The following is a 112,302-nucleotide window of genomic DNA, read 5'->3' on the forward strand; positions in this document are numbered from 1 at the left end:
GCTGTTTTAACAGCTTTCTATATTGACGAGATTAGTGAATCGCTGCCAAGTATATCTCACTATCTGAGCAACCGATCGTTACAAAAGTTGCACCTATTGTTGTTAGGAATGTGGACTACAGCATGATATCAGGGGTTTAAGAGGAAATTGTTTGTTTGAAAGTTATCGCCTTTTGAAGTGAATAACCCATTGAAATATGGGCTGATTTAACGTAAAAGATGATAAAATCAAAAGTAAATAGTTTAAGACAATTCCCTGGTACCGCGCTGTAGTGCTTTCACCCAGCTTTATGAGGCCTTTTGAATCACTTGAATAGCTGTCTTGGTTATAGAGAAAATCCCAATACCGAAAACGGCATTTTTCCCCCCAAATTGGCGCCAGAGCGTCATCCGTTGGACACTGTACTTAATCCCCGTCTTTAATTGGCCTTTTGGGAAGTTTGTTTTAATTTTTTATAAAAACTTATAAGCCCAGGGCTTTGTTTCTATGACTTTGGTCCTTTTACTATTAGTGGCCTTAAATTCATTTGAATGAAAAAAGAAAGCCACTTGGTATTCATACAAACTGTGCAAATGTCAAAAGGGTAAGAATTGCAAAAAGTTCCCGCCAAAGCGTTTTCCTCATAACATTAGCGAAAGACTATTAAGAAAACAACCAAAATAGCTCTAAGATTTTATTTCAGATGTTAGGCAATTTGCACTTTGAAATTTATAGTAAGAATCTAACCATTTCTACATCAATATTTTTCAAATAATTAAAACGACAATACTTGAAAGGAAAATTAATGAACAAAGAGAATAATAAACCGTGTACGTGTGCGTGAGTGTGATTGTGTGTTTGCATGCATGTGTGCCTGTTTGTGGCAATCTTCCTTTCGCTATCTACCATGGTTGTTCTCAGAACTCGGGTTCACTCAAACTAATTCCGAAATATTTGATTGTTTTTGAAACCCGAAATATGAAACTGTCAAACCTAATCGTTTTTCATTAAAGTTGTGTCTGAATATATGCACTTGAAATTTTGTCATCAGTGTGCTCCTTTCTCTCTCTTTCTCATTGCTGTCATCAAAACATGGGTCGACTCGTTCATTCTTCATCATCATCACCATCATTTTCATCATCAACACTGTTGTCATCGTTGTCAGCCTCCAATCGTACCAACTTTTGAAGGAGCTAAAATGTCGATAACATTTGCCTGTGTAATCGCTTTTATATTGTGCAGAACGCTACTGCTGCAGTGCTTCTTATGAAAAAATTATAATTTCGATCTACACATTCCACCCCACAATGTTTACTAAAAATAGAAATTACAGTGATTTATGCACACAGATTTTAGAAATACAGTCACACTAAAATGATTATACTTTAAAATGACATGAAATGATTATTTTGCAGACAGTAAAAACAATTTATTGTTAAATTTTCTTTGCAGTATCATTTGAAAAATTGTCACCAGAATGACTTCAGTAAACACAAAAGAGATGGAATGTTGTGTTTTAAGAAATAGTATGAAACGAATAACATACGATCATTTCAGGAAAAATACATCAAAAAGCTTCAGTTATGCTCCGCTGATGATTTAATGATGACAACTGCTCAGATCAACCAAATACCGGTTTAGAAGTGATCGAATAATGCTCCGTGTGAAAGTTCTTACCTCGTCGCTGGCTCTCTCTTCCGCTTCTTGACCGTCTTCTACTGCAGTGCTATCGCCAAAACGGCGACGACGGCGACTAAGGAATCGGCGGCGTCTGCGGCGGCGACGCGAATTACCTAAAAGTCGTATTAACAAAAAACTTTCTCTTCAGTAATATGAATGTGCTCTCAACTGCTTTGCCAAAAATATCTTCCCATGTCTATAACAATATTTATATATTATTCATTAGTACATGAAATTATGTTTATGACAAAACTAGTAAATTTTCGTAAGGAATGATTAAACAAACAACTCAATGAAGACTAAGAAACTAAATCAAGACAATTCTATTCATCAATTTAGCCCACATGCTTACCTTCTGATTCCTCAAACATCTCCACTAAGAGCATAATGGCCAAAAGCACGGCGAACCACTTCAGCTTGTTCATAGTGAATGTTGGTGTAGTTACGGGATAGCAGGAGTCTTTTCAACGGCCACGCACAAACTGAAGGCGAAAACGCCCAACTCTCAGTTTTGTAGCCCTGAAAATGTCAAAGTTCCCAAGACATGCGCAATAAGTGTAATCTACAAAATAAATTTACTAATGCTGAACGTGATTGTGCTGAAAGAAGGCATGACGTTGTTGCCTAGGTTTTTCGAAGTTAGCTACCTATCATTGAAGCTTTGCACGTCGAATCATTATTATGCAAAACAGGCAAATAATTTCTGTCACCAGTTAAAGAAATATTTGACAAGAACATGCTTTTGCAAAAAATATGCATAAAACTTTTTATTATTATTATTATTGTTATTGAACAGCAACTGCCAGGGCGTTTAATAACAAAAAGACAAAAATAAAGGGCAGTTATCCGTAGAGTGCATATATAAATATATATATTATTTTTGCTATAAACTCTTCTTTTGAGAAATAAAAACCAACTCAAACAAGTCTTGACCAAGGAAATATATGGTTTGGATCTTGATTAAGTATAAGCATTTTGGTTCTCAGAATTATTTTGGATATTTGCTATGATATAATTTGTAATGCATGTAGGCCCTGCTGCCTATAATAACAGTTTGTGTGTGGAATTTCTCTATTCCGAATTTCTTTTGGCATTGAAGTGGGAATGAAAGAAAAGTACCTTTCACGGAAGGGTCAAATATGTCTCGTCGTGCGAAACCAGCAAAACATACCCTAAGTGTCGACCAGTGAACTTGTCAACTCCCCCAGCCCCGTACGGTTGCTGTAACTGCATGCATGCGGTTTATTTCTTGCTTACACCAGTGACACATGCTGAATCGCATATAAGCGGTCACTGCAGGCGTTTATTTTGTTTTAAGTAGGGATTCGTAAAAAGAGACCAATGGAGAAAGTCTGTATATATATATCTCTTGTAAAGCTTTTGGTATTTCAACGTTCTGATCTTAAGGACCATAAACCTCATCCAATAAAGGTTCATCTAAAGTATATCTAGTGTCATTATCATTTCAGCCCTCCTGGTTGGCATTGTCAGCTCACAACGTCTGCATTATACACAGCACAGAGCTGCGACACCAGCCGTTCACTCTATAGTTATTGATGAAAGGACTTTTTTTCACATTCACACGAAAACATTCATTCGACTCCGTAATGCTTCATATTTTAATAAATAAGCATCTTATTGTTATAATACTGGGCTCCTGGTATTAACGCACTGCACGACCCCCTTGTTCTTTGTGGGTCAATTCCCCATTTTCATCAAAGCACAATGGGGTCACCAGTGGAACAAACTATACACATGTTGGATCGGTATTTTTGTTTCTGTGCAGTCACATCTAGTGAGAGCAATATTTAAGTATATATATATATATATATATATATATATAGTGATATCGTTTTAATTAATTGCAAAACAAACCCAATCTATGCTCCACTGTTGATATGACAGTAGCAACATCCTGTTATTAAATAAGATCGACTTACAACTATGGTATCTGTTATAACTCCTTTGGTATCTCCTGCAAAAGCTCTTACACCATCTTAGGTTCGCCCAACTCCAGAGAAACTCAAAATATATCAAAGTTCACAGGACATGGGCTGTTACTGCCTTTTGGATAAAAATTGTTTTCAGTGATGCTGCACGTGATTATGATGAAATTAAGTGGGCGTGTCGGTGCCACAGGTTTTCTGAACAACTTTACGACACCTTATATTTTTTACAACTTGGGGCGTCGATATTAGGAATATAATCACCAAATATTTCTTTGGGCTACACTTTGTTAGATTTGCGTGTCAAAAACATATTTTAACTAAAAATGTTTCTGCCATTTTTAGCAGACCGAAGCATCTGCGCATGTCTTGGCAACAAAAAGATAAAATAACCAGTTATTTAAAGTAGAATTGTACCCATTCTACCAAAGTGATTTATAAAAGCACATTGAGGTCACCAGTGGAACAAATGATACACATGCATTATACACACTATTTTTTACTTCTGTGCAGTCACATCTTCTTTGTGGGATCATGAAGCTGTATATGCGTGCACCTGGAGAGAGAGAGAGAGAGAGAGAGAGGGAGAGAGAGAGAGAACTGTTTAGAGTCTTTGAAACTAGGATTGACTGCCAAGGCGATCGAACTGTTTGTGATTATGATTGGCAACCAGTAAACTTTCCAATACGTTCTAAACAAGTAACACATTGTTGACCAAAACTGCGATCTACATTCTTTGCCCCAAAACATAATTAACAAAACAGCTCATTGTTTTGAGGCTATATCCTCAATATTTATATATACCTGATTACATGTACATGTAGACATGTAATCAGGTTCGCCTTACACAACGTTAACAACTAGTAAAATATCAGTAAAACAAACCCCTCATTCATGAAGATTATTTAAGATTATTTATTCACGACGATAAGCGCACCTGATGTGAAGTATTATGCCTCCTTCGTCTGCATGCTCACATGATACAATTACAAATCACAACGGGCATGATTCAGCTAGATGCCGCCGTGTTGACTTCTTTTGATTACTGAAAAGCTTGCTCTCCATCATGGTGATCTCACCCGGTATCTAACCTTAGAGGATAGATATAGTCTTTGCTATTTTTGCTTTAAAAAGTTTATTTTGAAAAATAAAAGCCAACACAAGCAGTTATTGGGGATATAAGGTTAGGATCTTCGATAAGTATAAAATATTAGGGGTAAGTTGCGACTGATCATTACCTCACAGCGAACCATGCCTTACACCCACTGCACTATGACAATTTAAAATATTTACTTTACATGCTACACTACACTTGGCTAACAAAGTTAAAGGAACTTTTGAACATCCCCCCAGCCATATCTTTCCGGTAAAAATTCTTACATTTCCTAATTCAGATCTCAAAGATAAAACCTTTCCAGTGATGAAAGTTTATCTGAAGCGTGACAAGAGTCTTTATTTTCTCAGCCGCCTGCATACCATACCAGTGTCCATTCATTCAGAAACATCTTGCTTGGTTTGGCAGTGCGCTGGGGAGCAACCGAGTGTAACGTACGCTATTGACAGTGCTGTATATTCAATCCCGTCGTGGTCATCTCACTACTTAAGGTCTGTGGTATTCTCATGCCCTCACGAGTAATGTGTCAAAATATTCGAATTCACGCCTTTTACAATCCTTTAATCAAGTGTGGAAAGCTGCACGTAGACTGCAATGACAAAATGTCAAAAAGTCCTCTGAGAATGCCCTTCAGATTCAGACATCAAAGAAGCAAACCTACGAAAGATTCAGTTTGTGAATGCCTGGTTGTGCAGGTTTTAATTTCTAAATTCGTGATGCTGATTTTGAAGCCAAGTAACTTTTTTCACAAAGAGTTTTGTAGTGTAGCACAAAAAAAACCAATTTTGATCCTGGCAAAGTACAATGAGTGTAAGACAAGGTCCACTGTGGCATATGTAATGTTGATAGGTCACAATTTACCCTGGTGCTGCTTCTTATTACCTCGTTTAAATCGATGCCTTTGATTGCCCTTTTCTTAAATATGAATAAATATTTTCCTTGGATAAAAGCAATTTGTTTTTCAGAATGTGAGATGGAAAATAAAATGAAAATAAACGCAATGAAAGCACATTGATATCGTTAATTTTAAAACTTGATTTTAAAATTTGATTTGTTAAAGATTCGCATGAACTTGACCAGAATGTTTCCATTGTAGTTGCTGGGGCAAAAACATTGCTATGAGCCTCTCTCACAAAAATCAGACGGCCCATAGAAAGTAAAAATATCTTTGATGCCATCCCCTTGTAGGCATTGTGCTCATGATCGCTACCATAGGCTACTATTAGCTGTTACACATTAATCCTATTTTGTACATGCTAGGTGATCTCTGGGAGAGAGTAAAGTTGGCAAAATTGTTTCGGAGAAAGGATTCTAGCTCCTATTGTCACGTACTGGGGTATGCATATCGATACTATCATGACAAATTAAATGTCAAACCTATCGCTGCATGTATTCTAAGCGGTACAAAAGATCAAACGGATGGCCGGAGCTGGTGATTCAGTAGTGCAGTACCAGTGAGTTCTCCATTTATGTGCTCTTATTGGCGCAGTAATTGTCCGGTGAAACGTGACAGAGAGCAACTCCCCCCTTATTGGCGCAGTAATTGTCTGGTGAAACGTGACAGAGAGCAACCCACCCCCCCCAAACTATACACATGTTGGATCGGTATTTTTGTTTCTGTGCAGTCATATCTAGTGAGAGCAATATTTAAGATATATATATATATATATATATATATATATATATATATATATATATATATATATATATATATATATATATATTGTGATATCGTTTTAATTAATTGCAAAACAAACCCAATCTATGCTCCACTGTTGATATGACAGTAGCAACATCCTGTTATTAAATAAGATCGACTTACAACTATGGTATCTGTTATAACTCCTTGGTATCTCCTGCAAAAGCTCTTACACCATCTTAGGTTCGCCCAACTCCAGAGAAACTCAAAATATATCAAAGTTCACAGGACATGCGCTGTTACTGCCTTTTGGATAAAAATTGTTTTCAGTGATGCTGCACGTGATTAAGATGAAATTAAGTGGGCGTGTCGGTGCCACAGGTTTTCTGAACAACTTTACGACACCTTATATTTTTTACAACTTGGGGCGTCGATATTAGGAATATAATCACCAAATATTTCTTTGGGCTACACTTTGTTAGATTTGCGTGTCAAAAACATATTTTAACTAAAAATGTTTCTGCCATTTTTAGCAGACCGAAGCATCTGCGCATGTCTTGGTAACAAAAAGATAAAATAACCAGTTATTTAAAGTAGAATTGTACCCATTCTACCAAAGTGATTTATAAAAGCACATTGAGGCCACCAGTGGAACAAATCATACACATGCATTATACACACTATTTTTTACTTCTGTGCAGTCACATCTTCTTTGTGGGATCATGAAGCTGTATATGCGTGCACCTGGAGAGAGAGCGAGAGAGAGAGAGAGAGAGAGAGAGAGGGAGGGAGAGAGAGAGAGAATTGTTTAGAGTCTTTGAAACTAGGATTGACTGCCAAGGCGATCGAACTGTTTGTGATTATGATTGGCAACCAGTAAACTTTCCAATACGTTCTAAACAAGTAACACATTGTTGATCAAAACTGCGATCTACATTCTTTGCCCCAAAACATAATTAACAAAACAGCTCATTGTTTTGAAGCTATATCCTCAATATTTATATATACCTGATTACATGTACATGTAGACATGTAATCAGGTTCGCCTTACACAACGTTAACAACTAGTAAAATATCAGTAAAACAAACCCCTCATTCATGAAGATTATTTATCACGACGATAAGCGCACCTGATGTGAAGTATTATGCCTCCTTCGTCTGCATGCTCACATGATACAATTACAAATCACAACGGGCATGATTCAGCTAGATGCCGCCGTGTTGACTTCTTTTGATTACTGGAAAGCTTGCTCTCCATCATGGTGATCTCACCCGGTATCTAACCTTAGAGGATAGATATAGTCTTTGCTATTTTTGCTTTAAAAAGTTTATTTTGAAAAATAAAAGCCAACACAAGCAGTTATTAGGAATATAAGGTTAGGATCTTCGATAAGTATTAAAATATTAGGGGTAAGTTGCGACTGATCATTACCTCACAGCGAACCATGCCTTACACCCACTGTACTATGACAATTTAAAATATTTACTTTACATGCTACACTACACTTGGCTAACAAAGTTAAAGGAACTTTTGAACATCCCCCAGCCATATCTCTCCGGTAAAAATTCTTACATTTCCTAATTCAGATCTCAAAGATAAAACCTTTCCAGTGATGAAAGTCTTTATTTTCTCAGCCGCCTGCATACCATACCACTGTCCATTCATTCAGAAACATCTTGCTTGGTTTGGCAGTGCGCTGGGGAACAACCGAGTGTAACGTACGCTATTGACAGTGCTGTATATTCAATCCCGTCGTGGCCATCGGGGGTCACTGCTTGGAGGTCTGTGGTATTCTTATGCCCTCATGAGGAACGTGTCAAAATATTCGATTCCACGCCTTTTACAATCCTTTAATCAAATGTGGAAAATAAGACGCAGTGACAAAATTGGCGACATAAAAAGTCGTCTGAGAATGCCCTTCAGAGGAAGATATTAAAGAAGCACGCCTGCAAAAGGTTCAGTTTTTCACTGGGGTCACTGCTTGGAGGTTTGTAGTATTCTCATGCCCTCATGAGGAATGTGTCCAAATCTTAAAATTCACACTTTTTACAATAATTTAATCAAATGTGGAAAGCTGTACGTAGACTGCAGTGACAAAATGTCGAAAAGTCCTCTGAGAATGCCCTTCAGATTCAGACATCAAAGAAGCAAACCTACGAAAGATTCAGTTTGTGAATGCCTGGTTGTGCAAGTTTTAATTTCTAAATTCGTGATGCCGATTTTGCAGCCAATTAACTTTTTTCACAAAGACAGTGTAGCACGAAAAGCCAAATTTTGATCCCGCAAAGTACAATGAGTGTAAGACAAGGTCCACTGTGGCATATGTATTGTTGATAGGTCACAATTTACCCTGGTGCTGCTTCTTATTACCTCGTTTAAATCGGTGCCTTTGATTGCCCTTTTCTTAAAATTGAATAAATATTTTTCCTTGGATAAAAGCAATTTGTTTTTCAGAATGTGAGATGGAAAATAAAATGAAAATAAACGCATTGAAAGCACCTTGATATCGTTGATTTTAAAATTTGATTTGTTAAAGATTCGCATGAACTTGACAAAATGTTTCCATTGTAGTTGCTGGGGCAAACACCTTGCTATGAGCCTCTCACACAAAAATCAGAGGGCCCATAGGAAGTAAAAATATCTTTGATGCCATCCCCTTGTAGGCATTGTGCTCATGATCGCTACCATAGGCTACTATTAGCTGTTACACATTAATCCTATTTTGTACATGCTAGGTGATCTCTGGGAGAGAGTAAAGTTGGCAAAATTGTTTCGGAGAAAGGATTCTAGCTCCTGTAGTCACGTGCTGGGGTATGCATATCGATACTGTCATGACAAATTAAATGTCAAACCTATCGCTGGATGTATTCTAAGCGGTACAAAAGATCAAACGGATGGCCAGAGCTGGTGATTCAGTAGTGCAGTACCAGCGAGTTCTCCATTTATCTGCTCTTATTGGCGCAGTAATTGTCCGGTCAAACGTGACAGAGCACCCCCACCCCCAACTCCCAATCCCCGATATAGAGAGGCCGTTCCCATTCATATGTACAGGTAAGCCTCGCACTAGATTTTGAGCCACTTAGGTCAGGCTAACCCTTAACATTATAAATATAATAAAACATTATGAGTTTAAGCGAGCGGGAAGTGGTTAACGTGGACTTAAACGCAGGGTAATGAATCAAAGTACTAGAAAGAAACTAAAGAAATTCTATTGAAACTATCTTTCGGAATCGTGACCACCTAGTTATGTTGTAGCGGAGCCAATACAACAGTAGGCTGGTAAAATGCGAGACAGATCTAGACTGAATGGTTTATGCCATTAATATCTGTATCAATTTACGTTTTGAATTTGAGGTGACCCACAGCACAACATAGCACAACACAACACAGCACAGCACAACATAGCACAACATAGCACAACATATCACAGCACAGCACAACACAGAACAGCATCCCGCATGAAAATGCAGTAGTATCGAAGTAGCAAAGAAGCATTAACGCAGTAGTGGTGTGGAGCATATTTGCAGTAGAAATGCAGTATAGCCTACTGCAATTCTACTTCAAAAATTACATAGGGTTGTACAGAGGAGGAGCATTAATGCAGTAGATTAGCAGCATGATAGAAGCATGTTTCAAATATGCTAATTAGCTCCCACATCGAAGCAGATTTGAAGCATGTTTGCAGTATGATTGCAGTAGTCTACTGCGCTGGAGTATCTACTTCGTTTTCGTGCGGGATAGCACAACACAACACAGCACAGCATAGCACAACACAACACAGCACAGCATAGCGCAACACAACACAGCACAGCATAGCACAGCACAAAATAGCACAACACAGCACAGTACAGCACAACACAGAACAACATAGCACATGACATCACAACACAGCATAGCACAACACAACACAACACAGCACAGCACAGCACAGCACAAAATAGCACAACACACCACAGTACAGCACAACACAGAACAACATAGCACATGACATCACAACACAGCATAGCGCAACACAACACAGCACAGCACAGCACAGCACAAAATAGCACAACACAGCACAGTACAGCACAACACAGAACAACATAGCACATGACATCACAACACAGCACAGCATAGCACAACACAACACAGCACAGCACAACATATCACAGCACAGCACAGCACAGCACAAAATAGCACAACACAGCACAGCACAGCACAACACTGAACAACATAGCACAACACATCACAACACAGCACAGCATAGCACAACACAACACAGCACAGCACAGCACAGCACAACATACCACAGCACAACACAGAACAACATAGCACAACACATCACAACACATCACAACACAGCACAGCATAGCACAACACAACACAGCACAGCACAGCACAAAATAGCACAACACAGCACAGCACTGCCCAGCACAACACAACACAACACAGCACAGCACAGCACAGCATAGCACAACACAACACAACACAGTACAGCACAGCACAGCACAAAATAGCACAACACAGCACAGCACAGTACAGCACAACATAATACAGCACAGCACAACACAGCAAAACACATCACAACACATTGCAACACAGCACAGCATAGCAACACACAACACAGCTAAGCACAACAGCACAACACAAAGCACAGCGCGGCACGGCACGGCACGGTGCAGCACAGCACAGCACAGTGCAGTACAGCAGAGCAAAACACAGCACAGCACAATTAACATATAACAGCACAGAACAGCACAATACAGTACAGTACAGCATAGTGCAAATGCATCTCCAGTACAAAAATTAATTGTAAATTAAAATCCAAACTGACCAAGGTCTTACAAAGGCTACTGTTTTGTAACAGGTAGACATCTGGTAGATAGTAACCCAGCAGGCAAACGACATTGATTCTACGTTGATTCAACGTTGATCCACCAAAATTAACGTTGATTCAACGGTGAAGTGGGATTGTGTTAGCTGAACACATTCAAGTTCCCCAACCACATTTCTGTACCACATTATTGCTGAAAAGGTATTTTTATTCTGTGGTTACAAGATTAAGACAGACAACTTACGTTCTACTGTCGTATATGGATAGGTTTTCAGATGCATTTTGATACCAATTTTCATTACGTTTTACGAATTATTTGCGAAAAAGTATATAGCAGTGAAGTATACTTAGGAGCATAAATTTAGCGGTGACTAAATAAAGCATCGCACTTAGCAACGTTTCACAAAAGGGCAATATATTTTATTCTTACAAATAACAATCAGAATCACATTTTTGTTCTTAGACAGATACAAATTGGCGAAAAGAGATTGTTCACAATACTGATTTGATTTCATGAACTTTAGGTAGCGTAATGTGTTTTTTTGTTTAATTCAGTCGTCCTCCACGTACTTTGTGCTTTGTTACATTCAGAAATACTCCAGAAAGATTCAGAATGTTAAATAAATACGCGACAAACAAGTATATGTCTTTATCGTTTTAATGTATACAGAGAGCCACTTGGTTTTCAAACAAATTGTGGTAAATGCGAAAAGAATTGAAACAAAATATTCCCGCCAAAATGTACTATCCTAATATCCATTATTACAAGAACGAAATAACTTTGAGAAAACAATGTAAGTATAGCTTGAAGTGTTTATTGTAGATAACAGTCCAAAGCATGGCTTTTAAACATTAAAACGGTTATATTTGGGGAAAATATAGATTCACAAAGAGAATAAAAATGTCTGAATAACTACTAAAGTTTGTGTGCCTGTCTGTGCAAATCATGCTATCACTTTCGACAATGTTTTTCAAAACTCTTTTTCACTCACTCATGAAAAGTTTAGAAAACCTTGGTAGTTCAAATATTCTCGAGATTCGGAATTATCTGTAGCAGTTCGAATAAACCGAACGTTAAACCAAACTGTTGAAGATGATCATGTTCCATTTACATAATGTCTGAATATGCGATTTAAAAACGTTCTCATCATTGTGCTCACTGGTTTTGGTGGCTGTTCTCATTCATCCCTATCATCATCATGATCGTTGTTATCCTCGATGTTTGCCAACTTTTCAAGAAGCTGAAATGCGTAGAAAAGCTGCTTTAAAAACCGTCTCCTTTTTACATTGTGCACGATTCTACTATATTTCCACCATAACATAAAGGAAAATTTTACCTGGTTGATCAAAGTGATTACTACATGTACATGTGTAACATAATCTACTGGAAATAATGCCAAAGACATCTCAAATGAAATAAAACATTAACAGGTAGTAAGAGCAACATCAGTGGTAAGGATATAAATTGCGACATCATGTTATATAATTACATAAAAAACCTAAGGTATGCTCCACTGTTGATATGACAGTTGCAACATCGTATTATCAAATGATATGGTATCTCCTGCAAAAGCTCTTACCCCGTCTTTCGTTCGCCCAACTCCAGTTAATAGAAACTCAAAATATATCAAAGTTCACAGGACATGCGCAGTAACTATCTTTTGGATAAAAAATGTTTTCAGCTATACTGCACGTGATTATTAAGTGGGCGTGTCTGTGCCATGCAGATTTTCTGAACAACTTTACGACACCTTATGTTATTTACGACTTGACGCGTCGATATTATGAATAATGACCAAATAATTCCTGGGGCTATTCTTTGTTAGATTTGCGTGTCAGAAACATATCTTCACTAAAAAAATTGTTTCTTCAAATTTTTTTATCATTTCAAGCAGACCGAGGCACCCGCGCATGTCTTGATAACAAAAGGACAAAATAAAAATAGCCAGCTATTTGAAAAGAGAATTGCACCCATTCTACCACAGTAATTCATTCTACCCGAAGCTGTTTTAGTTGACATTACATTATTAAGTCAAACCTTGAATAGTGACTTTGCATTTTTTTGCACTATTCGCACTCCAAACATACATTGAAACAGGCATACAGTGCATGACATGTGAATAAAAATATTCTGTCGTTGTGTAACGTTGACAAACTGGATAAGAAAGACACTGCATTCAACCAGATTATTAAAAAACATGATGATGACAATTTTGTTTCCATGCAGTCCCATTAAATTCGTGGCATGATTTAAACACCTAGACCGATATTCCAGTTACAAGTTTTCTGGTAACAAAGTGGTCTCTCCACATCAATCAATACTTTACTGATTCGCCAGTGAAAGTACTAACTATAAAGCAATTTTACAGATTCATCGCTGCAGTTGCCCAATATATCCTCATCGTTAATGTCAGGTGAAAACCATATATACATATATTTATGCATATGTATCCGTATGGTGGGAGAGAGAGAGAGAGAGAGAGAGAGAATTGCATGTCCAGATGACTCTGATAGTCGGGGTCACGACTTTTCTCAAATTCAAGCTGACCAAACAGATTAATCTGAATGGAAGCTGTTAAACATATCAACGCGATTTGACGAAAGCAAGTCTCAACCTTTGGTCGAAATGGCGTTCCTCGAGCAAAATCATTTGCCATTATACCATATCGGCACCTTTTTGATTGCAAGAGCTTATGGTTTTGATATGATAGTTGATATCCAAATAAAAAAGCATGTTACGCATGTTACGCATGTTTATACATTTCTTATTAATTCAAAGGATTTTTTAACATCAAAAAACTAAAATATTAAAATATCTGAGGGTTTTTTCTCCTTTTTTTTTTTTGGGGGGGGGGGGGTATGCACAATTGTCCGGTCACATATGCTAATTACAGAATGGGGAATGCACCAATTGAATCTATGTACCAGTACTGAAATAAATAGAAGCAATTAAACAAACATCAATATCATGCTCATTAGGCAACAGTTAATATTAGAACATTTAGAACTTTCGTATCGTAAGACTACAAAAACATTTTAATAAAAAAAAATTCTACCAAAATGTAACCCGTGATAGAGAGTCCACTTCCCATTCTTTTGCACAGGTAAGCTTCTCCCTAGATTTTGACCCACTTAGGTCAGGCTAACCCTAACCATAACAACTAAATGGAGGGCGGTCTTTCTGTAACACAGATCCTCAGTTTCGTTACATCAGCGATGAAAGACACAATATGAGATATTTTCTTATCAATTTTTTGTAGATAGAAAATAGACCCAAGATGATTTGATTTTCATAAGGATCAGATTATGATTGGGGATATTAAAGAATATCTTAGTATTGACCAAGCAACATAGTAGAGAATCCCCCATGGGCGAACAGGACTGTGGATAGCTATTGGCAATGCATTAGGGGAAGTTGCGCCTCTGTGGTGACAGATAAACCCTAGATGTTAAGTTTCCCAGTCTGTCACTATTATAATTATTGTTAACTCACTGGTCCTCAAAACTAAGTTTAAGGCTTGCTTGTTGAATATGCATGTCTGTCGGCAGCCTGGGTGAACCAGTGAGAAGCACATTATAATAAACTCGTTCCTGTCATGGGCGGTCAGAATTATATTTTGATTTATTTGTTGATGCCACAGTAAAAGTAAACCTGTTGAAAGAAAAGGGGGAGAATATACCTGGTACCTTTCTTTCTTTCAAGTTCAACTGCGATTGATGACCCCTTGTCACTCTGTTTAGAAAAGATAACATGTTGCATTTGTCATGGATATGATTTAACCCCCAGATGTATGTAATTTAAGACAACGAATGAATGTTTACAGATTTGTGCTAAAACATTGCTTTAACTATGCTTTTATTTTGGATGTAATCTCATTGTAAGGCCCAGGCTGTGACTAGGCAATAACATGCATGATAACGCTACACCCCAAAGGCACATGGCTGTGCAAGAGAGTGACTTTACCAGCATGGCATCAACAGAGTGGGCTGGCCTGCAAGAAACCTGGCAGAACACCTGTTGAAAACCTGTGGAATGAGATTGAAAATCAAGTGACAAAGGAAAATACCATATACTTAGACTGGGTTCCCATGCCTAGATCAATCCATTTGTATCGGTCTAACTCCCTGGGTAGTCTCAATAAATTGCTATCATCTTAAACGGCTTAAATGTCTGTCGCGCCTACTAAATCAGCTATGGGATAAAGATAATTGAGAAAGGTTTTCACCCCGACTATTAAAGTTATCGGGACATGCAATTCTCTCTCTCTCTCTCTCTCTCTCTCTCTCTCCATACGGATACATATGTGGTTTTCACCTGTCATAAACAATAAAGATATATCATGTGACTGCAGCGATAACTCTGTAAAATTGCTTTTATAGTTAGTACTTACACTGGCGTACCAGAACTGATTGACGTGGACAGATCACTTTGTTACTGAAAACCTTGATGCCACGAAGGAAATGGGACTGCATGGAAACAAAATTGCCACCAACATGTTTTTTAATAATCTTCTTGAATGCAGTGCATTTTTTGTCAAGTTTGTCAACATCATATAATGACAGAATATTTCTATTCATATATTCCAAGCACTGTATGCCTGTTCGAATGAATGTTTAGAGTGTGGATAGTGCAAAAAATGTTAAATCACTATTCAAGAACTAACTTAAAAATGAAATGTCAACTAAAACAGCTTGGGGTGGAATGAACCACTTTGGTAGAATGGGTACAATTCCCCTTCCAAATAACTGGCTATTTTTATTCTATCCTTTTGTTACCAAGACATGCGCGGGTGCTTCGGTTTGGTTGAAATGACAAAAAATTTGAAGAAACAGTTTTTAGTGAAAATATGTTTTTGACACGCAAATCTAACATAGAATAGCCCAAGGTATTATTTGGTCATTATTCTTATAATATCGCCGTCCCAAGTCGTAAATAATATAAGGTGTCGTAAAGTTGTTCAGAAAAACTGCGTGGCACCGACACGCCCACTTAATTTCTTCATAATCACGTGCAGTGTCGCTGGAAACATTTTTTTATGTAAAAGGCAGTAACAGCGCATGTCCGATGAACTTTGATAATTCTTAGGTGCTATGAACTTCTATAAAATTAAAAGTTGGGCGTTTTCGCCTCCAGTTTGCGCTTAGCCATTGCCAGGACTCCTGCTCTGCCACAAAGCTGCCAATACGCACAATGAACAAAGTGAAGTTGTTCGCTGTACTTTTAGGCGTAATGCTTTTGGTGCAATTGTTTGCTGAATCGGAAGGTAGGCACAGCAGTGTATAGGCTAAACCTACAGATGAAATCGTCCTAATATTTTTCCAGTTTTCATAGAGTCCCCTGTATAATAATCATCCTTCATTAAGGTGCACAATAACTTAACACAATGAAGTTTTGTCAGATATGCTTTTGATACTTGTTTCTTTCTTTTTTTTTCGCAAAAAAATCAGATGTCAAAGAAATTGTTTGCATGTTACTACAAAAAAGTTTGAAGCAAATGTTACTTTTAAAGGCATATTTGGCCGCCGCCGCCGCCGTCGCCGTTCCATACCAAGCATCCGCCGCCGCCGCATCTGTGTTGGCGATAGCACTGCAGTGGAAGACAGCAACGATGAGGGAGAGAAAGCAAGCGACGAGGTAAGAGCTTTCACACGAGACGCCGTAAAATCAGTTCTCAGCCGGTCCTTGGTTGATCGGATCAGTTGTCATTATCAACTCATTAGCGGAGCATGACTGAAGCTTTTTATTGCATGTTTTCGATTTTAATGCGTTTGCAATAAACACTGTTAGTGCTGCCTGCAACATGTAATTTATTTTAAAGATTATCATTCTAACATTATTTCCATAAGCTGTACATATTATCTTATCGTACCAACAGTCCATCACTGGTAAGTTTAGTACAATAATTGCATGTTCCTTTATTTCATGACAAGATTATAGTACATTGTACACTGTGTAAAGACTGGTGATTACCATGGTAAATGTTCTCGGCATTTCAGCTGGTTAAAAAGTTGGTAGACCTCAAGGCAGACATGGATGACGATAACGACGATGAGGATGACGGTGAATGATTGAGCCAGTCCATGTTTTGATGACAGCCATGAGAGAGAGAGAGAGAGGGAGGGAGCGCACTGATAGAATATCAAATTCGCATATTCAGACATTATAAATGTTAATGGAAAGCAATCATATTCAATATCTAGTTTACTTTAGCAATCAGTTCGTTCGGACAATTCCAAACAACTGGCGTTCCTAAGGTAACTCAGACAGTCGAGCTTTTCTTAATAAGTTTTGATCAGTTGTAAAAATACCTTCTAAAAATATTCAGAGTTTTTTTCTTTTCTTTGTTCTTAAATCTTTTTTCTTCTTGAAGCCTTTTTTTTATTATTATTCTCTCAGTGTTATGATGGATAACGTTTTTTTTTTTTTTTTTGCACTATTTTGCATTTTACCAAAATTCTTAGAAGTTGTATGGAAACCAAACGACTCTCTCTGTATGCAATAAACGACAGATAGATCACTTTATTTGTAATGTATTTAATTTATATTCTGCAGCTGTACAGAGTATTTTTTTCATTAAGTTGCACACGACAAATGACATTTTATGTGAAAGAGGATTTAACTATTTAAAAAGTGTGTATAAGCTACCAAAAGTTCAAAGAGGCAAAAGTATTCTGAAAAGTTCCTTTCCAATTTGTTATCTCAGTCAAAAAGGTGATAATGATAGATAAAGGTTTGCTACCAGGGATCACTCTGCCAAATTGAATTTTCATTGAAAAAATAAGAAAAGAAAAAAGCGATGTTCACGAACCATTGCACTACCCGCCCTGCACTTTAATTCGATATTAATAATATTTTAGTGAAGTATTTTGCTCTAAATGACTTGCTAGACGTGTATACCGCTTGTTTTTCCAAATATTTTAGAAGCAAATATCGACACCAGGTACTTTATTTGAAGGGTTATATTGTTTTAAAGGTATAAATTGGGAAAGACATTGGCTTTGAAGGATATGTATAGGCAAAAAAATATTGCATTGGGATATCGTCAAACGTGGATAGAGTTCCTCTAATTACAGTGACTGTTGCTTTCAACAGAAAGTCCGCCCTCAACCCAGAGAGTTATTGTGGTTAGGGTTAACCTGACCAAAGTGGGTCAAAATCTAAGGCGAGGCTTACCTGTACAAATGAATGAGAAGAGGGCTCCCTATCATGGAGGACTTTCTGTCACGTTACACAGGACAAAAGAATGGCCACAAACAAACTCTAAAACGCACGCACAAACGAGCAGTGCAATTGACTGTCGTGCGAATTTTTTTTTTTTTTTTTTTTTTGCAAGTAGTAACTTTACTTCAAAAGAATGTACTCAACAATACGGGTTCTATATCTTTATTGGAACTTAACTTTGCGAAAAAAAGAGTCACAGTTTTAATGCCATACGTGAAGACCACATGCGCATATACAGTATGTTATCAATTAATATACAGGTATGTCGAACAAAACCCAATCTATTGCTTTAATGTGTTTGTCTAAAAAGCCTAATTTTGACAAATCAAGTTGATGAAATGTGACTTATAACATGGGATGTTTTTGCGATTTTTTTCTTGTTCAGTTTTCTCTTGCTCTGATCATAGCTGAGCCTCATTTTAGTCTGAAACGGAGGCATGAAAAATAACTGCGTTTGAAGTCTTACGATTTAAATGTTGGTGATGCATATTAAACAAAAATTATACGGTCACCTTAAGTCATCAATTATTCGCAATAAGTGGCATTTTGATTGGAAAAAATAATCTTAAAAAAATTACCTAACCACTGTACGTACATACACGTGCTTTGAAGAGGTGGTTGCTCATGATCAACTGAGTACATGTAAGTCCAGCATATTTTTTGTAAATTTTGATTCCTCAATATTATATAAGATGATTAGCGCGCGTTGCATAATAAGTTGTTTATAATGAACTTGCAAACATGCCAAGAATTTTGTGTTTAAACTTTCTATTAAAACCACTTTAAACTGAGCTGCGGTCTTTGTGAGCCCTTATACAACCATTAATATGGATAGAACACTCAACGGTCGCTAAAGCAAAAAAAATGTGTCATTGTGTACAAGTTCCTGAAAGCCTTACAAGTTCTTGTGCTCCTTTCGAACGTCCAAATCTTGACTTTCCCTGTAGCACTATGAGCACCCTGTGCGTCCACTGAGCACCTTGCCTGCCTCTTTGCGCGTCCTCTGTGCAGTGCGATTAGAGACGTTGCAGGCGACCCTGGAGCGATGTTTGAGCACCGTTTGAGCACCCATCGGCGACCATTGGCGATCAGCAAATTTCCATTCTACAAGGACAAACGTCGTGTGAACGTCCTTTGGCGACTGCTGGACGACTTATTTTTTTAGTGCTTGGATATATTCTGGGCCTTTTATATGTTTTAACTAGTTCTAACCCAGTCAGCCAATTAATAGCCAGAAAATAAATAATTGGCGATGCACTATTAACCTCTATTGCATACTACAAGGTCTGCATGCATTAATACGTCAGATGGCCATAGCAGTCTTTAAAAGAAAGACCGATGAACCTTTTGGGCACGCCACTGGCTGACACAATACAGGTCTCGATCCGTTTACAACAGACAAACTCTGCAAAAACTGCGACATGAACTGTCTCGAACAGCGATCGAATATTCGTTCTATACTCATGTGCTCAAGATTTTAGAAACATAATACCATAGGAGTTCAAACTGGAGGCTGGTCTGAGGCTACTAGCAGCTTTAACCCTCGGATTTCTTGCCTTAGCCCATGTATATATATATATACAATAAAAAGTTGATTGTTTTACGTGCAGGCCTCTGACCGATCACTGAGCATCCATTGTGCAACCAAAGCGATGTTTGTGCCTCCTTCCTGCAACAACAGCGAAGCTCGTGCGTCCCTTTTCCCTCGCTTGAGCCACCTTGCAGCGACCAACAGCTTTCTCTTCGTTCCTTTGTGTGTTTGGTTTGAACATGTTCGAAACTTTGCAGCTACCATGGCATCAACGATGAAGCGTGAACATTTTGTGTACCATCTTAGCAATCATCGTGTCTCCTTTGACCCTCCAACGGTAACCTGACCAGTTTCGTGGTCGCACAAAGGTCGTACAAGTGTGAAGCGGGTTTAAGTTGAGGCTGGTTTCTTATTATTCGGTCCTATTTTGAACATGATAATATACAAACGACGTGAAAGCAGTTTTTTGAGATTGTGATAGTTGAACTGCCATACGTTCCTCAAACACATTTATGCACAATTGCTTACTGGACAGGTATTTTAATTAAGCGGTAAAATAACTATTTGTTCAGTCACATATACCAATAAGAGAATGGGAATGCACCAAGTGAATCTACACACAATAGACATAGAAGTCTCACCTCTACTGAACCAATACTTTGGGGGAGATAAATGGCTGTGGAATGATATGCTGTTGGTATCATTTTATTAACATCAAATTTCACAAAAAAATATGTAGACCAGGCATTTTTACTACTCAAGATCTGCCTACTTTGATTATTGATTACTATTATTTGATTACTCTGATTCAGGGGTTGACACTTCTATTGTCCTTGTATACCAGTATTGAAATGAATGGGATTGAACAAACATCAATATCATGGTCACTAGTTCATAAACATCTCGAACTTTCGCATTGAAACATTAAAAAACAAATTCTACCAAAATGAAACCGGAAATTGCAACATTAACAAATCACAGGCCAATTGTCATTATTATTGTTGCTATGATAAGTTTGAAAGCAACTTTCCTATTGGTCGAAGATAAACAAACACTTCATGTTTCATCAGACTTTTATCATGTCAGTGAACTGGACATTACAAATACCAGGTATAAAGTATAATTTCAGTCAGTGGCGGATTCCCCCCCCCCCCCCCCCCCCTTCGATTTCTGAAAACTGATAATCCCCTCTTGAAATTAGAATTTGACCAGCTGAATCATAGTTATAAACCGTACCGAATTGCACCGTTCGCCCTCTAAAATACCAAAATTTTTAGGGTCCCTTCAACAGGCCCCGTGACCCACGCCGGGGGCGGGGTGGGGGGAGGTCGGCTTCACATCCCCGGCCCCCTCCCCCCCCCCCCTTCAAATAATCCTGGATCCGCCCCTGATTTTAAAAGCATATATTTAACGGTTCATAAAAGCAAAATGATTGTGAATCACACCTACCGAAGTAGCATGAATTTTTTAAGCATCATTCAATGTAATCTAAGGAACACTATCCACGTTTGACGATATCTCAAAGCAATACTTTTATGCCTACATATCCTGTAAAACCGGTTTATTTCCCAATTAATAACTTAAAAAAAAAACACAATATAACCCTTCAAATAAAGTACGTGGTGTCGATATTTGCTTCTAAAATATTTGGGAAAACAAGCGGTATACGCTACTAGCAGGTCATTTAGAGCAAAACACTTCATTAAGATATTATAAACATCGAATCAAAGTGCAGAGTGGGTCGAACAATTATTCAAGAGTAGGAGAACATTGCTTTTTTTCTTTTTTTTCAATGAAAATTCAATTTGGCATAATGATCCCTGATAGCAAAACTTTATCCATCAAAATCACCTTTTTGTTCTGAGATACAAAAAATGGGAGGAAAATGTTCAGAATATTTTTTACCCTTTTTGTAACTTCTACACACTTTTTAAACAATTAAATCCTCTTTCACATAAAAATTTAATGTTATTTCTTGTGTGGAACTTGATAAAAAACTACTCTGGACAGCTGCAGCATATAGGGCCTAAAATAAATACATGACAAATCGAAATATATATTTGACGTTTTATTGCATACAGAGAGCCGTTAAGTTTGGAATCCATACAAATTCTAAGAATTTTGGTAAGATGCAAAATATTGCAAAAAAAAAACGTATTCCATCATAACAACAACGAGAGAATAATAATTAAAAGGGTCACAAGAAGAAAAATTAAGATTAAAGATACACAAGAAAAGAAAAACTCTGAATATAAATAACAAGGGTTGCGGTGGCTGTGTGTGTGTGTGTGTGTGTGTGTGTGTGTGTGTGTGTGTGTGTGTGTGCTTTCGTCAATCTGCTGGCGCTATTTTTAGAAGGTATTATTACAACTGATCAAAACTTATTAAGAAAAGCTCGACTGTCTGAGTTACCCAAAGAACTACAGTTGTGTGGAATTGTCCGAACGAACTGATTGTTAAGATAAACTAGATATTGAATATGCTTGCTTTCCATTACGATTTATAATGTCTGAATATATGAATTTGATATTTTGTCAGTGCGCGCTCTCTCTCGTTCTCTCGTGGCTGCCATCAAAACATGGGCCGACTCAATCATTCACCCTCATCCTCATCATCAACATCGTCGTTATCGTCGTTATCGTCATCCATGTTGGCCTTGAGGTCTACCAACTTTTTAACCAGCTGAAATGCCGAGAACATTTACCATGGTAATCACCAGTCTTTACACAGTGTACAATGTACTATAATCTTGTCATGAAATAAAGGAACATGCAATTATTGTACTAAACTTACCAGTGATGGACTGTTGGTACGATAAGATAATATGTACAGCTTATGGAAATAATATTAGAATGATAATATTTTGAATAAATAACATGTTTTGCAGGCAGCAATAACAATGTTTATTTTAAACGTATTTTAATAAAGCAAGATCATTACAGATAAAAATGCGATAAAAAGTTTCAGTCATGCTCCGCTGATGATTTGTTAATGACAACTATCCGATCATCCAAAGACCGGCTGAGGGCTGATCTTATGGCGTCTCGTGTGAACGCTCTTACCTCGTCGCTTGCTTTCTCTCCCTCATCGTTGCTGTCTTCCACTGCAGTGCTATCGCCAACACAGATGCGGCGGCGGCGGATGCTTGGTATGAAACGGCGGCGGCGGCGGCGGCGGCGACTCCAACCTATAAAGGTACATTTTGCATCAAACCTTTTACAGTAGCATGTTAACACTTTCCTTGAAATCCCATTTTTTTGTCAAAAAAAAAAAAAAAAAAAAAAAAAAAGCTAATGAAAGCATTTTTGACAAAACGTCATAGTATTAAGTAATTGTGCACCCTAATGAAGGACGATTATTTTCAAAGGACTCTATGAAAACTGCAAAACAAACAAAATGATTTAATATCTACGTTCAGCCTATACATTGCTGTGCTTACCTTCCGATTCAGCAAACAACTGCACCAAAAGCATTACGCCTAAAAGTACAGCGAACAACTTCACTTTGTTCATTGTGCGTATTGGCGGGTTTGTGGCAGAACAGGAGTCAGAGCTTCGCGCAAACTGGAGGCGAAAACGCCCAACTCTTATTTTTATTGAAGCTTAGCAAATGTCAAAGTTTCTAGGGCATGCGCAACAATTGCATTCTTTGAAAATGTTTTCAGCGATATTGCACGTGACTCCTTCGAACGTGGGCGTCTGGTTGTCACCACAACTGTTTATTATACGTTGTTTCAACAATATGAAAAATGATTATATCTTTGATATCATTAATCTAGAAAGGTTTTTGTGTAAACAATGTTTTCACTGAAAAGAAGTTTCCACGAAAAACGTTGCTTCTTCCTTTTTTATCTTTCTTTAACTAACCGAGGCATCTACAGGGGTCTTCGTAAGAATTGAACAAAAAAAATTGCCTGGAAGAAGAAATTGGACACATTTTAAAACATCCGTTTGAATTCTCTCTTCGTAGGCATTTCTTTTTTTATTTCTTTCCTATACATTGTCACCAAATACAGCCATTAAATCATGATTTGCTGGACATTTGAATAAAAAACAATCTATAGTTATTATGTTGGCACACCTGGTCTTCACGTATGGCAGGTTCAGTCCCCGACTCTTTGTGATCCAATCCAAGCTGAAAAAAATCACTAGGTACGTCATGTTCAGTTGATAGATAGATAGATAGATAGATAGATAGATATACTTAAATACAGTTACGTTTTTTCATTTTCGTTTCGTTTTGACTTCCAGTTTTACTTTTTCATTTGGTCTCATCAAGGTTAGGAAATAATTTTAGTTGCCCAAACAGTAACCTTGGGCAATTCAAAATATTCGTCATGACTGCCAAATCCCACTGAAAAATACCACATGTACTCTTCCATAAAATGCGTACTAAATCTTATGCCTGAAGGTCGCATTTAAAACAGTTGATCCGCAGACTAATTGATCCCTCGACTTAATATGGCCGACTCCACTTAAAAGTAAGCCACCTAATCATCTAATGGTCTCCCCGCTTCCACATTTAACGGATTAAATCTGGGCTCCTAGGTTTAATTGCTAGGCCCCTGAAGCGACGTATGTGGAGGCGATGAGGCTACCAGGGGATTAGTCGGTATTGCTTTTAAGTGGTTCTTAACACACTTTTTAGACATGAATCGTTTAGAATCTTTAGACAAAGCTACAGTAGTGGTGGTCATCATTGTTATAACAGAAGCAAAGCATAAGAAGACATGCAACTGTCGCCATTAGTTTCTTATATGCACACACCACTAGGGTGGGAATACAATATATCTGCCTTTGTGCGTCACCAAACTAGGTCACGCACACGATTTATTAAGAAGTGTGGTGAAATACTGGAGACGACAAAATACCTTCCAAAGGTGCATTGTAGTAAATACTGGTAGGCGCGCCATTGAGGGGCTTTTACTGTTCGTTTTGTGAAATTACTATCGATGAATTTTAAAATTAAAGTCATATATATATATATATATATATATATATATATATATATATATAAAATACTTTTTTGTTGAAGGCTCCCTCATAGTGCACCCATTATAAAAGTGCATTGCCTCGTTTTCAAGAAATCAGAACTGAGGATTAAAACCGACTGCAATTAATTTTTTAATGATTATCAAAAGATTTTCTCTACTAATTTCAATAATTTTACAGTCTCTAGCATTTTTATATCTGTTATGAGGAAAGGGAAGTGTTGCCGGGTATTTATGTCAATATATGGCCAAAATTCCGTCAACAATATACTGTACAGTAGGCCTAAATGCTAGCCCAGCATAAGGAATTCCCTAGTAAATGCGCAAATAATACATAATTTAACGGATCAAATTATCTTTTCACTTCTATCATTCTCTTAAGAAAATACAGCAACAAGCTTGATTCTTTTGAACGGTTATAGAAATTTAGAGGAAACCCTGCTGCTGACCAAGCGAAGATATTTGACGCTTAATTGTACTTGAAGTGCCCGTTCAGCTGGCACTGGACCTCGCTATCCCAATAGAAGCTAGCATGTTGACATACCGCTGATAGGCCTATCCATGATTTTGGTAAGAGCTGCATCGCTCGAGTTGAACGACAAATTAAAACCCTCGACGAGGACAATTTGATTTGAATATGAAAGGCACAATGATACCCGCATATCGCTTCCTACACCATTTCATAGAAGTCATTAAAACCATTAAAATAGCGACTTTGCTTAAGAAGAAAAACCACAACTATTTTTTCAAAGAAGCAGAGGGATGTTTGTGCAAACATCTTTGTAATAAATGACAGTGATATTTTCTTTTCTTTCAGAGAGGAGATACTTGGCCATTTTTTTTATTTGGCCAAGTTCCATACATAACACCTAAAGTAGTCATCGTAAAGTAGTGATCGTATTATAAGTGAGAGGGTCTACTAGCAAATATTTCATATCAAATTTAGAGGAACGAAAATATTTTGCATAACAAAGTATTATGAACACTAATTAGTAAGATCCTAACCTACCAAGCTATGTTGCTTCAAACAGTGTAGTCGCCTTTTGACGTCAGTTAGTCAGTGTAAGGATGCCTCGACACGAACGCGTCTTCGGAGTAATCACGGGGTCAAGTAATGTGTGCACCTCAAGTACATTGAAACCCCGCAACGATTTCATTTTTGAAATAACACCTACCCGTAACAGTCAAAAATGCATTCCCCCAAACGAAAACACTACATAAATGTATATAGTATACTATACCATGTATGAGAAACAGCGCCTTTCCCACCCCCTGCCCCTTTTAAACAACACGCTGTAGGCCTGGAAGTCAAATGAAAAAAAAAACTGACAGGTGCTATATGCTCATGAAACAGATTTTGCTTTAGTTTACCCCTCTTGTCCAAACTGAACTTTATACGACAACACTATTCGAACTCCTTTTTTAATAGGCACTACATCTCGAATCTACCCCGATTTCCCTTCTTAGATATCAAGGTGAAGCTTACATTAGAATACTGATATAACTCCAAACTACAAAAACACCTGTGTACACTTTTTACGGACTTTGTGGTGTCAAAAGTATTTAAAACATCCGTCTTTGCAATTTCGGAAGGCAACCATTTTCTATGCACCATGCAATTAACTTTTCTTACTGTCATTCAAAACTGTCGCCTAGCTTTTCTTTTTTCTAACGCTCCAACACACAAACAATGAAGTCGTATTTTGGTGTCGAAAATTACACCATGAGACACTCCTCCTTCAAGCAAAAGTTTTCCTTCTTACAAAAACAGTCCAGTCATGCTTAACCACAGTTAAATACAGGGTGTATTTTTGACGCCGAAAACCATAACAGTAACGTAATTACTGTAAGCTCTCTTTAGAATCACAAAGTGGTTTATGGGGGCCAAATACAGCATGAATACAGGTTTTTGGTCGTTTTTTTTTCATGTTTTTGACTCAATGCCCAAGTCAACTTTATCTGATTTAATTTGGGGATCGAGTAAACAAGCAGTGAAGCTGTAAAATGTACATACATAAAAGCAAATAATGATGCACAAAATGAGTTATTATGTTAAATTTTGATACAATTTTACATGATGCTTAACACCAAAATCAAGACTAAATTTCAACGAAATTAAGTTCAAGGTTACTATGGAAATGTCTGTTTTAGTTGTAGAAAAACAGAGGTTAGTAAATATGGAAAGTGCATATTATTTGGAATAGTAGGTCAACTGTCAATGTCAACGTCATTAAAATTCCCAAAATTAGGCTTGCTGCCTAACTTCAATAGTTACAAAGGGTGTATCTCTGTCAGATTTGGAGAGTGATTTTGCAAAGTACAGTTCGTGGTGAAAAGTAGGTCAAAGGTCAAATGCAAAGTCCCAGTAAGATTGCCAATATATTACTTCCTATTCAAGTTCAAAAATAACTATGACCATATCTCTGCTAGTTCTGAATTATTTCTCATTCTGTTTTCACCTCTGAGCAATGTTTGGAATAGCACAACCCCTCAACCTGATGAAAAACGAAAGAGCAGACACCCCTTTTAGAGACCATTCCCACAGATATTTGGATCGATCTATCTCCCTGGGGTGTCTCACTAAATCACTAAATTGCGATCAACGTAACTGGCTTAAATGTCTGTCACGCCTAGTAAAGCTGTTCGAAGGCACAGGTAATTATCTTTACCCTAGCTGATTCGGTAGACGTGACAGACATTTAAGCCTCTTGAGCTGATAGCAATTTAGCGTGAACCCCCAGGGAGTTAGGTCGATCCAGACGGATCGATTTAAGTATGGAAACCCAGTCTTAGACTGCATTCCCAGAGATTAAGATCGATCCATCTGGATCCACCTAACTCCCTTGGGGTTCATCCTAAATTGCTGTCAGCCGAGCGCGCACCATAGTTAACTAGAGGATCATTTTTTATTTTTGACCACAGGTTGTCTGCCTTGCCAAGCCTTATGTTTTATTTTTCCGGAGTTCAAAATTTATTTTCCATTACCGTACTGCACATTTTGCTTTCACCACCAATATGTACTTTTTGATACAGCGTAACTCGAAAACAGTATGGAATACAAAAAAACGGAGACCACCTCCAGTGTTGCTCTACAAAATGCAAAAAAGAATGGGTCTCTAGCATTAACGGTTCCCGAATTAGAGACAGTTTTCAGTTTCGGTATCTTATGGCTGCTACTCCCGTGAAAATGCACCGATTGACCCCAAATTCACGGAGATGAAAGATGACCTGAAGGGTAACACTTTCCAATAATATTATTGGTTAAGTCTGTGTGGTGTATGCATAACAGGGCAAATAAATTTTTTTTCGTAAAAAAATTAGTTTTTTTGAAAATTTTGGCCCGTTTGACCTTGAAATAAAGGTCAAAGGTCAAATCCAAGGGCATATTTGAAATCTACACATATGACTTTTGGAAAGCCGTCTGTAGAAATTTTTCCCATTATTCCTTCCGTAGGGTAGATAATTAGCATTTAATTTTGCCATTTTTAGACAAGGGTGCATTGCAATGAGTGCCACACCTAGACCCCAATACCGACAAAGCCCAAATTTTACGTGGAACGAGTTGAGATTATAGGTGACCTAAATCCAAGAGATGGGTACGGAGGCCCTTACCGTCTAGGAGGAGAAGCGGTAACGGTAGCCGTCCGGCGGAGCCGCAGGAGCCGGCAGAGCCGGCGGAACGATCCGGACGGGACTAAAACCATGTGTGCTAACGCTGGTGGTACAATTACCCCCTTACAGCTTTTAGTAGTAGACATTTAAGCCTGTTAAGCTGACACCAACCTAGTGAGACTCCCCAGGGGGATAGATAGATCTAAATATCTATGGGAATGGGGTCTTAGTGTTGCACTTGGCAACAAACAAGAGGCCTCTATCTTTTATGGACAAGATGTGTCTGTACATTAAAAAAAACACTGATAAACAACCGTGTTCACCTTAAGGAGAAAGCACTAGATAGCAAAACACCTGACTACAAACTTAACTAGAGGATCAGAGAGGCGATACCGCCTCCAAATATTGTACCACCAGCTGGGGTAAGCGCGATCGTATAGACCCCCACACACACAAAAAAGGGACACCACCACCAGTCTTGTGCTTGACAAGCTGTAAAAAATGCAATCAACAAGAATTCTCAAAATATGCAAAAAAATATATATAACTTAAAATGGTACAATCAAAGTTCAGTTCATAGTAAGGTAGATCAAAGGTCGATTTCAAGGTCACAGTAAATTTCCAGTATATGACTTCCTATTCAAGTTCAATAGCAACTATGGACCTATCTCTGCTAGTTTTGGAGATAAAAGGGAACCAAAATTTGTAAACTTCAATTCATGATAAAAAGTAGGTCAAACGTTAATTTCAAGGTCACACTTAGATTGCCAGTATATGACTTCCTATTCAAATTCAATAGTAACTATGGGGGTATCTTGTCAGTTTTGGAAATAAAAGGGAACCAAAATTTGCAAAGTTAAGTTCATGGTTAAAGGTAGGTCAAAGGTCAATTTTAAGGTCACAGTAAATTGCCTCTAATGCTTTCATATTCAAGTTCAATACTAACTGTGGACCTATCTCTGCCAGTTTTGGGGATAAAAGGGAACGGAAATTTGCAAAGTTCAATTCCTGATGAAAAGTAGGTCAAAGGTCAATTACAAAGTCACATTTATATTGCCAGTATATGACTTCCTATTCAAGTTCAATAGTAACTATGGACCTATCTCTGCATGTTTTGGAGATAAAAGGGAACAAAATTTGCAAAGTTCAGTTCATGGTTAAAAGTAGGTCAAAGGTCAATTTTAAGGTCACAGTAAATTGGCTCGTATGACTTTCTATTCAAATTCAATAGTAACTATGGGCGTATCTTGTTAGTTTTGGAAATAAAAGGGAACCAAAATTTGCAAAGTTCAATTCATGATGAAAAGTAGGTCAAAGGTCAATTTCAAGGTCACATTTAGATTGCCAGTATATGACTGCCTGTTCAAGTTCAATAGTAACCATAGACCTATCTCTGCCAGTTTTGGAGATAAAAGGGAACAAAATTTGCAAAGTTCAGTTCAGGGTTAAAAGTAGGTCAAAGGTCAATTTTAAGGTCACAGTAAATTGCTTCGTATGACTTTCTATTCAAATTCAATAGTAACTATGGGCGTATCTCTGCCAGTTTTGAAAATAAAAGCATTAAAAAGTTGCAAAGTTCAGTTTATGGTGTAAAGTAGGTCAAAGGTCAATTTCAAGGTCACATTTAGATTGCAAGTATATGACTTCCTATTCAAGTTCAATAGTAACTATGGACCTATCTCTGCCAGTTTTGGAGATAAAAGGGAACCAAATTTTGTAAACTTCATATCATGATGAAAAGTAGGTCAAATGTCAATTTCAAGGTCACACTTAGATTGCCTCATATGACTTTCTATTCAAATTCAATAGTAACTATGGGCCTATCTCTGCCAGTTTTGAAAATAAAAGCATTAAAAAAATGCAAAGTTCAGTTTATGGTGTTAAGTAGGTCAAAGGTCAATTTCAAGGTCACATTTAGATTGCCAGTATATGACTTCCTATTCAAGTTCAATAGTAACTATGGTCCTATCTCTGCCAGTTTTGGAAATAAAAGGGAAGAAAAATTTGCAAAGTTCAGTTCATGGTGAAAAGTAGGTCAAAGGTCAATTTCAATGTCACACTTACATTGCCTCATATGACTTTCTATTCAAATTCAATAGTAACTATGGGCGTATCTCTGCCAGTTTTGAAAATAAAAGCATTTAAAAGTTGCAAAGTTCAGTTTATGGTGTAAAGTAGGTCAAAGGTCATTTTCAAGGTCACATTTAGATTGCCAGTATATGACTTCCTATTCAAGTTCAATAGTAACTATGGACCTATCTCTGCCAGTTTTGGAGATAAAAGGGAAGCAAAATTTGCAAAGTTCAGTTCATGGTGAAAAGTAGGTCAAAGGTCAATTTCAAGGTCACAGTAAGATAGCCAGTATATGACTTCCTATTCAACTTCAATAGTAACTATGGACCTATCTCTGCCAGTTTTGGAGATATAAGGGACTAAATGTTATAATTTTGGAGTTACCATAATGTGCCTTAAATTTCGTACAGAAAAAATTAATTAAAATAAAGAAAATGTCATTTTGGTCAAAATTCTTGAAATAGGAGGTGCTCTGAAGTTTCAGAAGTTCAAATTTGATGAAATAATGTCATTTTTGAACACAAGTTGTCTGCTTTGCCAAGCCTTATGTTTTATTGTACCACCAGCGTTAGCGCTGGCGGTACACATGGTTTCGGTCCCGTCCGGATCGTTCCGCCGGCTCCGCCGGACGGCTACCGTTACCGCTTCTCCTCCTAGACGGTAAGGGCCCCCGTACCCATCTCATGGATTTAGGTCACCTATAATCTCAACTCGTTCCACGTAAAATTTGGGCTTTGTCGGTATTGGGGTCTGGGTGTGGCACTCATTGCAATGCACCCTTGTCTAAAAATGGCAAAATTAAATGCTAATTATCTACCCTACGGAAGGAGTTATGGGAAAAATTTCTATAGACGGCTTTCCAAAAGTCATATGTGTAGATTTCAAATATACCCTTGGATTTGACCTTTGACCTCTACTTCAAGGTCAAATGGGCCAAAATTTTCAAAAAAATGAAATTTTTTACGAAAAAAAATTTTTTTGCCCTGTTATTCAGACACCACACAGACTTAACCAATAATATTATTGGAAAGTGTTACCCTTCAGGTCATCTTTCATCTCCATGAATTTGGGGTCAATCGGTGCATTTTCACGGGAGTAGCGGCCATAAGATACCGAAACTGAAAACTGTCTCTAATTCGGGAACCGTTAATGCTAGAGACCCATTCTTTTTTGCATTTTGTAGAGCATGTAAAGCCCAACACTGGAGGTGGTCTCGGTTTTTTTGTATTCCATACGGTTTTCGAGTTACGCTGTATCAAAAAGTACATATTGGTGGTAAAAGCAAAATGTGCAGTACGGTAATGGATAATATATTTTGAACTCTGGAAAAATAAAACATAAGGCTTGGCAAAGCAGACAACTTGTGTTCAAAAATGACATTATTTCATCAAATTTGAACTTCTGAAACTTCAGAGCACCTCCTATTTCAAGAATTTTGACCAAAATGACATTTTCTTTATTTTAATTAATTTTTTCTGTACGAAATTTAAGGCACATTATGGTAACTCCAAAATTATAACATCTAGTCCCTTATATCTCCAAAACTGGCAGAGATAGGTCCATAGTTACTATTGAAGTTGAATAGGAAGTCATATACTGGCAATCTTACTATGACCTTGAAATTGACCTTTGACCTACTTTTCACCATGAACTGAACTTTGCAAATTTTTCTTCCCTTTTATCTCCAAAACTGGCAGAGATAGGTCCATAGTTACTATTGAACTTGAATAGGAAGTCATATACTGGCAATCTAAATGTGACCTTTAAATTGACCTTTGACCTACTTTACACCATGAACTGAATTTTGCAAATTTTGCTTTCCTTTTATCTCCAAAACTGGCAGAGATATGTCCGTAGTTACTATTGAACTTGAATAGGAAGTCATATACTGGCAATCTATATGTGACATTAAAATTGACCTTTGACCTACTTTTCACCATGAACTGAATTTTGCAAATTTTACTTTCCTTTTATCTCCAAAACTGGCTGAGATAGGTCCGTAGTTACTATTGAACTTGAATAGGAAGTCATATACTGGCAATCTAAATGTGACCTTAAAATTGACCTTTGACCTACTTTTCACCATAAACTGAACTTTGCAAATTTTTCTTCCCTTTTATCTCCAAAACTGGCAGAGATAGGTCCGTAGTTACTATTGAAGTTGAATAGGAAGTCATATACTGGCAATCTAAATGTGACCTTAAAATTGACCTTTGACCTACTTTTCACCATAAACTGAACTTTGCAAATTTTGCTTCCCTTTTATCTCCAAAACTGGCAGAGATAGGTCCATAGTTGCTATTGAACTTGAATAGGAAGTCATATACTGGCAATCTAAATGTGACCTTGAAATTGACCTTTGACCTACTTTTCACCATGAACTGAACTTTGCAAACTTTTCTTCCCTTTTATCTCCAAAACTGGCTGAGATAGGTCCATAGTTACTATTGAACTTGAAAAGGAAGTCATATACTGGCAATCTAAATGTGACCTTAAAATTGACCTTTGACCTACTTTACACCATGAACTGAATTTTGCAAATTTTGCTTTCCTTTTATCTCCAAAACTGGCTGAGATAGGTCCGTAGTTACTATTGAACTTGAATAGGAAGTCATATACTGGCATTATAAATGTGACATTAAAATTGACCTTTGACCTACTTTTCACCATAAACTGAACTTTGCAAATTTTGCTTCCCTTTTATCTCCAAAACTGGCAGAGATAGGTCCATAGTTACTATTGAACTTGAATAGAAAGTCATATACTGGCAATCTAAATGTGACCTTGAAATTGACCTTTGACCTACTTTTCACCATGAACTGAATTTTGCAAATTTTGCTTCCCTTTTATCTCCAAAACTGGCTGAGATAGGTCCATAGTTACTATTGAAGTTGAATAGAAAGTCCTATACTGGCAATCTAAGTGTGACCTTGAAATTGACCTTTGACCTACTTTTTATCATGAACTGAACTCTGCTAATTTCTTTCTCTTTTAACTTCAAACTTGACAGAGATAGGTCCATAGTTACTCTTGAACTTGAATAGGAAGTCATATACTGGCAATTTACTGTGACCTTGAAATTGACCCTTGACCTACCTTACGAAGAACTTAAATTTGATTGTACCATATATATTTTTTGCAATAGTTTAAAAATTCTTGTTGATTGCATTTTTACAGCTTGTCAAGCACAAAACTGGCGGCTGTGTCCCTTATTTTGTGTATGTGGGGGTCTATACGAATGCGTTTGCTCCAGCTGGTGGTACAATATTTGGAGGCGGTATCGCCTCTCTGATCCTCTAGTTTTTCCAGAGTTCAAAATTTATTATCCATTACCGTACTGCACATTTTGCTTTTACCACCAATATGTACTTTTTGATACAGCGTAACTCGAAAACCGTATGGAATACAAAAAAACCGAGACCACCTCCAGTGTTGGGCTTTACATGCTCTACAAAATGCAAAAAAGAATGGGTCTCTAGCATTAACGGTTCCCGAATTAGAGACAGTTTTCAGTTTCGGTATCTTATGGCCGCTACTCCCGTGAAAATGCACCGATTGACCCCAAATTCATGGAGATGAAAGATGACCTGAAGCGTAACACTTTCCAATAATATTATTGGTTAAGTCTGTGTAGTGTCTGAATAACAGGACAAAAAAAATTTTTTTCGTAAAAAATTTCATTTTTTTTTAAATTTTGGCCCATTTGACCTTGAAGTAAAGGTCAAAGGTCAAATCCAAGGGTATATTTGAAATCTACACATATGACTTTTGGAAAGCCGTCTATAGAAATTTTTCCCATAACTCCTTCCGTAGGGTAGATAATTAGCATTTAATTTTGCCATTTTTAGACAAGGGTGCATTGTAATGAGTGCCACACCCAGACCCCAATACCGACAAAGCCCAAATTTTACGTGGAACGAGTTGAGATTATAGGTGACTTAAATCCATGAGATGGGTACGGGGGCCCTTACCGTCTAGGAGGAGAAGCGGTAACGGTAGCCGTCCGGCGGAGCCGGCGGAGCCGGCGGAACGATCCGGACGGGACCGAAACCATGTGTACCGCCAGCGCTAATGCTGGTGGTACAATAATAAAGGGATGTTTCAGAAAATTGAAAATTATGTTGTACTCCATTTGATTTTTTTCTTCTTTTATCTTTCTTAAGATTTATTATCACTATATTTGGAATCTGCCGGCGAAATTTTCCACTTAGATAAGAAGAAATTACGTGATGATTCTGTTATTCTTCCTGAACACAATGGCATGTACTTTCTTGAGCTCTGCGGTGTTGAAGATATATTTTAAAATTTTCAAAACATCCTTCCTTCCACTTGAACTGGTTGCCTCTTTGTGTGCACCATGTAATCATCTTTCATTACAGACTTCTTGAAATAGACCAATTTCAAGCGTCTAACACAGTACGACAAAAAGTTTGTTGATGTAATACTGACAGAGGATATACCTTCAAGCTATTCTCTTTGTTCATTACAAATACAGTGGGGTTCCTTTTATTATGGTAAATTATAATGGTTTCACATTCAAACACAATAATTAAATCTGTTCAACTTTATTTCTGAAATCATATGAATGTACAAATAACTGACCAGCAGTTTTTGATGTGTTGATAACTTGGAAATATAACCAAACCTAACAATTCCATGTTAATCGACTTTCCACCTGTGGTCTTTACCCCTTAATTTTTTATGTATTTTCGAGTTTAAGTTTTAAACCTGATTATTATACCACCATGCATCGTTTACCTTACTTATTCTGCTGCCTCTAATATGTAAGAGGTTTGACGTAGTGAAGGCGTGAAGCCTACTCCTCCCAGTTGGCAGATTAAATGACAATCCATACCTTGGCCTAAAGTACACCCAGGAGAGCGGCTGTGCCTTGCTATCTGAGCCAGCAGACAGCAGCCTCTTATCAGGACCACCCACAGAGAAAACCATGTGGACTGTTCTGACTACAAAATGATGATAAAATTACAATATATGGAAAATCTGTTTGATTAAAAAACATGGCTCAGAGAATGAGAATTCAAGAAAAGCTTATAAAATGGGTTTCTGAGTTAAATCAGTGAAAGACAATACCCATCTCAGGAAATAAAAATTCACAAGGAAACTGTGATTCACTCCAGCTGTGGCTGATACAGCATATTTATGAATGGTTTCTTTATCTGTGTGAGAGTAGAAGGCGCTCTCGGTCCAAGACAAACATCCAGCTTAACACCAGCACCTTTTGACAAAAAATAAAAGTAACTGTTGGAAAGTAATTGTAAAAAAATTAAGAGTATTTGGTCTTGGATTAGCGGTGAGAAAAAAATATTTTTACTGATTAAAGTAATCATCTATCGAAGAAACCCCTTTTGTCTTTTTGTGAGTCCCAGTTTTTCTTCTTCTGTAAGCTTATGTAAAAGAGCAACATTGATGGCCTGCCCGACTTTTTTACCAGACTGAAAGGTGAAAAAACAAGAGTAAATGTCCTACGTACACAGAAAAGTTGCAAGTGTGTAATCAAATGCACATAAATTAAAAATTCACTTTCAAAATTTAATGTCTTTCAGTGTTACAGTGGCAATATGGCTACTGATAATAATAATAAGAACAACAACAGCAGCAATAATTACTCTCAATAATAACAATTTTTTTTAAAAATCTTAACTCCATAGCTAATTTGTTTTTAAAACACTATTGTTTCTCTTATATTGCTTAAATCAAAAAGCATACACTGTGCATAAGATCTATATAGCTAGAAACAAGTGTACAGACTTAATTTTTCAATGCTTCTGAATAGGCAAAATGGATAGGGTATAAAGGGAAAAATTTTCAAATATCCATTTTTTTTCACATATGTTTTTCAAACATAACAATTATAACTGATATTTATTTATTTCTGTTTATTTTCTAATTAAATCACTTAATATTTATCATTTATACTACATAAAGGTTTAATGCACTGTATGCCTCTAGTACAAGGAGAGGGGTAGAAAGTCTTTAGAACTTAATAAAGCTGTTACAGCCCTACCTCCGTCATTTCATAAACACTGTCAGGGTCCAGACTTCCAGAGCCTTCCTTCTTCATGGCGGTTAGGGTTCCTTCTGTTGTTATACCTAACATCAACCTGGAGAGAGGATAGAGATCTGTAAAGACCAGGAGGGGGATGGGGGGGGGGGGGGGGGCAAATGCTGTTCTTGAACAAGCTTTGGGTGCAGACCAAAAACAAATAACAGAAATGACCTAAGTTTGCAAAATGTAAGAAGATTATTATAATTATAGAAAACTTATAAATAAGCTTGGCAGTGCCACAAGTAAAAACAAAACCAAACAACTTTAAATTTTTCTCAGCTCCCCTTTATGCATAGAAAAGATGGAAAATCCTCTCACTTAAGACAAACAAAAATAAATTGTACACCTGGTCCATTCCTATCCTTAACATTAAATCTGACCATAACTAAAACCTTCCTACCTGGCCAAGCAGCAAGCTTCCTCCTCTAGCGTCGCATCCACCACATGGTTGTGCCCAATCTAGAAAGGGAAAAGCTCAACGCTACAGTAACATGAATGTATAGTGTTAACAAACTTGTAATGTTTGTTGCCCAATCTAGAAGTGGATGAGCTCAATGCTACAGTTAGATGAATGCAAAGTGTTAACACACTTGTAAATTAAAGTAGTGGACCACCTTGCAGAGTTAAAAATAAAATGAGTGAGTTAAGTGTCTCATGTTGTTGGTCTAGAAATCAAGTAGTACAGTTGGTATAGTAACCAATTAGTAGGAACTACAGAATGGTGTTAGCTATGAGTGTTAGGAGGCAAAGTGGCTCCTTTGCAAAATACTTTTAGCTTTAACAATGGTCTTACTAATTCAAAACTTTAAGAACAACATTTTAAGTGTATTCTGACCCTAGACAAATTAGTGCTAGTCCAGATTAAAGACACATTGCACTGGTTTAATTTATAACAAGAAAGACATGGTTTCAGAACAATAACTTTTTAATTAAAGTGACTTGTTTTGGATATATCTTGAATTGCAGTCAACCAAGCTTTGTGTCTTAGAGTTAGGATCAGGGTTTGACCCATTGTAACAGATGTAGAATGTAAGGTGCATACAGATGGAAATGACACCAAATGCTGGGGCTCCTAATGAAAATCCACAATAAACAAGTACTTATGTCAAAACATTGCCACTTAGCCTGTAGCTTGACCAAATGCCATCATGGTGTCTCAAATAGTTATAACATACAGAAATACCAATGGAACAAATTTTGGTTACTTTATTTCCTTAAAAAATGATATTTGCTAAGATATTTCCTGCTAACATTTTGTGCTTTATGGACTAATATCTGAACAAAAACTTGGACAAACATCTGTGAAACAGAGCATTTTGATTAGTGTTACAGGCCATAGGTTTTGAGGAATGCAGTATTCATGTTGGACAATCACAATGTTTTGTATATTTATAATAACTGGTTATTAAACTGTTATGAAAGATACATACTGCAATATGCTAAGTTAATGAAAAATATCAAAATAAATTTTATGCCATTACCTTGCTGACTGTGACCAAACATGGTGTGTGTGAAATATCCAACCTCTTACAATCAAACGGATCATCAGACAACTCGAGATTCATCTCCCCACCTTCCTCTTCACTGACAGTCACCACTGGGAGTCTGTACGCAGATACATGAGAAAACAAAATTGAATAACGAAATCCTGGAGGTTGCAAATATTATTACAACTTTCCTGGGCACTGGCATCATCCGATTGATATCAGATTAATATTATATATATACAAATATATGGTACCAATCCATCGAGATGAAACTCTGTGCCAAATAGTGTATTGGTTATTCTACCATACAAAGCTACTGTAACTCAGTCTCCAAGTATATTACATTAGGCACACCTACATGCATCCCCTTCATTTCTTTCCTAAACAATAATTCAATATAGCCATGGAAATGTACACAACTAGCACGAAGTTTAGCACTCTCATTTTGCAGTAACTTCTGATGTGTAATATATGTTAGCACATACAGAATGTATCAGAAAGAGTTACCCTTATTATGAATGCTATTAGGAGAAACCTTATGCTAGCCCACAGCCAGACTATCTCAGAACAAAATTACTCTAAAAGATTTCAATGACACCCAACTTACCAGTATAAGAAATCGTGGTATTTAAAGATATTCTCTTTTTTATTTGTAAGTAAATTTTATTCATTTATTTACTGACTTACTACTTGGGTTTTTTTAAACACATATCTTCACTCAATGTAAAAAATCAATAAATAAACCTATGAGTGTCATATTATGTCCCAAGTCACTTACTTTGCATTATGTAAAGCAGCCTTCACAGCAAAAGATGCCACATCAAATACGTTACCCCCACATTCTAACAGCTGGAACATAACACATATAACAACTTCTTAACATATACTTTATATGTATACAACTTTAAAAGTATTGCTTGGAAAAATTGTAGTTTTTAACAAATAAATCCAATCACAAGATAAATCAACAGACAATTACTTGATCTTTTCAATCATGAGAAAAATTATAAATCTTTCAAATGCAAAATTTCAAAATCATTAAAAACATTTCTACATAGTACTTTTGGTGCTCTTACAGTATAGAATAGAACAATAAGGCACCCTATTTTTTTACTTTGTTGCTAACACTCAATAGGAATATTTAAAATTTCAAGAATTGATGACTTAAATAATATAACTGTAACAGGTGGTGATGGAAAACTTAGTGTCAAAGTGTAACTAGGTTTCAGGGTATGGATCTTTTGCAAACAAACACCCCCACCCCCAGTACCCCCACCCCTGAGTCCACTCACCAATACGTCTATATACAAAGCCTACACAGATTTCTCAGATCACCACCCCCCTCTTTCACCTCACCCCCCCTCCCACCCCAGTACCCCACCCCCACCTCCACCCCTGAGTCCACTCACCAAGACGTCTATATACAAAGCCCAGCACTGTTGTCCAGGAATCACACACAGACTTCTTAGGTCACCCCCACCCCAGTACCCCACCCCCATCTCCACCCCTGAGTCCACTCACCAAGATGTCTATATACAAAGCCCAGCACTGTTGTCCAGGAATCACACACAGACTTCTTAGGTCCAGGCAGCGAGGGTTGTCATAGGCTCTACTTAGCATGTTACCTATCTCAGTGGCCAGGTCCTCTCCCCCTCTGCCCTCAAACTCTGGCGTGGCATTGGCAGAGCTGGAATGTGCCATGGATTAAGTTTAACTTAATATACAGGAGTAAACAGGTGGGGGGATGGTTGGGGGGGATTGGTACTAGTAGTTACTAGGCGTTGGTAATTACTAGCTATAGGGTTTTTTAAAGTGTACAGGTGGTAGGAAAATGGGGTAGGATGAAAAAATGAATGGAGAAATAGTTGGATGGTTATAGTGCTACTAATACTAACATTATGAAGGGCAGTAAGCTGGTATTTTAAAAAAGGATACCTGGATAATAAAACGGATAGATGGACATTTGGTTAGGTGGATGAAGGAATGACTGCATGGACCGACAGACTACCAAACAGACAGACAGAGAGACAAAGCCATCTTATATATCTAAAACATTTGATCTGATGGAAGAGGAGACACATAAAACATACTCAATGTTTAAAAAATCTAATAAAGCATCAGCAAAAAAATTTACACCTACCAATCTACAAAGAATTCTAGTCGTCCCTCATCCAGTCTGCCAGGTGCTGGAGGGCTGAGCTCTGCCTTGATGCCAACAAGAACATCAGTATTGGCCTAAAATGATATAGCTGAATGCAAAAGGCATACCAGAAATGCTTAACGCACAGAGGCACTGTTTTGCAAACAAAAAGTTTCATTTTTTTCACTTCAATTATATACTTTTATACTATTTTCGATCCATTTATTTTTTTCATTTGTTTGAATCTTAATTTATTTTTGTCATGTTACAAATGTGGATAACTGTGTGCACTATTTTAATGTCAATATACCAGTCTTATCCTGGCCGATCCGTTAGAATTTGACACAACATCAGTCTCCAGTTCCATGTGTCTGTAATCTTCACTGCACCTCCCATCTGCACGCACATTATCCTGGAAGTACAATGTAATTATAAGGGGAAATAATGTGGCTGAAAAATAAAACAGATCTTTTCATTTTCCTTCATATATGTACATCATGTATGTGCATAAGTACGTACATGTATACATATTTACGTACGTATATTGTGTGTGTGTATATATATATATATATATATATATATATATATATATATATATATATATATATATATATATATATATATATATATATGTGTGTGTGTGTGTGTGTGTGGCAATGTCATATGATGGTGTCCACTTTTCTCCTAAAATTTATGGCTTTTACTTCCCCCTAACCCCCAAAAGTAATAACGAAAACATCAGCAAATTTCTTCTTAAACGTTTTTCTATAAATATACACATGAGGAGAAGTAAAAAATAAATAAATAAAGGGATCATGGCTGTGTTTTTGCCAGGCCCATCATAAGTAGCCCAGGATTAGGTAGATCACAATCCGCTAGGGGCGCTACAGTCGTAACTGTCCACGGGCAGTGAAGTGTTAAACTGAAGTCGGCCTGCTGACAGTTCGCCTATGGAACCCCTTTTTTAAATCTCTCTTTTAGTGCTGCGTAAAAAAACTAATACAAGCCATTAACTAAATAAGTTGTAAATCAAAGAGTAAAATCCGGTCACATGATTTTCCCATGTTGCAGTCTTTGACAAGTTTCGGTTCTGCTTGTTTTAAGTTTTGCCTCTACAAAATGCTAAAAAATTTCAGGTAAGTGCTGGTATCATCTTTTTGAAATTTATATCCAGCAAAGTTTATGAAATTTGCTATATTATGTAGAAAAATCATGAAATTTGAAGGTTGCGAAGTATAGTTCATTTAATCCGCAATATTACATGATGTGAAAATTACCACAGGGAAATAGCTCTGCCCTGATTAGTCACAGGCTATGTGAGCCAGACAATAGGCTGAGCACACAAAGACACACAGGGTGCTCTGCTGCGCCTGAGTGATCACTGCTGGTCAGTGGGCACAGGTTTTGAGCTGAGAAGTGTGGACACTTTTGGTGGATTTTTGCAGTTAAAAAACTTCAATATCTTTGTTGCTTGTAGGAATATTTAAAAAATTCCAAATGATTTCATCCGGTTTTTGCATTACCTTTCAGATGATATAAGTATTTTAATTTTCTGATCAGTTTGAAAATTTTTCTGATATACCTACCAGGATACAGGGTAGCACCGGCAAAATACCTGTCACTTGGTGACATATTATGACTTTTATATGGCGTGTTTAAATGTGAGCTGAATGATCAGTCGGTCAATTAATGATAACAACACTTTCAAACAATTACCTGAACGCCGTGAATAATAAAAGTACGCTCTGCCTCACTCAACAAAACCTCGGCCATGCTGCAGCCGGTTGTGAAATACGTCACGTACACAAAAACTGATACGTCACAAATATTGGGTTAAAAAATATGGCAGCTCACTGTTGACCAATGTCCGGTGGGATTATTCAGAGAATTTACTGCCAACGCAGAGAACTTTAGAAAATGTAAGTCTTTGTGAATAGAATATAGAACCTGGATATCTTTGTAACACCACAGTTTTATGATTAAATGCCACCGGAACCAGTTTTTATTACCGGCGTGTGTTTGTTGTGTCGTGACTTTTTAGTTTGTTGACTTGTCGTCTCGACTCTGTTGACCATCAGTGGTCGAGGATCTTATATATGTAGATCTAGTATCATAATAACTGTGCTATGAAACATTTATTGTTTAGCCTTAAACACATTTGCAATAAATTGTTTTATCTGTCCAACCTTTCGTTACCAAAATGATTATTTTGTGAGTAAATTCTCTCATTTTCCACTGTAAATTTATTTTATTTGTAATGAGGAAGTGCGATTAAAGTTATATTATACAGCGGCGCAACAATTAAAAAGAGGGATGCCATTAAATTATGATTTGACATGTGTGTGCTGTTACATCCCAAATTAAAGGAACTACAGTTATAAAACAACCTCATGGCAGTGAATGATTTTATATTAAGGCTTTAAACATCACATAGGCTGGTGTAAGTTTCCTCCTAAAAACAGGCAGGCATGCATGCATAAGCAAACTGTATTTCAGATCAATTTATTAAAGCAGTATATTCCAATTCCCCTATTTAAAACAAATGATAACAGAAACTCTGTTTAATATTTATTTATGTGCATGTATTTGCAGTTGCTTATATAATAAACTACCACCGCTAATTCACAGCTTAATATTTTGTATAAGTATATTCCTAACCCATGAAGTCTCTTTTCAAAGAAAATGTAACTTTTTTTTTTCAAGAGCACAAGTACCACAGACTGCTTCTTATTTATTTATTTATTTATTTATTTATTTATTTATTTATTTATTTTTCAATCCTCACACCAGGGAACAGGTTGGTGGTGTAATGATCAAGTCAGCAGGGCGGTACCCAGGCCACCCAGACAAGTTACCGCAGGAGGACAACATCAAACACATTGACTGTGCACCATTCTGGAGAAAGTTTGGGATCAGGTGGCAGCAGTGTAACAGGTAAAACATACTGTATTATAACAGCAAACTGTGTTCTGTATAATTATTTCCTTTTCATTCTTGTTATATTTTTTTATTAATATAACAGGAGAATAACTTAAAAGAAAGAAGTGAAAGAAAAAAACAATAATTTGATACTCTTTTAATAAAAATATACATCTATTTCCAGTGTATGGCTGGTGAAGGATATCTGTGGTATCATCTGTGCAGTCTTCACCTACGGTTTGATCACCTATGCTGAGTTTGTGGTCATGTGGATCCTGATCTTGCCCGACTTCTCCAAACATACCACCTACTATGCTGTGAACTGCTGTATATTCCAAGGGCTGGCATTCCTGGCAGTGGCCTCACATGCTCGTGCAATGTTGACAGACCCAGTAAGTTGTGTGTGTGTTACTGTGTGTGCATGTGTGTGTGTGTGTGTGTTTACATGTGTGTCTCTGTGTGTGAGAGAGGGAGAGAGAGAGAGAGTATTTTTGTATGAATATATGGATGAGTGGATGGATGGAAAATATAGCAATGTGTGTGTGTGTGTCAGAAAATACTGACTTACACATAAAATACAGTAATGTTTTCAGTATCTCACCTGTCATGACACAAAATAATTCATGCATTCTGGAATTAAAGGTATGAGTGACTATATATACTGCATGTACATGTTCATCTTATCTAGGGGGCTGTACCCAAAGGCAATGCTACAAAAGAAAATATAATGAAGCTGGGATTAAAAGAAGGTCAGATAGTGTACAGGTGTCCCAAGTGTATCAGTATCAAACCTGACAGGGCACACCACTGTAGGTGAGGACATCTAGTAGTAGTAGTGATCAAAACAACATACTGTGATTTCAGACAGAAAAAATATGATAAATGTTTCCATTGGAATTGGTGCTTGTATCACATATTCATCACAGTTATTATTGTAATTTTATTTATTTATTTGACAAGAACTTTTAGACCAACTGCCATGGATGTCTTGAGTATCATCCAGGCTGTTAATTGATATTTTCTTCAGATTCTGATGTTGAAATTGCTTAACAAGATTTAACTACCACAAATAATGATGCATATGACCTACTAGTCGATATATATATATATGTTTTTGACAATAAACTACTTTGTATTTCAGTGTTTGCCGCAGATGTATAAAAAAGATGGACCACCACTGCCCTTGGGTCAACAACTGTGTGGGAGAAAATAACCAAAAATATTTTGTACTTTTCACTGTTAGTATCAACAAATATAATATTATTGTAAGGTGGTTCAGTATCAGTTTGGTTGTTTCCTACATATATTTCATTCCATACACATTAATTTAGGTAGTAATAATGTAACGTCTAAAACCTTTTCAAAGTTGTGAAATTTTCTGCTATATACTCTTTCATTCCCTGCATATTTATATAGGTTATATGTACACAGAAATATACCAAGTTTGCCTCTGTGTTTCAGCTGTATATATGCCTCATATCCTGCCATGCACTGTACATGGCAATCTATCACTTCATCTCTTGTATAGGCCAGGATTGGAAAGGTGAGCATGAAGGTGAGACCAGTCTGCAGTTAACACACCTGTACAGTCAGTCTAATTTTAAAACTAAATTGAATATGTTTGAATATGGTTGAATGGTATTGTAATGAAGAAAGGTAAATTTGGTATTATGGAAGTATGAAAATGAGAAAACTGGAAGATTTGTTATCCAGTGTAACCCTAAGTTTGTCACTGAGTAACATTTTGAGTTTGTTGAGGTTATTTGAAGTCATTTTCTTTTATCTGTGGACTTCACATAATTTTATTGACAAGGTTAGGAAAAATAGAACCTACAACAATACATTGAGCAGGGCAACTTAAAAAGTACAGAAAATTGGTGGAGACAACTGACACAAAATATTATGGAATTAATATGATGTTTCTTGCCATCCTTTCAGAATGTGGTCGTTACTCACCAGCAGCTCAGACAGTGTTTCTCATATTTCTCATATTTGAAGGTGTCTTATTTGGAATCTTCACAGCTATCATGTGTGGCACACAGATGGCAGCAGTGTGCTCAGATGAAACTGTAAGTTGTCAAGAAGAGCCAGCTTTGGGAAAATGATTTATTGTAGTATATTTTACTGCATTCCTTTTTCATATTGTTAAAATACTTCTTAACACACAGTTTATGTAAATGTTTAATGATGAATTTGTTTTGATATATAAATATTGGTGCAGATGCCCCAAGGTGTATTTTATATTATGATTTTTTTATTCGTATGTTATGCAAAAGAGCATTTACACTAGACCTTACAATTAAAAGAAATGTTGTAACTGTCAAATTGGTTTCAAACTAACAAAAAGAGGGTGGCCCTGAGAAAATATCCAGTGACAGCATTTTATTGTGGTTTAGTTTTTGTATTTAAAAGAGTGTTGGCTTCATGTCCCAAAGAAATTTTTTAACATTTGTAAATATATTTAGGCAATATTTTCTGGATAAAGTTACAAGAGATGACTTCATATAAATAATTAATTGTACAATAAACCCATGTATAGCACCTTAATTGGGACTGGATATTTTATTTGCCAAGTCCATTATATGCATTATCCATATTTTGTTGACTGATGTGATTGGAATTTCCAGATCCAGTGTTATGCATTAGGGCCTGGTTTTGCAGTATTTAGCACTGAAAATATATATTAACCTGTGATTATTTTTATTCTAGGGTATTGAATCTTTAAAAAGGGAGGATGCAACCTGGGAGAAAAGGTCATGGTGGATGAATGTAAAATCTGTGTTTGGACACCCCTTCTCAATTAACTGGTTCTCACCATTCCATACACCAGTGATAGGGAAACCACAGGCATACTTGTATACTGTATAACAGAAAATGCCTCTGTTGTTGCCTCCAAGGATGTTTAAAACACCACAGGGGACCTTGTCATCGCATTGCCTTGTAAAGAAAGTGTCTTGAATTGTGAGATGTTGTTCTTGAACCTAGAGTTGAAAGGAAGTGGTTTTACAGTTTCACATAGCAGAGATTGGGTAAAATTATTATCTTTCTAACCAGAAGAGAAGTTGAGTGATGTATGTTGAAAGGCAGTCATTTGGGACTTTAAATATTGTTTGACAAAGTGCACAATACTCTGTTGGTGCATTTCTCACAATACCTTGGTCGACTGGTAGATATATGCACATGTATCATGTCTTGAAGATATTTAAAACCTAGGTTTGTCAGGTTTCCATTTGACATTCAGCAGGGTTTTTTTTTTTTTTTTTTTTTTTTTTTTTTTTTTTTTTTTTTTTGCCCTTGCCCCTAATCCCCCTTTTCCCACTTCTCCCTCATCATAAAAATATAGCCACCAAAACAAGACAAAACCAAGTAATTTTTTCATCCTGTGGTCTTACATATTGAACTGGTTGAAAAATGTGCCCCTTTTAGTTGTTTTATATTTAACAAGTTAGGGGGGTCAATACCCTTGATCTGGCAGTGCACATTTATAATTAAGTACTGTCATATTTGAATATAGATGTGTGCATTACAGTAGCAACCAGACTGCCGCGATACTCTCAGATAACAAGGTGATAAAGTAACAAGGTGATAAAAGAGAGAGAAGACTTTCTTACAGTGGTCATTAAATGTCACAAGGGGTGTACTTATTTATGGGTAATAATATTCTGCAGTGTTTTTTTTGTGAATATGCCAGTGCTATGAAGAACATGACATGCATTTCGGGTTCACATCCGAAGCTTTTGACAAGGGCCCAAGACTTAATTGACAATTACAAATACTATAAAAATATTTACACAGGAGCAAAGTAGAGATCTAGCAAGAAAGTTATTTCTTTTGTATTGAAAATCAAGAGTAATATTTCTACTTTTACAATTATGAAATGTACAAGCGGTATACTTGTATATATACTGTATGCATGCATGTGTGAAAACATTTTTACCAAAGTTTGCATTTTTTTTTCATATAGCTGTTGTTTAGTAATGATATACGTAAAACCTTTACTTTCTTCAGAAACCGAACATTGCCGAACTAGTGGTACATATGCTCTCTAACATAAACTTCACGACAACAATTATATTGTAGGATGATAGTGAATATGTTGATTTTCTTGATGGCAATTTTTTTTTAATAAGTTTGTCATTTTATTTTAAGTTTCAACTGCTGATGAATCAGGATTGAAATTAGTACGTTGACAAATCTCTTTTTTATTTTGTTTTTCAAGTAATATAAATAAAGATTATGTGATTAACTTTTTTGTTCCTGATTGCAGTAGGGACCATGAGCGATTATGTTGTATTCCATTTGTGTCTAGAATAATGATTTATGAAATATGAAGTCTTTTGATAAACCTTTATGCAGTAATTAATATATGGAAATTGAAGACGTGGTCATGTTATAATAAGGCCTTTGCTGTTATAATTTTTATAAAGAAAGTTTGTTGTATTTTTGTTGTCTGCTTATTTCTATGTCTATCACCCCGTGCTAAAATACTTTGGTCTCGCTTCATCGTTTGAAACTACCACTGTGCATGTACCTTGGCGTCAGGTCTAACTAAATATACATGTAGCCAGGCGCTTATGATGCAAATTTATTAAGTGGAGGTTATCATTTTAGAAAAAAAATCGCAGCGGGGATTCCCTCTTATATCGTCCTGTTTCTTGCGCTTATGACTGGCGTGGTTGAAAAAAGGAGGGCTTAAGCTCTTTGTGTGCTGACGATGCATGTGGCTTTCAAAATATTATATCACTGAAAATGTTTTGGGGCTTGCAGTTAAGCATCCGTTGCGATTTAGTTGGGAGTGTACTGGAAATTTGTCGAAAAGAAGTCTAAGGTTTAATTATCCAGGGGTACACGGTACTTTCCCGCCATTAACCAATCTTTAATCTTCCGTTCCCGGCCCTCGCCATCGCTCTGTAACATTTTTGGAAATTGCAATAAAATAAGAACTACGCTTAACAATTATTTAAAAATTTATCGTTCGTTCAGCACCCAATCGCTTAACTCTCTTCTAGAAAAATTAGTATCTACAGGTACTGTGTGTGTGTGTGACAACATCAAGGGTAAAAAACTCAAAATGTCTCTCATTTGAGTGCTCACTTAATCCGTGCTAGAACTAAGATAGAAAGAATATAACAGTGATTACCGTAGACTTGCTTTACTGTTATATTATATAAGTGTAGTCAGTACCCCAAAAGAGGGTGTTTGCCTCACATTGCAGTATTGCTACAGTAGAATCTTGAAATACTCAACTGCTGCACTGGGTGGAGATTGCGCATGAATGATAAAGAAACTGTTGATAAATGTTGGTAAAGAAACAGCACTTGGATTCAATGTTTTATTCCTATTTCAATTTAATGGTTTAGTTCTAAATGACTGACCAGTCATTTAGAACGCCATGCCTTCCTGTACAATTTAAAATGCATATAGGTACTTTATTTGAGAAGTTTTTTTAGTTTTTTTAAAGGTCTAAATCGGGAAAGGTCAGTAGCTTTGCAGGATATGAGGAAAATATAGAAAGCATGACTCTCGCAATTTCCATATGTGTACATGTTCAGCGTACCTGTAAGTGCGCTCAAGTTTTGCTGAGCGATAACGCCTAGTTTACGGTACCCAGGCATTGTGATAACTGGCGAATACGGAGACTATTTTATTTGCCAAACATAAAACCCACTTACAACAATCGCCAGCCCAATAAAACTCGTTAGATCAAAACCATTCAGGTCAGCGACGAGTCTCCGTAGTAGCACTTCTTCTAGTACATTATGTAGATCGCTCTATGTCTGCTCTACACACAGCATAAAGTGACGATCTTGGAAGTTCAATAAATACATCATACAGAAATCATCCCATTCCTTTCTATAACTTAGGGTGTTGTGCTAACAGATCGGTGGACTATAAACTAGGGAAAGGGTAAATAAAACGCGCAAAGACGATAATCTTGTTAACATGGGTTGGACATCGATCACAACCAGAGACACAGTAGTAAAGACAAGAGGCAATAACCAACAAAGCGTGAAGAATAGATATAGTGTTCAAATATCGTGTACGGTTAGAAATCCTAATAATAAGTGAACAGAAATTAGATAACACTTGTAAAGAAGTTAAACTGAGGACAAGTTATTATATTTAACCTACATCTTGTCATTATCAACTGCTCGCATTCAACAGCCAGGCCCATTCTTGTGAGTTTTTCTTTCTTCCTTCCCTTTTTTTGTGTGTGTGTGTGTGTGTGTTTGTTTCCTCATTGTATGGGGGTCATCTTTCAAGAACATCTTGATTTTTTTCCGTTCGTAAAATACATATTATTAAGTATACTGTACACTGGCTTGTTTTAGTCGTTCAAGCGTGTGCGCAAACAGGGTACCGTTTGACTTTGCATCAGTCTCGTGCCTTCCATTATTTACATTTGATCTGTTTGTACACCTGATGGTCCAATGAAGTCGATGGTGTCTTCAGCTTTTTCATTCACTGTTGACTGAATGTTCCGCACTGAATGGTAACCCTCTTCACGCCAAGCACTGCGGTGTAGTGAATAAAATTTACCGGCAGTTGCACTTTTCACCGTTGTTAAACCCACACATTGGCCTGTCTCATATACACTCTCGGATATCGATTTCCTTCGTTTTCCGGATTTCGTTCCATTGTTAATATCGTGCTACACAACGGTCCTTACTTTATGTAAAGAACAAAGTTGTTGACAGTCGTGCTTTTAATTGTTGCATTATTAAACTTAAAACAGTGAAGTTGTTGGATTGCAAATCCCAATGTGTTTTGCCGCGCAACACTTCCGTAACGCACCCTCTACCAGGGCGAGTGATAGATTTTTTACAGATATTCACAGATATGTTTCTAGATAGATAGATGGTCATTTTGGTTCTAAGTCACTTAGACTAAGATATCTGTGAATATCTGTAAAAGATCTATCAGTCGCCCTGGTAGAGGGTATCCGTAACGCACCATATTACCCGAAAATCACGCAAGCCACACTGGAATGACCCGAACTTCCAAGAACAAATTATGCAAATATTTTTTGCACTGAGGAATCAACAGTAAGAAAAACACTCTAAAAGCGAATTGCATTAGTTACAAGTGATTGTCTCAGATAGTAGAAATGCATATAGTTAAGATACAACAGTTGCCAATTCGATGTTTTATTCATTTCTTACTTTTTTGTAAAACAGACGCTATGTTCTCTTCAGAAGAACTACGTTTGATACACTCAAAGTTACCTGAAATTGCCTATCTTTAAGTTTAAACCATTTTGTCCCAAAGTTTCATTAGTGAACTACATGCTGGGAGTGAGCAAATCTTGCGTTGCATTTATCAAGTTTACCAGCAATTTGGCAAAAAGTAAAAACAGCGTATGGCGTTGGCTTGTCACGTGGAACATGATACAACACCGTGGAGTCAGTACCCCCTGTTATAACACCTCCATGTATGAAACACAGCTTTATTAATCCTAGTGTATTCAGCTACAGGTGTTCGGTATATTAATATTGGCGTTTTATTTGGGCCGTATTAATAAAAGGCATGTGTTCTTACCATACCATTGAATTGTGTTCTGTTAATATCTCCATATCTCGCCTTCCCGCCGAGTTCTATTTTAGTATCTATTATCTCGCAATTTCCCATATATACTGCTGCTTTGTGACCCATAATCATAGTCAGTACTTCCACCCCACACACTTTTATTATTATTATTATTATTATTATTATTATTATTATTATTATTATTATTATACATGTACAATCCTTCCTTTTTAAATCCCCCCTTGCCTGGAGAATTTTGTTTTTAACAATAAATGCACTTGTCGCTGTATGAGGTTTTTTGCCTAAATTGAATTAGGATAAACGCATTTATCAGACGCGCTTAAAATTCTATAAGCTATTTTTAAGGAAATAGAGCCACATTTTATCCCAGTACCAAATGAAATACGAACTCATTAACGGATGAACATTAGCTTATCGACGTAAGAATAATCAAATCGGCAATATATTGGCATTTGAGTGGATAACTGCACCCAAAATACACCACATGCAATGAGATTTTGTACATCTTTTCATTGTACGATTGTGTAATTGCAATCTTTTATTCACAAATGACGAAATTATGTGTTGATCTTATTGAGCGACAGCACGGCACATCGCTTGTGTCTGCAGTAGATTATTTATCTAATCTTCCGAGGTTTGTATTTGCTTGTCTGCTGGTGATTTTCAGATTACCTTAGGTTACATTTTACTGTGTTACATGTACTTGCAAGTGCAAGCACCTAATGCAGAAAACTTTTTTGTAAACTTAAGACCTATGTCAATTGAATATTAATTTCACGATGTAACTCAGGGTGATAGTGCCTATGGCCAGATATCACTGTAAGGCCTTCCTTCAGGGTTTGATACAAGTGATAATCATTTCACTCCGACACGCACATATCTAATTTAAGTTCTATATCCTGGGGAGATTTGCATGGATTTGTCTGCAGATGCGCTGTTCGGCGCCATTTTCAGCACTGAACTTCTGGACACAGCTGTCTCTACATGAATCTGCAAACGGAACTTGCTGAAAAAGACGCCTTATGGATTTAAGACAAAAAGCCTTTAAAATTCCTAAACAGAATGATATTCAGTACATTTCGAATTGTTCCACCATTAACCTATATATGTACTAAAAGATCAGTAATCTTGGTCATAGGCTCTATTCCCATAGATTTTAGATCGATCTATCCCCGCGGGGAGTCTCACTAGATTACTTTCAGATAATCCGACTTAAATGTCCGTCCCGCCTACTACAAGCTGTAAAGGGGGTAATTGACTTTCGTGTCCGCCCGGCTGACAGCTATTTAGCGTGAACCCCCAGGGAGTTAGGTCGATCTAAAGTAGGTCGATCTAATCTATGGAAATGGGGTGATAGATACCTTTAAATCTACTTTTTTTCTGGAATAGTTTATGCTAGTTACATGTGATTAAAAGTCCATGTCAATACATTGATTTTAATTTTCACTTCCGGTAAAATGCATTATTCAGCAAAGGCAGTAATTTCATTACTTCAGAGTGTGTAACACGCCTATGGGGCAAAGAGTGGAGTCTACGCCACCACAGAATAAATAGATTAAGTTCAAAGGAATCCGATGGACGCTCTCTTTTACGATTATATTGTGGGAGAAATCGACACGTCGCCGTGCCTTGTGGAGAATGCTAAGTGGAGATGTATGTTCTTTTCCTAGGGGAACGTGGAAAGGATTCCTATAGTTTTATTAGCTTGAAATGCTTTTTGTTTCTTTGTTTTGTTTTGTTTTTCGTGCTGCTACTGCCACACAGGATTATGGAGTTCCAAAGTATTATTATTATTATTATTATTATTATTATTATTATTATTATTATTAGTCACTTGGGGGGTTGCGGTTCAACTCACCGCCGTTAAGCTTTATTGCGACAGTCTGCACATTACACCGCATCAATGCTACCAAATGTTCATCCACAACCCCTAAAATAGCAACATGCAATGTCACTACATGATCGTTAATTTAATACGACAATGAAGAGAATTGTCAATTCTTCTTTCCAGTACACTTAAAACTAAAACATATCATTTTAAGTGGATTAAGACATAGCGATTGTAAAGAACATTTGGGCATGTAGCATGGATACTCCCAGGCATTAAGAATTGCCTCGCTACAAGTCTACCCAGACGCATTGGCGTGTAAAGGCTCTATTCTGAGTAACAGGCGTACACTTGTACACGAGACGTACACTTGTACACTAGTGCGGAACTATTTTCAGATCATCTATATGTCATACATGTATTAATGTGTATAAAGGCGCTGTGCATTGCAGCATGGAAGATCCATTGATCTAACAGTAAATTTTAACTGAATACGACAGCAAACAGGTATTATATTATTCACCTCTTATACTTACATACGCGTACGTAAAATAAGTGCATTTGATCTTAAAACTTTCGACCTTAAGTCTGTATGTCAAAATGTTATTTTCATTGCACTATAGTATAATAACGGCGTTTCGTTTAATGTGCCATCTTACCGGATAATCATCAAAAAGTGTGCACTTTATCATGTTATCACCAAGATCCTGGCGCAAAAAGAAAGGGAAAAGAAATTAAATCAAAAGTTTAACATTATATCTACTTGCTGAGTACGTGTCCGCAAGGAAACAACGCCAAAGGCATTGCTTTAAGCTTAACAAGCAAAGCAAAATAGATTTAGCTCTGGGATATCGAGTGTATACTTTCGATTCGGTACTTAAATAGCGTCATTGTTATTAAGTCAGCTAATAAAACATAACTTAAGTGTACACATGATTACATCGTTTGCCATCGTGATACATGCACTAGTACACTGCGTTTGCGCATGCCTAGACAAGCCACATTTGGGATTTGATCTTCAATTTCCCGTTGCAGGTACACCATTTCTCCCTACTCCACTTTGCCTTTATCTGGACATTGCTGCATTCACAAAACCGCATCAGCCGAGGATCACTGGCTCCAACCAGTTGATACAGTAAATATTGTATTCTACAAGAGTTAACTCCGCTTTGAGGTCGTATTGATTCGTGTTGAGTTTCGAGTTTGTACAGCGTGAGCTTCTTTCCTTGAGATGGTCGCATTACAGTGCTGGAAGCCATGCTGGTGGTTTGGGTTCATTTTGCATTTGGTGGACGCGTAATTCAAGCGGGTCACTCAATCGCTCAATGATTTATAATCTGGGAACTATTGTAAACTGTCTAAGTGCTCTGAATGCGCTTGGCGGAATTGTATATGGCCAGAACGAGGTTCAAGAAGGTTTGCTGTCCTGAACGTGATGTTTCAGAGTCGTCTGTTTAGTAGGTAATGCAATGAACAATGGACTTGGTCAAAAACACCCACTGTTTTTAAATAGAGTGGCATAGGTTTGGAGACGCTGTTGACTATTTGTCTGTTCGTATCCAGCCGGAAACATGGCACATCTGCACCGGTTCGTTTCATTAGGAGATAGATTTAACTCACAGGTATTCACGTTTATAGTTCCACCAAAAATCCTCCGTGATTACGCCGACTTGTCTTCCCGTGAGTTCGAATACGGTTACCAAAGGTGGACCCTAAGCTTTGTCAAATCGGCCAAACACATAGGGGTATTCCTGGAGCTTAAGAAAGCGACGGAGGGGTTAAACTGTACCATCGATTTTGTAATCACGTTAATTAATCACGATCATTTTACGCGTAATGAGGAGCTGAGAGAGCGTAAGACGCAGTTCACTGTGGACATGCCGCGACATGGGAATCCGCACTTTATCGAAATAGAGGAGTTGATAAAGAGGAACTTCGCCATGCCCAGTGGTGACTTCATGGTGGAAGTGGAACTACGGCACATAAAAACAGTCTTTGAGGATGTAATCCAGCTGCCGCGGCGGCCCAGCGAGGTCAACATGCACCAGATTGACTATCAAAACTTTGAGACCCGCCATTTTCATTTTGGGGACTCCGACTGGAACGTGGCGCTGTCCCACCTGGGCGATGACCACTCCAGCACGAGCCAGGACGTGGTCCGGCTGACCCGACTGACCAACTTTGACCTCCTATGCAAGACAAAATACGCCGTCGTCCTCGGGAAAGGGAAGAAAATGACGGAAACGGACATCATGGAAGTGTCCTTAGACTCAGAAAACGAGGACCCCGGATACACGCTGCACCAAAGTCTATACAACACAGCGTCGCATAAAGGACGCCTGCAGCTTTTAGTCGAGATGTACTCGACAACTTACTACAGTCGCGTTCGACTGGAACCTCTGACAAAGAACAAAAACAGGGCACATTGCTACGACCGCGAGCAACAGGCGTGGTTGATAGAATCCAACGTTAGTGGACCATATTTGAAGCTAAGACTGTACTATACCGATGTAAAGAACGTCCCTCGCAGGTATACGAGGTTTGTTAACTGGTCCGTTGCTATCGTACCTGCTCTCCGTACTTATAAACCCGTGAAGGGTCTGGATGGACCTTACACTAGTTATTACTCTCAGCAAACAGACGCAGAAAAGGGATACGAGATGGTGACAAACATCAGGACAGAGGAGGTAAGGGCCATGACCTTTTTTGCAAACCAAGTCTAGGCAAAATATTGGTCTAAACTTTTAGACTAAAATTATAGTCCACCATGACCCCAGATGAATTATAACTATTCAATTAAAACATATAATGCGCCTGTTTAATACCAAGAAAGCAATGCCCAATGTTTCAGACCAATTATCACTTTATTTAAGGGGACTTCTCTGAATTCCCCTTGAACTTAGGTACAACACATTTTGGCCTAAAAGTTTAATTTTCAAATGTTCACTGGTACCCGAGGGCTAACCAGCAGGGTATCGTCCATCCTAATAACGTTGCCTGAATTGAATTCAACATTCTGAGGTAAAAATGTTTATTTGCCAAATAGGCTAACTCTTAAATTGCATTTATTTTCAGCAGGTAGCTTACATTGTATTTTATTATATTCAACTATTTAGTGTGCTAAATGCACATCAGTGAAACTGTAATGTTGCGCTACAGTTTGGACAATTTAGGAACAGTTGGTAGGACAATCGATCGAAACAGGAAGGGCGTGGAGCTACAACCGAGATGATTTTGTTTTTGTTGTCTTTCAGCGCAGCTCAGGTAAAAACATGATCTCTTGTGCAGTTTTTATGGCGCCTTTGCGTGATCAAGTGTATTGTTTGAGGTCCCCAGGAGATATGTTCTACTTCCCATTAAAGTATATACCTGCGGTGTTCATTCTTCCTGCAGTGATGATCGGTTACCATAATTGATATATTCCGTGAGGCAGGTTTTTTTTATATGGCATTTTGTACCAGGGAAAAAGGGCATTTCATTTTTATATGACTTGATACCGTGGTTGCCTTCTTCAATTACAATACCGAGAGTTTTCTGTCACCACCTGATGCTGCACCGAGTTTTGCGGTTTTTCGTGACAAAGCATTATTGACAACAATATCATTTTTCTAAGAAGCAACCTCCAAGAATGGAACGCCTCTGAGGTCTAGGCGGCATCATTACAAAGATATGGGCACCGCACTGTGCCATCCAGTCCAAATGTCAATATTTCATGCAATGAAATCGACGCAGTTGTAATCATATTGGTATTCTACAGTGTACGTACTTGGAAAGCAATGTTTACCTATAAGTGCTTCCCGTTATGATGCAGGCAACCTCCTAACCAACATCCTCCTCTTGTTTTGCTCAATATATCGGTCTTTCAACTTGGATTTAATTCACTCGATGCTATACAGATATCCAGAAAGAATATAGCATCGGTCATCGGTTCAATTATTGTTGCCTCAGCCACGATATAAAGCCACTAAAAGTGTATCTAGAGGCCTAATTTAATTCAATATTCTTATGATAAATTAGATTTGGTAAAACTGTAAAGCGATATTACTTCTACTGCTCTTTGCGCTCCCATATAGCGACTGGCTTGTTAAATACGAGATATGTGGAGATGTGTGAAGCGGCATGCACCCTTTGCAGTCAGATAAAAATTCATCATTATTTCCTTCAATATTTTTCACCTTCTAATATGTCTCCAACGAAGTTCACGGTCTCACTACAATATTTTGCGCCCTCGATATATTTGTCGATAAGTATTAGTATTAACCCTTATAAGGATTCGATTGATACTGGTATCATATATACATAATATATACCCCAATATGAATACCTTTGACTACTGTTAGTCTGTATTTGAATTCACTTAATGAGCACGGTCATAAATATATTATTCTGCACGCTTTTGTTATATATTCTGTCTATATTCTTAAATTCGTATATTTAATCACAAACCCATGATAAAACTACAATATGTTATGACATTCACGTGTTATTTGTGAATTCATTTAACGAATATTTATTGCATGATTATTGCAAAATGGAACAACACGACCATCCTCTGGTGTTTTTTCTTGTTCTCTGAAATCGTTGGACATGTCTCATAAAGTTGAGAGCCGCTGCTGCGCTGCCGTTTCTGGTTTCTTGTACTTGTACTCGTGACACACATTGCAAATATTACATTGAGATGTTCATATCACCCACGAGAGGAAAATCAGAGACTCAACTGAAGGGTGGTACTGTCCTTAAGGATAAACAATTGCTAATTACGGTCTGCATCGATTCTTTAATTGCTTCCAATTTGGCTCCATTTACTAATCGAATGGCTCAGTGGCTAGAATTATTCATGAATTGGCCTGAGACGATATCAGTTACGTCCTAATTTAAGGTTACGGGCACAAATGAATAGCTTGTAAAAATAAATAAACGGCTAGCTGGCATTCTATGGTATGATGAAACACTTAAATATAAGTAACAGAATATTGACGCGGCGGCAGTTAGCCATGTCTCGCTGTGGACGGATATTGTTTCAGACAATAGGCTGTTTGATGCCAGCACTTGCTGAAATTGGTAGCCAGACTGTATACAAGTCTAGTTACATAATAAACCTTTAGATATATAGAATAATAAAGAAAGATGAATAAAATTTGAATTTTTCTGCGTATAAGCAATAACTCTATCTGACGTTGCTGACTTTTTACATGACTACAACGATTTATGGTCAGAAAAGGCGAGATAACTATGTGAATTAGAATTTACTGGCTTCTGCATGGCTAACTTTGAATGTTTCCAATGTAAAGACTTCCAGATCATGCACTGGAAATGTCTAAGCTAAAGGACATCAATAAAATATGGAATTTTCCCAGCTACGTCACTTTGCTTAACATCATGCTTAACTTAACCGAAAACATCAGCGTTCAATATCCTGACTGTTTATCATTGTTTGCAGTAGAAAACGCTGGTCGTGGGTAATAGATCGCGTAATGGGTGAAAAGTAAAGAACAAAGTGCAGAATTAGCATTAATTCTAAGTCTCCACCTCTCTTTTCGCCGTTTTCATAAAACAACTGCTATTGAGTCGACATCCATTCCTTTCCCAGAAGATGAGAGAAAACAGACAACCTATTTCCCACGGACTTATTTTTATCAAATAATGCCGCCAAGCTGCGTAGATCAGAAAGTAAAAGCAATATGTTGAAAGAACACTTTTTCTAAAACTTGTTTTTAGCGAGACAGGGAGGGGAGTCCACAGTGACCATAGTGAGGTCAGTCAAAATTTGAAGTGAAAAATTAAGGATAGCAACATTTATAGAAGGTCGAAAACGATTAATTGTGAAGGAACGCCAAAGATGTAGAGTTTATATGCCAGTAGCCTTTTCTGAAGAAACAAACGTTGAAGATGTCTTTTCTTGCTATTCTAAGATTGCAAATTGATTTTGTAAATCTTGTGGAGTTTGCGACTGTAGTGTCGGAGTTTCCGTTCTGAATAACATTATTTTCCCTCGCCAAACCATACACACGCGAGCGCGCGCGCGCGCGCAGACACACACACACACACACACACACGTATGTATGCGTGCGAGAGTTGGTTGAGACAGAAAACACAGTAACAAAATTGGATTCCCAAAAGGTGCAATAGGCTTAATAAGCAAGCAAGCATGCAGTGTTTTGACGAGCGTACACGATGGATTTAAGCGCGCTGTAGGGTCCTTAACATGTAAACATGTGTGATAGGCTCCGCCCTTGCTGTCACTGTAAGCAGTGAAACGAAACTAGTACACTGTCAAAAGAAAATTAATTGTTCATTTACCCAGCTTCGTTGATAGTCGAAACGAGAAAAAAAGGACTGGATATCTACATTATATGCTTTCGCGTGCTGTCGCCATGGTGATGTATATTACATTTTCTCCCCCTGATCCGCCACGCTTGCGTCAATGGTGTCTCTAGGGTATTTTGTTCATGTTTGCTTGCCTGAAAAAAAAAAGAGTGTAGTAAGCCATTTAGCTTCACGGAGCTTAGCTCACATCGAACGGTGCGTCGAATCAGGGCCTTTTCACAGCGAACGGTACACTTAACTGGACCGATCCACTTTGAAGGACTGGCAATAGTAGTTTGGCTATTACATTATAAAGTCACCTAGGGAAAATTGCTTTATAATTTTTGCGTTTCTGTCAGTTTAGGGCAGATTTGGCAAAATCCCCATATGATGCAATGTAATAACATCTTTGGACGCTACCTCCGGTAAACAAGCTTGACTATCCCGTCTCTTTTCACCTTTTCTACCCATATGTCTATGGTTTCTAAGTGTAGTCTTACAATTCTTATCAAAATGGCAAAGGCAGCACCGCACTGCTTAGATTATATAACGTTGATACATGTATCTATTAAAAGTTAGAAGTGGGAACATCGCACAATGAGATTAGATATACAGACTTGACATTTAATATGGAATATTTCAGTTTCGAAGGTATGCCTAGGTAAAAATGCATTCTTTTTTCAAAAAACTCCGATCTCATATAAGATATGTGAATGGAGAAGTGTGTAGCCAGGTGTGTCGCTTCCAATAAACTGAATACCAGGTTTGTTGCGCTGCTGCATTATGTAATATGCAGTGATTTAATTGGGTAGTGCTCCTTTGGGCAGGTCATAGCTTGGCTTTGGCAAAGCATGGTTCTGTCAAAAAAGTATCCATATGTCGGCAACTACTGCATAGAAGAATTTGAAATTTTGCATGCAAGTGGTCGGTTTTGCAAGGTGTAAAATGAGCTATGCAGTGCTCTGCATATTTGTTAATCTGTGGCAGAATGGCGCGAAAAAGACAGACATTGCCAGACAGATAATTGCGCCAAACGAAACGGTCCGCACAGTTTTATAGAGTAATACCCAGTTTGATGTACCTACACAGAAGCCACAACCAATGTATTGAAATCTTACCACCAGGGTACAGGACCCACTGTCTGTCGGGATATGCTATTGCAACTAAACAAAAACCACCAAGTCCGTTCAGCATGAGGGGCAAATTGCCACCAAAACGCATTTTTCAAGGTACATTAGCGAACACCAAGCTTGTTTTAGCTGGTTAGAATACCGGTCGACCTCAGGGGAACCCACCGTAAACAGCAAAACGTCGTTGTATGTTTCTCTAATGAATTTGGGACCCTAATCGTTTCTGAGTTGAACACTGAAACCTCGTGACTTTCTTTATTGAGGTCAGCTTTCACCTGTACCGCTCAACCAGCCAAAACAGAGTTTACAGACATCCAGCAAAGGCCAACGACTAAGCGTGTGCCGCGTCTAAAGTGACTTAGGTCATTAACAGCGTCAGTAATTGGAGTGGATACCACATTGGTGCCAAAACACCAATGATGGTCATCCACGAAAACCTGGACCAGATCAAATAAAGGAATAATCTGAGAACCACTTGACTATCATTTGATAGGGGGCACCTTAGGAACAATTTTAGGTTGCACGGTGAAATTCCCGGTACACACATAGCACTTTTAACAGCAGATTACTTACAGAACCAAGGGAATGAGCAGATATCTTGGTAATCAAAATCGCCATATTTGAACCACATAGACAATATGTGGGCAGGCCATTACTGGCCGAATCAATGGCCTACATGTCCTACAACAAAACTGGACCAAATTGGACAGATTTTGACCGATGCCTGGAATTTTATTCCAGATTGAACTCTTAAAACCTAACCCAATGAATGCCTTGCCACTTGAGAGCGCTGGTAGCAAACAGAAAAGGTCAAGCGTAACAGCTACCGTTACTGTGACTCGACACTGACATGGGGGTTCTTTGTGAGGCGTGTAACTCTTTTACAGAAAATAATTTGGAAAATATTGAGATCCAAAATATCGCTTTTAATTGTTGTCGTATGACATAGAATAGGCAACGTGTTTTTGTTTGCTTCTCTGGCAAATTCCATTAATGATCTGATGTCACAATGACATCAAAGAGATAATTAAAAGTTATTAAAACACGATGTTAATCCTTATTTTCATTTATCAGTCAGCAAAATAGGAAAAAACTGATGAAAAATGATTTGGAAAAAAATATTCCATATTAAATGTCAAGTCTGTATGTAGGCCTATACACGTACATGTAGATCTTTAACAGCTTTGCCGCTACAGCATTTTTTTTCCAGAAAGGTATTACATTTATCTATAGCCATCTTTGCAAATGAACCTAGTTTGTGTTGGCGCACATTTTCCATTTAAAACCACGGCACTGTATCATAACCAGAAGGCATGGATTTGCCTGCATTTTCAGATAAACCGTTATACGATATAGGCGATAGACCTAAAATATCACAATTAATCCCTACCGACTTGAGTGCATTTCGTTTATTTCCCGAGGAAGATCATGGTACATTTGTTTCAATCGATTAATTATTATGCTCTCAGCATCCGGGATGTTTCATGGTGTGATTGCTCGTAAGGTAACCCCGTCGACGCTATAGAAACTTGAGTCTTTTTAATAAAGACCCTCAGCATTCAAAGCATATTATGGATTGTTAAGCTTTAATTCTAATTCATTCTAGTTACAGACGCTGTTTCAAACAAAATCAGGAGTTAAATAAATAAACGAATGAAATAATAATAAATAGAAACAATAATATAAGAAAAGAAAAGAATTTGACTTATCAATTGAAATTTTGACATAGAAACGGCCAGCTTCAGGGAGAAACCATTGCAATAAAAAACACACAGTGCCTGAACGATTGAATTTATTCAAATGGAAAAACATATTTGGGAAAAATCAATGACTTTTCACTTCTTATTTAATAGTTATACAGACCCCGGGATTAAAAAAGACATCAACTGACAATACGTGGAAACAGACAGACAGAGATTACCTTGAAAGGTCCCCTAGTGCGGCACTATGCATTGCCGGGGCAATTTTGTGAAACACCATTGTGTGTGGCACCAAGCATTGCCTGGGCGATTGTGTGAGACACCATTGTGTGAGGCACCAAGCATTGCCTGGGCAATTGTGTGAGACACCATTGTGTGTGGCACCAAGCATTGCCTGGGCAATTGTGTGAGACCCCATTGTTTGTGGCACCATGCAGTGCTTGGGCAGTTGTGTCTCTGGACATTGGAGGCACTACCGCAGCAATGAACAATTTTGAGGGGAAAGTCTATTATTTACACGTGTCCAGGTGGAAACCACCTACCACTGTCTCATAAGTTGAGATTCTTCCATTTGTCATTTTTTCTTTAGCAACAGAGCCTGCTTTTAGGACAATTCCCCAAAGGCATCATATACACATTGATGACATTGTAGTTAATGAGAACATAATTCTATTCAAAATACTGGTTGATATGTGAAGGAAGGAAAGAGTATCAATTTCAGAACATAGCGTGTCTATAATGACGTTGTTAAGAAGATTACATTGCCCTTACACACCGAGGTCCATATCCCCCAGGTACGGTATCTAATGCGATAACGCTGATAATTTGCATGTGAAGTATTTAAGGAAATACGTAAACCAGAAATTGACTTGTTTTGTACCAACTTAAATAATAATGGATGCGCAATTTCAAAATTAAGATCATTTTTTTATTATAAGCGTTAAAAATGCGACTGTTTTCCACTATTCCAGTGAAGTGAGATACTGTCTTTTGCACTTTTGTAAGAGATGACATGTTGCATTTTCAGTTTTCATTTTTTCGGCTTTTTTGGTTATTTGCAAATTTGGCAGAAAAAGTATGACTTCATCTCTTGCTTTGGTTGCCAAAAAAATCGTCCCAGTAGGTCAAGATTACTGTTCATGTTTTGCAGTGCGTGTAAAAAAAATTTTTTTTTTCATAAAAGTGGCACTTAACCTTTTAAGAAGTCGAATATAAGTACGAAATCGAATTAGCTTATGTTATTGGAAGGAATGAACTAGGGATTGGGATGGGTTTTGTCACAAACCATTCGTCTCTCCAGGTAAAATGGTTGGCTTTTCCCAGCGACTGGTTATACCGGTATTCTACTCAACTACCGGGGAAAATGCTGATATCAATTTGATGGAGTCATTAACAAAGCAACTTGGAGACATACTTTGAGTTGAGTTAGTTAAGGTTTCATATACATGATGGTCGATATCGAAGCATTTCTAATAGTAGGCTTGCTAAGGACCAAAAAATGGCCAAACGCTGCATTTTGTAGTACAAATGTCTAACTTGGCATAAATGTTCCTTGGGCCAAAAGAAAATTTTTTATCCAAAGAGACGCCCTCTATCGATACATTAATTAGCATAAATTATGCAAATTAGGTGCCAAAATATATAATATTTCATATTTCCATTAATATTTGGCCTAGAAACATGTATAGATTATCAAACCTGACTAAATTAGGGACAAGGAACCCATTTTTGATCATTTGGAAGCAATTGGTGGCCATTTTGTGCCTCAAATCCAAGATGGCCGCCACCCGCCATTTTGAAAGTGGACATAATTTTGCTATTTTATGTTGAATTTTGAAGCTTTTGGTCTAACTATACTTGATATGTATATCGATTCTTACTATTTTGGGGGTGCAAAAGTCATTTTTGATATTGTTATGGTAATAGTAGGTGATTTGAAGGAACAAAGAGAGTGTTTTAAGTGCCTACCAAGATATGTGTGAACGCTGCAAAACCATGGATATTAATAACCCGTATTCAAATATATCTCAATGCAATTTTTTGTTATATACCATCGCTATTGGACTATATTATGAGCAAAAAAACCCTCATTTTTACCATTATGGAGGCCATTGTGGCCGTTTTGTCCCTCAAATCCAAGATGGCCGCCAAAAACCATTTTGAAATTGGGCATAATTCGAAACTATATGTATTACATCTTTGTAAATGAGTAATACGTCGTTTTATATTATTTTCTGGTGCAGAATACATTATCTGTTTCATGAAATGTGAGTACAAACTATTTTAGCCTCCAAAATCAATATGCATGTAGGCTTAAGTTGTCAAATAGTCTAATTAGTACATGTAGTCTAATTAGTACAAAATGTTTTATTAAATCCTAAAGAGCTTGAAACAAGCGTCAAAGACCAAAATGGCTTAATTAAAGGTAAAGAATACATACTTGGTGCTTTGGAAACAAATGGTAGCCATTTTGATCCTCAAATCCAAGATGGCCGCCAGTCACAATTTTGAAATACGGGTAAGGCATAACTCATCAATTTGAAGCTATTGCTCTTACACTAGCATGTTATACATCGTTTCTTATCATTTGGGTTGTAGAAGTCGTGTCTTATCTCTTCTGAGATATAATACAAAAAGAAAATATTACAAGGCTCCAACACCAATACAGGCTTACGTCTTCACCTTCGCTTGTATACGTCTTGAAGTCAAATTTGTGCAAAAATATGTTATATAACAATTATAAAATGGTTTTGCCAGACGTAGATTAAGTGCAAGAGACCAGCATGGCTGATTCGACTTTATGGTGACTACTGTTAGCAATTCTGTTCTTCATATCCAACAGCCTGTCACTATTTTAAAATTATGGCATAATTGACCTTTTTGAGCTGTTGGACTTTCATATATGATCGTAATACATCAATTGATACTATTTTGGAAGTACGTAATTAATTTCCGGTGTTATTCTGGTGACAGAGGATAATAATAACAAAGGCATAAGGTGTTTTAAGATGATTCCAAGATGAATTTTCCTGTAGTTGTCATATACTGTAGATGTTTTGTGCTTGTTCGTCCATTGGAAACAATGAGAACTATGTAGTTGCCTTATGGATTACTATTGGTAGTGAGATGACTTGTCTGGCCAAATCATGCTAGGAATGATCACTGGCACTGTCAACTAGGAAAAGAGGCTGCTTCCTCTACTTTTTTGCTTTATCCCTCTTGCCTACCTGCGCAGCTGCTGTTTTCTAGTTGGTTTTGCAGATTCCTTCTTTTGTATAAAGATACCACTTTCCTCTGATGCGACATGTTCTCATGCATTGATGTTTCTCTGGAAACTGGATTTTAATATATTGTTTGGCTGTTTCTCATAGGACACTGACAAAACCTCAATTCTTACTGGCTGTTGTCTTATTGGCCTACCAGAGCTGATCATGCATGTTTTTTTTTTTTTTTTTTTTTTTTTTTTTTTTTTTTTTTTTTTTTTTGCTGTGCTGCTGGATGATTTTGCAGACAAGATCTGGAGCTATTTTAAAGCAAAGTCCATTTGCTTGTCTTTCACGGGCATTTTCGCATCAATACAACTAACCAAGTTCTATAGTATTATAAGACGACACATTTTTCACCCTTCAAATTTTCTGGATTATATTTAACATGCAAATGCAAGCCCCAGTGACTGGGACACAAATGTAGATGTGGCTTTTTGGTTCACATTGACCAGTAAAAGATTAATAATATAATACCACTATGTATTTATATTTATTGCTTACCTTTAAATTATTCAGTATCTTTTAGTGGATGGTCACTTAAGGTAAATCTAGATGATATATTTGAGCATGTGGTTCGGGTTCCACATTTTTGTTACAGACTCAACGAAACTCATCTTGGAATTTATTTTACAACCTTATATTACAGTACCTTTTTATTATCTTTTGTCACCAAATTAGCACCGGAAAATTACTTTTGAGCCCCCAGAATAGTACGATTTTACCTAATACAAGCCCACAGTTCAAAGGTTATAAATTACACCAAATTATTAAAATAGCGGCATGCAACCAACACTTGGTTTTGATCAAAATAATGGCTAACAATTATCCTCATGCGGTCAAAGATGTATTATTTTGCTTTAATGCAGCCATTTTGTTTGCTGACACTTGTTTTATTGTTGGGGCAAAAGCAGTTTTGAACTTATTGGATTACTAATTGTACATATAAACTGCAGGCCCATTTGGCGACTGAATCCTATATTTATTTGTAGGCTTATAAAAGTTTCTATTTACATTTTATGAAACCGAAAATGCATTCTGCACCAGGAAATAATCAAAAATGACGTATGGCACGCTTATGAAGGTGTGATAGTTTCAAAATGGTGAATAATGCTCAATTTGAAAATGGCGTATGAGGGTCATCTTGGATTTGAGGCACAAACTTTATGAAACAAATAATGTATTCTGCACCAGAAAATAATATAAAACGACGTATTACTCATTTACAAAGATGTAATACATATAGTTTCAAAATAGCGAATTATGCCCAATTTCAAAATAGTTTTTGGCGGCCATCTTGGATTTGAGGGACAAAACGGCCACAATGGCCTCCATAATGGTAAAAATGAGGGTTTTTTGCTCATAATATAGTCCAATAGCGATGGTATATAACAAAAAATTGCATTGAGATATATTTGAATATGGGTTATTAATATCCATGGTTTTGCAGCGTTCACACATATCTTGGTAGGCACTTAAAACACCCTCTTTGTTCCTTCAAATCACCTACTATCACCATAACAATATCAAAAATGACTTTTGCACCCCCAAAATAGTAAGAATCGATATATATATCAAGTATAGTTAGACCAAACGCTTCAAAATTCAACATAAAATAGCAAAATTATGTCCACTTTCAAAATGGCGGGTGGCGGCCATCTTGGATTTGAGGCACAAAATGGCCACCAATTGCTTCCAAATGATCAAAAATGGGTTCCTTGTCCCTAATTTAGTCAGGTTTGATAATCTATACATGTTTCTAGGCCAAATATTAATGGAAATATGAAATATTATATATTTTGGCACCTAATTTGCATAATTTATGCTAATTAATGTATCGATAGAGGGCGTCTCTTTGGATAAAAAATTTTCTTTTGGCCCAAGGAACATTTATGCCAAGTTAGACATTTGTACTATAAAATGCAGCGTTTGACCTCTTAACAAGCCTACTATAAGAAAACTAAATGAAATTAATCTGTCTTACTTGAAAGTACGGGTACTAAATAGGTTAACTGGTGTCTTCAGCCATTGTTAATGAGAATAGGAGGTAATTGGAGTCACCACCAGGGCAAAATAATTGTCACCTGAGATCATGACTAGGTCTAGGAAACCATTCTTCTTGATCAAGGTAATGATCAGAAAGATAACCTCCTTTTCTCCTTAAATGACGGTTCACATAAATCATTTCAGTGGCAAAATGCCCTGCTTCTGAAAGCCATACTTTTGTTCAAACATAGTATATGTCCAATTTGATTCAGTCATTTCGTGTCTGTTAAACGTACGCATTGCAGTATGGCCAAACCCTACATGGTCACATTGAATAATGTTAATCAAAATAAACAACTCACAATTAAAGTGACGCTGTATGTAATTCTGCCGCCCGTAACAATATTCTAATATTAACCAGCCATAACAGTATAACCACCATCCCGTCTTAGCATTGAGGCCAATAAATTTCAGGTATCACGCTAATCCAGCTCCCATGACACCATCTAACAAAGATATAACATGCCTTTCAGTTACAGACATTGGATTAAAAGCTGTCCCTAGAATCCTCTTGGGTTAACACGATTTTCAAGGGCAGACACGACCCCAGTGAGCTCTTAGCATATTGCTTACATGTCGCTGCATGAATCAGTAAATTGAGAACCTTATGGATTTTGAATGTTTTCAGCGAGTCCTTATCATCAGACTAGCAGGCCGTTAGTCGATTAATCGGTGGTGTAATACATGTAGGCCTACTTATATCCAAAGGTATACTTCTCATGGCTAGGTTAGCTAGATACAAAATGCTCTACATGTATAGATGTGTGCGTTTTCGTGAACCGAGACTTTTCACCTGGTTAAGCGCCAGCTGTCTTGTAGAAACGTCGCTTAATTGCAATGTTTCATGTTTAATCGAACTGTGAATTTCAGTTTAGAGGGCGGTTAATGTCATATTATATAAACAGATTCGATTGGGTTGAACCTAACTGCTATCTAAAAACTGCAATTGTTAGTGGTAATTAGGTGTTTGCAAATCCACATCTAACTGGACTGCATTTTATATACATTGTATCCTTAGGGCAACACTGGCCCCGAATTAGTTTCTAAAGTTCAAAACCTATAGTCTGACTATCTGTTAGCTTGCCGTTGGTTCCCCGTAAAGAGACAGTTAGATTACAGTACATACTGATGTAGTCAGACTTAGCCAGACTGGACACAATATTCTCTGACCAATGAAATCGCGATTCGAAATGAGTTTCCTATTTCCAAGGACAAAGGTTCATCACCGAAGAACAAACCATTATCTTGCAATTGTTCGCAAGTGCCAATAGTGTAGAAAGAAATTATGTCTTAGCAAAGTCATTTTTCATGCCTCATGTTATATGCACTGAGATCAGGGAATTTGTAGTCCATAATGAGTTTGGATGAAGTGCTGAGAGCCCAGGGCCTCACCATAAGATAAACAGGCAATTATCTTGCAATGTTGACCAGTGGTTGGTCGGTTTAATTGTATTGCAATGCAGCATCGAACACGTCTGGCAGTTGTCATTTTGCCGGACTATGCAATATGTTAATATGAGACCTATAAAGCGTTTTGATTGAAAGAAACCGGGTTTTGAACAAAACGGCGTTCGTAATCATCAAATTTTTAACCCATTTCATTTGGTCTCCGTGGGAGTTGTGATTACAAATTAAGCACGTTGCCCGGACAGGAAACAAGCTAAGAACCGGAAATATAGGGCCATTTGCTTGTAAATGGACATGGAATGTGGTTATGATTACACTGAACCGAGTTTTGCCATCTGGAGGAGGATATATAGTCTGACTGTGACGCCTTAAATCAGTACCTACATGTAGTATCCCAATGAATTCGTTAATTCGATCACTACATAACCATAAAAAGCATACCTCTGTCGGCCTTTCCGCTAGCACAATGTGGACTGAAAATGTGGCCTCCATTGCCAATCATTATCTTTTTTTTACAGTTGCCAACCAATTTCAAAATTAAAGATTACAAGTGGGAAAAGGCAAATTCACCAGATTGTATAAAATGTTCTCTAGGGTATTCAGATGTTCGGGACAAATAAATTAAATTGCTCAAGGTATTAATAACATCAAATCTCGGCTACAGTAGATCCAACACACAATTAGACACAAAGATCTGTGTGCTGTCAAATTAAGCTAGATCCCATTGGAACAAGCCAACTGGCTCCCGTCGATAAGATACGAAGTAATCCGAGGTTGGCCGAAGAGATTGGATCGAATTTTCATTGTCGCTAAGACTCCATTCACTTACCTAGATCGATCTTACATGACAATTTAGGGGTTTCTCGCTAAATTGCTTCCAGCTTAAGCGGAATAGATGTCTGGCACGCTTACTGAAGCTGCTAAACGAAAGTTAATTGCCCCCTGACAGCTTCGGTAGGCATACCAGACCTCCGAGCCGCTTAAGCTGAAAGCAATTTAGCGAAAAACCACTCGGAGATGGATTGATCCTGTTAGATCGAGCATCACCGATATGTTTTGAAAGGTTCCGTCATATTATTACGCTTCAGCGGACTTATCTGTCTTTCAACTGTTATGTTGATAAAGTGACCGTGCCGAACGGGAAGGCTCCGTTTAGTGAAAAAAATTGGTAAAACCCGGTCTATTAAGTTGTCAATCAAAAGGTGTACCGGTACAAACTGTATCGCTATTAGTGTACCGTCCGATTTGACAAATGGGTGAATATATGTAAGGATCGACGTGAAAATGCTTTGGGTGGATACTAATGCGTTTTTACGACTTACCATGTGAGATGACAGCATATCACAGCGTTTGGTTATCGATCAGACGAATGTATTAAATGTGTTCGGTTATTGCATCTTCACATTACAAGTTATATAAGTATCCGGCAAATGTCGTGAGAACACAAATTACACAAATTGAGGTTGATATGTAATTTCCGATACTCACATTTCCCTGTGTGTGGTTATTCTGTTGGAAAAGTTGTTACCTTACACGAAATGCTATGTGGTTTGCGTGCAATACCCAATATCCGCCACGTTAAATCCTATCGAATTTCTAAACTAATAAATACGACTTGATTCGGTAGTACCGAACATTTTATTTCAACCAGTCTTTCATCGCAAGATAGTGTCGTAAGTGAAGCATCTTGCAATTTGTTCACCCTCAGTTTCAGAGGACACTTGAAGCGCACTTGTGCTGATACATGTTGATAAGCCAATTATAATAAGAAAGGTCTAATTTTTTAGAGAACATAATGTTAATAGTGTGCCGCAAAGGACAAAAGGATAGATCTCCAGTGTGGAGGACAACTTTAAGGGAAAACAACTGTTAGTATGAGTTTCATATTTCACAATAAACACATTGCAAACAACGCATAGAAATATAATAAATTCTATTTTACCTTCAAAATAGCGGTTATCGCCATTATTCTGGAATCTGTGCTTGCTATCAGACCACGTGGACCTTCATAGATGGCTGCACCCCCGTCATAATCTTTTAAGAGATTATTACAAAAAAATGAACTAACATTGAATATCGGTATGGATCCATTAAGCACTGGTAAGTATGGGAAAAACGTCGTTTACCCCAGGATATTTTTTTTACCAAAACGAACAGTTGTTATTCCTTTAATTACTCCTTAGAGAAAAATTCCTTCAGCTGTGTTATGTCATAAGAATAAAGTCATATTTTCTTCAATCAACAGCTTATATTGAAATCGTTAACTTCTTGACTATATCTCCTGAAAAGAGGCTATTCGTCTTGATAGATTCATTCCCTGATGAAGATGCTCCAGACAGACATAGAGATATTGGAAGTAAACAATTCTAATATTAGCTGTTGATTGAAAATAAAATAATTGCATTCCTCTATACTTGGAACTTGAAATGGATTTAAATACAGTGCAAAATTTTGCTCTGAATGATTTAAAGTGCCTTTCGTTCAGGTGAACACACAAACCCTGATCTTTTCCTCTCTGAAAACAAAATCAATTTTAACCAAGTTTTGATTTGGTTATATTAATGGCCTCTTAGCAAGTTAAACGCTTTTGACATAAAACACACTTAGTTATGCACGTGATCAATGCTTCCAGGATACATGGTTGGCTAAACGATCATTTTACAAATACATTCCATGATATAAATCTTACCCTCGGTCGCTTTTCGCTTTTATTTCCAACGCAGCGTATTATACTCGTAACATGATACACAGATCAAATTCCATTAGAACAGCGTAATGTACGCTTTGCGTGATAGCCTAACATCACGTTCATGTCGACAGACAATTTCTGGGATTTTGATCCGTGGCTGACTGACTTCCGACATCTCCGAGGATATTTACTACAGTCTTGGATATTCCAAATTCCCCAGAACACAGCATTTAATCACGCCGTGTCTATACTGCTGGCTTTATTGATGAATGCCTTTATTTGTAGTACTGTCTGCGCTTCACTGATACCGTCTTTCTGTTATGGCCATGGATAAATTGCCTAGATTAGTTCCTTATTTGTCAAGCTTCAAATAAATTCACTGATTTGCTTTAATACCTGGAAAACCCGTTACCTTGCAACAAAAAATAGATGGGAAAGGGCCATAATAGCAAAAAAATGTTAGTTGCTGCTCTTGCAAAGAAGTCTGTATTTCTGTGTAACATATCATTATATACTTATTTATATATATGAATGTTTGAGTAGGTATTAATCTTGATCGCAAAAAAAGAACTTTCTGAGGAAGTCGCCTTCCGACTGTCTTGTAGAAATGTTCGTAAATTTCTCCTTTAATTTGAGACTTTGGCGAGCAATGTTTCATGTGTACTTATGAATCTTACTCCATAGATTTAAAGAAACGTTGCAACATCTCCCTTCGTTTTCCTTTTATTCACTTTGGTATAGCTTCCTTACTTTCGTTTGTTATATTCAATTTTAAATTCTCTTATCCGTCTGTGGTAAGTTGAAGTATGTGGAAAAAGAAAAGTGAGCCTATGTACGTGTACATATAGATATAAGTGGAAAGTTAATCAGTCATCTAGGCAATCTAGACTACAATAGTTTCGCACACTTACACGGTGCTCATGTATAATTTACCATCAAATGCCAATCATTGCTTAACAAATGCTGGTGGTATTATTTTATGCATGAGAATGATATTATGATGTTCACCAAAGAGAAGCTATATTAAATTTCAATGGCAAATTTCTCTTTTGGGGGGCAATTACATACATTTTAAGTCTAGACATTATCATAGTTACTGATATTTGAAGTGTACTCAGTGCATTATTTTTCAAACATAACATATATGTATCATGAAGCGTCCTTTAAACCAAAAACGCTTACAACAGAACGTTTACAATTAGGCAGTTTGCTAAAAAATAATGACAATTATCTTCATCGTAATCACTTTGCGTTTCTTCAAAATTAAAGATGAATGATCACCTTACTTGTTAGATAGGCGACTGCAATCAAACATCTTAGTTTTTATGCACTTATCTAATAGACACATAAATTAGCCATGGAAAGCTGGCTGTCTTTTCAAATGATATCATTCATCTTAATTATGCAAGATGAGCCAAAGCCAGAACACCGGTCTAAATTCTTAGAAAAAATATGAGTCTGCTTTGAATCAAGATAATTCAGTACTACTGGTCCAATTAAATGAAATATTGCGCCTGTTTTAAAACAGGAAATACAAGGCTAATTATTTGATTCAAACGGATTGCTGTGGATTTATCTTAAAGTGATCTAGACTGATTTTTTCATGTAAACGTTAAGCCCCCATTTCGAGCTTTAGCCTTTTGTGAAACCAGCCAATGAGATTTAGGCCTGGATTTCTTACGTCATTAAGAAAGGAATAACGACAGAGATCTAAGCGTTATTACGACCACGCGTTTGCCGGTAAGCCACAAAGTTCAAAAACAGCAGAAACAATTCTTTTTTCGAACAAGGAACATCTGATTTTTTTTTCAAAACCAATATTCTCTAATAATTAGCTTATTCCTTTTTTTCACCCAAGGTAAAAAAGCTAAAGCCATCGATTTTAGAGGTTAACTTTTGGTTTGAATGATTGGGTAAAACTCCCTCAGCTGACAGAGTGCGTGGATATTTTACATTGTTTTCACATGCCTTAACATTGTGGAATTAAGCCACAAAGAGATTTTCTTTCCACTTTGAAATATAGCAAGTGTATCTATTTAATTTCTTACAAATCCAAACTGATTATTCTTAAATACGATTATTTGTTATACCAGAATATGTTATGACTAATATTTTTCTGACTAAATACAAAAGAAGGATCAATGACTTTACCCCCAAAGCTTTATCTTCGTTTCTACTTCTGCATGACTGCATGCGTTTTCTTAGGGCATGCTTAATAATTACTTTTTTTAGAAATGATAGGCCTCAAAGGAAAGAAGCATTCATATCTCGTCTTTATTAAGTAAGTTACGTCCAACTGCGTCGAACAAAAACCGTTGTATTCTGTTTTGTTAGCTTGCTTTTATTTCTTTTTGGTTATAGCCTCACCAAAGTGGGATTCCGGGTTATTTGTCATATTCATGAATGGCTTCTGTCAGACTTGATCTCGGAAAGTAAATTTTAGGCACGAAATCTAATTTACTTCTTTAATAAAACCCATTTAGGGGAAACTCAAGATAGCTAGGTAAAGTTACATAAGTAAGTTTTATTTCCGAATACAAAGGATGGGAAGAATATGATTCAAATTTAAGGATAAAAAAGAACAGATATGTAGGAATGGCATGCGTTAAAATGAAGTAAAAAACATATTTAATGTTTTAATCACTTAGTAATATATATGTCTGTGCAACCTTCACATAATCCAAATTTAACATAGCCGAAAAAATGCAAGCTACAAGCACTGAAATATTCTAGATATGAATAGCACGTGAACAAACGGAAGGAATATTACATATATTTACTGCGTCTTTAACAATCCGAATACAACAAATATTGCAGTTTGAAATTCGGTTATCGGCAAAATAATAAAGTTGCTTACGTCATTTTGTCTGACCGGTATATATCAAACCATTTATTTGTTCTCGTGATAGGGGTGTCGTGTTACTGCATGATTATATCTATATTATTGCTTTTGTTAATTATTTTATTGTTAATAAAGTTTGATAACAAAAATTTGAAAGCGTATTTTTGCATGTAATTAGAACACATCTTCATCTTTCATGTGCAAAGGCAGTCATTAGCTTCAAAGAATTTTTCACAATTATGGTTAAAACTGATGGTAAAAGTACTGGTAGTCATTACCATCTTTTTTCCAAATCAAATTAATTTTCTTAACGAGGCAGGGTGACAGTCACTCTGCCTGATATTGGGTGTGATGAATGTAGTAATTAACCGAAAATTGTCTCATTCACTTATGTGATTAATGGGTTGTATGAAGTGAAGTTTCATTAGCTTGTTGCTTCAGGCAAAGATACTGACTCGTAACGCAGTAATATCTGAGACATATTTCATACACAGAACGAAATACCAAACGTTGGGCTCAACTTCTACGGGAACTCTCGCCGAATGCAGTCAATTTAACAGATCAACACGCCTCATCCAGGCGTTGAGTAGGTTGCAGAAAAGGTAGTTTTATACGCGTACGCTGCAACCAAGGAAAGCGTGTTTATATGTTAAACTGGCTGCATTCAGCGAGAGTCCCTGCTGAGTTAGATCGATCTAAGAAGACCGATAGTTTTAATGTGAATAAGCCCTAAGAATGAAGACATCAATGTGAAGTGACGTGGGTCAATTTGAAAGGGAAAATAACCTTGCCTTCAGTCCCGATAAGATACTCCTAAGACCTGTTCCCTTAATCTAATCCTGGATCCAGTGATGCTGGTCGATATCAAACTATTGGTGCACACTGGATAGATCGGCGCCTCGGGTTGTACAATATTAATGCGTATGGGTATTTCAAAAGAGATCCTTGGGATTTGGGAAGTGTTCGGACCTCGGGTTGATGGCATGGCTTGTTTGATTGTATCATGTCTGAAAGGCGTCATACTAAAACAGGCTTCGTAGCAAACCATATCGTTTGTGTCTATAGACTACCTTTTTTCATCTTTTTCTTTTCTTTAGGGGGAGCCTATATATGTATAGACTCCCCCTATATATGTATAGTTATATACCCCCAGTACTCATGTGTGTCATTTCTGTCGGATTCATGCATATACGTCTTGTTCCTCTCTCTCTCTCACTTTTTATTTGGGGGGGGGGGGAGGGGGGGGGAGTTGGGGAGTGTGACTTTTTTCGGCAAATATGTTTTAAGATAACACTTTCCGCACAGTGCATCTGTGAGTGGCAGACTTGTTACTTAGAGCAGGCAGCTATACTGGTACTAAGCCAAGCACTTACCAAACGTGTCATCAGTGTGGTATTTGGGAATTTCAATTCCCCGATTTAACATAAGAATGCTTCAGGCACAACGCGTGGAATTCTCAAACGTGAGTCAATTCGAAAATACGAGCTGTTATATTTCACAGCAACTACGTAAATCCATCTATCTCTTAAAAAAGCGGTTAAGTTCAACGTTAATGGCTATAGATGGTATGGATACATAATGTTGTTAAATAAACAAAATGGCATACCACAAATTTCCACTGTAGCGCGGTAACATCAAGGTTTGCTCTTAGGAATCCTCGTCCGAGGCAAAAAGTCATTAAAGGTGAGGCGTAAACGGTATACAGTAGAATATAACGATATAATAGCAAATATATGTGTTACATAGTTCATGTTGGTGCGTCATCCAAAAAAGGAGTCTTCAGCAAATTGTTTGGAGTACATGCTGTATACTGAGGGTGATTGCAAGTAATATGCCCTTTGCGCTTTGCGCTTTGTGACGAAAAATGAAGATAAAAGTGTGCGTCTGAATGCAGTTTTTGTCATTACCGTTCCCCGACACCCAACACACACATACACATGCACATGCACGCATCCAGAGAGAGAGAGAGAAATTCAAATTAGAGAACCCTGTGTAGTAGTTTTGTCGGTAGCCCCTCTCTCTTTCAGGTAATTCTCTTTTTCAACTCTTATAACTGTAATATTATTTTCAGCTCAACGATCCAGATAACATATACCTGGACGAGAATGACCACACCCTGACAGTGGAGATCCACTGGCTTATGTCACACCTGTTGTACCAGGTGGAATACGGCAAGACGGACGACGTCCACAAGGTACAGCGGCACCAAATGAGGTAAGATTCAGGCATCCTGTACGCTATAGGGCCCGTTTCAAAAAACGAGCTAAGTTTTAGGACTTAACTAAGACTGCTAAACTCGCATGTTTAAGCCGACTTTATGAAGGTGGCTAACGGATATTGGGCAAAAAACGTCTCAGGGTCGATTTGTTTCACAACCATGGAAATTTTCATCAGACATTAAAAACAATTTTTAACTTCCCCGACCAGTGTTTCATTGCGTGTGACGGAAAAAAGAAAGGTTAGCTGTAGACCAGAGATATATTAATGTTTATAACAAAATACTTAATAAGATGTTTAAATATAAACGTGCTCAATATTTCAATTATTAGTAGACCGAAAGTAAATAAAGAAAGATGGTTTAGTATAAGCCGACCATCCAAGTGTATTTATTTAAAACCAGAAAGGAAATAACAATTTCCTCAGTTGTTATAAATAGGTAAGATATAGATTAGGTTGAGCTAATAAAAACATGATACCACATGTATACAACATTAAATACGTGTATATATAGTACCAGTAAGCAAACGCCACCATTTAACACTGTGAAAAGAAATCAGCTTTAATGCAATCAAAATTTGATCAAAAGATTGACTTTCAAAAATTGATAAAAGATTATTATAATTATAAAATGAGGAAAGCTGCCTCTTAGTAATATGTGAAACGCAAATAAGTTGGTTAACAAACTCATGTCAGGTGGTGATGATTTTTTTTTTTTTTTCAGTTTTACAGGACACTTGATAATTTACAGTCTGTATACTTTATTGAATACAGTGGTTAAAACAAATACAACATCTTCGAACTCATAATTGTTTTTTAGTATTGCTACCCCGGATATATCTGCCGTTGATGGTCGACAACTTCAAATGCCCAACATCTGATTTGCAAATGCTTAAATTTAATGCCTTTTCATGTCGAGCGTTGTGTCGTAGCGATATTGCTGTACCGGTATGTTTTGGAGGGGTCTCTCATGTAAATTAATTAAGCAGAACATCAAAGTATGTATCTAAGTGCCATTAGTGCCATTGTAAGTGTTCAAACTTTGGATGACCCCTGCATAAGGTTGGCTTTGAGAAACACGGATCACAGTCTCTCGTTCCTCAAATGGGTTTTCAAAACGAATCCAACAGCGCATGGATTGTTAATACAGCCACCTTTATGATTGGTTTGAAAATCCAACGCACCGGTGTCGGTTTGATTAATAAAGTGTCTGATCTCCCGGCGGCGCTGCGTGACGCGTGTTAGTCACTTTCGGAGGGCAATTCTGAGTGATGAATTACGTGGTTTATTTCAATTTCAAATGCACTGCAGTTTTCTGATTTATTGGGTGGAATTTAGCGTCTATGCATGCATGAAGATGAAAACTGACATAAAGTGATTTGTCTTATCGTTCAATCAACAGAGATTCAATACATACACAAGAGGTTAGGCTGTGTCATGCAGTGGATGGGATGAGATTGCAGAATCGAAAATAACCACTTTAGAAACTTAGTTTCAAAGACGTAATAAGCCATGTGTGTATTACCTTGTGCCGATTTTTTCGACGTTAAAGATTTCTGGGCTATAAATACACATCTTTGCCTTCATTTTTGTTTTACCTGACTTAACACAAATTGCCGTTAAAAGGCATTTTGTTGAAATTTCGTGTCCAGTAAATTACTTTTGGTCTAGATCTGTTACTTTACTACTCGTTAAAAAATAGAAAGACAGATGTACGAGTATTTAAGTTAAGTTATTTGAAAAACAAAACTGGTAGATTTTGGATAAGGGATATATGCTACGATAGCTACAAGAGGTTCCTAAAGACGGGCAAATTTGTCACTAATACTATTTGGGCAAACATTTAACTCTACAGAACACTTAAGCACCGGATAATTTGTTCGAATTAAGCGAAGATTCAACTTGGATAGAATCCGCATCAATTTCAACCAATGCCGAAGAAAAAAAAACATACAAGTTATGCGTAGTCGACTTTATTTGACACACTTGATTGATTAGAAGAAATATGATTATCCTTGTCCCATCTGTTGGAAAAACCACTAAGTGAATTAACCGTCCCAAATGTCCGGTCCATTAATATACCTGATTGAATTTCAGTAGATATGTAAGTATGTGTCAGTTTTGGTCACTGGCAGTTAATCAGCCCGCGCGCCTCCTTGTCAGTTTGACCGTGTAAATGTTCTTTTCATCTAAGTTGGGTGAGGCTATCTTTGGCAGCTGTAGATGCCTTCTGAGCAAGACACGTGGGATTTGTTTTGCAAAAAGTCTGAGGTCAGTTTCTAACCAAAAATATTACCCGACCAATTCTTAATGGATTTGGCATTGTTTTGCAAAGAATCTCGAAGACCACTTATCTCGTTTTTAGTCTCTTAACTAATCCCCTTGAGTAAATTGTGGTTATTTTGACGACTGATTTCACTCTCAGTGGTGACAACAGTCCATTTAGGGAAGTCAGATCCATTTATTGTGAGCCAATCATTCATAAAAGCCATTACACTATTACCGCAAAGTGGACATTGTTTAGTCAGCTATCCAATTTAGTAGTCTAAAAATAGCCCATAGAATTTTACATGTAGATTTTTTTCTTGTAACGGACTCCTGATCACGAAAACCCACAACAGGTAACCGATTCAACTCCTTTGTTTGGGGTGCGTTTGGAAGAGTGTTGTACTGGGACCATAGATTTTTTATTTATTAAATAATTCATACCTCGGTTTACATATTTGATTATTTATTTACTTATTAATTTTGAATGAGTATGGAAGCAGCTTCAAGTGCCGTGTTATATAAGAAAAATGGTATTGCCAAAATGTATGGAATACACCGATCCTAATAACGCACAAAACAAGCGTCCATTAAAGATTCAAATTTTATTGACTGCGTTTTTCTCAAGTAGGCCTACTAATTCATTTTTATGTACTATACGCAGACGCCGCGATTTCCGAGACGCCGAGCAATGACACACGTAAAATTACCATAATCAAATTTACTTAAGTGGGCACAAAATGATATATGTATATCTTTCTCATAACTGCATTCTGAAGCCGTAAGCTTAAGGTAGGCTAGTTCTATTTTATGGTGAAGTAGGCGAAGAGAAATTACTCAGTATCTGTGCCCACTCCAAATCATTTCCAGTTTCAGAGAGTTTGCTCACATGGAATCAGTAATGTAAGGCAGAAAACTTCTTATGTTGTAAAGGAGAGTTTCCACCAGTACTTTTAAAAACACACAGTAAGCGTTAAGCCATTCTAGAAAAAAAAGATTCTAAAAATTTCAGCAATATCCCCTTTATCAACAAGGCACATCATATCCGAAGCCACTCCAAACTCAACGCCGGATTCACAGATCGTAATGTGTAAACGTGTTTGTAGGTCGGTATGCATGGAGATTCGTGGAGATTCAGAAAAAGTGTTCAGATCTCCAGGAAAATTAAATGTCTGCTATTTACTGTCAAACACGCTTATTGTATGCTTTTAAGGTAGGCGGAAAAACACAACCTCTGCCCACTCCATGATTTACGATCTATCTGAAACTAATATATGTGCAATTGAAGCTGCATCACTTTTTCTGTGTAGGCAAAGCTAGAGGCTTAGGTGAGAAAAGAAACCGTCAGTGCTTTATAAAACATATCAGTGCTTTAAAAACATACATTGCACGTTGGACCGTTATAGGGCCTACAGCAAAAATAAAATTAATTTTTCTGGATATTGCACGTCTTTGACCTCAATTACCAAAATTTGTTTTGTCTCAAACTGTTCACAGAATTTTGAATCATTACTCCGTTCTTGAGTTCCAAGTTTCGAACAGTTTTTAGAGAGTCGCTCTTATGGCGAGAGAGACCGATGATCTTCACTTATGACGGGAAAGATTAGGGATTCGGAACTCGACAACGGGTTTATGAATCGTTATCCACTCAACTGGTTTGGGTAGGGAAAGGGAAAATTGCTGGGATTTCCAAGAAATTTATTTTTTGTGCTATATAAAGGAGCTTTTAACTTTCATTATACCGCCTCACTTATGGTGATCCCTATGTTAGGTTATGTCCCCTGGTACTGCCCCGTGTCCCAAATGAAATTACGGAGGCAATCTGTAATGACGCTGTGCGTTTTCTATACCATGTCAGGTCAAGTTAAGTTCTTTTCGCTCAACTGTGCGCTGAAGCGAAGTGGGCGAGCTTGATTAACCCTTCAGGGTTTAAAATTAAAACTTAAATACTAAATGTTACGTGAATAAATTTGCATGCATCACGCAATTTCTCATAGGTCATTTTCTTCTTTTCTCATTCCCAACATAGACATGTACCTAGCTTGTTTTCTGTATTTTTTTTCAGTCGGGAACTATTGGCCCTTCAAGCTGAAAACTATTCTCTGGAAAAACAGCTGCACAGTTACCAGCAAGCCATAGCCAAGAAAGATTCCAAAGGCCGCTATTCTGAGGACGGATCACTGGAGGATTAACAGATAACGGGAAAAAATTAACGAGGAGGAATTAACAGATTGCCAAAGAATTCGTGAACCAAGGGTTTAACAGATTGCGGAAGAATATGTAAACAGCGGAAAACAGGAGAAGCAACGGGTTGTTGAATGGTCAACAGATTACGGCACATTTAGTGTACTGTAATTACTCTTAAATCTACGGACTTCTGGGGAATCAGGTTGCGGGAAAATACTAATTAAAGGCGACTCTGACTAGAAGATCAACGGATCCGTGTAGGACTAAAAGATTGGCAAGTGACTTAAGGACAAGCATTCCTTGACGGTATGGCGACCATAAAAAGGCTACTCTTCTTCTCCGTGGAATCTTCCAAATGTAAACCCTCGGGGACAGACGGATACAGGAATAATTAGCACATATCAAGAAGATAAGTGTAGAGGTTTCGACCGATCAGTTAAAAGCTTTCCTAGACCAAAGTTATTCTTGGAATCACTCACGGAAAGATGAGTAAAAGGAGGTTTGGCTTATTTCTGAGGAATCAACGGATGATGGATGGTGTATCGAATAATTTAAGATATTCAGGCTGTTGTTGGAATGGTCCCTATCCTTTAGTAAGATAGATTTTAAATGACAGTGCTAAAAGATGAACTACGAGTTGACGAATAGTTGTAGATTAAACGTATGACTTGAAGAACGGCTCAGCTCTTAGGGATTAATGACATTAATATATCGCCCGATTCATTCTGACAATCAATATCAGTTAATACGTTGATGCTCTTTTTATACATTATCACCATTGCAATACGTTTAAATAGTGACTTATACACAATATTGGAGTCGGCTTGTGGTCAAATAATTGCACAAATATATTCGCGCACTCGATTGCACAAAATTCTGTCTAAATAGGATTACTTTTTTCTAAGCTTTTTTCTTTTCGAAATGCATACTTACACAAAGACCAACGACATCATTTACAGTGAGTCTTTGATCAAAACTAATCTGTAGCCAATCTTATTCAACCGTTTGGTCGTGATGTTAATGGCTATCATAAGCCTTTTGACGGTAGTTAAAAGAAAAAGAGAAAAAGAAACACCCAAAGGAGGTAGTAAGCATGAAAAGAGATTATTTCATCTTATATTTAAACCTATTACATTGGTTGTGAAAAGAGTGAAAATCAGAATTCGGGAAATTTGATTTTTAGACTCAAACTTCAGAGGCCGTATGAACTTCCTCTGTGTTCATTCCTTTGCCAAAAATGTCTTCATATGTATACATTATTTTATCAAGAAGACAAAGAATTACCCATCTGATAGACCCATGTTTACATTTTCATTGTTTGAAGTTTCAACTCTTTATCATCTTTGTTTATTAAACATTATAACAAAACACGTCTTAGTGCGTTCTGACACATGCTACATCATAGTAACAGAAGTGCCTCTTGTTTATAGAGACGTTTCAAATCTTTTAACTATTTTAAAACGATGAACGTTTAGTACCCAAACGTTTGACATTACAGCGATTACATGCTTTTTATGAAATAATAATGTTATTGTTAATAGTGTCCATATTCGTCTAGATTAATATCCCGAACTGGCAGAAATCCTTATGGCATGCAAAATAAAGATTTCTTTTCACTTCAACTCATTGTTTAAAGTACACTACAGTTGTCTGGCTAGCAGTCCGCTAGAAGCCAAGAACGGTTCTCTCCACGTGTTGAGATGAGGCCCAAAGTCCAACATGTAACAACTACCTTCTCTTCGTTTTTCTGTTGAACATGCCTTCGCTAAAAAGGAACAACGGAATATAATATCATGAATTTAATAACTTAATAGTCTCTTTGTACTTAAAAAAGAACAACATGTCCTGTATAACATATATACATGTATTAAATGTTTTGGGCGTAGCACAATCACACGGCTCAACAAAAAACAATTATACCGAGCTGAATAGCGTAATTATATTTTTGGCTCAAGATATTTCTTTTTTGTTTTTAATTTTCTGACAACGCTGATCGTGTGACGTGTGGCATTGATACTTCAAACTCAGTGGATGTTTGAGTGTTTGTGCTTGCCTAGGTGCATGCTTTCCAGTCCATACATGTAACTATACCTGCATGCATATGCTTTGAAATTTACACAAGCTTGCGTCACAAGCAAATATAGATATATGTGTATGAGAAGTTAAATGGTAACCATGCTGGCAGAAAAAAAACATTAAACAGAGCTGTCACGTCTGTCTGAATCTCAATTCAACTAGAGGATCAGAGAGGCGATACCGCCTCCGAATATTGTACCACCAGCTGGAGCAAGCGCATTCGTATAGACCCCCACATACACAAAATAAGGGACACAGCCACCAGTTTTGTGCTTGACAAGCTGTAAAAATGCAATCAACAAGAATTTTTAAACTATTGCAAAAAATATATATGGTACAATCAAATTTAAGTTCTTCGTAAGGTAGGTCAAGGGTCAATTTCAAGGTCACAGTAAATTGCCAGTATATGACTTCCTATTCAAGTTCAAGAGTAACTATGGACCTATCTCTGTCAAGTTTGAAGTTAAAAGAGAAAGAAATTAGCAGAGTTCAGTTCATGATAAAAAGTAGGTCAAAGGTCAATTTCAAGGTCACATTTAGATTGCCAGTATATGACTTTCTATTCAAGTTCAATAGTAACTATGGACCTATCTCTGCCAGTTTTGGAGATAAAAGGGAAGCAAAATTTGCAAAGTTCAGTTTATGGTGAAAAGTAGGACAAAGGTCAATTTTAATGTCACATTTATAATGCCAGTATATGACTTCCTATTCAAGTTCAATAGTAACTATGGACCTATCTCAGCCAGTTTTGGAGATAAAAGGAAAGCAAAATTTGCAAAATTCAGTTTATGGTGTAAAGTAGGTTAAAGGTCAATTTTAAGGTCACATTTGGATTGCCAGTATATGACTTCCTTTTCAAGTTCAATAGTAACTATGGACCTATCTCTGCCAGTTTTGGAGATAAAAGGAAAGCAAAATTTGCAAAGTTCAGTTCATGGTGAAAAGTAGGTCAAAGGTCAATTTCAAGGTCACATTTAGATTGCCAGTATATGACTTCCTATTCAAGTTCAATAGTAACTATGGACCTATCTCAGCCAGTTTTGGAGATAATAGGGAAGCAAAATTTGCAAAATTCAGTTCATGGTGAAAAGTAGGTTAAAGGTCAATTTCAAGGTCACATTTAGATTGCCAGTATATGACTTCCTATTCAAGTTCAATAGTAACTATGGACCTATCTCTGCCAGTTTTGGAGATAAAAGGGAAGCAAAATTTGCAAAGTTCAGTTTATGGTGAAAAGTAGGTCAAAGGTCAATTTTGAGGTCACATTTAGATTGCCAGTATATGACTTCCTATTCAAGTTCAATAGTAACTACGGACCTATCTCAGCCAGTTTTGGAGATAAAAGGAAAGCAAAATTTGCAAAATTCAGTTCATGGTGTAAAGTAGGTCAAAGGTCAATTTTAAGGTCACATTTAGATTGCCAGTATATGACTTCCTATTCAAGTTCAATAGTAACTACGGACCTATCTCAGCCAGTTTTGGAGATAAAAGGAAAGCAAAATTTGCAAAATTCAGTTCATGGTGTAAAGTAGGTCAAAGGTCAATTTTAAGGTTACATTTTGATTGCCAGTATATGACTTCCTATTCAAGTTCAATAGTAACTATGGACCTATCTCTGCCAGTTTTGGAGATAAAAGGGAAGCAAATTTTGCAAAATTCAGTTTCTGGTGAAAAGTAGGTCAAAGGTCAATTTTAAGGTCACATTTAGATTGCCAGTATATGACTTCCTATTCAAGTTCAATAGTAACTATGGACCTATATCTGCCAGTTTTGGAGATAAAAGGGAAGAAAAATTTGCAAAGTTCAGTTCATGGTGAAAAGTAGGTCAAAGGTCACTTTCAAGGTCATAGTAAGATTGCCAGTATATGACTTCCTATTCAACTTCAATAGTAACTATGGACCTATCTCTGCCAGTTTTGGAGATATAAGGGACTAAATGTTATAATTTTGGAGTTACCATAATGTGCCTTAAATTTCGTACAGAAAAAATTAATTAAAATAAAGAAAATGTCATTTTGGTCAAAATTCTTGAAATAGGAGGTGCTCTGATGTTTCAAAAGTTCAAATTTGATGAAATAATGTCATTTTTGAACACAAGTTGTCTGCTTTGCCAAGCCTTATGTTTTATTTTTCCAGAGTTCAAAATTTATTATCCATTACCGTACTGCACATTTTGCTTTTACCACCAATAAGTACTTTTTGATACAGCGTAACTCGAAAACCGTATGGAATACAAAAAAACCGAGACCACCTTCAGTGTTGGGCTTTACATGCTCTACAAAATGCAAAAAAGAATGGGTCTCTAGCATTAACGGTTCCCGAATTAGAGACAGTTTTCAGTTTCGGTATCTTATGGCCGCTACTCCCGTGAAAATGCACCGATTGACCCCAAATTCATGGAGATGAAAGATGACCTGAAGGGTAACACCTTCCAATAATATTATTGGTTAAGTCTGTGTGGTGTCTGAATAACAGGGCAAAAAAAAATTTTTTCGTAAAAAATTTCATTTTTTTGAAAATTTTGGCCCATTTGACCTTGAAGTAAAGGTCAAAGGTCAAATCCAAGGGTATATTTGAAATCTACACATATGACTTTTGGAAAGCCGTCTATAGAAATTTTTCCCATAACTCCTTCCGTAGGGTAGATAATTAGCATTTAATTTTGCCATTTTTAGACAAGGGTGCATTGCAATGAGTGCCACACCCAGACCCCAATACCGACAAAGCCCAAATTTTACGTGGAACGAGTTGAGATTATAGGTGACCTAAATCCATGAGATGGGTACGGGGGCCCTTACCGTCTAGGAGGAGAAGCGGTAACGGTAGCCGTCCGGCGGAGCCGGCGGAGCCAACGGAGCCGGCGGAACGATCCGGACGGGACCGAAACCATGTGTACCGCCAGCGCTAACGCTGGTGGTACAATAAACTGACAAATGTTCTCTATATAAAACACATACACTAGTAACTTACTCAAACATTTCCATGGCAAGCTTCTCTGCTGCTTCCTGTTGACTCTCAGCCTAAAAAATTCAAATAATTAAAACACTTATTATGTTCATAAAGTATCATGGGTAAATAGGTAATTTCAAAAACTGTTTTTGGCATTTAAAAAAACGCAATTCTTTGAAACTGTACCTCAAGTTCCTCCCTGAACCAATCATCCAGCTCCTTTCTTGGGCCATTGACATGCTTTTCCAGGTCTCTTCCACCAATGATATGTGGAATCCCATTGGTCAATGGCTGGTTTACCTGAAAACAGCAACATCAACGTACAAAACATGCATAAATAACAAAGCTGAAATGGGAGGCCATAGACCTATATTCCGAACTTTGATAAAATAAAGAGAAAAAACAAAGGAAAAAGACTCAAGGCACTAGGTTATCACCCTCAAGTCCAGAAGCCTTTGCTAATTTTTTACATAGAATGACAACTACCATCAATCTAGGTTCTAAATGATTACATATTATATATGCAAAAGTCCAAAGATTCTTGAAATGTTCCTTTTCATCTTTAACTCCTGTGAGTAATTAAATTAATAAATTAATGGCAGGTATAAAAACTAAAACAAATAAACAATCAAATTTCAGTGTCAGACATAATGAGCAGTATCTTACCTTTCTAAAATTCTTGAAATTCTTCACTTTTTTCCCATTCCACGTGGTCACTCCACTAGCTGACTGCTTGGACTGCTGTGGTCTTGTTTTTCTGACCACCATGGAGGCAAACTGGACTTGGATTAAATTTCTTGGTAAATTATCCTCTCCTTCGCTTTGTCCATTGACTCCATTCTCTCCATTATGCACTATTAACTAGAAATATTGGAAGTAAAATATTATAATACTAAAATGAAAGCTTTAGAGATGAGGAAACAAAATGCTGAAAATAAATCAAGGCATGAATATTAGAAATATGAATACAGCCAAAATCACATCAGTTTTGTGAAATTGTGCTGTGGTACATTAATAGGTTACTCTGATGAGGCTAAAATAATATAAATTTAAATGTATATGAAGTGTCAAATAGGTATCATTTGACTTTAAAAAACTACAACTCACTGTGGAAGTTGCCTCTGTGTTCTTAGTGAGGAAGCCTGGTGGGGGATCCTTGTGTCCTGATGTACTGCCATTACCATTAACCTGAAACATTTAAATAGCAGAACAGAACATTTAATTAGCAGAACAGAACTCGGGTTCTTAATGCACCATTCCTCTCAATGGCTAAGTAATTCATGACGAACCTATTAGTAATTTTTTCACTGACAAGGTTCCTTGTTTCAATAGGAAAAAATGGCTCAGTGGTCATATGGAGGACACTTAACACAAAAACTCCCAAGAAAAAATTTTTTTATGATTTATATGATAAAAATAATTAGCTCTTAATGGTAAATAAGGTGTTTTTAATGGATAACTGAGAGCTGAAGGGGAATTTTAAAAAATACAGAAAATGTGCAGAGCCCCAGGCAGATGAGAGCCTGCCTGGGGCTAAAAGTCACAAATGCAAGTGTTTGAGAAAAAATTATAAAGGAAAACAACAAAACTAGAAAAGCACTTTGAGAGTGCAGACCTCTGCCAAGGCAGCAATTGTTGATTATTATTGATAATTGATTGATTATTGATCCGGACCACCACCAAAAATTAATCATTGTCCTCTTTGGCCCACTTCCGACAGTTCCTGAAAATTTCTGCAAAATCAGTCCATAACTTTTTGTGTTATGTGGATGACAGACAAACAGGGGTGAAAATATAACCTCCTTGGCAGAGCTTGAGGTAAATATAATTCCAATGAAGCTGCTATTCAAACTTTTAATCTTCCAGTTTGATATATATATATATATATATATCTGTCATTCTTTGCTAGTGGTTACAAAATGTTGAATTTGACCGAAAATTTCAAACTTTCTCTGGGAAGCTGTAATTTTGCGATGTGATAGCTACACCATCACAGTTTATCATTTCATAAAAAGGGAAACAGCAGCTGCCCTTTTTAGGGCACACAGGAGAGTTGAACAGCTATACCCACCAAATCCAAGACGCGTTACCCTGGGTAATATATTTTGCACAAACTAATGATAGTCTAATGGAATGTTTTCAGTTTTAGTTTAAATCATAAGGGGGTGTTGTCTCAATGCTTCAAAACTGGTTTTGAAGAATTTAATCCACATTTCATAATTAATAAAAATGGTGAATATGTGGGTCACGGTAACGTTATTGACGCGGGTACAAAAACTTTTTATAATCATGTAAATAATAACAATATTTTTGCTATTATCCATACACACTTCATTCATGAGGGGCACACCACTTTCACATGCTTTTAAAATGGAATTGACAAACACAGAGGAATAATGCACATATTTTATTTACTGTAACTCTGTCATATGGGACACACACTGAACAAAGTTGATCTAAAGAATGTTCCAGATTGTAGTTTTTTATCAGAACTATTATTTTTTTATTATTATTTTAACACAATAAAGTTCAGTTAAATACAAAATTTAACAAAATGAAGTTCAGTGTAACACAAAGTTCATAATTATAACATTCTTCCTGACACATGTAGACCAATGGTGATATCTGTTCTGTGCTCACTAAAGCCCCCTTTACACTGGATGGCGTCCTTTCTGCGTCCAGCAGTACGGCCCCATTTGAGAGTTAAAAAATTATAATACTTTACGTGCCGACAACTGGCCGATCATTGAGCATTCATTCTGATACAAAATCAATGCTCGTGCCTCCTTATTAAGACCACAGCAATGCCAAATTTCATGGTCGCAGAAAGGACGCAGAAAGGACGCCGTCCAGTGTCAAGGGGGTATAAGGCATCCACCCTTGGGATTCTGAAAAAAAATCACACAAAGAATCTGTTAACTCTGATAACGAACAATGGATAACCTAAGATCACAAATAGTTTATTGCTTATTCAAGCAAAGTACAGTGCATTATGAGTGGCAAACACGCATTACTGAGACACATTTTCTTCACCCATTTTCGGTGCTTCATTGCGTAACGTAAGTGTTGCTAGTAATCCATTATTGCTGTTTTTACAGACGGTTAAATTTTAAACGCACGGAATACAGTGTAGCAGCTTAATTTAAGACAAAACTAAAAAAAAGTAATTCAATTTCGATGATTGAGTTTTCGAGAACAAGAGAACATGAATACGGTATCACCGCGTCACCATGTTCAATATGACCTTTAGTCCCCCATGTGAAACAGACGCAAAACGAAAGTTCAGACGAAGTCACCCTACTTATAGAATGGTAAAAATCAATCGGTACACAAATATGTTGAAACAATTGAAGAAAAATGAAACGAAACTCATTATTTCTCACCTTCATACAAAGAAGATCCCAATAAACAATCCTGTGACGGTTAAATCGAGGGAATTACACCTGTGCCCTGCATCCTATCTCGACAGCGTCATTGCGTGATATGTCATCAGAATGGGCCACCCGCCAGTTTGAGCTGGTTTTTTTAGTGTGCAAAAGAAGCCATTCGTGTGTAAGACGTCATCAGTTAGTGAGTATGGAAGAAGATCGCTATCGATGTATAATTTTCACGCGGCATTTTAAAGTCGTCTGATATAAATCGATCTCTGAAGTTTCAGCGTTGCGAACGTTATATTGGGACGCGGTGAAGAAAAATCGACCTTGCTGAGCAATAAATGTGAAATTCTTAAGAAAACTGATATTATCATGGACTTCGTGACACAAACTAACCGACATACTACTTTGGACGATTGAACAGTTTTAATACGGAAAGATAGGATTAGATGAAATTTTCATCGGGGTGGGACACCGCATGTATCGTAAGTTAAGCTAATTTTGTGATCATTTTTCAGTGACTTCAAATAAATTTTTATTTAAATAACAATTTGCACATTCTGTTTATTAAATCTTCTTGCAGTAGATGTATTCCCTGCTTCAATAATCCATTCAAACCCTAAACAAACTGTTCTTAAATAGAGGTAGGGTCAAAATTCCACAAAAAAGGACGCCATTTTGAGGGTTATTTCGATATATTTTCTGCTTTTTCTATTTTTTTTGCTTTTATAACAACATCCTCCTTGCTCATGCAGCTTCTTTGATTTGTTATTGAAACATACACAACGATGTCATGAGAATTTGGTTGGCTATCTAAATTTAAATAACATTCTTGTTATGGCCCCCCTCCAGTGCACCACTAGCAAAGAATGACTGATATATATATATATATATATATATATATATATATATATATATATATATATAACTTATTTGCAATATTAAACAAAATTTACCTGCATAATTATCACTGCTTCCTTATTATTAATCTAGCAGAGAGCTTTACCTTTGGGAGTTTACAGGGAAATATCAACAAGTGTGCTTTACGTAATCTCATTTAATGGCCTATTAAAGCAAATGACTTTATAACTCTGAAATTAATCTAGTGATACCCAAGGGTAATTTACAGACTGATCCACTCAAAGGTCTTCAGGCCCATAAGTCACACCTTAAGAAAAGCACAAAACCATAATGCCCAAAATAGGAGACTACCAATCCTGATGCAATAATACATTATGTTTAACTGCACAGTCAACATCAACTTATGCACAACAGGTAACACAGACGAAAGTAAAAGCATAAGGCTTCAGGCCCATCAGAATTCAAGTTTATACTTAGAAAGTGCCAGAATGAGAAAAATGAAAATTTCACAAAAAAATGCATAAATACAATAAACATGATAATCCAATAGAGCTGGTTTTCTCATGAGCTGAAGGCCAATCCTAAAAATCGTACTTGTAAGTTTAAAATTATAATAAGTAGCACAGTTTTCTTTTCATAATGTTTGCAGTAGCAGTGCAAAAAGATTGTCAATTTTGATGTAACATTACATAATAAATTAGAGAATAATTATCACCAATTTTTGTTTATTGACTATAAATAGGATGGACATGTAGAAAATATGATTACCATTTGGCTTCATGTCCATGGGAGCTCCGAGTCCCACAATGAATATGCCAAAAAAGATAATGAATATAACACTAAAATGTATAACTTCCAGAAAAAGAAGCCAATTAGACTGCTTTTCTAACTCAGGCTGCATTTTAGTCCTGTGTTTCTTTTTTGAAAGTTTGACAGTCATAAGTAACACGGTTTTTCCATAATGGTCATCAAGGCAGCAGCACCAAAAATTGTGTTTTCTTCTATTTTGATGCAACATTACATAATGCTTAACAGCATAATGACCATCGATTTTTAATAATAAAATATAAGTGTCATGGATTTTCACAAAATGTGACTAGTAGGGTCTTCAAGCCCATGGAGGTTCTAAGTCACACCTTGAAAATGCCAATAAGTGAAAAATTAAATTTTCACAAAAAACTGTTTAATTGCCAGAAAAATTTACCAAACAGACTGCATTGCCTACTGGAGCTGTATTTTAGTCCCATGTTTCTTTCCTGTAAGTTTGAGAACAGTAAGTGACATGATTTTCCTTAAATGGTCATCATGGGAGCAGTGCCCAAAATAGGGGTTTCTTAAAATTTTCATGCAATATTACATAATGTTTTACAGCATAATGACCATCAATTTTTAATTATAAAATATTAGTATCATGGTTATTCAGAAAATGTGACTAGCAAAAGCCTTCAGGCCCATGGAACTTCAAAGTCACATATTGAAAATGCCAAAATGTAAACAATACAGCACTGTTCTGAAATGGGTTTATTTCCATTTTTAACACTTTTTAAACATAAAACAAAATAAACAGTTTACTGCCATTTTTATATGACCAATGAAGAAAATTGATGAGATGGGAAAAGTATCAATAGAACAGTTTTAAATGTCCAACTTCCTCCATTCTGAGATTCTGAACATAGTGGATGAATGCATCTGACAAACTGCAATGATATGAGTTTATTTCCATTTTTGACACTTTATTACACAATACATGATAACAAGTTTACCATCATTTTTACAAAATCAACTAACAATGTTGTAAAGATGCAGGAAATGCCAAACAAACACATTTACGTATCTTATTAGTTCAATAATGAGACTGTTAACATGCCTAAGAATTGAATGTGAGGAAATGTGAAAAAACAGCATTACCTTTTAAAATAATGGACTGATTATGCTGATTTTCAAACTCAACCTGCGTTTTAGTAAGATTGGCCCCTCCTGTGAGTATAATGACAATTGGCCAATCTGTTTTTCTTATATTGTGTTATCAGTGTTGCATATATACTGAAAAAAGTGAAAAAAAAAACAGCGTAAATTCCCTATAAGTGACCCGATCGTGCTGATTTTCGAACTTGACCTGCGTATTATGAATATTTATCAGTTCTGTAAGTTTCAAGCCAAAGGGTAAAACAGCTCTTCATTTATTGTGTTATCAGTGTTGCAAAAATGCTGAAAAAAAGTGAAAAAATAGCCTAAATTCACTAAAAATGACCCAATCATGCTGATTTTCGAACTTGACCTGCGTATTATGAATATTCATCAGTTCTGTAGGTTTCAAGCCAAAAGGTCAAATGGTTTTCCATTTATGGTGTTATCGGTGCTGCATATATGCTGAAAAAAGTGAAAAAACAGCATAAATTCCCTATAAGTGACTCGATCATGCTGATTTTCGAACTCGACCTGCGTATTATGAATATTCATCAGTTCTGTAAGTTTCAAGCCAAAAGGTACAATGGTTTTCCACTTATCGTGTTATCGGTGCTGCATCACCCTGAGCTTCAGAGATAACTTGACACTAACCTCTTCACTATAGCCTATCTTCATCGTGTCAAGTTACCTCTGACGAAAATAGTTTGACCTAGTTTATATAAGCCAATCGAATCCATGTTTCAAAATTTTTCACCAAAGTTTGGTGAAAACGCTGATTGGTTGACCGTCAATCGGCAATCCTCGGCTGATTCCGCAAGCTCCATACTAACAACATAGTTATTGTCGAGTGCGGAGACATCCGAGTAGTTCCGAGTGCATAACCGTACACAAAGAAAGCATGGAGTATATCGGAATTGAAACCAGAGCAGTTTGATGCCCTGCATAATTATCTACTGAGGGATGATGTATTTTGCGTGCTGCCCACAGGTTACGGCAAGTCCCTGAAATTCAGCCTTATCTTTGATTGGTCCGGATTTGAACAAAGCGCGCTTTGACTCGTTCGCGTTCATTGGCTAGATCGTTCAATGAGTCATTGAGTGCGGGCTTTAAATTTGATTGGCGGGCGGCGGAGGCAATCGAATGTGGTCAGAGGTAACTTGACACGATGAAGATAGGCTATAGTGAAGAGGTTAGTGTCAAGTTATCTCTGAAGCTCAGGGTGTGCTGCATATATGTTGAAAAAAGTGAAAAAACAGCATAAATTCCCTAAGAGTGACCCGATCATGCTGATTTTCGAACTTGACCTGAGTATTATGAATATTCATCAGTTCTGCAAGTTTCAAATCAAAAGGCAAAATGGTTTTCCACTTATCGTGTTATCGGTAAAAGTGCACGGCGACGGCGATGGCGACGGCGACGACAGACGCAGATGATGGCTATATGTACAGACACATCTGTGTCTGTACATAAAAACAGCATAAATTCCCTAAAAGTGACCCGATCATGCTGATTTTCGAACTTGACCTGCGTATTATGAATATTCATCAGTTCTGTAAGTTTCAAGTCAAAAGGTAAAATGGTTTTCCACTTATCGTGTTATCGGTGCTGCATACATGCTGAAAAAAGTGAAAAAACAGCATAAATTCCCCAAAAGTGACCCGATCATGCTGATTTTCGAACTTGACCTGCGTATTATGAATATTCATCAGTTCTGTAAGTTTCAAGTCAAAAGGTAAAATGGTTTTCCACTTATCGTGTTATCGGTGCTGCATACATGCTGAAAAAAGTGAAAAAACAGCATAAATTCCCTAAAAGTGACCCGATCATGCTGATTTTCGAACTTGACCTGCGTATTATGAATATTCATCAGTTCTGTAAGTTTCAAGTCAAAAGGTAAAATGGTTTTCCACTTATCGTGTTATCGGTGCTGCATACATGCTGAAAAAAGTGAAAAAACAGCATAAATTCCCTAAAAGTGACCCGATCATGCTGATTTTCGAACTTGACCTGCGTATTATGAATATTCATCAGTTCTGTAAGTTTCAAGTCAAAAGGTAAAATGGTTTTCCACTTATCGTGTTATCGTCGCTGCATATATGCTGAAAAAAGTGAAAAAACAGCATAAATTCCCTAAAAGTGACCCGATCATGCTGATTTTCGAACTTGACTTGCGTATTATGAATATTCATCAGTTCTGCAAGTTTCAAGTCAAAAGGTAAAATGGTTTTCCACTTATCGTGTTATCGGTAAAAGTGCACGGCGACGGCGACGGCGACGACGGCGACGATGGCGACGACAGACGCAGATGATGGCTATATGTACAGACACATCTGTGTCTGTACATAACAAGCAAAAGTCTTCAAGATCATGTAACTTTAAAGTCACACCTTGAAAATGCCAATATGTAAAAAATTAAATTTTCACAAAAAACTGTTTAACTGCAAAAAAAAAAAAAAAAAAAAAAACCAAACAGACTGCATTGCCAACTGAAGCTGTATTTTAGTCCCATGTTTCTTTCCTGTAAGTTTGAAAACAGTAAGTGACATGATTTTCGTTAAATGGTCATCATGGAAGCAGTGCCCAAAATGGGGGTTTCTTCAAATTTTGATGCAATATTACATAATGTTTAACTGCTTAATGACCATCAATTTTTAATTATAAAATATTTGTATCACAGATATTCAGAAAATGTGACTAGCAAAGGTCTTCAGGCCCATGGAACTTCAAAGTCACGCCTTGATAATGCCAAAATGTAAACAAGACAGCACTGTTCTGAAATGGGTTTATTTCCATTTTTAACACTTTTTTAACATAAAACAAAATAAACATTTTACTGCCATTTTTATATGTCCAACTAAGAAAATTGATGAGATGGGAAAAGTATCAATAGAACAGTGTTAAATGTCCAATTTCCTCCATTCTGAGATTCTGAACATAGTGGATGATTGAATCTGACAAACTGCAATGATATGAGTTTATTTCCATTTTTGACACTTTATTACACAATACATGATAACAAGTTTACCATCATTTTTACATAATCAACTAACAATGTTGCAAAGATGCAGGAAATATCAAACAAACACTTTTAGGCATCTTATTAGTTAAATAATGAGACTGTTAACATGCCTAATAATTGAATCTGAGGAAATGTGAAAAAACAGTATAACTTCTTAAGTAATGGCCCGATTATGCTTATTTTCGAACTCAACCTGCGTTTTAGTAAGATTGACCACTCCTGTGAGTATAATTACAATTGGCCAATCCGTTTTTCTTATATTGTGTTATCAGTGTTGCATTTATATTGAAAGTAGTGAAAAAACAGCATAAACTAGAGGATCAGAGAGGCGATACCGCCTCCGAATATTGTACCACCAGCTGGAGCAAGCGCATTCGTATAGACCCCCACATACACAAAATAAGGGGTGCAGCCACCAGTCTTGTGCTTGACAAGCTGTAAAAATGCAATCAACAAGAATTTTCAAAATATGCAAAAAATATATATAACTAAAAATGGTGCAATCAAAGTTAAGTTCATTGTAAGGTAGGTCAAAGGTCAATTTCAAGGTCACAGTAAATTGCCAGTATATGACTTCCTATCCAACTTCAATAGTAACTATGGACCTATCTCTGCCAGTTTTGGAGATAAAAGGGAAGCAAAATTTGCAAAGTTCAGTTCATGGTGAAAAGTAGGTCAAAGGTCAATTTCAAGGTCACAGTAAGATTGCCAGTATATGACTTCCTATTCAACTTCAATAGTAACTATGGACCTATCTCTGCCAGTTTTGGAGATAAAAGGGAAGCAAAATTTGCAAAGTTCAGTTCATGGTGAAAAGTAGGTCAAAGGTCAATTTCAAGGTCACATTTAGATTGCCAGTATATGACTTCCTATTCAACTTCAATAGTAACTATGGACCTATCTCTGCCAGTTTTGGAGATAAAAGGGAAGCAAAATTTGCAAAGTTCAGTTCATGGTGAAAAGAAGGTCAAAGGTCAATTTCAAGGTCACAGTAAAATTGCCAGTATATGACTTCCTATGCAAGTTCAATAGTAACTATGGACCTATCTCTGCCAGTTTTGGAGATAAAAGGGAAGCAAATTTTGCAAAGTTCAGTTCAAGGTGAAAAGTAGGTCAAAGGTCAATGTCAAGGTCACAGTAAGATTGCCAGTATATGACTTCCTATTCAACTTCAATAGTAACTATGGACCTATCTCTGCCAGTTTTGGAGATATAAGGGACTAAATGTTATAATTTTGGAGTTACCATAATGTGCCATAAATTTCCTACAGAAAAAATTAATTAAAATAAAGAAAAGGTCATTTTGGTCAAAGTTCTTGAAATGGGAGGTTCTCTGAAGTTGCAGAAGTTTAAATTTGATAAAATAATGTCATTTTTGACCACAAGTTGTCTGCTTTGCCAAGCATTATGTTTTATTTTTCCGGAGTTCAAAATTTATTATCCATTACCGTACTGCACATTTTTACGGAAGCCGACTGGTGCCATATGTTGAAAAAAAAAATTATCTCGAAATTTCGAGATAGCATTTTTTTTTGTTCAAATTTCAAAATACTATCTCGAAATTTCGAGATAAATTTTTTTGCTCAAATATCAAAATGCTATCTCGAAATTTCGAGATAATTTTTTTTTTGTTCAAATTTCAAAATAGTATCTCGAAATTTCGAGATAATTTTTTTTTTCTACATATGGCACCAGTCGGCTTCCGTACATTTTCCTTTCCCCACCAATATGTACTTTCTGATACAGCGTAACTCGAAAACCGTATGGAATACAAAAAAACTGAGACCACCTCCAGTGTTGGGCTTTACATGCTCTACAAAATGCAAAAAAGAATGGGATTCTAGCATTAACGGTTCCCGAATTAGAGACAGTTTTCAGTTTCGGTATCTTATGGCCGCTACTCCTGTGAAAATGCACCGATTGACCCCAAATTCACGGAGATGAAAGATGACCTGAAGGGTAACACTTTCCAATAATATTATTGGTTAAGTCTGTGTGGCGTCTGAATAACAGGGCAAAAAATTTTTTTTTCGTAAAAAATTTCATTTTTTTGAAAATTTTGGCCCATTTGACCTTGAAGTAAAGGTCAAAGGTCAAATCCGAGGGTATATTTGAAATCTACACATATGACTTTTGGAAAGCCGTCTGTAGAAATTTTTCCCATAACTCCTTCCGTAGGGTAGATAATTAGCATTTAATTTTGCCATTTTTGGACAAGGGTGCATTGCAATGAGTGCCACACCCAGACCCCAATACCGACAAAGCCCAAATTTTACGTGGAACGAGTTGAGATTATAGGTGACCTAAATCCATGAGATGGGTATGGGGGGCCTTACCGTCTAGGAGGAGAAGCGGTAACGGTAGCCGTCCGGCGGAGCCGGCGGAGCCGGCGGAGCCGGCGGAACGATCCGGACGAGACCGAAACCATGTGTACCGCCAGCGCTAACGCTGGTGGTACAATTACCTAAAAGTGACCTGATCATGCTGATTTTCGAACTTGACCTGCGTATTATGAATATTCATCAGTTCTGTAAGTTTCAAGTCAAAAGGTAAAATGGTTTTCCACTTATCGTGTTATCGGTGCTGCATATATGCTGAAAAAAGTGAAAAAACAGCATAAATTCCCTAAAAGTGACCCGATCATGCTGATTTTCGAACTTGACCTGCGTATTATGAATATTCATCAGTTCTGTAAGTTTCAAGTCAAAAGGTAAAATGGTTTTCCACTTATCGTGTTATCGGTGCTGCATACATGCTGAAAAAAGTGAAAAAACAGCATAAATTCCCCAAAAGTGACCCGATCATGCTGATTTTCGAACTTGACCTGCGTATTATGAATATTCATCAGTTCTGTAAGTTTCAAGTCAAAAGGTAAAATGGTTTTCCACTTATCGTGTTATCGGTGCTGCATACATGCTGAAAAAAGTGAAAAAACAGCATAAATTCCCTAAAAGTGACCCGATCATGCTGATTTTCGAACTTGACCTGTGTATTATGAATATTCATCAGTTCTGTAAGTTTCAAGTCAAAAGGTAAAATGGTTTTCCACTTATCGTGTTATCGGTGCTGCATACATGCTGAAAAAAGTGAAAAAACAGCATAAATTCCCTAAAAGTGACCCGATCATGCTGATTTTCGAACTTGACCTGCGTATTATGAATATTCATCAGTTCTGTAAGTTTCAAGTCAAAAGGTAAAATGGTTTTCCACTTATCGTGTTATCGTCGCTGCATATATGCTGAAAAAAGTGAAAAAACAGCATAAATTCCCTAAAAGTGACCCGATCATGCTGATTTTCGAACTTGACTTGCGTATTATGAATATTCATCAGTTCTGCAAGTTTCAAGTCAAAAGGTAAAATGGTTTTCCACTTATCGTGCTCTTGCACGGCGACGGCGACGACGGCGACGACGGCGACGACAGACGCAGATGATGGCTATATGTACAGACACATCTGTGTCTGTACATAAAAATTAGATGTGGGGATGCATTTTTCCTTCAAAGTTTCAGTCTGCCTATATCTAGATACATATATAACACATACTTCTACTTCTGTTAAGCTGTCCTCCTGGTCATCATATGTCAATCTCCCTATTGTCTTTTGACCTTGAGCATTTGCTCTATTAGTCTTTGATGTAGAAGGTTGAACCTCTCCATAATCTTGGTCACTTCTACTAGAAGGAGAAGCTTTCGGGACAACATTTGTGACCACTGGGCTAGACGTAACCATTTCATCTGTACTTGTCTTGGAAGCCCTGGGACCATCAAAATCCCTGTCCCGTTTTGAATTTTTCTGCTTTAAACTTGGCACTATATCGTCAAATTCTTGTTCAATATTATCTTCCTCCTCATCTTCTTCAATTTTTACTGTATCTGTATCTATTCTTGAAACTTCCGTGTCACTTTCAAGTTGAGTCTCGGCCACCACATTCACTCTGCTCTTACATTCGGCCCTTGTGGGAGTTATCCTCTCTATTTTTATGGACTCTGTATTTTGGCAAACAACTGGCGTGTCCGGTTCAGTTTTTATAGCTTTTGAAGCTGGGTGACTTTCTTCTGTCTCTTTAGATCTTAATCTGAAATATCCAATGACAAACAAAACTGAAGCACTGCTTTTGAAAAAAATTCTGAATTTTATGGCTTATATTACTTGGAGCCACACTAGAATTGTCCCGTTTCCTGCTCAACCAAATATTATGCTACCAACTGGTCATAGGTATCAAGTAGGCATGATTGCAGGACAAAAACAGCTAAAATTTTTAAGTCAAAACATTAATTGTTATAAAGTCAATGTGCTAAAAATGTCATTGATGAAAATCAAACCACACAGTAACAGGGTACACTGCTCAGAATGTATACATATCTTGTTTACAATATCATTAACACCTATAAAGAACCTGTAAACTAAAGCATGTCAAATCATGTAAAAATGCAGGGGTGGCACCCCTGTATCCAGAACTGGTCACAGTCTGACTGATGTCATCAAACAGCTGATAATATCCTAACAGGATTAAGAACTTTGACATGAAATGGATTCCATATAAAAAATGTGATATGTCTGCATATGGTGATGTCATGAAATTAAAAACTGCTTTAACTTAGCCCAATTCTAAATACTGACACCAAAATGCTAAGGACAAAATTAATTTGTATAACTTCCAACTGCTTCCAAGTACCTCTTTCTAGACAGGCTGGTGTGCGTTGGTGTCGACGGGACAGTAAAGCTCGCCTCTGTCTGCTGCGTCTCTGGCACACATAACTGAGGTTGATGGGATACCTCCTTGGCATACTGGGATACATCCTGGGTCAGCTGACTTTGGGGTTCTTGTTTTATATATGGTGCTGTGGCCTCAGTTTTCACATTTCTGTTGTTGAAAAAGGAAAAATAAATGCTTGTTTAAATCAATATATATTTCACCTTTATGCAAACTGAAAACAAACCAGTCCACATAAACAGCAATTCTAATGATTTTACTTTAAAAAAAATGGCAGAAATGTAATTTTTTGGGAATATGACAAAATGGGGCATGATTTTGACCGACTATGGTGTCAAATGTGTCTCTTTTATTACAAAATAACTAAAACAACAAAATCACCTGACTGACTGGGACTGCTGTGTAAAGGAAGCCGCCACCTGACTTTGTGATGGAAGCTGAAGTAAACTGGATGCTGAAAACAAGAAAAAAAATGTGAAAGAACATTAGCCAATAACACTGAAATGGAAAGTGAAAGTGCTGAATGTCTATAAACAAACCCAGCCATGTAGCTTAAATATTCAACACAATATTTTACCAATTCAAACTTATCTAGACTAATAGTATCCATCTGTTTTAAAGATGTACCACAAAGAGAATGCACAGTCAGGGTCTTTCACTTAAACCAAAAAAACACAGCATATCATAAAGTCAACATGAAGCCAAATGTTGTAAAGATGTACCTTGACTAATATCTGGAACCTAAAATCTGATCAAATTTAGACCAAAACTAAAACCAAAATGGCATTTACTTTAAACAAATTTGACATTTTGTGCTATTCTTTAAATTACTGTCATTAATATATTAGTAGGCAGTTTTGTTGGTTTTTCTGACCTGGCTCTCTTTCTGGATTACAGTAGCTGTCAGTAGAACAGTAGAGCACAGCAAACCCCAGCTCTGCATCCTGGATCTGACGCCGTTTATGTCTACAAAAGTATGTCCACAGACAGTAGATATTCAATTCAAACTTTTTTTTATTACAAACCAAACTTATGAATTTTAAATTTTCATACATAAATTTAGGAGAATACTTTCTTTTACACCTTCATTAGAGATGGAAAAACTTATCGTTAGGCAAAAATATTTGTTCAAGTCGCACAAGTGACAGAATTGCTAACTGTAAATCCAATCTCATAGAAATTTAAGCATCTTAACCAATCTCAGTAAAAATGTTGAAATTTATTCCAAGAACAGAGATGTTCCTTTTATAGTTTGTAGATCGCCATTAGTGAAAGTATTAATCTTCGTCTATCACTAATTAATACAAATGTTCATTCATGTTGTATAAAAACAATTTCTGTGATGCATCTGCATACAATAGTTTACATTCTAGTAAATGAGAACAAAAAATGAGTACCTTTTCAGATATCTCTGCACATGTGTCACCCAGTCCCTGGCATTTTTGGACAGCAACTGGGGATTAGTGGGTGGTTCACAGTACATGACACATGTCCCCCTCTCTATTAGCACCTCGTCATTGTTATCATCTGTCCCTTCCTCCATCAACACTGGGGTCCCTCCTGCTAGCTCTACAGCGATGCTCAGCTTTCTAAACTGAAACAAAATAGAATAGAGAGGATTAAACATTCTGACTAAGCAATATCTTCACATCAACACTGGGGTCCCTCCTGCCAGCTCTACTGCTATGCTCAGCTTTCTAAACTGAAACAAAATAGAATAGAGAAGATTAAACATTCTGACTAAGCAATATCTTCACATCAACACTGGGGTCCCTCCTGCCAGCTCTACTGCTATGCTCAGCTTTCTAAACTGAAACAAAATAGAATAGTACACAGTAGATTGAACAGTCTGACTAAGCAATATATTTATATCAACACTGGGGTCCCTCCTGCCAGCTCTACAGCTATGCTCAGCTCTCTGAACTGAAATAGAATAGAGAAGATTGAACATTCTGACTGTGTCTTCTAACTGACACTGGTCTACAGTCCAACCAATTTTAACTTTACACTGATTGAACTATCTTGACTTCAAAAAGGGAATTTATGTCATTTGGTTGAATAAAATATTTTTTAAACAATTAGCCTTTGAGTTTTTTTTTTTACAAATATGCATCATATAGAAGTGTAACTATTATGTATACAAACTTATCAAACATTTCATTCTGTCAGGATATTAAATCATAAAGTCATTAGATAAATTAAATACACTTAAGAGCAAAAAAAATAGCTTTACTGACTAAGTATAAAAAATGTGGGTAAATGGAGCATTGTTGTACAGGGATGATACACTGTCACCTGACAAACGTTTATCTATTATATTCACCTGTTTTGGAGAGAGGAATATAAATTTCATTCCAGAAAAAAGTGTCTGTCTTCCAGGATTTTTCTTAAAGGACACTTCATCTGGGTTCAGCAGCAGTTCAGCCAGGGCAGGGATGAAACTGAAACATTGAGTAGATTAAATTATCTCTCAGGGCAATTAGGACTTTATTACTTGCAAATATACTTGTATAGTTATGTTTTAGAGGTAAGACTTTCAGTCCTTTCAAATTATTTTTTTTACAGAAAAAGAATCAATTCACCAACAGTTAACTACAAAATGTGACGCAAAAATTATAAACAAAAAACTTATGTGAGATGTTTAAATAAACACTGGGATATACAAAGACTGATTAAGCCTTCTTTGGTTGATTCTGTAAACATAAACAATTGTCCAGCTACATATGAAACTTCAACTGTTTAAGTTCAAGATAAATATGATCACAATTATTATAATAACTCAGGCTCCCATATTTCAACATATTTCTGAATAATCAAGCGATATTAAGCAAGCCTAAAAAAACACCCTCATCCCTTAATAAATACAGGTAACTTTTCGCATTAGCATAAGTCTACCTACTCATCAGGGTTTGGCAGCTGTTTATTCTGGTCATAGGCTTCAAGTAACTGTGTCAGGTATTCAGGGGTGACAATGGGCTTCTGGGAGATCAATGCACAAACCACCTGAAAATACACACACAATACACTGCACCTGGCTTGGTCTGCCTTGATAAGAGTGGAGCAAGGTCTGCACAAAATTTATTACCATGAATGGAAAGGGTAAATAATTTTTGTATATCAAAAAGTGCTGAAAACATTATTATTTTCTTTTCATTTTCTTTCACTTCATATGCTAGGTTTTGATATGGTTTTATGTGGAAAAATAACACACCACTATCTTGCAACAGGACAACTTAAAATTGAAAATTTAATTCATAGATTACCAGAACACACCTTAATAGTGACACTTATGGTACTCATAACTAACATGTCGCACTCCCGCCTCCAGTCACCAAGGACATGGCCGCTGAGCTGACGTATGACGCCCTTGACAGACTTTTTCACCGAATTGTCCAGGCAAGATGTAGTCACTATGAAAGGCTCACGTTTCACTCTAGAGGGAAAAACAACAGAAACAGAAAATTTTAATTATGAAGAAATAAGGTTTGCTGTATGAATGTGACCTTGGAAAAACAATTGATCCAATTAAATATCTACTTAAATTTCCAAATGAGGCTAAATGGCAATAAATGTAGTATTTTACAAATTTTGCAGAGGTCAATTCAAAAAGTAATATAATCATTTCTACATCACCCAGAAGAAAATAGGGTATAACTATTTATTTTTCATTTGCTATCATTATTTAAGTTAACCAAAGACATCCAATGCTGTACTTAGTTTCAATGAATCTTTGCTTAATTTTCCTCTAAATGGTAACATACAAGGTATTAACATAATGTCAGTATACTGGTTAACTCTTTAAGAAGCATCAGAATAACTCAACTAGCACCTGAAGGAACTCTGTGCCCCAAATTTGATTTCATCTCCATCCTTTAGTTCTCTCTCTCCCTGAATCCTGCTTCCATTGACAAATGTCCCAAACTTGGATGTGTCTTTTATAGTCAACACAGGCGGCTTATGTGGGAATGGCTAAAATAGATGCATCAGCAATGTTAACAGTCTATAAAAATTTGGGGAAAATAATTTTTAAAAAATCAAAGGTAAGAAATGTGTGAGGTCAAACAAAAAAGTAAGATGAACTGTTGGACTATTTTATATTTTATCAAACATTTGTGGCCTGAACAGAATTGACATTTTCTATTCCCTAATATTCCCTCTAGAGATGCCTTTAATCAACACATCAGTTTCCACCAAGTGTCATTATCAGTCATTGAAATTATAAGAATCTGAGGTCATATGCAATCTATCTACAGCAACTCTTTCAAACATTTGATACAAAATTACTTAAACTACTGAGTAATGTTTAGCACCAAATGATTTTCTGGGTCGGAAACTTCAACTGTTTCAATATCATTGTAGAAAGTTGAAAAATACCAAATGATTTTCTGGGTGAACAACAATGGCCACAGCATGTTTCCTGCTCATGGACTGGTCTCCTTCTATCAAGATGTCGCAATCCTTCCTTCCTATCACATTCTCCTTATTGGCCAGCAATGGATAACGAACACCTAGAATACATGTAAAAATGACACATTAAATTGCATTCAATACTAAATATTGTTTATCAAGTAATTTTTTATACAAATAAGGGGAAACTGTCTGTCCAACTGGTCATGACAGCTTGAAATGCCAGACGACCTGCAAGCTTTTTGATATCTCAAATCTTTTGGACTGGCAAGGTTTAAGTGAAAATACAATAACTAAAAGTAAATCACATTTAAACATGTAAACTAACAGAAATATAATACTTAGTTCTGAACAGCACAGATTGGGGAGGACCTGCAGATTCCCTGCATTGTGGGTCCTCCAGACATTCAGTATCTCTAGATTTCCCCAAAGTATGCTTTATACAATAAACTCTCTCTCTCTCTCTCTCTCTCTCTCTCTCTCTCTCTCTCACACACACACACACACACACACACACACACACACGTCTTGATTGTCTTACAATACAGGTAGACCAAGGGGGGGGGGTTCTCATTGAATGAATGAAACTACTGGTCTGGTACAGTTCACTGTGAAGCAGCCGGTCTACTGCTACCTGCTTATCTTGCGACAATAAATCAGAAACCCTATTTGAGCAAATATCTATAAAACACTACACTATAACGTCGATAAAATGCACTACTTGTAAATAGAACATTACCTGTCTGTGCGGAATACAAAATCCACATCTCCTAAGGTTAGGAAATCAAACATGGAGGGAGGAATAGTCACGTGACGGTATATCATTATGAAAACGAGGTTGGGAAATTCCCTAACTTGACCACAACATAAGATTTTTGGGCTTAAATATATATCAAAGACCATAGAGTCCACGTCAATTTTGTGGCGTATTCAAAACACACGGCAACCCATGGTCACATCTGTCGTTTCGGATAAAATGTACGTTTTCTTTTTCACCAGTGGCACAGCCTAACCCAACTTTCGTTTTGCCTGAAAAATCTGCACTTGCTTAGTTGTAAATCAAAAGCTGTCATAAAGAAAGTTACCACGTTCATTCTTAAAAACTTAAACAATCGCACGTTTACAATACAGGTTTCGAAAATATTCCGACAGGGGTGTTTTCTAAAGGTGGGAGGAAATTGACCCTTGAAAACATTTTCTTTTTTTTTTTTTTTTTTTTTTTTTTTTTTTTTTTTTTTTTTTTTTTTTTTTAATCGAGCTTTTTGAGTGTATATAAAATTCTGCTAGAGAATAAGGAAGTGATGCTGTTACTTATTCCGGTATAGATATTAGCATACAAAAAGTATGGTTTTATTGAAGGAAAAGAACTTTAACGAAAAGTCAGTTTTTTTCTCCTTAATTTTACTTCAATTTTTTATTAGATAAAAAAAGAAAGAAAATAAAATTTTAATATAAATATATAAACCTTTCGTAAAACAAACAAAATAAAAAACTTAACTTCATTACATGTAGCATGAGTTGTTTTCTTCTAATTTGGACAAAACGACAGTTTCAAAAACCATACAGGCCTAACACGGATTGCAGAGACGAAAAATCACAGGTCAACGTAAATCTCTTACTTAAAAAATCAATATGACCATGGCAAATAAAATTTACTTGACCACAGATGTGTGTGTGTGTGTGTGTGTGTAAAAAAAACACCATGCGTCACAATGGTTTTGTGTTTTGCTAGGCTCCAAAGATACGTAATCGACAGGGCTCGTGTAGTTCACATCTTTCATTGGGCTCTCACCTAGCCCTTTAGACCTCAATGACTAAACTTAACTGAGGTTAAGAAAGACTGCTCATAATAAATATTTTACCTGTAAGAGCCTTGTCTACTACGCAAGCATTTCTGAGCTACCCCCCCCCCCCCCCCCCCCCCCCAGAACTAGAAATGATTTACAGTCGGTTTACCTATTAGAAATCCAATATCCCATAATGAATTTGCAAAGTATAAAGCATAAATTTTGTCACAGAAGATTTATGTCATTTCAGAAAATAGCTAAAGCTTTTAATGAAAAATTAATACTTTTAAAACAGTCTAAGTCGACAAAAACCTTTTAAGAGAATTTACCAAAGAGAAACGAAAACGTTAACTAATTATTTTAGGTTGATTAGATTAGAATAGAGATAAAAATGAAAATAAGGCAAGTCGCATGTAGAAAAAGAGAAAAGATTATTGCAAAAAATAAGATTTAAAATAAACCTACAGAGAAAACAAGGTATGTACAGGAATATTGCGTACACATTCATACAGTGGACGTTTGAAAGAGCAAAGACTACTCACACCTAAACCGCCAAATTGTGAACCGCTTTGGCTCTAATCGTCTTCATAACGTAACAGGTGAAATCAAACGTAAACTCAGTGTAAAATTTTATGAAAATAACAGCATCCAAAATCATCTAACTAGGAACGTTTCGGGCAGGCTTAAAAAAATAGGACGTAACTTGAATTGATTCAGTAGCTTTTCCGTTATAGCACTACGTCATATCACCAATAAACTGCGGTCAGCAGAAAGAAATGGGATCTTCCAGGCGGAATTATTTGCCAAATATATTTCTCTTCAAAAATTGGCTTCGTCGCAATAGCTTGAATAAAAAGCGCATCAGTTTATACATATTTGAAGTTTTTTTTAACGATTCCCTCTTCTAATGAAATCGCTAAAACTAAAACCGTCTCATTGTGCTCTTCAACGTCATTGGTAGAGCCAAACTAAATCTCAGCATTAAACAAAGTCATAGTAAAAGAAATAAACTATCTACGAACGCTCCGTGTCGACTTCTCAAATGATGAGCTTTAACAACGTTGATGATTAATACCATGTTCGCAGACTGGCGATACGCGGCATGAAATACATATTTACGGCTCATGTCCTATTTATTGTTATGGCAGATATGCCCTGTGTATTCTCTTCAACCACATTCTCACAAACGGAACATTCCCTACACTTTGGAGAACAAGCTTTCTGACAGTTATACACAAAAAGGGTGACAAAACAGATCCTAATAACTATAGAGGAATTGCTGTCACTAGCAATATCTGTAAACTATTCTGTCTAATCCTGAACAACAGACTCACAACATATGTAGAAAAACACAATATCATACCCCCAAATCAAATTGGTTTTAAAAAAGGAAGCCGCACCAGTGACCATATTTTAGTATTAAAAACCCTCATAGATAAATATGTTAAAAGGGCCTCTAAATCCAACCTCTTTGTTTGCTTTGTTGACTTTTCCTCTGCTTTCGATACCGTGTGGCGAAACGCCCTGTTCTACAAACTGACAAGGGCAGGCATCAATGGGAACTTTCTAAGAACCCTTCGTAATATGTACTCATCTGTGCGTTTTGCCGTCAAATGCAGAAATAGCATAACAAATAGTCTCTCGTCTTCTGTCGGTGTTAAGCAAGGCTGTAATCTCAGTCCACTCCTCTTTAATCTCTTCATAAGTGACCTGCCCTCAATTTTTAACGACAGATGTGACCCAGTGTCTCTGAATAATCAAAAATTAAATTGCCTATTATATGCAGACGATCTAGTAATTATGTCGGAAAGCAGTGCAGGTTTACAAACCGCAATAAATCAACTTCAGGCCTACTGCAAAAAATGGAAGCTACTAGTGAACATCACTAAAACAAAAATCATGATATTCAATAAATCTGGCCACAAAATCCAGAAAAAAATTTCAAGTTTGGCGATATACCTTTAGAAATCTGTAGTGAATATTGCTATTTAGGACTTGTCTTTACTCCATCCGGAAGTTTCACCAAATCCCTTGAAATACTCAAATCAAAAGGGGGGAAAGCATTTTTCAAAATCCGCAATAAATTATTCACCAGCCCAGTGCCCATTTCCATGAAACTTTTTGACTCACTCATAGCTCCCATTCTTACCTATGGCTCTGAAGTTTGGGCACCATACTTTGTCAAAAACTCAAGTAAAGACAGCTACTTCCTAATTTGTGACAAACTTTCCATTGAAACCTTACATCTCAAGGCCTGCAAAACTATCCTAGGTGTTAACCGAAAATCTCCCTCACATGCTGTCCGCGGAGAACTGGGCAGCTACCCAATACTGACCACTGCCTACACACTGGCCCTCAAATACTGGCACAGCCTTCAATATAAAAAGTACCATGACACCACCTCCTTGGTAACTCATGCACTTCACGAAAATGAAAATTTAAACAGACTTAACACCTCAACCTGGTCAACCGGCATTAAAAATACACTGGCGCTCATTGGACGCCCTGACATTTGGGAGGACCCTTTTAATTAAAATATCCATGACCTCACTCTCTTCCATAATAAAACCGCTTATCCAAAACTCCTATAGTTCGGCCTTTAAAGCTCACGTAGCATCCCTGAACACGGAGGGTAAAAAATTACGTACCTACAGTACCTTCAAAAAAGATTTTAAAAGAGAAATATACACACAGTTAATCCACAAACCCAAATCTACATTCCTTTGCAAATTCAGGATAAGTGCACACAATTTGGCAATTGAAAAGGGGAGACACATGAATCCTAAAATACCCATAGAGAAAAGGCTATGCACGGTGTGCAACATGGGGTCAGTCGAAGATGAGTTCCATTTTATGATGATATGCCCCTGTTATGCTCCACTGAGAGCCATATTCCTTAACCAGGTTAAAGATATACTGGGCAGTGCAGCCCCTGAGTCCATCAGTGAACTTTTTATTACCGTACTGCAATGTAATGATTTTGATATTGCAAAATGCACAACTAATTTTCTTTATGATTGTTTTAAAGCTAGGGATATGAAAATTGCATCCATGCTGAATATAACCTAGATTAACTGACGATCCAGTTTTCATATCCCCCTAAATAATAGTTAGTTTAATATAAGGTTTAGTGTAGCCTATTCTAGTTGAATCAGTTTTTTTTTTTTTTTTTTTTTTTTTTTTTTTTTTTTTTTTTTTTTTTTTTTTTTTCCCTATATTTATCTTTATTGAGTAGTACTTGTACTTTCCCTGCTTTAGTCTAGACATTATATAATGTATATCAAACTGTATATGGTAATCACTCTGCGGATTACATCTTGTATTTGTATTTGATCATGCCCGGATGTAGGGCGATTGTCAATAAACTTCTGATTCTGATTCTGTACAGCCAAACTGGCCTTCTATGGGAGAAAGTTTCCATTTGATGAATACCTGTCAACGAAGCTGCCGTGGCTCCGTGGTTACTCCGCCGGTTTGGACGCAGCTACTGATGCATTCGCAGGTTCGTATCTTGCAAAAGATATTCCATGTGATTTTTTTGCTCGAAATAATTTCTAAAAATTCCGTTTGATTACTATAAGAGGAAACTCGTACGTACGGAGGGTGGGCGGGTCAGTCACGGCGCAGTCGGTAGCCTGCTTGGTTGCAAAAAATCCAAAGCCAGCAGCAAACCATGGTAACGACAAGTCACGAGTTCAAATCCCAGATCACACATGTCAATTGACCAGAACAACAAGCTGGACCCGCAGTCGAAAACGAATGCAGGCTGTCGTGTGTCCCAGCAAATTACCTTTTGCATAAAAATCCCCTACAGTTTAGAATTAGTGGTCCATTTTGACGACAACTTATTGCTCGTCATTATCATAAAGTCTGCGTCGTCAATGATATTTCTTTTCTCTTTGTTTTACAATGATATTTAAGCGGGGATGGTCAATGATCTCTTTTCTTTACCAACTACGCAACAGATCACAATTGAATTGAGTCGATACCTTACCCGGCATGGAGTCATGCATGTCATGCAGCCCTTGATAAAAAAAAAAGTCATCTGCTCGATGGGATTATTAGCAAAAACGTTTTTTCTTTTTTTTTTTTTCAAAAGTCTCATTGCTGCTTTTGATTTACCTAATCATACATTTTGTTTTTTATGCCCCCTTCCCCTCCTATGGCCTTGCTTATCAAGACTGTACATATATTCATACAGTACACGGGTATGGGCGGCCAAAAGGGCAAAAATTCATGTCGTCGATTCAGTTATGTTTCGTCGATTCACTGCCTTCCCATCGATTCAGTTTCAAGTTTAAACGATCCTGTCATAAATTCAACATCTACTTTCGTCAATTCAATTGTCAAACATTTCTCATCTATGGTGTATTAAAACCAATGCTGTCACTATTTTCGTCGATCGTGTAACTAATCTCGTCGATCGTCAAACTGTTTTCGTCGATCGTGTAACTATTCTCGTCGATCGTCTAATCTCGTCGATCGTGTAACTATTCTCATCGATCGTCTCATCGATCGATCGCCAGAGGGCGCTGCGGTAGCAACACGTGCTTCTGTCTGTCAATCACGCGGTAATTTTTAACTCGGCCAGCCATGGTCAGAGTTAAGCACAACTAGAAAATAATGTCCCTACAACCGAATATCTTTTAATTATTAACAACTAAAATTGAAATTGTTGAGAAAATGTTCTTATTTCACTAGCAATCATTTTGTTGTCTGCCATTTTGATAGTCATGTGATAGGCCAATGTGCTACCGCAGCGCCCTCTGGCGATCGATCGATGAGACGATCGACGAGAATAGACGATCGATGAGAATAGTTACACGATCGACGAGATTAGACGATCGATGAGAATAGTTACACGATCGACGAGATTAGTTGGACGATCGACGAGATTAGACGATCGACGAGAATAGTTACACGATCGACGAAAATAGTGATAGCATTGGTTTTAATACACCGTAGATGAGAAATGTTTGACAGTTGAATTGACGAAAGTAGATGTTGAATTTATGACAGGATCGTTTAAACTTGAAACTGAATCGATGGGAAGGCAGTGAATCCACGAAACATAACTGAATCGACGACATGATTTTTTGCCCTTTTGGCCGCCCATACACGGGGCAACTCCACAGCACACGTTTGAACGGACAAAGACTACTCACAACTAAACCCGCCAATTTGTGAACCGCTTTGGCTCTAATCGTCTTCATGACGTAACAGGTGAAGTCAAACGTAAACTCAGTGTAAAAAGAAAATGAAAACAACAGCATCCGAAATCCTCTAACTAGGAACGTTTCGGGCAGGCTTAAAAAATAGGACGTAACTTGAATTGATACAGTAGCTTTCCCGTTATAGCATTACGTCATACCACCTGTAAACTGCGGTCAGCAGAAAGAAATGGGATCTTCCAGGCGGAATTATTCGCCAAATATATTTCTCCTCAAAAACTGGCTTCGTCGCAATAGCTTGAATAAAAAGCGCATCAGTTTATACATATTTGAAGTTTTTTTTAACGATTCCCTCTTCTAATGAGATCGCTAAAACTAAAACCGTCTCATTGTGCTCTTCAACGTCATTGGTAAAGCCAAACTAAATCTCAGCATTAAACAAAGTCATAGTAAAAGAAATAAACTATCTACGAACGCTCCGTGTCGATTTTCTCAAATGATGAACTTTAACAATGTTGATGATAATACCATGTTCGCAGACTGGCGATACGCGGCATGAAATACATGTTTACGGCTCATGTTCTATTCATTGTAATGGCAGATATATACATATGTACAGCCAAACTGGCCTTCTATGGGAGAAAGTTTCCATTTGATGAGTACCTGTCAACGAAGCTGCCGTGGCTCCGTGGTAACTCCGCCGGTTTGGACGCAGTTACTAACACATACGCGGGTTCGAATCTAAAAAAGATTTTCCACATGATTTCTTTGCTCGAAATAATTTCTAAAAATTCCGTTTGATTACTATAAGAGGAAACTCGTACGTACGGAGGGTGGGCGGGTCAGTCACGGCGCAGTCGGTAGCCTGCTTGGTTGCAAAAAATACAAAGCCAGCAGCAAACCATGGTAACGACAAGTCACGAGTTCAAATCCCAGATCACACATGTCACTTGACCAGAACAACGAGCTGGACCCGCAGTCGAATACGAATGCAGGCTCTCGTGTGTCCCAGCAAATTACCTTTTGCATAAAAATTCAGTATAGTTTAGAATTAGTGGTCCATTTTGACGACAACTTATTGCTCGTCATTATCATAAAGTCTGCGTCGTCAATGATATTTCTTTTCTCTTTGTTTTACAATGATATTTAAGCGGGGATGGTCATTGATCTCTTTTCTTTACCAATTACTCAACAGATCAAAATTGAATTGAGTCGATACCTTACCCGGCATGGCGTCATGCGTGTCATGCAGCCCTTTCATAAAAAAAAAGCCATCTGCTCGATGGGATTATCAGCAAAAGAGTTTTTTTCAAAAGTCACATTATTGCTATTGCTTTACCTAATCATACATTTTGTTTTTTTTTTTATGCCCCCCTCCCCTCCTTTGTAATTGC

The 112,302-nt window shown here is 37.0% G+C and overlaps 4 protein-coding genes and 4 long non-coding RNA genes across 9 annotated transcripts; 3 read left to right on the forward strand and 5 right to left on the reverse strand.

Moving 5' to 3' along the window:
• Window positions 1-665: 665 nt before the first annotated feature.
• Window positions 666-2,359, reverse strand: LOC147762613 (uncharacterized). Its single transcript, XR_015334133.1, has 3 exons — window positions 2,012-2,359; window positions 1,657-1,772; window positions 666-1,172 (listed from the first exon to the last, which is right to left on the reverse strand). It is a non-coding gene; the product is annotated as an uncharacterized LOC147762613 (long non-coding RNA).
• Window positions 2,360-11,577: 9,218 nt separating this feature from the next.
• LOC147762614 (uncharacterized) lies at window positions 11,578-12,887 on the reverse strand. Its single transcript, XR_015334111.1, has 2 exons — window positions 12,753-12,887; window positions 11,578-12,413 (listed from the first exon to the last, which is right to left on the reverse strand). It is a non-coding gene; the product is annotated as an uncharacterized LOC147762614 (long non-coding RNA).
• A 3,394-nt stretch (window positions 12,888-16,281) lies between these two features.
• On the forward strand, window positions 16,282-17,690 carry LOC147762615 (uncharacterized). The gene is made up of 3 exons (XR_015333696.1): window positions 16,282-16,436; window positions 16,683-16,807; window positions 17,170-17,690. It is a non-coding gene; the product is annotated as an uncharacterized LOC147762615 (long non-coding RNA).
• Window positions 17,691-21,978: 4,288 nt separating this feature from the next.
• On the reverse strand, window positions 21,979-23,552 carry LOC147762616 (uncharacterized). The gene is made up of 3 exons (XR_015334110.1): window positions 23,365-23,552; window positions 22,988-23,112; window positions 21,979-22,607 (listed from the first exon to the last, which is right to left on the reverse strand). It is a non-coding gene; the product is annotated as an uncharacterized LOC147762616 (long non-coding RNA).
• An 11,597-nt stretch (window positions 23,553-35,149) lies between these two features.
• Window positions 35,150-42,152, reverse strand: LOC106167270 (exosome complex exonuclease RRP42). Its single transcript, XM_087011342.1, has 9 exons — window positions 42,011-42,152; window positions 40,605-40,706; window positions 40,295-40,389; window positions 39,676-39,841; window positions 38,933-39,003; window positions 38,149-38,272; window positions 37,068-37,126; window positions 36,626-36,722; window positions 35,150-36,053 (listed from the first exon to the last, which is right to left on the reverse strand). Exons 1-9 carry the CDS (start codon window positions 42,065-42,067, stop codon window positions 35,949-35,951), a joined length of 876 nt encoding a protein of 291 aa, XP_086867468.1. The 5' UTR covers window positions 42,068-42,152; the 3' UTR covers window positions 35,150-35,948.
• On the forward strand, window positions 42,111-47,653 carry LOC106179227 (palmitoyltransferase ZDHHC3-like). Of its 2 annotated transcripts, none has more exons than XM_013562764.2 (8): window positions 42,111-42,213; window positions 43,085-43,228; window positions 43,398-43,605; window positions 43,902-44,026; window positions 44,355-44,451; window positions 44,675-44,768; window positions 45,152-45,282; window positions 45,923-47,653. In XM_013562764.2, coding segments are annotated over exons 1-8 (960 nt in total). In that variant the 5' UTR covers window positions 42,111-42,211; the 3' UTR covers window positions 46,082-47,653. The 2 variants fall into 2 exon arrangements, with proteins under 2 accessions (XP_013418218.1, XP_013418219.1); XM_013562765.2 differs by having other exon boundaries at window positions 44,675-44,756.
• A 5,743-nt stretch (window positions 47,654-53,396) lies between these two features.
• Window positions 53,397-81,599, forward strand: LOC106179232 (uncharacterized). Its single transcript, XM_013562773.2, has 3 exons — window positions 53,397-55,276; window positions 76,044-76,186; window positions 80,520-81,599. The coding sequence occupies exons 1-3, from the start codon at window positions 54,161-54,163 to the stop codon at window positions 80,644-80,646; spliced, it is 1,386 nt and encodes a 461-aa protein (XP_013418227.2). The 5' UTR covers window positions 53,397-54,160; the 3' UTR covers window positions 80,647-81,599.
• A 122-nt stretch (window positions 81,600-81,721) lies between these two features.
• Window positions 81,722-104,816, reverse strand: LOC106179244 (nibrin). Its single transcript, XM_087011198.1, has 16 exons — window positions 104,690-104,816; window positions 103,918-104,051; window positions 103,373-103,512; window positions 102,817-102,976; window positions 102,443-102,546; window positions 101,867-101,984; window positions 100,941-101,137; window positions 100,418-100,509; window positions 99,925-99,997; window positions 99,505-99,693; window positions 98,373-98,904; window positions 86,774-86,854; window positions 86,333-86,527; window positions 85,853-85,966; window positions 85,688-85,737; window positions 81,722-82,406 (listed from the first exon to the last, which is right to left on the reverse strand). Exons 1-16 carry the CDS (start codon window positions 104,715-104,717, stop codon window positions 82,370-82,372), a joined length of 2,244 nt encoding a protein of 747 aa, XP_086867324.1. The 5' UTR covers window positions 104,718-104,816; the 3' UTR covers window positions 81,722-82,369.
• Between the last annotated feature and the right edge of the window lie 7,486 nt (window positions 104,817-112,302).

Source organism: Lingula anatina, chromosome 4 (genome assembly GCF_051362555.1).
Source record: "Lingula anatina isolate TDL-2025a chromosome 4, LinAna3.0, whole genome shotgun sequence".
Classification (NCBI taxonomy): Eukaryota; Metazoa; Brachiopoda; class Lingulata; order Lingulida; family Lingulidae; genus Lingula; species Lingula anatina.

Bases quoted from the DNA above. Each gene is read 5' to 3' on its own strand.
- LOC106179232 (XM_013562773.2), top strand. From the start codon at position 54,161: ATGGCACATCTGCACCGGTTCGTTTCATTAGGAGATAGATTTAACTCA. The intron at 55,277-76,043 runs GTAAGGGCCATG...TATTATTTTCAG, and splicing joins CAAACATCAGGACAGAGGAG to CTCAACGATCCAGATAACAT. The intron at 76,187-80,519 runs GTAAGATTCAGG...ATTTTTTTTCAG, and splicing joins GTACAGCGGCACCAAATGAG to TCGGGAACTATTGGCCCTTC.
- LOC106179244 (XM_087011198.1), bottom strand. From the start codon at position 104,717: ATGTGGATTTTGTATTCCGCACAGACAG. The intron at 101,138-101,866 runs GTGAATATAATA...ATTTTGTTTCAG, and splicing joins TATTCCTCTCTCCAAAACAG to TTTAGAAAGCTGAGCATCGC. The intron at 85,738-85,852 runs GTACAGTTTCAA...TGAATTTTTTAG, and splicing joins GGTTCAGGGAGGAACTTGAG to GCTGAGAGTCAACAGGAAGC.
- LOC106179227 (XM_013562764.2), top strand. The intron at 43,606-43,901 runs GTAAGTTGTGTG...CATCTTATCTAG, and splicing joins GTGCAATGTTGACAGACCCA to GGGGCTGTACCCAAAGGCAA. The intron at 44,027-44,354 runs GTGAGGACATCT...TTTGTATTTCAG, and splicing joins GACAGGGCACACCACTGTAG to TGTTTGCCGCAGATGTATAA.
- LOC106167270 (XM_087011342.1), bottom strand. From the start codon at position 42,067: ATGGCCGAGGTTTTGTTGAGTGAGGCAGAGCGTACTTTTATTATTCAC. The intron at 40,707-42,010 runs GTAATTGTTTGA...TTGTACTTCCAG, and splicing joins TTATTATTCACGGCGTTCAG to GATAATGTGCGTGCAGATGG. The intron at 39,004-39,675 runs GTGAGTGGACTC...GTTATGTTCCAG, and splicing joins CTTTGTATATAGACATCTTG to CTGTTAGAATGTGGGGGTAA.